Source organism: Balearica regulorum, chromosome 16 (genome assembly GCF_011004875.1).
Source record: "Balearica regulorum gibbericeps isolate bBalReg1 chromosome 16, bBalReg1.pri, whole genome shotgun sequence".
Classification (NCBI taxonomy): domain Eukaryota; kingdom Metazoa; phylum Chordata; class Aves; order Gruiformes; family Gruidae; genus Balearica; species Balearica regulorum.
The window spans coordinates 1,686,158-1,812,654 of record NC_046199.1 but is presented as its reverse complement, the minus strand read 5'-3'; the positions used below and the strand labels follow the sequence as shown (position 1 = coordinate 1,812,654).

The 126,497-nt window shown below is 44.1% G+C and overlaps 7 protein-coding genes across 10 annotated transcripts in view; 3 read left to right on the top strand and 4 right to left on the bottom strand.

Annotated features, from left to right (window-relative positions):
- The first annotated feature begins 4,857 nt into the window (after positions 1 to 4,857).
- Positions 4,858 to 68,736, top strand: ITCH (itchy E3 ubiquitin protein ligase). 4 transcript variants are annotated; one of them, XM_075769043.1, is made up of 24 exons: positions 4,858 to 4,949; positions 31,111 to 31,201; positions 33,193 to 33,331; positions 36,459 to 36,583; positions 37,835 to 37,972; positions 40,121 to 40,163; positions 42,213 to 42,382; positions 43,574 to 43,808; positions 45,047 to 45,142; positions 47,205 to 47,379; positions 48,356 to 48,422; positions 50,307 to 50,391; positions 51,651 to 51,779; positions 52,447 to 52,519; positions 53,451 to 53,522; positions 55,561 to 55,649; positions 56,326 to 56,485; positions 56,771 to 56,904; positions 60,862 to 61,002; positions 62,813 to 62,933; positions 63,681 to 63,785; positions 64,016 to 64,112; positions 64,497 to 64,569; positions 65,248 to 68,736. In XM_075769043.1, the coding sequence occupies exons 2-24, from the start codon at positions 31,132 to 31,134 to the stop codon at positions 65,345 to 65,347; spliced, it is 2,637 nt and encodes an 878-aa protein (XP_075625158.1). In that variant the 5' UTR covers positions 4,858 to 4,949; positions 31,111 to 31,131; the 3' UTR covers positions 65,348 to 68,736. The 4 variants fall into 4 exon arrangements, with proteins under 4 accessions (XP_075625158.1, XP_075625159.1, XP_075625157.1 ...); XM_075769044.1 differs by having other exon boundaries at positions 4,864 to 4,949; positions 37,835 to 37,963; XM_075769042.1 differs by lacking the exon at positions 4,858 to 4,949 and adding an exon at positions 19,707 to 19,768 and having other exon boundaries at positions 37,835 to 37,963.
- Positions 68,737 to 70,430: 1,694 nt separating this feature from the next.
- Positions 70,431 to 77,088, top strand: LOC104631273 (dynein light chain roadblock-type 1). Its single transcript, XM_075769040.1, has 4 exons — positions 70,431 to 70,530; positions 73,818 to 73,893; positions 75,270 to 75,437; positions 76,569 to 77,088. Exons 1-4 carry the CDS (start codon positions 70,528 to 70,530, stop codon positions 76,610 to 76,612), a joined length of 291 nt encoding a protein of 96 aa, XP_075625155.1. The 5' UTR covers positions 70,431 to 70,527; the 3' UTR covers positions 76,613 to 77,088.
- Positions 77,089 to 83,152: 6,064 nt separating this feature from the next.
- On the top strand, positions 83,153 to 102,561 carry MAP1LC3A (microtubule associated protein 1 light chain 3 alpha). The gene is made up of 4 exons (XM_075768360.1): positions 83,153 to 83,272; positions 93,485 to 93,540; positions 100,683 to 100,789; positions 101,319 to 102,561. Exons 1-4 carry the CDS (start codon positions 83,233 to 83,235, stop codon positions 101,479 to 101,481), a joined length of 366 nt encoding a protein of 121 aa, XP_075624475.1. The 5' UTR covers positions 83,153 to 83,232; the 3' UTR covers positions 101,482 to 102,561.
- A 6,682-nt stretch (positions 102,562 to 109,243) lies between these two features.
- Positions 109,244 to 112,530, bottom strand: LOC142604183 (uncharacterized). The gene is made up of 5 exons (XM_075769032.1): positions 112,494 to 112,530; positions 112,207 to 112,346; positions 111,390 to 111,551; positions 111,118 to 111,207; positions 109,244 to 110,755 (listed from the first exon to the last, which is right to left on the bottom strand). Exons 2-5 carry the CDS (start codon positions 112,300 to 112,302, stop codon positions 109,244 to 109,246), a joined length of 1,860 nt encoding a protein of 619 aa, XP_075625147.1. The 5' UTR covers positions 112,303 to 112,346; positions 112,494 to 112,530.
- Positions 112,531 to 114,733: 2,203 nt separating this feature from the next.
- On the bottom strand, positions 114,734 to 118,020 carry LOC142604182 (uncharacterized). Its single transcript, XM_075769031.1, has 5 exons — positions 117,984 to 118,020; positions 117,697 to 117,836; positions 116,880 to 117,041; positions 116,608 to 116,697; positions 114,734 to 116,245 (listed from the first exon to the last, which is right to left on the bottom strand). The coding sequence occupies exons 2-5, from the start codon at positions 117,790 to 117,792 to the stop codon at positions 114,734 to 114,736; spliced, it is 1,860 nt and encodes a 619-aa protein (XP_075625146.1). The 5' UTR covers positions 117,793 to 117,836; positions 117,984 to 118,020.
- A 2,203-nt stretch (positions 118,021 to 120,223) lies between these two features.
- On the bottom strand, positions 120,224 to 123,510 carry LOC142604181 (uncharacterized). The gene is made up of 5 exons (XM_075769030.1): positions 123,474 to 123,510; positions 123,187 to 123,326; positions 122,370 to 122,531; positions 122,098 to 122,187; positions 120,224 to 121,735 (listed from the first exon to the last, which is right to left on the bottom strand). The coding sequence occupies exons 2-5, from the start codon at positions 123,280 to 123,282 to the stop codon at positions 120,224 to 120,226; spliced, it is 1,860 nt and encodes a 619-aa protein (XP_075625145.1). The 5' UTR covers positions 123,283 to 123,326; positions 123,474 to 123,510.
- Positions 123,511 to 125,713: 2,203 nt separating this feature from the next.
- The window catches only part of LOC142604180 (uncharacterized), a 3,311-nt gene continuing 2,527 nt past the window's right edge, over positions 125,714 to 126,497 (bottom strand). The window contains exon 5 of the mRNA XM_075769029.1: positions 125,714 to 126,497. This exon is cut by the window's right edge and continues 728 nt beyond it. Coding sequence (XP_075625144.1) covers positions 125,714 to 126,497 — 784 coding nt within the window.

Below are 126,497 nucleotides of genomic sequence, written 5' to 3'. Positions count from 1 at the left end.
CTTCTCCAGATAACAGGAAGTAATTTATCTTTTCCTACTGATATTTTTCTAAATCCCAAGTCAAATTAATCAATTCTGATTTTAAAGTCAATTAGAGATAGATACACTCTGACACGGCTCTGTTATCTCCATGAGTGAAGTAATGAATTCAGACTGATAACAAGGCAGCACAACAAAAATTCTCTTTTTAGGGATGACAATTTCAAGGTAAGAAGCCTCATATTAAAATATAAAGCACTTGCTGCAATAACTACCTAGTTAACAAAAAAATCCAAAAGACTTATTTATAAGAAGACTTATAGTTTTTATAAAGTGCCTTGAAATCCAGGACTGAAAAATGATGTGAAAACAAAATATTCCTGCATTTATAAATCATCAACTTTACAAAGCCTTAAGTCAGACAGAAGTGTTAAGCCATTGCTAAAGATTTAAAATAGCTTAGCAGCTAATGGATGCTGATGACATCTGATGACTATTCAACAGTCATTGTGTAATATTTGCTGTGTCTAGCCCAAAGATAAAGCATCGACTCTATCAAAATTGCTTCCATGGAGAGATTGTCACTGTGGTCTCTTCAGTACCAGGACCAGCTCTATGTTGTTGACTTGTATACCATTAGCGGACTGAGGTCCTAAATGAAGGTGGACAAAAACCTCAGGAAACTCAACAAAGACAAATGTGGGTGGTCAAAGATAGTTCTGTGTCTGGGAGGGAGTAATCCAACTTCAGCAGGACATGGGGTCAACTGCCTAGAAAGCAATGTGGTGGAAGAGCTGTTGGAGTCCTGATAAACAAGTTGAGTAGGAGTCCATTGAATGCCCCTGTAACAAAGGGCAACTGCATCCAAGGCTGGGTCATCAAGAGTGCAGCCAGGAGGGTGAGATAAGGGAACCTTGCCCTTTACTTGGCAGTGCTAAGAACCCATCTGCTAGTGCTAGCTTTGCGCTTCCTGGTATGAGGGGCACTGATGTGCCAGAGTCGAGGGAAGGCCACCAAGATGATCAGGGATGGAGCCTGTCCTGTGGACCTATGAGGAGATGCTGAGAGAGCTGGTTCTATTCAGCCTGGAGGAGGCAAAGGGGGATCTTACTGCTATCTACAACTGCCTGATGGGAGGGTGTAAAAAAGATGGAGCCATACTCTTTGCAGATGTGCACAGGGACAGGATGAAGGACAAGAAGCAAAAGCTCCTACAAGTGAAATTCCAGTTAGATATAAGGAAAAAAAAATCACTATGCTGGTCATCATTCAACCAGGACATGAAGAGAGTGTGGGATCTCCATCCATGAAGATATTTATCTCTCGACTGAACAAGGCCCTGTGCAACCTTATCTAAATTGGTCCTGGGTCAAGCAGGAGGTGGACCAGAGGTTCCTTCCTACCTAAATTTTTTTGTATTTATGTGATTGTGTCTGGATTTTTGTGTGCTTCACTAAAATAAATAAATAAATAAATCATTAAACACTTGTCAAGGAGCTAAGAAATGCATTTCTGTTTCCAACTGACGGTGACTAGCTGTGCAACCTTTAGTAAATTATGTAATCTTGGAAAGAATAGCTTTGTCATATGCAAGGTCAATGGGGATCTGTTGGTTGAGAGTGGAAAAAAGGAGTGAATGAAGGCAGTCTATTTCAGGAAAGGAGATCCCATACTCTAGGGATAGCAGAATAATAAGGGCGTTCAGTGCTTCTCTCTAGTCCCAGCCTTCTAGCTGAGGAAGTCTAGCGCTTTGAGGTATCAGAGAGCAATCTCCATTTACAGACTCCTGCTCAAAAATCTAATAGAATCCCAGTATTTTAATGATCCTGCAGGATTTTTTTGTTACCACGTGAAAGATTCAAGCATGGAAGTGATTTACACAAACTCTGCTGCACAGCCCCTTATCCTCAGTGGTTTCTCAGTCAACTCCCAGCACCAACAGCACTAACTTAGTGTGGTAGTTCTGGCTGTAACACCACAGTTAAGACTGCATTAGTGATTTGAATATTGTTACTTACAATAGCCCAACTGAGAATAAATGCTATACATATTTTGCCACAAGAAACAATCTTTATCCTAGTGACCTTGAAATCTGGATTGGACTGGACAAGAGTGGAAAAAAATACTATGAAAATTATTAAATATTCTCTCTCAGAACTTAACTCCCAGAAGCACTGCTTGACTATATCAAACCCAGGAAATGTGAAAAGCTATAAAGTTTACACAGTTTTCCTAAAAAGCCTTTGTGCAAGATCATCCTGCATGGTTGTAGCAAACTTTCCTAATCTGTTGAGGTTCTTACTAGTCAAAATAAAGTTATGATAGGGAATAGCAAGAAAATTTCATCCTCCCTGAGTATATAGTTATATATAGTTATAGAAAGTATAGGGGAAAAGAAAATAATCAAGTAGTCTCCTTCTTTCCCCAAACAAGCAAACAAAAGAAAGGTAAAATCTTGAATGCATAGGTCTTCTGCCATTCAATTATATTAATCTGTGCTTGTCACGTTGTTCTGGTATTAATTCATTATGTGTTGTTCCAGTTCACTGATAGACAATGATTTTTAACAGGGAAAATGATCTCTGAAAGAGTGTGAATGTGAAGATTGCTCTATGTTCATCTTGTCCTGGCAAGCATAAACTAATCAGTAGTCTTGTGCACCTGGAATGCATTCTTTCTCTCATGAATTTTACAGAGCAGATAGCACCAGCGGAACTTGAGGCATCAGAAGCCGAAAAAATAAAGACATTAGGGCTGCTGGGGTGGGACAACAATCACTTTTCCGAAATACCGGTTACAAAAGGAGGGGAAAAATTATAACACAGAGGACAATTTATGTGGTGTCCTTGTAAACAGACAATGTTATTAATTCACATCTGCTTTAACAACCTTTACCTTGGAAACCTAAAAACCAGTAAGATAAAACCAGAGACTGCAAATGGGCACACTGCCCTAGGGATATATACACATCTGTTGAATTTGATAGGAGTCACACGTATGTGCAGTTGGGGTAGCATTCAGCTTCTTCCTGCAAACACTAAATTTCTACTAAAGTTAAAATTAGTTCAGACAGCTGAGGTAAAAGGTCATAGTACACCTAACTGCAATGTTCCTATGGTTTTGGGAATCAAACCACAGGCAATCTGCAAAAACAAGCCCAATGTTATGTACCAGCTGGGAGACAACAAAAATGCTGTAAAGGAAACTCAGCTATGCAGCTGTGGAACTCCACCTGAAGTCAGCCTGAGCTTTACTGTCTGGCCAGGACAGGAATCTGTACTGCAACAATGGATGAGAGATGACCGTTTATGTAGGTGATGCATGAGAAAGAAATTTCTGTTAAGCTGCGCTTGTAGAACTAATTTTTATTGTTATTAATTTGAATGGACCATTTAAATACAGAACTGTAAATATATGTAGTCAAATATCTGTAAAGGAACATAAAGACATAAAGGTGCATAGAAAAGCTTAAGAGAGAAAAAAAAAAGCCAACCAACGAAACCCTCCAGAACTTAGTTCAGCTGTTCAGTTTGGTTCCTCTATTGGGCTGTAACCTTGGCTCAAACTCGCCTCCCAGGGATGCGCCCCTTTCTGACAAAGCCACACACCTCTCACTGCAGTCCTCACAGGCTCTGCCTGAGCAGCATATTTTGTTCTGTGCTGGAATTACTAATTCCTGTGCTTGAACTTATGTGCATATATACCTTGGTCAATCATAACTGCAGATGACTAACTGGCATTGAAACACATAGGTTATTCTGTTAGGGGAAAACAATCTGAGTTGTTTCCTTGCTTAGACCTCATCAACAGAAACGCTCACTTAATTGTAGCTGTGGAATCTTTCTTACTGCAGTTTATGTGTGCAATAGGGAAGACAAGCTGGATTTTCACATCCATACCAGTTGTAAGAAAATGCTAAACTTTGCATTTGTAAAGGATGTAATTTTCATGAAAAAACAGCGAGGATATTTCCTTACTCTTTGAAAATGAAGGAGTCTTTTCTCTGATTTCAGTGCATGGAAACTGAACTGTCTCATTCCTCACTGTCAAAAGAGGAGGTGTATTTTAATTTGTATGTATTCACTCATGCAAAAACGTGTTCTGGTTAAGAAAAAACACACTTGAAGTAAGAAAGATTTTATGTAAAGGTTAAGTAATATCAATAGCTTATGTATCTGCAGTGGATACATTAAACCTACAAAACCCTGTGTGTCACAAAGCCCAGACTGCTACCAGTGATGTCCAGTTGCCTGACTGGTAGAAACTTGGATTACCCAGTACATCCCTTTGTGCTATCAGAAATTTCCAGTTATTAGCGTTATTGTGATAACCCAGTGCCACCGATGGCCACAGGTTCGTTGAGGTACTCTTCTAACTTCAGAGAAGCATTAGCCTAGCCTGCAGGGTTGCTTTGATGATCAATGATTTTTACAGTAGTGTGTGTATACATACACACACACACATATATATACACTCTGTGTGTGTATATATACATAACTCTTTCCAGGGCCCTGGCCCAGAAGGCTGCTGTGGGAGGTGAGGGGATGACCAGGCCCACACAGCTCCCTGCTGCTCCGGGCAGCCTCGCCAGCGCAAGGGCAAACCCCGGCTGCGGCCTAGGGAACCGAGTGCTATTGCGAAACGTTCACGTGAGCTTAGCGTCAAAGCCCAGGCACACAAACCGCAGCCACGGGCTAACCGGAGAGGAAACACCGCCAGCCAGACCGACTCACCACAACCCGGCCCGGCTCGTCCCTCACTGCCAGGCGGCCCCTCCGGCCGCCGTGAGCATGCGCGGCGCCTGGCGCGGAGCACGCCGGGACTTGTAGTCACTGCGCGCCTGTGGCTGGTGAGAGACTCGGCGCGTGCGCAGATCCCGCCCGACTTTGTAAAGTCGCTGGCTCAGGTTGGGCTCGGACCGGCTGCCATCTTGGCCGAGGGACGGAGGAGCTGCTACGCCGCTGTGCCCGGTGAGGGGAGCGGGAGTCCGCGCTGCGGACAGGGCGGAAGGAGGAGGAGGAGGCGGTAGCGGTGGGGACGGGACCCCGCGGGGCGCGGCACGGCGGCCCCGCCGCTCTCCTCGGCTCCAGGCGGCCGTGGCGCGGTGGCGGAGGCAAGGGGGCGCGGGGGACCCCGGCGGGCGTAGGCCTGGCTTCTTGAGGGGCTTCTGGCCCCTGGGAGGGCCTCGCTGACGGAGGCCCTTCCCGCCGCGCTGCCTCCCCGGGCCCCAGCGGGGGCAGCTCTTGGGTCGGGGACCGGGCTTGGGACAGCAGCGTCGCTCCTTCTCCGGGGCACGGGGCGGCGATCCTTGGGACCCCGGCGCTCCCTTGCGAGGGCTGCCTGGCCCCGCCGCCCCTTCTCCAGCGCTGCCGGCCTGCGCTGAGGAGCCCTGTCTCCGCTCCGGGCAGGTTAGGGGCACCTGCCCGGACCCCGGCGTGGGGTGCCCGTTTCCCCCAAGCTCTGCATCGCTTGTTCCAGTTGTCCCCAGCAGTATTTGCTTCCCGTCCCCGGTCGGACCCTGCCATTCTTTCCACGCTCCTTCTCGCTGAGATCAGCCCCTAAACCTTCGCCCTCGCAGGGCCTTGGGGATTCGCTCCCGTCAGAGGCTTTGCTTTCCGGCAGCCCTTCCACAGCACAGCCCTCTTTGTATTTAGCCCTCTCTGAGGAGTGTCCCCCCGCTGTCCAGATTAGGCGGCTGCTACTGCTGCAGCCGCTTTACGAGGGGTTCGCTGCCTTTGTCTCGTCAGGGTACAGCCATGCCTTGAAGTAATGTTTCCTAGCCATAAAGCATGACTACACTGGAGATGTATACTGAATTGTGTTCCCTCTTGTAAACATAGCAGAATGGCAACGCTGGTGCCACCGCTCTATTTTGGAAACACGGGCAAGTTCTATCTCTTAACCCTCCCGGTTCCAAATGTCTTTGACCTTGTGTGGCAATAGTATCCAAATAAAAGCAGTGTTTGAGGATGTCTTTATCTAATTGGCTTTGATATCCAAGAATTCAGCTTGTTTTAATAGCTGTAATTTGTGATGTTAAATTGACAAAAGAACTTCAGATCTGTGTGTGATGCAGAGAGAAAGGTGGGTGTAGCATTTGGGATATCTGTTGTCATTTGTGTGGCATCCTTTACCCTTGAAGTTTTGGAAGATATCTCCTGCAAAACTTGGCTTTATAGCTCAGTTAGAATTGAAGAAATCAGAAACCAGGGTATTTTAGACCGTCTTTTTCCCAATATATTATTATTTATTTTAGTGAGTTTCTCATTGTTTTGTTTAGTCTCTGCTACCCTGCCACTCATCCTTTTCAAAGAGAAAAGGAGAGAAATCTGGACTGATATTTGTAAGAAGGCAGTCCGTGTCAGGAGAATGACAGTAGATCTAGCTATTGCTTGCTTGTATTTACCTGAAAAAAAGGCATACATGTTTAAGAATGAAACATGCACTGCAAACTGCCTTTGGTTCTGAAGATTTTAATACTTTAAAAAAATCTTGTTTGAAAGAACAAATTGAAATTCTTTTCTCTCTTCTTACAGCGAAAGTCCAAAGCAGTTCAAATTTAATTACAGTTACGTTGCTCTTTGCTACAGCTCTTTAAATCTGAATTTGGTCTAGTGTGCGTTCTTAGTTGTGGTTTGGCTGACAGTTTTAATCACTACACTGAATGCAAGCACCTCCAAGTGATCATTGGATAATATGTGGCATTCTGATTCAAAGTGATTTTTCCTGTCTTTAAAACAAAGAACTGGTACAGTACATGTGAAAGGTGATGTTGCAGTGGAAAATAACTGAGACTTCTAAGTGCTAACTTTGAAAGCTTCTTACAGATTAAACAGTTATTTTGGGGCTTAAGGGAGATTGAGAGAAGATTATTTACATGAATTTATTAGTTAAGCAGCATCACCTCATTTTCTTACCTTGATTTTCTTTCCCTTAAAGTTTTGTTTCTTCTGTGGTGAAACAGTCCTGAAATATGAAGTTGTCTTGTTTCTTTGTTTCTAAGTTTCAAAATGGTTTGGGGAAGTTAACTACAGAATAAATAAGCTAATAGAAAGGTAGTAAAGTAGCATGATGTTCCTCTTGTAGAGTTTAAATTAATCATTGTTTCTAAGAAAGCTTGCCTTAGGACTGCTTGAAAAATACGTTTCTTGAGAGATTTACAAAATAAATTAATTTTCTTCTGTTTTACAACATATGCAGTAGATAAGTTGCTTCTCAACAGCATTGTGACTGTCAGTCAATGATAGCATCTAAACAAATATCTTTTGTAAATTTAAGCTGTTTAAGCAAAGTGGTAAATATATTCAACTGTAGTGAAATACTTTTCATGTTGCAGCAAAACCAATTTGATTTCTACTTAAAAGCAAGGAAAAGAGTCTGTAGGGTTAGAGCAGAAGAAAAACCCCTTGCAAATGGTAATGGTGAAGCTTCTGGGAGTGCTGTCACTGATGCTGTTTATTTTTAAGTCTTTCTGTTTGGCCATACAGTTATGTTCATGTAATGTTCTAATTTTTGTCAGTCTGCTGTACTTATATGTAATTGAAGGAACTACTTTGTGCCCTTACACCTAAGGAAAGCAAATACATGTGCATAACCTAGAGGAGAATATTTGCCTCGGCTGCTTACTGTAACCGTATTTTGCTCAGCTATTAGAAGGGCTTTGAAGTGTGTGCTTGGCTCAGAAGAGGAAGTAGACGAGCTATGATTATAGTCTAGGTTGGGAGTATTCTGTTTTTCTAGATATTCACTTTTTGCTGTCTCATAAATTGAGTGTTTTTAAAGGTTTTAGGCAATCCTTCTTGGGCTTGGTTTGACTGTTACCTGAGCTAATTCTGTGTCCACATTTTGGAGAGGGAAACGTAGTTGTTTTTCTTCATCCCTCTCATCTGAAGAATAAAGCAATAAGGACTTGAGCATTTTCTCTAAGTGACTGGCATTCAGGTTTACTTATTGTAGTGCGGAGTTTTTGCAGTTGAAGGATTGATCTTTTTCTTCATAAGAATTGCAAATTACACTTAATAGAAATGAAAGGATTGTAACAAACTAGGGAAGAGCATTTTAAAGAAACCAAGGCCCTGTTTCATGTGACCAGCTCTTCAGTTATGCCTGGAATTTCTACTTTTACTATACTGGGGCATAGAACAAACTCCTTGGTAAAACAAGGGCAGATTTTTTTTTTTCTCCCCTCTGAGGAACCACGATACTAGATCTTGTTACGCTGGTTATTCAAATCATTTTTTAAAACTTGGCAGTATGTTAATATGCTGGGGGTTTTTTTTATAAAAAAAGTTTTATTACAGTCCTTCCATTTAGAAACTGATAATGCCTGCCTTCCACCCACCTGCCTGAGCTATTCTAAACTGTGCTGGTAGGAGAGGCCTATTGTTTCAGTCATGAACAGAACTACTTACATGTTTGCATTTAGATCATTGATTTTGAAGTTCAGAGCTTAGACTCAAATGGTATTGTTGTTGAGCAAGAAAAGGCCTATTCTCTTCAGGTGGATTGTTAAAGTTTTATTGTGTGGAACCCTGTTTCTAATCCAGAAGAAGTGAAAGTTAGGTGACTTACCTTTTACCTGAAATGTGCAGATCTCGGGTTTTGGATGGGGTAAGTCATGACGTGGAAGCTGGAGCTTTCAAGAAGAGGGTGTTATTATCAGCATCTATCAAATCTTTATGCTCTGTTTTCTGTTCTTTATAGGTCTAGCTTTTTGTCAAGGGTAGCCTTAGCCTTTAGTCATACTTTCTCTCTCAGAATTAGCTAGATATCTGGTAATCTTTTTAAAGTTTAATACTAAGGAAAAGAAAGATCAGTGAAGGTTGAAAGTGATCTTAATTAGAAAAAGACATGGTAAAGACATCTATAATCTGGTTCTGATTTACTAATTCATCAAATGGATAGCCATTTGCAGTGAAACATCCATCAATAATATAAAATTTGCAAGTGGAAGCATATTCATTTACTTAAAAATAAAACGGGCTCTTTGATTCTTTCAGTTTCATGTGATCATGATGGAGCTTTTGCCTGTGCAAGTCATTCATAAGTGGTTACTGCCCTTTTTAGCTTTGCCTCGTCCAGTACAGTGAAAAAAGCTAAGGAAGACTAGATGCTGAGCAAGTTGAAGAGTATGTACTGAGACATAGAAGAGTGGATTGTGTTCATTTTTAACGTGCTTTTGGTCAGTATCCATCCTTAGTGCCTGCTCCTATTCCCAGTGCTATCTGTCTTTTAATTATGTATTAATGATCATTACTCTTGCTTGACAGTTAGAGTGGTCAGATATCCAAATATTTATTTCTTCACTACTGGTTTCATAAACATTTGAATGTTTTTCTTACTGCTGTAAATATAGAATTTCAGATACTAGGTAAAAAAAATGTGGCGATTAATATACAAAAATGTTCATAAGACAATAATGTGTTTGGTCTAATCTTTAACCAGGCTTGCTAATTTCTGTGAAAGTGATGAGCTGCATATTTTCACTAGATGTTACCTGAAGTTGAACACCCTTTCTATTCAAGTTAAGACCTCCTGGGGTGATCCTACCCATGAAGGGCACTTCACTCTGCAAATGAAGTGAGAAGAAAGAAAATGCAGGAGTTTAGAAGATAAAAAGTAACAATGTGATACCGACTTGTTTTTTTGTATAAGGATAGCAAAGCTGCTTCTGTTCTTAAATGTGTGGGATTCATCCAGTGCATGTGTCATCATCAGTAACACAATCTTCAATGCAGCTTCTTGTTCCAGCTGTTTGAAGGGGAATAATGTGTATAATGGTAACAGGAAAGAAGAGGGAAATGCTGAAGGTTTAGGAAAATGCTCTGACTGCCTCGCTCTACATTAAAAATGTTTCCATAGCTAACCAAACTAAACAGCTGTTACCTGTGTTTTCAGGGGTTTTTTTTTTACATTGTGTTATTTAGTAAATACTGGCCATGTGTAACATTTCTAATTCTATGTAAGTGTTCATCACCTAAAGAGACAGAGGAAAACTTATGATCAATGGGCAGTACTTCTGCAGATAATTAGCATACTCCATTTGGTGCTTGTTAAATTGAGTTTACCAGTAAGACATTAGAATATCTTTTTTTATCTTTGTGCTCTATATTAGAATGACCAATTTCCAGAGCAATGCTACATTTGTTAAACATTTGCCTGAACCAAATGTAGTTCAGGTCAATGAATAAGCTATCACAAGGCAACGGTGTTCTCACTGTTGTTCTTCTTGTGCACCCATTGAATCAATGTATTTAACCCCTGTACTGAAATCTAGTTTGGGCCAATGCATTTTGCTCTGTGTGGGAACCTGTTGACTTTGCCGGTGGTTTATTTAGGTATTCTCAACGGTTTAAAGGTTTTAAACATAATCCTGCGAGGTGTGGCATATCATTACTTTTTTCTTTCCCTTTCTTTCTGCCCCTCATCAGCCCCTCGGAACTTTAAGACTTTTATGGCATTAGTGACAATTTGAGTTATTACAGCAAAAGATAGCATTTAAGACTTAAAAAAAAATAATCTTGCTTTCACCTGGGATGTGAATGTCTGAACAAAATAATACTGTCCTGATGGTGATGTTAGAGGTGAAAATGCTTTCAGACTAATGTGTGTTCACTTCAAAGCTGTGAACTTCCCAGTGAACTGTACATTTGAGTGTAGAAGATACCAACAAAATGAAATTCACAGTTAAGTGTGGAGGATGTGGGAGTTGAGAGGTGAAGGACTTTGTAGACAGTAATAATAGGGATAGGATCTATTATGAGAGAAAGCCTGTGCCACACCTGGGATTTTTTTGCTTTTTGAAATTTAACTTCCTATTTTTAAAATAGTAAATTTTGTATTTTGTACTTCTGCCTTCATGACTTGTAACTAAATGCAGTAAGGTTCTTATATATTACAAACTAAATTTAAAAAAAAAATGTCTGAACAAAATTGAGAACAACAATTGTCAGAACTCCTTGTGTGACTTAGACTCAGGGTTTGTATCTGGAAGAATGCTTTGGTGATTAAGAAGGTCATTAGATAGTACTATAACCCTATGGGCCTATACTTTTACGCCAGTATGTGAGTACCTTTTCAGTTTGCCACGTAATGCATGGACAGGTAAGTGGTGAAGGCATGTATGTATGGTGTAATTAGTGTGTTCACACTGAATTACACTCCTTCTATAGAATACTTTGCCAGGGCATTAAAAAAAAAATAATGTTTTGCAGTTATCAGGGGGCCTAGGCTTTTTTTTTTCCCCCCTGAAGATTTACTGAATTTAAACAGGTCAGTCAGTGTCAATTTAGTACAAGAATTGGCACAAAGATAGCGAAGGACTGTGTGACTGGAGGAATGTAAAGGGGAGTGTGGGGCCGCTCTGTCAGCAGTATCAAGCTGCCAGAGTGGAACTCACTGTCTGCACTCCCCTGATAGCTGCAGCAGCTGTCTTTCCATCACTCTTACTGTACAGTTACCTCTGGCTCACTGTCAAGTTTTAGTTTAGGAGACGGTTCTAAGCTTCTTCACAGGCCTGTGGGCTTTAAGTTGTATCCCTACAGAATGGTGATTCCATTGAAATTGAAGGGTGCAATTAATGTTTGTTGTTAGCCAATAATCTGGTTCTTTCTTTAAATGTGCAATTGTCAGTTCTCCATACATAAGATCTAGGACGTAAAGACTGGAACTTTGATTCAAGGATTTTATTTATTACTACAGTTGGTAGTTTTGGGTAATCCAAGATTTCAGAAGAGAAATCTACTTTATATTCTGATAAAGGGCAAAAGGGTTTTAGGGCAGTCCCACAAAAAAAAGTTAAAAGTAAGTTCTGAAAATATTGAAATAGTGTTGCAGTTCTAAGACATCTTTTTCCTATAGATTCTGTTTTAATTTTTAGAGAGGCATGAGCTGGAATGTAGCAAGCAGTTGCATTTTGCAGAGTTGGGATGGTTTTGTTGTCCACTCCTGGCTATGCTTTCATGTTGCCATCTGGTCACTCACAAAAGATTGCTAGGAAGTAGGTGATGGACTTCTGTTGCAATTAGAAAACATTAAGATGATTCCTCTGGAACTCAAGATTTTGCTTGCAGTAGTTTTTAGTTTTTAAAAAGACAGTGACCCACAGTAGGTGTTCAGATGCCTCAATGTTTACTTAAATAATCTCAAATTACTATTTTTTTTTCAGAAATTCTCATTTCTATTAGATCTTTTGGATTTGTGTACTTCAGTAAGGTATATTTTAGGTTGGAAAGATGCAACCTTTATTTCTAGCTGCTATTGAATTTAGCACACAGGAATAATACTTCATTTTGTTGCAAATACTAGATTTCCAGTTCTAGTTTCTTTGATTATTTGTAATGCTTAAAAGTATTCGGAGAAGCAGCTTATTTTTCTTATGGGGCAATATATATATATTCATACCTTAGTAACTAGTTAACTATAAGAATTTCAGTGCATTGGCGACTGTAGTTCTTGTTCTTACAGCTGAATCAAAGTTAATCAAGAGGAACTGTGTCTTATACCATCTAATTTGCTAAAGCAAGTACAAGCAGCAAGTGACAAAGAACTTTCTTTTTCAAGAGATTACAAATAATCAGCAAATTTCAGATTTGTGGTTGTCACTGGTAGTACAGAATGATTCATCGTTTCTTTGATGAGCCTTGCCAGGTTGAATTGCAGATCTGTGCAGTCTGTTTTGATTTGGTTTATTGCTCAGATACCTACAGTGACAATCTGTTCAGCAAGCTACTTTTTGTCAGGTGATATAATTTGTCGTTATCTTTCTACTGATACTTCCATGGGCCTTTTTATCTGTGTTCTGGGGAGGAAAGAAACTGAGGTGTATCTGGGGCTCTCTTCATTGTTATACCCCCGGAGGGAGGTACCTTTATACATGTGTGACCCTTCATCAGTGCTGTTGAACGCTCTTAAAACAAGGTGTGTTGTGTGCTGTGTAGTTCTGTACAGAACATACTAAATAATCATGTTTAGATTAATGTATATACCAGCTTTTGAAAAACCTATCTGCTAGATTTAAGTCTTCCAGGTGACAGGATCTGGTTTTGGTTCTGGGTTTATAGACTGCTAGTAAACAACAGCCTTTCAAAAGGCTACTTTTAAAAACATTCTTTAAAACAACTATAATAATGGGTGAAGTTGTCATTCTTAGTAATGAATACAGATAATAGTGTAATCTAACAGTCAAGCTTTCTGGTTTCTTTTTTCCGTTCCCCCCAGAGTTAAAAACTTCATGTAGGCTTGTTTGAATAAGAGTGTCTATGAACCATTGATAATGAAATGTAGCGCTGTGAATGGAATGGGGAAATATGTTGAAGCAAGCACTGAGCTGTAAACAAGAAGAAAAACTAATGACTGGAGATTATGAAATCCTCTGTAGATGCTGTTCTCTGTTAATAACTGAATATATAACTGCTTCTAAAGTGACTTGTTTAAAAGCTGCATGGTGGATGGTGAAACATAACGTGGTGGCCTTGTATTTTGTTTTACTGTGAGAATTTGTAATACAGACATTGTTTCTTACTGACATTCAAAAGTAATGCCTTTGAAATATATTTAAAAATAGCTGTAATACAAAATCATTAGTTTTCTTCTGATGCCAAATCATAAAATAACCAAATTACTTAAAGCTCAAATAATTCTTAAACATATCTACTAATATCAGTCTTTTATCTCTCTTCCCATGAGCATCAAATTAAGTTCTGCGGTTTCTGAAATTTGCTCATGAAGGCTAATGGTTTCCGCCTTTTTAATTGGAAAATAACATAAACCAGTAATCTGAATTGTGATGCTATGTGGGTATTTCTGTTATAATGAGGTAGGGGAGCTAAATGTATATACTGGGAACTGTGAAATGAGTGAAAGTTAGTGGATATCTTAAAACCGTAAGGCTAAAGTAGTAGAACAGCACATTGATGTGAATTTATCAGCTTGATATGCAGCTATATTACGCCTCCACGATCAAGTTACCTGTATATATCATTAGGATTTTTGGAAGCATCATTTTTGTTTGGTTTTAGTATCGTAAGTGACACTCCATTGCCATTCTTTCCCACTGAGGTTTGGATTACTTTCTATAGATACCTAGGAGAAACCTTTAGAAACTTTTAGAGGATCAACATCCTTTAAGTGACAGTCCAGCCCAAATTTGTTATACACGAGATATTTTTAATGTAAAGTAGAGTAATTTGATTGGAAGTACTGCAGAGATTGGAACAGAGGCTTTGTGGATGTGTGGGAGAAATACAGAGCAACGTATAGGGGTAACTGTCCAGATTTGCTCTGGAAATTTATCATTGTATGAGTTAAAATTAAGGAAATTCTTAAATGTGTGAACAGTTGGACACCTGCCAATAGCAAAGTAAAATGTCATCTTGAATAAACAGAGTATCAGCCATGATATTCAATGACTTCCCCATCTCTGATTTTATACAAATAATAAAGGGATACCAAAGGTTCCAAGGCAGTGATATGTGAATGTTTTATGAAGTTTCTTATTAGGACAAAAGAAAATTAAAATAAGCCTGGAAAGCAGTGTGCTTATGAAGTGTACAGTAGCATTCTTTCTGTTAGGACAGCTGAACTTGGCCTTTCTTTTTGCATGTTTTTCAATTTCATGTTACCTGAGTGTCACTAATTGAAGCTAGCTAACACTTTGGTATGTACAGTCTTGGACATTTTGTGGACGATTGACTCAAGCTGTATTGCATTGTTCTTTATAATAGAAAGCAGCAATAAGTAAATTGAAGTAGTTTTTAAGAGAAAAAATACCTAGTGTAGGCTAGTCCATTGAATTTTAATATAGGACTTGGGAAGAGCTGTAGAAATTAAAGTAGGTGGCACTCAAGATGAAGATTACTGAACCTGAAGAAGGTGCACGCTGCCTTATGCAGCCTGTGCCTTTCTAGTCAAACTAGTAAAACTGAAGCTGTAATCAATAACTGGGCACTGAAAGGGAATCTCAATTTGAAAACAAAATTAAAAAAAAATCTATATAACCAACTTGATAGAAGTCTCTTTAGAGGACGAATCTGCTACAAGACAGAGACCTAAAGAGAACAAGCGGGAAGAACAGGACCAGTACAGCAGGAATTATTGAGTTTGTTTTAGGGAAGTCAAAGAATCGCAGAATGATTGAGGTTAGAAGGGACTTCTGGACATTGTCTGGTCCAAACCCATCTGCTTAAAGCAGGGCCAGTTAGAGCAGTCACTGACATGTTCTTTTGGGTCTGGAATATCTCTGAGGATGGTGACTTAACCTCTCTTGGCAAGCTTCTCTACTATTCAACCACCTCACAGTAAAATAAATAACTAAATCCCCTAGATTTAAGTGGAATTACCCGCATTTTAATTTGTACGCACTGTCTCTTGTCCCATCACTGAGCACTGCTGGGGAGAGTCTGGCTTCATCTTTTTTTTTAATGCTTTATACATCCTTCAGGTATTTATACACACTAATAAGATCCTGCCAAGCGTTCTCTTTTCCAGGCTTAACAGTTCTAGTTCTCTCAGCCTCTCCCCATATGTCGTATTCCAATCATATGTCATCTCTGTGGCCCCTTTGCTGGTGTCACTTCAGTATGTCTGTGTCACTCTTCATTTGGGGAGCCCAGAACTAGACACAGTAGCATGCCAGATGTGATCTCACTGGTGTTGACTAGAGGGGAAGGACCACCTTCCTCATTCTGCTCGTGACGCTTTTCCTAATGCAGCCCAGTATGTTGGCAACCTTTTTTTTTTTTTTTTTTTTTCTTCCTGCAAGGAAGTATTGCTAGCTCGTGTTGCAACAGAAGCAATGTTTTCTGCAAAGTTGCTTTCTGTCCAGCTGCCCCCCAGCCTTTACTGGTGTGTGGGTTTATTCCTCCCCAGGTGCAGAACTTTGCACTTTCCTTTGTGGAACTTTTGTTTCATCAGTGTATTTGCTGAGAGTGAGCTTGGTCCCCTTGTCCAGGTCATAAATTAAGAAGTTAAACAGTATTGGCCAAGTATGTACCACTGGGGTACAGCACTTATGACTGGCCTCTAACTTGACTGTGTACTGCTGATCACAACCCTTTGAGCCTCACAGTTCAGCCAGGTTTTCAGTCCACCCCATAGTCCTCTGTCTGGCCCATACTTCATCATCTTGTGTGTGACGATGCTACAGGAGACACTGTCAAAGGTGATCAGCATCTGCTGCTGTCTTCTCAACTACCAAGTCATCTTGTCAGAGAAAGCTGTCAGGTTTGTCAAAAATGATTTCCCCTTCATAAATCCATGCTGACTAATCCAAATCACCTTCTTGTCCATAATATGCTTGGAAATGACTTCTCTGTGAATTTGCTCCCTGACATTCCCTGGGATTGAGATGAGACTGACCAGCTTGTAGTTTCTTGGATCATCCTTCTTGCTCTTTTGAAGGAAGGAGTCACTGAATGGAGTTGAGAGACCTTTTCACTTTTACATGGTACAGTATGGGCTTCACTGAGCTCAATCATCACTTCAGAGATTTATCAGAAATTTCAGTTTTGATGAATTATTTTCTCTAGCACATAGAATGAATGGGAAAAGAAACTTCAGTTTTACTGCATCTCTATAGATGCTTAATACCTCTTGACATTTATCCTTGTAAAAAGAAACATTTGTATTTACACACATAGTGGTACTCAGTGACTGGTCTTCCTTCCATGTGAAACAAGTAGTTCTGTGGTCCAGCTCATTGCTTAGGCCTCAGAGAAACAGTCAGTTGCCCTGTTTGAAGACACAAATACTTTGTGCTTTATGACAGTGGTTTTTTTTTAAACCTACAGCATTAACATTCAAGTTAAATAATACATGCTTTAAATGCAATCTCAATCTATTTGACTAAAAAGATCCTTATTATTTACTTAATTTTAACTGCTGTGGTTGTGTCTTTCCAGGAGTTTTGCAGAAACAATTATCTAGCCTAGATTTTGTGCAGAAGAAGGAAAAAAGCAGATCTATTCTAATGATGGAGAGTGGGAAACTTTGGAATTTCCCTTTTTAATAAAGGAAAATGTTCTGTGAAAGAATCCCCTGTGAAATTATCAAAGGAGAGTGAAAGGTAGAAGTCTTGAAACAAAGTGACTGAGTATACTTATGCATGAAAATACCTATATCCACATTAACAGAATTAAAGTAATGCAAAAGAATGAGCTTGAGTCAGTGGACATAACTTAGACCTGTGGAGGTTTTCCATACAGCCAGAATGCATACCAGAGAGGAATAGGGGAAGGGGAAACAGGGAATGCATCTGCATTAGTGTTTTAATTTGGAAATGAATCCCCTGATTGTTCTCACAGACTGCACTTTGATTCGACTTGTGAAATGAGCTTGGATCAAGGAAGCTGAATTGCTTTTGCATGAAACTAAACTGGAAGCTGCAGTCCAACTGGTGTGGGGCTGTGGGATCAAAGTAGAGCTGTTCCAAAATAGAACTCCAGAAATTTATACAATGTTGGTGTTGGGTCTACGCAGCTGTTTTACTTTCTTGCTGCACTGTTGTTACATTGCACTGATAGTTACATTTGCTGATAGCTACAGCAAATCAGATTAAGGAAGGTACAGCAAGAGTTCAAAGACCATAATCACTGGAAAAAGGCTGTTGTCATTCTAAAAGATGCCATAAGAAAAAAGAGGCAGTTTGACTGCAGTATTTCTGAAAGGTGTGTGCAAGGAGTTTTTAGAAAAATTAGAGTACAGGAGGTGAAAAATTGTTCTGTAACAAAATAGGAATCTGTTTTGGCAAGTACTTCCCTCAGTGAAGCATAGAAGCTGTAAGACAACACTATAAGCTAATACAAGCTAAAAGGGAATAAACCTATTTTTAAATACAACTTTTAGAATGGAATTATTTAAATTTTCCTTGAATGTGTACAATATGAACAAGTGTAGAAAATGAAGAAGCAGTAAAAGTCTTCAAGATGAAAAAAGAAACAAAAAAGAAACCTAGATTGATAGAAGCGTTTATATGGATTTTTATTAATAAAAGGTGCAGGGAAAGACATATCCTAAGGTGTTAAAGGAATAGCTATTACATTCACTAAACTCAGAATTATTTTTAGAAAACAGTGAGATAGAGAATGCTTCAGAAGGAATTAGCTTAGAAGCTCCTTCTCAGTCTTTCAATTGAGAACCATATGAAATGAATGTAAAACATATACTGGAAGAATTATTACACTTCTAAGATTTAAGTCATGTAACAAAATAAATCTTGTCATATAAAATGCTTTTTTTAGAACTATGAGATTTGCACTCCGGATTTAATAAAGCAGTTTGTTTTATGGTTTGCATGAAGTCCTAAAAGAAATAAATTATCTAGACCGAGAAATCTCTTAAGAAATGGAAGCTGGTTTGTAATTGAACTTGATTGGAAGGTGGCTGCTTAGGGTAGAAGAGGCAGTTGTCTTTGGAGCTCACCTGTTTCACTTTATTCACTCTATGTCTATATATTATTGCAAATATCAAGAGGAGTAAAATTTCTAAGGAATGCATCTTTAGGTAACTTCATATTTTTATTTTCATGTTAAATATGTTTTGTTTCTCTTGATGTGTTATAGTAGCAGTATGGCAGGGATTTACGAAAGGTCTGAAATGTTAGGAACGTAAGGCATTTGTGCATGTTTGTGTGTTAGGAAAATAGGGTATACATTTGAGTCACTTTGTTGTTACTGTATCTGGAAACTTGAATATCTATTGAGATACTTTTATTACAACTTGTATCTTGCTACTGCTTTAGTGTACTGAACATTTTTACGAGAGGATGAGCAGCTTGGTCTGACTTTGAAGTTGGGAGGGTATTGAGCAGGATGACCTCCAGAGGTCCTTTCCAACTGAATTATGGGGTGGTTCTATTAACAAAACAAAAAAAAAAGGGGGGGGGGGGGGGGATTAGAAAGTAATTCATAGAAGTGTGTTCTCATTTTAAGATACCCTTGTTTCCTCATGTGCTCTTTTAGTAACACATTTTCATTTATGTTATTTTCAGATAATTTTTAGATAGATTTTTTTTTTAAATGCATAGTGTAGGGGGGAACAAAAATATATATAGGAAGGTTCTGAGAGATAAGATTTAAATGCTGCTTGACAGTTGTTTAGAATATGTTCAGACATGCCTGAGAGTAAAACCAAGCAAACTTTTCTCATCCTGTGTGAAATTTTTCACAAGACTTTGCACCACGACTTTAAAGTCACTGGCTATTCTGTGTATTTTGTCTCCCTGTCCTTAATTTCCTGGCAACTTCATAACAGGCAAAATTTTGGTTTTTGTGGTGTATTTTTTATCTTTTTCAAGTTTTGTTCATGTGTTTTATGTGAAATAACTTTTAATCCTTGAATATGTTTGTTTTAAATGTGGAAAGGTGAATTTGTGTTTTTCCTGACTATTTCTACTAACTTTTTGCATTTCAGGAGAACTGTCAAAACTGCAAAAAGATAGGTAAAAGGGAGGTGATTTGAAATACCTTTTCCAGGCAATCATCAGTTAATAGATTACAAGTAAGAAAATTGCTTAAAGGGGATAAATAACTTATGATTTTGACTTAATATTTTTTCTGTGAGTGATCACATTAAGATTGTTTCATTGACCTAATTAAAAATTAGTTAAATAACATGAATAAGTAGCTTATGGCTTGTGGGTTTGTGTGACCATCTCTTCACTACTGTGTCACGTAGCTGAAGCAGTGATAAGCGGAGGCCTCCAGATAATTCTTTCCTTCCCCTTTCCATAGCAACAGGCAGGAAGAGACTTTGGATGAAGTTTTTCAGAAGATTTCCTTTTCATGCGTTCACAGTAAGGTCTAAACCAACCTGTTGCTAAGGCCAACATTAGTATTTGACTGAGATGCTCAAGACTAGGATTTTGCTTTGTAGGAAACTCTCTTAGCCTCAGAGCCAGCTGAAGTGTAAACATAGCTATAGGGCTAAATGATATTTTATAGGACAGTCAGAACAAAAAATATTGCTGCTTTTGGTAACTCTTTTTGTAACTATCTTAGACTTCTCTTCAATGCTTCTTTATGCTCAAAGTTGTCCTTTGTGATAAAATTTGAGTGGTGTTGAGAAACGTCATGTCTGAATTACAAAACAAATGCATGTATTTCTACAGTTAGGGTACAATCTGATTTAGGTAAACGGCAACCTAAAATGTAGAGTATGGTGTTTATGAAACAGCTGCAAATCAAAGACAGCACTAAATGCTTTCAGATATTTGTTCAACATACTGTTGGTGCACAGTTTAACAGTGACTGCTTGTAACTATCTGGCCACACTATCTGCTTTTCCCTGGGGAAAATTCTCTTCCAAGGTTACCACTGGAAAATGTTATACTCTCTATGTACTTTCTTTTTACAAACCTGGAAATATAACACTGTTGGGTTTTAAAAGTGAAATATAAAAGGGTTTTTTAGCCATCAGGGCTCTGTCAATACATGTCTGTTAATTACATTGCTTCACTCTTTGTAACTGTATTTCCTTCCTCTCTGAGGAAGGATGTCCCTAAAGTTACAGTACAGATTATTTTTTTTAAGCTGTATTTCCGCAAGGCTTCATATATGACATGGTTCACAGTGTAAGGAAGTGGAAGAATTAAGAGGGAAAGCTGTAACTAATTTCTACAAGATGTGAGACTTCTAATTGCTAAAACTTGATGCCTTTTTGTTAGAGATCTGTAATAACAGTCTAACAGTCCTAATAACAGGAATTGTGTAAGGTCAGAGGAACTTTGGTATTTAGAGGTATTTCCCTGTCAAAGAGGAATATTGCTCATTCTGAAAAGTTGGTTCACTATATAGTCAATCACCCCCAGTTCTGGAACTTTCACCTCTTCAGAGCATCAAATCTCTGATCATAGTACTGTCAGCTCATAGGTTTCAGATGGTGAGTTTAATTTGTATGTTGAAAGCTGAACTTCCTTTAAACCATCCTAAAAGAAATGTGATGCAACTGAAATGTGATGGTCCCAGTAGACCAGTGTGATGGGTTAACTATGGCTGGCTGCCAGGTGCCCACCAAACCCCACTCACTCTCCCTCCTCAGCAGGAGGGAGAATGTAAGATTGAAAAAGCTCGTTAGTTGAGATAAGGATGTGGAGATCACTTACCAGTTACTATCATGTGCAAAACAGACTTGACCTGGGGAAGATTAATTTACTCCCAATTAAAAAGAGTAGGATAGTAAGAAATAAAAACAAAACTAAAAACATCCTCCACCTTTTTTTCCAGGCTCAACTTCACTCATTCATTCCTAACTCTTCTACCTCCTCCCACCCCGAGTGGCACAGGGGAATAGGGAATGGAGGTTGTGGTTAGTTCATAACACTTTGTATCTGCCAGTCCTTTGTCCTCACACTTTTAGTGTGCTCCAGCATGGGATCCCTTCCTTGGAATACAGTCCTTCACAAACTTCTGCAATGTGGGTCCTCGCACGGGCTGCAGTTCTTCAAGAATTGTTCCAGCACGGGTTCCTTTTAATGTGGTGCTGTCCTTCAGGAACACACTCCTCCAGTATGGGTCCTCCATGGGCCACAGGTCCTGCCAGAAAACCTGCTTCCACATGGGCTCCTCTCCACGGGCTGCAGCTCCTGCCAGGAACCTACTCCTATGTGGGCTCTGCACAGGCTGCAGCTTCCTTCAGGGCACATTCACCTGCTCCAGCTTGGGGTCCTCCATGGGCTGCAGGTAGATATCTGCTCTAGCATGGTCCTCCATGGGCTGCAGGGAAATCACTGCTCTGTTGCCTTAAGCACCTCCTCCCCCTCCTTCTTCACTGACCTTGGTGTTTGCAGAGTTGTCTCTCACATTTTCTCACTCTTCTCTCACACGGCTGCTGCACAGTGGTTTTTACCTTTTCTTAAATATGTTGTCACAGAGACGCTACCAGCATCGCTGATGGGTTCAGCTTTCACTGGCAGTGGGTCTGTTTTGGAGCCAGCTGGAGCTGGTTCTGTCCAACATGGGCACAACCCCTGGTCTCTTCTCACAGTGGCCACCCCTGCAGCCCACCTTGCCCTGTAAATCCAGTACAACCACCTACTATGGAGACAGATTTGCGGCAAATTTGATTAAGTGTCTTTGACAAATTAAGTAAAAAGGTTCTGTATTCGTACCTTTAGGGATTTGTTACTCCATCAAGAAAAGGCAACCAACAGTGATTGTAAAATCTTGATCTATAGGCTAAGCTTCCAGAAGAGGGGACCTAGGAAAATAGTTTTGCCCCTCATGAAATGGATAAAAGAGCACAAACCCTTATAAACAATCTTTTACTTTGTGAGTGTATTGTCAGCCTGTGATAACACCTGGATATTTTCAACCATAAAAGGAATAGGCTTGAATATCTGGTTTCTTGAATGAAAGGCAATTTGTCTTGCTCCTCGCAAAGCAAGGTAACTGCTTACCTTCCAGTCCACAAGTTGTAACGTCGTTCTGGTTGTGTGCTACCACTGAAAAATTTTCCTGAAACCTCATCAGAGAAGTAGACCAGGTTGGATGGAGCTTTGGGCAACCCAGTCTAGTGGAGAGTGTCCCTGCCCATGGCAGGGGGTTGGAACCAGATGGTCTTTAAGGTCCCTTCCAACCCAAACCATTCTGTGATTCTGATAAGTATTAAGATGAAACATAGTTGTAAGTCAATGCAGTTTTGTGTTGAAACTATATTATTACAAAAGATTTTTTAAAAAAGAGTTTTAAAGGCCAAAATTTATTTCTAAAAGCAGTGGTTTGTAAAATGCAGGAGTTAATCCAGTTAATACCAGTAGATCCAGCAGTTTAAAAATCTGTTTAACAGTGTTGTAACTACCACGAACTTAGTTTCACTGTCTGCTCCTCTGTCTTCCTAATACCAGTTTAATTCTCTCTACTGTGGGTTAACATGCATGCTGAGTTTAATATATTTTGTTTTCCAATGGTGGTATTTAAGAACCAGCTGGTTTAAGTATTGCTCTATTTCTAAGATTACAGCAGTGAACCAGTTTTAGCTTAGTGGTTTGCATATATGAATTGTTGTCCTCTTTGAAATGGATTGTACCATGAGAAGGAAATGGCTGAAATAAAAATAGTCTATCTCTTTGTTTTCACAAATGGTTTTAATTATCTCATGCAGCTCCGCAGTGGTTTTTCTTGCCAGACCTTTTGGAATCAAGGCATATGAAGTTCATGTACACTTTTGTCTTTTTTTCCCCTCTTTGAGCATTTCTTAAAAGTTAGTAAAAGCTAACATCCTTTTAGTTAGGAAGGAAATTCATTAGCAAGTTATCTGAGTTGGTGGCAAAGCCTGTTTTGTCCCTTTTATACCGCCTGCCACAGTTTTAGTCTACAACTTGTGGCTGGGGAATTACTGATGTACTACTGAAAGGGGAAAAAACTGCCAAGCTACATGATTTTTTTTCTTTGAATTTTGTATATTGCAATACTGTGTCTTTACATGTCGTCTTTTTCAATTCTTTTATTCAGTATCAAATACTATATGTATGTAGAAAAAAGTCATATGAAATATTTCTGCTGAGGTGCAGGTTATACAAGAAGGCTTCTTGGTGCCTAGAAATGCAAATGAATGAATTCTCTATAATTTTGATGTAAGTCTTTGGTTTAGGAGGCCTGAAGACATAGTTTAATTTGAATTGCAAGGAGTGTTGTTGGAAGCATTTTTCTCTGCAGGTTGAAGTTGATAGACCAGTTTTTCTAATCTGTGCAGTTTGCTTAAGGAACACTGGTGATCCCAGGTATTGAGGTAAAAGTTACAGCGTAAATATCACTGGGTGTCTGGCCACAACATTTCCACAGTTAATCTGTCTTTCTTTGGGCAATCTCTTTGTCTTGATAGTCGGGTTAGATGTTTTTCAGCTTTTCCAACTTGGAAACTTTGGATTCAGAAGAGTTTCCCGTGTTCAGCTCTCTTTTGAAGTGGTAGATATTTAGGAAGAACAAGGAATCGGCACTGAGGATTAGTGTTGTACAAATAATTGTCCGAGTGCATTTAGGAAAGCTGTTTAAGGCTGTTAGTCTGTAGTTCCTCAGTCTTTGCTACTGTAATTTTAAATCTGTTCATGACACAGAATAGAGCCATCTTTTGATCCTATTGTAGGATATCAATATGGTGTCAGACTGATTATCATTCATGTTGTCTGTGAGGTTGCAGGAAATTAGTATAACAAAGCTCAGTGTGAGACTTTACAGGAAGGGAATGTGGTATTTACTTTTAAAGTCTCAAATTAATATGACCCACTCGCACTCATTCTCTCATAATTTCATTTACTCTTTCTCACGCTCTTGTACTTAGAAGTACCAGGATGTTTTTGTGTGTTGAGGTGGTATAGCCAGTGTCTCTTATATGCAACATGGAAGATGGAACTAATGGTATCTGTCAACTGCTTATCATGCTTCAGGTTCCTTTTGGTGACAACAAACTCCTTTTTACACAGATATTTTATATCCCTTTGGGAGTCAAGAGTTGTTTTACGCTTTAGAATCTGGTTTGTTTCAGCCTCCATAAATTTAAGTGAAGGTTAGTGCTAGTTGTTTTTTCCTTATTTGGAATATCCATATCTTTATAGCTACAGTATGTTTTCCTGTTGGGTTGACAGGAAAAGGAATGACATATGTTATGTGCCATAACCACGTTGTCACTCCAGTCTCTTGAAAGCATAGGCTCTTTTGCTGGCCAGTCATCTGTGCTGTAGTCTTATCAGAGTGAAGGCATCCTGGTCTTGACACACACACTGCTCAGTTATATTGCTGCAAGAAGTGTTCTTTGTTATCAGTAAAAGCCATTCTTTTAACCTTTCTTTTGCTGGTTTTTCTGATTTATACATGCACGTTTCATAGAATCATAGAATGGTTTGAATCATCTAGTTTCACCCCCCTACCATGGGCAGGGACACCCTCCACTAGCCCAGGTTGCCCAAAGCCCCATCCAACCTGGCCTTGAACACTGCCAGGGAGCCAGGGGCAGCCACAGCTTCTCTGGGCACCCTGTGCCAGGGCCTCACCATCCTCACAGGGAAGAATTTCTGCCTTCTATTTTCCTTATTTCTCATTAGCTAGCAAGTCTGTAGTAGGGAAAGGACAGAAGTTGGGCAGCTCTTCTCCTGTTTTGTGGTTTATCTATCTTGCTTTTCCCTCATTGCAGCCTCTGAAGGTCATGTCACTTGGGTTGCTTCCCAAACTGATTAAATTGTATTTCCCACAAATATATTTTTAGCTAGTATATTGAATTGACTCAAGTGTTGTCTTTCAGTCTGCATCTCACTCATTCTTATCAGAACAGCTGCCTGTATGCTAGCTTTGTAAATAGTTAAACTTAGTGTGTACACAGCAAAAGGGAGGTGTGCCTGTAGTGCTAACTGACATATCAGTGCTGGCTCTCATCTGGTGAGTACAGTGATTGATAGCAGTGGAGATAGGACAACAGCTCAGTAATTCAACCTGGAGTCTGTTTTAGGACCCATTATGCACTGTATTTCACACTTGTTCAAAAAACAATTTAGGCACCTGGATTTTAAATTTCAACAGATACTTATGTTATGGCAGATACTACTTAGATTTTACTGCATTTTCAGTAAATAGGTGTAGTGCTGCTCACATTCAGTAACGGCCAAGGGAGCTACGCTGCATTCTGCTGTTAAAACCCTCTTTGTTTCCATTCCTTATATAAATAACCTTTGATGCAAACCTCATAATTGCTTCCTTTTCCAACGTGTACTCAACACTCTTATAATCTGTGTCTATTCTTTTCTTTCTGGTTGATTACTCAGCAGTTTCTTTCTGTATGTCTTCTTACTTGTTTGGGCAAAACTGACCACGTCCTTAAAATTTATTTTTGGGGGAAAAAAAAGAGAAAAATGTAAAGCAATAAAAGCAGCTTTGTCAAACCACTTTTGATTTTAAAGATGAAACTTGAACAGTTAAAGTAACTGCAAATTTGCTAAACAAGTTGCCAAACTAGCTGTCTCTGCCTAGGCTTACTGGGTAATTATATCTTAACATTTAAGAGGAAAGAACTTTTCCACAATATGCATGCCTTCAATTAAAAAGAGGCTTCAGTGTTTTGGAGGAAGGAGAGGAAGCATTTGTATTTAATTTCTTGCACAGAAAGTGCAGTAGTTATGTAAACAGGTGACTTTGAACTTTCTCTGAAATATCTAATCTAATCTCTTCTTAATTGTTTGTAGCTCACATACCTGTTGATAAAAAAATTAACTGTTGTAAAGGGGATATGTAACATTTTACATGCAGTTTTTTAAACACAACTTTGTATATTTTACACGTTTTCCAAAAGTCTGTGTTCCTGTGTTATGCAGTGAGGTTTTCAAAACCATTGTTAAAATTACTAGGTATGTTAAAGACATTTTTTCACTATGTGATTTTTTTTTTTTACTGGATATTGAAATGCAAATAGCACTTTGAATTGGTACACCTGTGAAGAGCAGTTTAGCCTGTTCTGAAAATTAATTACTCAACATAAGGCTTACAGCAGCCAACAATGTCCAATTATTTCAGTATTTTTTAAATTATAAAGAGCATGTGCCAACATATTTTCAAAGCTATGCATTTATAATACAGTCACAGGATTTCATTCTGAGCTAGTTGTGTCTTCTATTCTTTCCAATAAATATGAAACAAAATTACCTTCTTCAATAAGTCAGTTCTTTAACATATGAATCCCATTGCTGAATAAAGTTACCATAAGTTAAATTGGTGTGTCACTCTGAAAATCTCTCAAGCCTCTGATAGCATTTTTCTTCTGTTCATACTCCTGATTTTGTGGGATAAGAAGCTCCTTCCCACCTCTTCCCTTACTTTGCTTTAACCAAGAAGCACTCAAAGCTGCTTTTCTCCCCACTCTTTCTCATGATTTCTTAGAATAAAAATAAACGAGGATGCTCCCTTTCTGTCTTCCTTTTTCTGAGAGTGTTTGCAGCATCTGGGCTGCGCTGCTCTACAATTTCTTCTTTCTTCCACACCACTCAGACAAAAAAAAAATAATCTGGTGATGAAGTTTGCTGTCTGGGATTAAAGTGCCACTGAAGATGATGCAGTTTGGCTTAACAGCATCAGGTCATGCTGTAGGGGAGGCTTCTGAGAAAGCACTTTAGTGGAATTCAAAGAACTGAATCCCAAAAGGATGCGTGGACCGAGTTTCCTACTGTGAGGCAGATTTATTTTAAGCAGTGTTTGTTCAAACCTGCCTGAGTACAAACAATGGTATATGCAATTATGAAGCTGAGCATAATTTATCTAATAATCTACACATTATGGTAGCATGTTATAAAAACAAACCAACCTACCTGGCAGTAGCTATGCAGCCACCAAAGAAATTCAGGCAAGCATTTGAATGGTTTATTTCTAATTACAAGAAGATATTAATACTGTATTATTCTATACGATCATTTTATATGCCAAATAATTTGTCTTGTTCATTTCTTAGAAAATTATACTTATGTGATTATGCTTTCAGTGTCTGATACAGAGCTGGCCTGCTCTCTCTGTCACAGCTTTCAAACCTTTCAACTAATATTCCTAAATTTCAAATTCTGGTAGGTTTCTTGGAAATGGGTAGCAGCATCTGAGGGAAAAAATGGCAGTATGGGCTTACTATAATTTAAACCAAAATGAAACCAAATCCCTAAATATTTATGAAGATGTATGTAATTTTCTACTGCAGAAAAAAACTTGAGTATGCATTTTCAGTTGTTTGGAATGAGTTTCAACTTGTGGAAGTCCTTGTTGCATTACAGTGAATTTATAAAGCAGACATATACCTATTTTATAATTATTTCTGAAATTATATTTTTGTTCATAAAATGATTATTTATAACATAATTTGAAAGCAGTCATTATACTCCTTTCCACTGGCAAGAGGTCAAAAGGTCTACTACAGTTAAAATGCTTATTGGTGTTCACACATGATAGCCTCTTCACATCCAGTTGCTGACAGAACTGTTTGTCTTAAGGATATTTGCTTTTCACAGAATCCTAAATATTGTTTCTATTGTAATAAAACTAAATGGCAATATGCTAATGATTAATATTAATAATGATTGAAGGCTGTATGTTGTCTTACATTGTGGTTAAGTTTTTAAGTAGCCCTAGGCTGATTTTGAGTTGAAATCATATGCAGTGTTCCCATTAAAAATAGCTGTTAATACAGTAGTTCCTTACCAGATTTAATTTGTGTGTTATATAAACAAAGAGGAGTTAAATGCTAAAAATTAAGTGTAAATATAGAAATCACCTGGATGTTTGTGACTTGTGGGGTAATTGTCTTTTGCAATCTCTTTGTGCTTCTTCAAAGTGTAATTCATTAATCATTATGGATTCTTATTTGAGTAATTAATTTATTTAGCTTTGTTTCCCAAGAAAACAAGGTATATACAATTCCACCTGCCAATCCAGTTCTGCTCTCTTCTTCCCCTTTTCCAGCGTGTTGCACTACAAACTTTCTTAATTGCTGATCCATTCCAGTTAAAAATTGATGGAGGTATCAAACTCGATTAAATTTCTGTGAGTAATGAAAAATCTGGATAGAGTATATACATGCATGGTAGGAAAGAGAGTTAAATTAATGCCCAACTGAGAGAAAAGCAATTATTCCTTGCTAGATGCGTGGCTTGGAGCCAGCTATTCTGCTTGCTGAGTCTTTTCCAGCTGGCACTTAAGGGGAGCAGAAGAGGCATTGGGGCGAAGGTATTCAAAAACATGAAAAGAGAAATAGGGATATTGAATTGCAGGGCACAGGTAAACTGCTGCTTCTTCCTCTGGAACTCTCGTTCTCTTTCCTGGCTAACTATTAAAGAGCTCGCTTTAAGTGAAGAGCCTCTGGATTTTAGCAAGCGTGCAATAAAATAAGACTCTTCAGTTTTATTGTTCAAAAATAATTAGAAACTTGATGGTAGCTGAGACACCTAAACAATGCGTAGTGTAGTTTCTTTTTTTAAGAAGTATTGGGAGGCAATAGATTCTTGAAATTTTACTTCAGTCAGTGAAAACTGTCTCACTACATACACGCTTGGACCTGCACGTGCTAACTCAACAAATGTTTGCAGACAGTTATTTCAGTTGTGATTAAGCTAGAATTTTTTCTGCATATTTGCCATGAAAATTATCAAATATTAATAAAATCGTTAATGAGTTTATTTTGCAGGCTTAGAAATTAAAGTTAACTTTAGCATGTGCTTCTGAATGAATGTTATATGCCATATGTGCTTACTGTACGACTTCAGTTGAAAATTATCACCTAATTGCATTAGTATTATGTGCAGCTTTACTTCTCCAGGTGGAAAACAGCAGCTCTTCTGTAAATGCTAACTAAAGCCTAACTCCTTTAGGCTATCCAGTATGTCTGTATTGGGCTAGATGCTATTCAACTGCTTTCTTAAAGCATAAAGGATACCTAGTGAGTTTGGTAGAACTAATCACAGGATCAGAATTAAGAATTGTCCTCTAAATCTTTTGAATGTAGACTACTTTTGAAATACTTAAATTAAAAGCATTTTCACTCTAGCAGGATTTAGATTTGTGTGATTCACAGCTGGGATGTAGTAATTAATAGTACTGAACTCCACTAATAACATTACTATATACTGTTTAAGCAAGTCATTAGTACTTTTTTGGTGGTGTCATGTTCTCCAGTAGTTAACACTAGCATCAGCAAGCAGTAGGATACAAGAACTTACAATTTTACCACTTTTGAAATACCTGTGGAATTATCAATTGCACAGTAATTGTCACAGTATACAGACTTCTGCTTCAGACTGCAGCCTCTAAAAAGAAAGTGGCAATATTCAGATCTGGTCTCCTTTTACAAATTCTGTTTTGCATGGCATGCAGAGGATAAGACATGTACTTGTTTAGACTGCTTGTGCCGTTACCAGTTCATACCTATAGCCTTTTGTACTCAAAATACAGGAATCAGCAGCTTAAGCTAACATGTTACTTTCCTTGTTGGAAAGAATGTTGTATGGAGAAAATGACCTGAGAGCTGGCACGTGATAGTTGATCTGCTTTGGGATTCAGATTCGGTGGCTGGCCAGGGATGTGCAGCAGTGGGCTGGGAGATTTGCGCAGGCGTGTAGGTGGATGAATGCTTTTGCAGTAGGTTAAGACCACAGAAGACAGTGAGGAAATGGCACAATGGCGGGAACATGGCAGGAGAGGGATGCACTAAGTAGTCTGGAAGTTGTATCTAGCTGGTAATTGGGAGTCTTCAATAACCCATTCATTTTCCAGTGGGTAATCTGCTATAGAGGTTTATATCTAGTTTAGTTAGTAAGGGATGTTGAGCTGAAAATGTGTTTTAAAAATTAATAGGAGATAAGGATATCTGGATATTTCCAAAGTTATGTCTATTTTTAATATAATAGCACACTTTCATTTCTGTCTGTTAATATTGAAGCTATGTGATGCATATTGTCCACTTTCTCCCTCTCCTCCCCCCCCAATACTGAATTGAATTAAGTTCAAAGACTAGCAGGAATACCTGCTTGCTTTGGTGCTGAGAGGATCAGGCTAGCACGGGTGTGAGGCTTAGCATGTGGTAAGAGGGAAGGTTGGGCTGTCAATGAAGGTTGTCTTACCCTCTTTCAGAAGCGATATATTTCCTCTTTTAGTGAAGTGCTTTGTAGAATTACAGCCCCTGTTTGTAGACTTGATCTGACCAAGTGAAAACCAAAGACGTATGGAAGCAGGTTTCTCTAAATTTGAAAATGACTTCTTAATTTAGTAATTAATTTTCAGTCTTTTTCCAATGCTTGTGGATTGTGGTTTGTTTTTAGTTTTGTTTTTTAAACCAAGTAATACTTGACATGGGAAGATAAACTTCTAACCTAGGACTTACGACATCAAAATAGGCAGATATTTTCAGACATAAGAGGTACAGCAAATTTTGCAATTAGAACATCATTCGCTCTCAGTTAATTGGCAAATTGAAGGGACAAAATCAAAAGACCTCTTTTGCCTAGGACGTGAATATTTACAGATCATGTAATAATAGAGAGTAAGCCCTTTGTAAGCTATTTTCTGTGCTTTGGGGAAATGGGGAGGAACTAGAAAGAAAACAAGTGTGGTGGGTTTGTTTGCAGTATAATGTATCTACATGTCAAAAAACAGATGATTTGATTTTTTACATTGTCTCTTCATCCAGATTCAAGATCCAGCCCATATTATGGCTGGCAGTGGGTCCAAATCAGGACTATCCAGTGGGTTTTCCATGAAATCACAGCTTCAAATCACTGGTAAGCCTTTTGAAAGGATGTATCTTTTCTGGTTAGAAATGTAAAAGTGTTTTTCTCACAATGAAACAGAAGTTACTAGTATGTTGCATTTCAGAAAGTTTTGAGTTGTAGGAAGAGAAGTCACACAATAAAATCGATGGTGTTATGCCATCACTACTTGGCAGAAATATAGCTATTTTATTCAGGATTTTATCTAAAATGCATTGTGAAATGATACATTTTTGTGTAAAAAAGGAAGGAATATTTCTTTTTGAATGCTGTTAAGTAAATTGTACAGAACAGTCCTCTTTGAAATGTAGTAATGTAATACAATACTGCTTTCAGTTGCTAACGCTTGATATAATTCCAAATCTAACACTTTCTCCTAACAATCTCTTTACATCTCAGGCTAAGTGAATCTGAACTACTGTTCATTAAATTTGACTTACTGCTTCTCCCTTGATACATGTTTTTATGGCCACCATTGTAAAGGAGCTTTAATAAAAGTGTTGGTGAGAATATTACTGTAATTGAGAACCTGTAGATTGCATAGGAATGGATTTACCTGATGTGCTTTGCTTTTTTTAGTGCCCCACCAACAAAGCGGCTGTTGAAACTTAATTACCAAGTTTTCCTCACTTTTGCTCTCTGACAAATTTTACTGCAGCATAAAAGCTGAAATCTGGGAATGGGAGATCTGTGGATGTATGCAGGTCTATGTTTAGAAGCATCAAGGGTAAATTTTGCACCCTTAGTGTGAAAGAACTGTGGGTATATGCGGAAGTTTCACAAAGTTGTTGCTGTCTAAGGCTTGCTCCATTAAAGGTCTGTGACTTGCATAAAGTGAAGTTGAAGAAATGTCTCAGTGTTTAGAATTGAGAATGTTCAGATGTTTGAACAATTCTTAATTTCTGTAGAAGTTTAGCTACAGTCTGCAAGCAAGCTATTTCCTGTGCAAGTATGCATTACATTTTTGTAGACGTTTCTGTAAACAGCACCCCCCCACCTGCCCTACCCTCACCTCCCTGTTCTGCTGTCCTCATTAATTTTAAATGAACTTTCAGGTTGTCTGGCTAAGAAAGAACCTTGAGAGTAGGTACAAGACTGCTGATTTGTGGTGCCTCAAAGTAGGTCTTGATGCCTTTGAGACAGCGAGTCATGTTGAGACATGAGATGCTGTAGTATAGAAGTACTGGAGATAAGAAGGGAAGGGGACCTATTTGTGAAAATCAGTGTTAGCTAACTGAAGTTAATTTTTGTAAGATGTCTGTAATATACAGAGAAAGGGTTTCCTTTGGGACCAGTTCAGAGCAGTTTATACTAAGCTACTTCTCTAAATCTCTAAAGGAGCATAGACTATAAAGGGAATCTAGGTAGATTAGCCATATGGACTTGAATTAGTCATCTTTTTTAAGGATGTAGTGCAGCTGAGGTGGGTGACGAAAACACAGAAGACCAAGTTGTTGTTTGTTAGAACAGAGTGGAGTTCACTGGCCGATTGGAAGTGATAATATATTGGTCCCAAGTACTGTATTGTGAGTTTAGTGTTGCCAAGGAATCCAAGAACACTCCTAATGTAAGAGTCAAATCTCCAGGGTAGACTTGTGCACACACATGCTTCTTCGGCAAAATGGAGGCTTTGAGCTTTTTTAACAAGCAAGTGTAATAAACTCCAGGAATTGTCTTGGCTGGTGGTAGACAGGAGAAGGTTATACAGGATATTTTCTACTTTCAATACCTAAGCGCTTTTGTGGATCTTACACTGATTGTTATTAATCATAGTGTCTGATGTTACAGAAGAACTGTTCCATCTTTGGGGTATTTGTGGGAGCTATAGCATTGTATAAAATGAACTGGAATACAAGAGCATTTTTGTCTAACGCATTTTTTTTTTGAGTGTAATTGTCAGGCATCAATGACCTGATACTTGAATACTGAAGCACACAACTGAAAAATATTATTTGCAATTGAAATCTTATTGACTAAATGATTATTTTTCTCTTTCTTAACAGTTATTTCAGCAAAACTAAAAGAAAAAAATAAATGGTTTGGACCTAGCCCTTATGTGGAAGTCTCAGTAGATGGACAGTCAAAGAAGACAGAAAAATGTAACAATACAAATAGTCCAAAGTGGAAACAGGATCTTACAGTGTAGGTTTGATGGGTTTGGTTTTCAATTTATTTGAGCTAAATTAATGCAATTGACAGTGGTTAATTAAGGATTGTATTTTTAAGCAAGGCATTCAATTTTACATGATATGAAGATATTTGTGTAATTTTTGGAGCAAATATACTACAGTCTGGAATATACATTTACAAACTATTGCATTATGTCCTATGGAAAGGAGGCAGTGCTTACGAAGGAATGTATTCTGTATTAATGTATGTGGCATATCAAAGGAGCTTTAATTCTGTGAGTAGTGAGGACAGTAAGGTAACTTGATATTAAAACTGACAGTCCAATGCATGTTTTTGTTGTCACATTGAAGGTTACAGTGTTTCAGAAATATGATGGCTGAAAAGTATAGCTGTTCTTTGTGTACCACTTTGTTGTGTACCGTGCCATAGCACAGGTAGTTAGCTCTGTCTTGTGCATGTCTAAATTCAGTCACAAATATAAAATTCCTGATTAATTTATGCCTTCTGAGTACAAAACTAACATTAGATTCAAGATGAACGCAGCTGTTGATGTTTACTTGGCTAAGTATTTGTGTTGTGAGATGATAGGAAGTATAAAGCACAGAAAAAATGATCTGCAGCTTCTATAAAATTTAGTTTTCTCTTAAGAATGTGTCACATGGAACACTGAGATGAAAGTCAGTCTTGTGCTTGCACATTTGCTTATGCTTAAATTCTAGATTACTATTCTTGAGGCACCTTGAACATTCCTGCCTGATGAAAACCTTGTTTGTGCCTGTTCTTGTCTTGTAATTCAGATTATTATGAATTTCTAGTTACTAGTATTTACCTTACTTTCCACTGCAAAGAATTATTTTAAGAAAAAGAAAACCTTGTGCTTTACATGCATATCAATGTGCAAGAGCAGAATTTTCTTTTAGCTTTTAAAGCCTGCCTTTGTTTCTTTTCTGTTTTTTTTTTAATTGAAATCTTTGTAGCTTACACTACAAGTCCACACAATAATATGTAGGCAATTTTTACTCTTGTTCAGAAAACGCTGAACAGACACCCAATGCATATCAACCTCATTGAAGATTACATTAATGCTACATGGAAGTTAGTGGAGTAAGTTAATTGGTTTTTAGGAAATATTTTCACACAGCTTCTTACATTCAGATTCAGAATAAAAAGGAAAAGTGTAACAGCTTCTGCAGATCCGTTAGGTGGACCTGCATATTCTGAAGGGGTTGCCCGACTCTGAAAGTCTAGACTTACAAGCCATATACAAGGAAATTATCCACTGAGAAAATAAGCAGTCATTTGTAATACCTGTTTCTCACAATTAAAATAATTTAAAAATATATAAATGTTAGAATGTTCCGTAAAGAAAAAGAGTATTAGTATTAAAAATTATTTTGAATTTTAGCTATTGGGTATTTAAAAAAAACAACAAACAAACCCAAAACCCCAGAAATGTGTTCCTACCATGTCAGCAACTGATATGGATGTAAATTTGTTTCTCTGTTGTAAGACTCCTCAAAACTCAAGGGAGCATGAGGGGTAGGTGAATATTTTACCACTATGAGCAACTTTCTTGGGGGGGGGAAGTTTTGTGAGTCCAGTCTTAATTGTAATATCAACTATTTTGTGATGCTCATCTTTCTGCTGTTGTCAGAATACTTTTAAGAAGGAAAAAGAAAAATCTAGGCTTCTAGGTTTTCCTTATCACCAGGAGAGTTCCTTTATTCTCCAAGATTTGCTTGATCACATACACTATATCAGCTGCCATCATCTTGCTGCAAAATGTTTGGTGAGATTTAGCAGTTTTGAAATAAGCATGGTTTGATTCAGCTTGTTTTGGAGCTAGAGGGAGGAAGACAAAGTAACTGCTGTGGCAGAAAATATTTCTGTTTGCATGTGTTTCTTCTCCAGTAAAGGGCTCTCCCAGTACATAACTGTTGGAATCGATCTGGGAGTGGGGAAGGTCTTACCGCAAAGGTAATCCTTAATCAAGAGCTTTCAGGTTTAGGGAGTGACTCTGCCGATGGCTTTTCTAGGAGCAGAGATGGACCTTCTTTACCACAGGCTGACAAATTCAAACTGTTTGTTTGGCAGAGGCTACAGTATTGCGGTTTTATGACCTTACCAGCCCACAAGATTTTTTCACAGGGAACTTTGTCTCTTGTTTGGACTATGTAGAGGCCTACCTCACCACTGTTTGTACTGTGCCTAACTCTCTGGAAGGCATATTTCCAGGTTATAGCACCATGCTTTGAATGAAGTTCAGATTTTTGTGTTACTAAAACAAGTGAAAATTTAAGAAAAGCCCCAGGGAAATGAAAGGGGGTTAGAAATAAGTGGTCAAATTCTTCTTTGAATTACTTGATTTGAAATGAAGAGAAACTTGTGATAATTGGATCCATAAGGGACTTTTCTGGTAGTAAACCTGGAACCAATTCTCCAAGGACATAATCAAATTAGCACACTGTAGAAGTAACATATCCTCCTCCTGGAAATGGTGAGGGAAGGTTTTGAGTTGTTAAGCCATGGAAGGTGTAGTGTGTTCTGTTCTCAGTAAATGCATTGTGAAGCCAGAAGTATGCTAGTAAAATGTTAACCAGTATTGAATATATTCCTGCTTCTTGTCATAATATGATGCAAGTATGTGCCAGCTTATTAGGGGAACAGTAATCTTCTAAAAATACTTGAAATAATTTTTATTATTTCCAAGTACTTCCTCTTTTATGGGATGTTCTAAAATTTTCTGATAACCTCTTCAGAGAGCAAATTTATGGTCTTCCCTCTCTATGAAAAATTCTCACATCAAGGTACGCAAATGCTGAACACCCATGAAATGTGAACCTGCAAGAATCAGTCTTTTTTTCTAATCCTGGTTACAATCAGATGCTAATTGCAAGCTGGTAGTTTTTCTATAGATATTTCCCTTAAAATAGTAATATTAAAAAAATGCACTCAGTCTATGAACAGTCTTACAAACGTGACTGCATCTAGAATGTGATAATTAGAAATGGTTTGATGTTACCACCACTTTTTCTTTGTTTTTAAATAATTTTAAGTGACAGTTGAAGTAGATTGCTCATTTCACCCACTTCCCCTGCGAACAAATGCCCTTACACAATGCTCAACTTTTTCTTTTCAGAATTGTCACTCCTGTAAGTAAATTAAACTTTCGAGTCTGGAGCCATCAAACATTAAAATCTGATGTCCTTCTGGGAAGTGCTGCTCTGGATATTCATGAGACTTTGAAATCAAACAGTATGAAGCGTAAGTACAAGATTAACAATACCTTGGAATGCCGCAGAATTTGTCAGGAATTGCCTGTTGACAAATGCTGTGTGCAACTCTGTAGATGGCCCTTAAGAATTCCTTTTGTTGCTACAGATCGCATTTATGAGCTTCCTCCTATTTTTTCAGTGTAATCTTTTTTTCATTACACAGTCAGCTATGGCGTCATTGAAAACATGGTATTTTTCACTTTGCCTAGTATGTGCAAGAGTGAAAGCCTAATTAAAGAGTGTTTCTTTTTATATAGCTTAAAAATGAAAACTCTGATATGTTCCTGATGCTAGACCAGGAAATGTGTAAAGTTATTTTTGTTTGAAATAGGGATATGTTGTATTATTTCATGCATCTTGGAACTAGTTAGCCTTTAGGCAGTATGTGCATCCTGTGAAGCTTGAAAGAGAAATATAGAATTCCACACACCTTTTACAGAATTTATGGTGCTACAGCATATAGCTTCGTGCTGTCGTACTCATGTTCTGTCCTTTAAAGAAGTGTTTGCTTCTGGACTTCAGATGTGGGTATCGTAAATGCAGCACGTTAATAGCAGTGTAATAAGCTGTCCTCCTGATGAAGTGTTACTGTCCTGCTGAATCTGGGTGAAAATTACCTTGGGTAACTACAATGGTCTGTGTATGTCACCAGATACCCTACTGTAATTCACTGGATTTTGTTTCAAACCATTTCATCAAGAACATTTATTTAGAGTTCTGTTTCACTGAAAAACAGCTATTTACCCTGAAAACACCTTTGGTCTGGGGATATGATGCAAAATCTTCACATTCTGGACATGAATCTTGTTGTCATTAGATGAATGTGAAATATTTTAATCAAAAGATAGAATTGATATCTGCTCTGTATGAAGAATAAGGTGAATTACATTTCCTAACTATAGGTTTTTGAGGACAGGTGTATTAATTGCTTTTGAAGTGTGGGCAGAAATGTGAGGTTCAGTCTCTGCTGTAATGATAATCCTTTCTTTAGGCCACAAGAAGATTATTGCTTCAGTTTTCCCCTTTTTGTAGAAATAATAGCTTTTTACTGACATCTGGAAATGATTAGTTTTACCACACAAAACATAAAAAATTATGGAGAAATAGAGCTGTAGTTCTGGGTTTTGTTTTGTTGTTGTTTTTTGCCCTTGATCTCTGTGGTCTATGATTGGCTTCTTGAATAAAATGCACTTTTTTTGTCATGTAAGATAAAGTTCCATTCTTTTCTGTACTTTTTCAGTTGAGCAGGTAGTGGTGACATTGCATCTTGTTGGTGACAGAGAACCAGCAGAAGTGGTAGGAGATTTGTCTGTCTGTCTAAATGGGATGCAGGTAGATCCTGAGCTCCTGACGAATGGTGATGCCTCAAGTACAAGAAGTAAGTAACTTTAATTTCACATGTGCCCTCTACATATATCTGGTATACAAAGCTTTTTCTTCTGGAAACTTTAAGACAATGTTTTAATAATCATAACAACAGTGGTTTCTATAACTTTCTGTTTGCAGAGACCAGAACTCTTATGCATTTTTATTTGAGGTGAAGTTATAGTCAGATGCAGGCAGTTTTCAGCCTTACTGTAATGAAGATCAGCACCTTTATTTTCTGAATTTTGCTAACTTATATCTAGCAATCCTAAACTTTAATGAAAGCCTGTAGCTTCCCTGAATGCTTAATAACATCACAGACAGAAAAGAACAGAAAATAAGTTAGTTTGATACAGTAATAATTCTGCTTACTAGGAAACATCTGCTTATATTAATTTTTCTTAAAATACCTCATTTAAATAAATGTTTTCATAGATTTTGTTCCCCATGGAGTGCTGCAGAGAGGGATCCATTATCCTGTTTAGTTGGTGCCTTCAGTTTCAGATAGCTAGTATGATTTTTAACGGAAAATCTTGAATACATGTAAAATGTGTAATTACACTAAAATAAAAAATAAGGAGGTTTAATTCCATTGGTGCAGAACAGGCAACGGAGCACTTTTGAGGGTAATGTACATTGTAAAGTAGAAATAGGTTAAGAAGTTACTTCTCCAGAAGGCAGTATTGGAGAGACTGTCTGCTGTAGCAAGTAAGCTAGGCACTTAATTGGCAATTTTTAGGCTTCCGGGCTTTTTTTTCAAGGACTAGAGGGAGTTGCTTTGTGAAATTGAATGAACACACTAGCTTTGTATCCATTATTTCTTAAAGCTTTTAGTCCACCTTTCTTTGCATCTTGTTAAAAGGATCAATCACATGATCTGATAGTGTGGGATTTATTTTTTTTTTTTTGTAAATAAAAGCCAAATGCTGGGATTGTGTGGGGCTTGTAGAACAGGGCTGGGGTATGTTGATAGAAATACCTAGTGAAAGTAACAAATTTTCCTCTTATGCAATATTTGGTTTTCATTTGTGCTTTCTTCCATTTCCTGAAATTCACCTGCTGAGAAAAAGGCATGCAGGGAACTGAGTGCCATAGACAGCTTTGGGCTCGACAGGAAAGGCAGGTGTTGATATTCCAAGGCAGAAGTTCAGCAGAGGGTTCACAGATAATCAGGGGACCGAAGCACATGAGGAAAGAGTTACATCTTAAAAGTAGTCTAACACAGTCTTATTGTACTGGCTAAAGGTACTTGCAAGCAAATACATTGTTTATTGAGTAGCTTTTAAAGTTTTCAGTTTCCAGGATTAAAATCACTTCTGCGCGCAGCCCACTAGCAGCACATTATCATAAGCCTTTACATGACTACATCCTTGTCTTCCGCTTAAATCTGTACATAGTTCCCATCAGAATTGATATCTGATTTCTTTGTTAATGACATTTGTTTAATTCTATGGAAATAAAGTATTTGTGCTGTCTATATGAATGAGTTCTGTGCTGCATATTCAAGTATTGCAAGTGCTGGCACAAAAGGCAAATATTTCCAGGCTGGCTGAATAAGCAGTTGTCAAATGTTTGCGAATCTAGACTGAGCTGCTATAATTCTATTTGGAGTGCAGCCATATTTTGTACCTGCTTGAATGCCTTTATGCTAAATAATCTTCAGAGAAAGGGAAGGGTCCAGGCTAGAGAGTCCCAGAAAACAAAGCCCCTGTGGTTGCTTGCTAGTCAACCAGAGAGAAGATTTTAGAGAAGTTGTTGCTCTTCCTGCTTTGCCTGTCATCATTGAAAAGGGAGAGGATATGAAAAGCCAGCTCCACTCAAAGAATGGAGAACACTGCTTGATACTGCTATAAGGACAGGAGGCAATGCTACTGAACTGTGTGTTTGGGGATACTCATACAGTCAAACGATATCCTGTTATATCTTCCGTAAGGTGAAAATAGTACTCACAGTGGCAGTGGTTTAAAAATAACGTTCACACGCACATATACATAGACATGCAAAATGTGTATGTTTTGAAATAAGACAGTACATAAGCAGCACATAATGTATCACCTCCATGTTTACAAGAAGCGTGAGCATTAAAGACTCCTTCTTTTCTTGCAAATGATTCAGAATGTTGCTTATACTTCTATTGTCGTCTTTTTTTCTGGTATTTAAGGTCCTACACAGAATGATAGCTCCAAAGTAAAGAACGATACACGGTAAGACTTTTTTCCTCTTCTTGTACTGCCTTTTTGTGTTTGCAGTTCTGAGAGCGGAATTGTATGTTTTATACAGAAGACAACTGAAAAATTTCTGAGTACGCTCTGCAACAGTATCTGTTAAGATTTGAGCATGTCCTAAACAAAAATACTGTACCATTGTACATTCACATTTTAAATTGTTTTCCATATGAGTCCCATCTTCTAGCTTCCATTTGCCTCCATACCTGACTGATCTTTTGGGTTTTTCCCTTTGTGTTCCTCATCCTTCTCCCGGTGATTAACAAAAGTAAATTAAATATAAAAAAAAAAATCTCACTGGTGAGTAAATGGCACTAGTTATTTTGACACTATTTTGCTTTATAGCATGGAGGTATCAGAATTATATTTAGCTTTGTTAAGAAGATACGAAAAACTGTCTAGCAGTTGCAATGTTTTAAGGTCGATACCGGATTATGTAACCTGTTTCCTGGTAGGATAAAAGTGTGACTGTACTTGATGGTGATTAACATGCAGTGAGCACCATGCCACTTTAATTAGTTACCAGTACTACAAGTTTTTTAAGTATCTCTACAATGCACAATGCTTTTGGATGACATCTGGAGTAGCTAAGTTAAATTTCACTATTTTTTTTTAATAATTGTAACTCTTTTAGCTATGTCATCTAGAGTCTTCCCATGAAAGTTTATTTTTGTTGTTTCCTTTTCATGCTCAGAAGAATATTTCCATGCTTGGGTATTCAGAATGCCTGAGTGTGTAATAGTATAATAATAATAGCTGAGTTGGTTTTAGTATCAACAGTGGGGTTTTTGGTGTTCATTAAAGGTCCATTTTGAGGATCATGTAAATGATCTGGAATATGTCTTGTAGTGGTTATTGTTACATGTATAGTAATGTTTTCATACACAACTGGTCAAATACACTAAAGATAAAAGGTTACACTTTTGACTTTAGTGTTCGAACAGCAGCAGTATGCTTTCTGGGACTGAGGAAAACCTAGGGTATCTCTCTTGTGAACTTCGTATCACTACATGCTAAACTTCAGATTTTTACATGCTTTCATAGCTATTTACTTTGAAATTGGTGTGGTATGGTATGAATTGTGTACCACACCTGGTATAGAGCAGAAGCGTGTTTGACAGTGATATCGAGGTCAAATGTACACAATTCTACCTGGTCCTCTATGACTTGTGATTTACTTAGGCTTACCTACTGTTTTATATTTTGTGTACATTTAAAGCAATGTAATTTTAGAGGTACTGGGCTGAAACTGTAAGCTATGGTTTTATTACTGATGGCTTATGTACTTGACCTGCCAATCCACTAGAATTTTAGTTGACAATCTTTTTATTTTGCTCAACATATTCTGAAAACAAAATGCTTTAGAAGTAATGCTTTACCTGTAACTCTGCTTAAGGAGCTACAAATATATCAGAATAATACACTGCTAAGTATAACTGAATAGTACAGAGTGGGTGAGTATTGCTATTTAGTTTCTTAATTCTTGTGAAGTTGAGAAGCTTATATTCAGAGCTGTTGGTCAAAATTTTAATGCTTAGTCCTAAATTTTCTAGCCCTTTCCAGAATTGAGTTTAGAGGCAAAATTGGTGTATGCATAAATAAGCCTTCTAAAAATTTGAAGCATTTTGTGTGTTAGGAGCATATGCTAGCCCTGTGGAGCAAATGCATTCAGACTGTTCTCAGGTCTCAGCTTTCCATCTCGTTAGAGACAAGTGGAATTCATGGGCAGAAATAGCTGAGCAGCAAAATCCGGAGCTTGGGCCTAAAGGCAGGTATATCAGGTTGGGAAATGAAAGAGGAGATTTCAGTGACAGATACATCTATTTCACAACCTTTTAATCAGTTGAGGTTTCATGTACCTCAGGAGATAAACTCTTACTATGTTTATATAGATGTATAGGTTTTTGTAATTATTATGAATGTAAGAATCTCACCTAGTCATAACTATTACATTCTAGTGTCTTCCATTGTTTAATGTCATCAATGCACTGTTAGAAAAGTTCTCCTTTCTGTTTGTTCCTGCAAAAGGACTAACTCAAATGGCCTTGAAAGCTGTGAAGATGGTGCTCCCAATGAAAACAAGACTGTTAATGGCAGTGATTCTCCATTACTCACAAATGGAAACTGCAAACCGTCTAGACCTCCCAGGCCTTCTAGACCACCTCCACCCACTCCCCGCAGACCCACTTCAGTAGCTGGTATGTATTCTAGGGCCAGGCACTCATTTCAAAGCTGCACCCTCTTTGAATGAACATTTTTAACTACATTTTTTCATAGTAAAGTCTTGGACATATAACTTCTGAAGGACTATTTTTTTAGCTTGCATTCAATACATGACATTTAATCATTGTTCCTATCATTAGAAATTTCTTGCTTCCATGTCTGCTAAGCAATGATTGCAGTGATATGGCTACATGTAGTGGAGCTGGGACCAAAAGAACACAACTGAATGCTATTATCGCACTAAGACATCTGCTGAGTGTGAGGCTTGAGATGAAGTCTACTGAAGGACTCACAGAACTGTCTCAAGTTGATAATATTGCGTTCTGAAATACTAGTTAGTTGTTTCTGCAATTCTAGTTAAATTCTGTGCAATAGCAACATTTAAAACATTTGTTACTCTTTTGCACTGAAAGAATAGATTTTTTTTTTTATTTGATTATTTAGAAACTACAAAACTTTAAGACAAGTAGTTCTGAAAAGTTAGTTGATGTTTTTAGGGTAACTCCTTCACCCTCATACGCTGCTATCTGTTTCAGTAGTCTCATTATTACAATTGATAAATGTGGAGACTGGATGGGAAACTGCCATACAGCAATTACTTTAAAAGATTAATCCAGTGTAGTTCAGTAATAAGTCCTGACATGTGTACAACTTTTAATCCCACCCACCAAATGGCATTCAGAAAAAACTGAAAAAAATTAAAGAATGTATCTATTCCCCTCCTATTCTGATAATTTCTTTTCGTGCAATCTCAGATCTCTTCCTGAAAATTTTATGCTTATTATCTCTTAAATTATCATTCCAAATAATAACTGGAAAATAATTAATGCAAGAATGCAATCAGTGCAAGAAAGCAGTTTTTTTGTTTATAACATTTAGTGTTTACAGAATGTAGACAATTTGTTTTGGTAAACGTGATTTATTATATCAGAAATATCAAAATTGTGCTGTTGATGGCAGTTCTTGGATTAAAGCATTTTTACAAAGTGAGATAAAATTGCTTTTTAGTTTTTGTGTAAGCTGTAAAATGTGGCCGTGTGCCTGCACTTTGAAATACCAGTTCTTGCATGTTTACTTTTGTGATTTACAACTTCTAAAATAGATTGGCGATAAATACCAGTTAAAAGGCTTTTTTTCCTCTGCCTTTGATATCTCTGACATCATAGCAAGTGTAAATGGTCCTTCATCCACATCCACAGAAGATGATGGGGCCAGTGCAGGATCACTGGCAGGTACAGCTGCAAATACATCTTCAGAACAGAGCCCTGAGGGGGCAACAGCTGCAACGACAGCTCCTGCAACTGCTGCGCTCACCACACCTCCGGTATCAAAACAAGTCCAGCCAGTAAATCCTCCACCTCAGGCACTTACTACAGTCAGTCAAGGTCCTCTTCCACCTGGGTACGAGTGTAATGATTTTTTTGTGTGCTGACATTTCTGATTTTACTTTATTTTACTTAAAGTAGGTGTAACATTTGTAACGTCTGCCTTTTGCTGCATAACAAAAATCCCCCCGGTATTCATTTGGGGGTTTTCAGAACTGTTTTGTCTGGTAGGCCTTCAAGCATGGTTTATTCAAGAAAATAATTAATCTTTCAGGTATTTTTGATACCTGTCATATGTTCCCATGTCAGTGAAACATAGAAATTTTAAATAGTGTGACAGCTTGCTGTCTTCAAATTACAGTGAAGTCAGGTAGTAAAATATTGGTATAGATAAGTAGAAGAAAAGCTGCTATTGCAGTACATAATCTGCAGCTCCTGGGAGTGGCACGGGCACACTGTTGTATTTCAGGCACATGTGGAACTTGCCAGATGGCTGGTCTATTGGCTCAAAGCTCTCATTTACATTCTAAAGTTAAAAAAAAAAAAAAAGTTTCTGGACTCTGAGTGAGGGAAAGCAAAAGCTTCCTAATGCAAATGGTGTAATTGGTGAATTATCTATCTGCCTTAATTTGAAGGCAGTTGAACCAAAAGGTAGGAGAGGTCTGAATTACCTGGCTTACTCACAGGATAACTGCGAAAAATTGGTTGTTGCTTTACCATTTTGATTTCAACAGAAATGGCAAATTAGCATGCTTTTTCCTCTGCAGTGTTACATTTGATGCAAATACAGGGGTGAGTCAGTATCCCAAACGCTGCATATGCAGAAAATGTGACCAGTGTCCTTATGATGAACTCTACATATAACTGATCTGTGCAAAATTTACATATTTTGAGGATTTGAATTAATGTTACTCTAAAAGGAGATTATGCTCTACAGACAATTTTGTTCAACAGGTTACTGATACACTTGATATTGAATACAAAACTTTGCTTCAATGTTTGCTGAAAATGTATGCATGTATTAAAATTCATGCATGTAGGCATGAATTTTAGCTTCAGTTTCCCAGAAACTGAAGGTGGTCATGTAGAATGCTTTTGGTATTCTAGTTGACATAGAATTACTCTTAATATGAACATTTTACTACTCTATATTGTACAGCGTTTTGGTGCATCTCGTGAACCAAGTGCTAGTTTCGAGCATTTTATTTAGAAATAAGCATTTTATGAAAACAAACATTTCTCATCTTTATGCTGTAGATGAATGATTGGAGTAGTTTGATCTGGAGGAAGATAAAAATATTGTTTTATTTTCAGTTGGGAGCAAAGAGTAGACCAACATGGCCGAGTATACTACGTAGATCATGTTGAAAAAAGAACAACGTGGGATCGGCCAGAGCCTCTTCCTCCAAGGTGAGCCAGGATAGGTCATATGATTGTCTAGGATGTGTCTGGATTTTTCAGAAATTATTTGACTGTCAGTTTACTAAAGCTAGAAAGCATGATTGTAAATAGAAATGTGAACCCAGTACAAACAATTGCTCCAGGTTGTCTCCAAGGAGTTCTGCAGAAATGCGTAGTACATACTATGGAAAAGAGTTGAATGTCAAAAATAACAGAATCTGAATTTCCTGTCAAAGATTAAGCAAGTGCAACTTTACTGAGAAACAGATTTAAGTTAAAGACAGTAGACAGCCCCAACAGTAAAAGAGAACACAAACCACAGAAGAGTATTTTGGGATTGAGGTAACTATTGGTTTGAGCAAGAATGCCCTTGGTTACCACTTTATCCTGAGGTTACTGTTTGCAGTCCTTTGATCTTGTCTCAGGGTTCCCAGCTGCTAATTTACTATCCTCTTATAAAACTGCTTTGGTTATTAGGCTTTTCCAGCTGTTAACATCAGAACAGCCAGTGATGTTAGTCTCTACATGGAAGCAGTGTTCACATTTGTTCTATGTTTCTTATTTTTTTAAAAAATGTAAGAAAAGCATAAGAATATTCTGTTGCACTTCATTCATACTCAAGTGGTTCACACATTGTACAGAATTACTAAGTAAAAACGTGGGATAGTAAAGAGAACCTGATATTGAAGAACAAAAACTGGCAGACAGTCTCATAAAGGGAACTCGCCTGTCACAGAATCATAGAATAGAATCATAGAATTGTTTTGGTTGGAAAAGACCTTTAAGGTCAAGTCCAACTGTTAACCTAGCAGTGCCAAGTCCACCACTTAAACCATGTCCCCAAGCACCACATCTACGCATCTTTTAAATACCTCCTGGGGTGGTGACTCCACCACTTCCCTGGGCAGCCTGTTCCAATGCTTGACAATGCTTTCAGTGAAGAAATTTTTCTTAATATCCAATCTAAACCTCCCCCGGCACAACTTGAGGCCATTTCCTCTTATTCTATCACTTGTTCCTTGGGACAAGAGACCAACCCCCACCTGGCTACAACCTCCTTTGAGGTAGTTGTAGAGAGTGATCAGGTCTCCCCTCAGCCTCCTGTTCTCCAGGCTAAACAACCCCAGTTCCCTCAGCCGCCCCTCACCAGACTTGTGCTCCAGACCCTTCACCACTTCGTTGCCCTTCTCTGGACACGCTCCAGCGCCAAAATGTCCTTCTTGGAGCGAGGGGCCCAAAACTGAACACAGCACTCGAGGTGCGGCCTCACCAGTGCCCAGTACAGGCGGACGGTCACTGCCCTGGTCCTGCTGGCCACACTATGTCTGATACAAGCCAGGATGCTGTTGGCCTTCTTGGCCACCTGGGCACACTGCTGACTCATATTCAGCTGGCTGTCAACCAATACCCCCTCATCCTTTTCCACCAGGCAGCTCTCCAGCCACTCTTCCCCAAGCCTGTAGCATTGCATAGTCTATTTTTATCTCTTTGAGAGGATTGACTACTGTATTACCTAAACTTACTCAGAATGGTAGTTTTTTCACTCAACTTTTGTAAATAGTGCTGATTTCATATGAACTGAAAATAATAAAAACCAACCCAACCCAAAACCAAATGAAAAACAAAACAAACCCCAATGCCCACACCTTCCTTTTCTGCCAAATTTGAGTGTGAGGAAATCTTGCATTGTACAGCCCCAACTGTGAGGGGTTTTGCTGTTGTCTTAGGAGAAGCCAGCAGACTACTGTCTTATGGGTTGAGCGGGATAAAGGCAGTAATTACAATTGACAGTGGTTTGTATAGCTCTTGAAAACTGTTTCAAAAAATCCTGAAAGTACAGTAAATGGAATGAGCCTGACTTGGTATATTATGCAACAAAGTAAGCATGGTTCTCCTCAAACAATTTTTAGCTCTTATATAGTTTCAGTGCACAGTAAAAGAGAAGAAAATGTCTGCTGATGAGCCCATGCTTCATATCCACTTCCAACACACTGCCTGTTTGCTTAAAAGTGCTTCTGAGCCCTTGAAATTGTCTGCTATTGAGAACCGTTTCTTGTAATTTTTATAAAAGCTGGGAGCGACGAGTTGACAACATGGGGAGAATTTATTATGTTGACCACTTCACTAGAACAACGACGTGGCAGAGACCAACATTAGAGTCTGTCCGAAATTATGAGCAGTGGCAGCTTCAGCGCAGTCAGCTTCAAGGAGCTATGCAGCAATTTAATCAGAGATTTATATATGGGGTAAGGAATATAACAATAACTATGAAGGTTAAGTAAGAGAAGTATCTTTTTCAGGTTTTCAACCCATTAGGTTGAAACCTAATCTCTTCTACATATTGAAAGTATAAATGTATTTGGGTTTTGGGCATGCTTGTGGGTGACTTTTCCCCATAAAGATACCAGGCTTTGTTATGGTTTATTCTTTATGATAATATAGTATCTTTGTGTGTGTACATGACAGGTAACCTTAGTTCATGTCCTTGCAATGACTACAGGCAGCACATGCAGTGTAATGGTTTTTTTTATTTGTCAGCTGAATATAGGTGGAGTTCTTTGATAAACTTTATGTACAATATTGATAAAAGCCATTGGTTCAAAACAAACCACGGCTTAGTAACAAGCTGGTTTATTTGTATTGTGTCTTGTACTGGCTTGACCAAAGATCTGGAAGGTAAGCAAGCTCACAGGACATATATTTCTGCTTTGGGTAAAATGAAATATACACAATGAATGTTATGAAAGCAAGGAAATAGAAAATAATCCTTCCAGAATTTTAAATCCATTGTCTTCCTCTGATGAACAGTAGACTGTAGCTCAAACTCATCCAGTTTATCAAGGATGGTGTAGGTTCTAAATGTGCTGTATGTGTAGAGAATAAAAATGGACCTCATAAATGATGGTAGGGAGAACAGCACTGAATGCAGGAGTGAAGTGGTTTGCTTTCTGATTGTTTTGGTGCTACTGTACTAATTTTCCTTCTGCGTAGGCAGGGACACTAAACAAAGAATAATTATTTTCTTGGCACTGCAGTTAATTAAGCATGCCAAGGTCTGTAGAATAGGCCGCCTCTGTGGAGAAAAATAAATTGTTGGCATCTTTGCTTATATGTAACATTAACAAAAATGCATTTACTTCAATAATTCATGATGGCTATGGTAGAACATCTGGAAAGCAAATGACTAGTCATTAATGCACCATTTGTTTCGGTGACTTGCAGAACCAGGACTTTTCATCCACACAGAACAAAGAGTTTGATCCTCTTGGCCCTCTGCCACATGGATGGGGTAAGACTGACTCGAAAGTGTTTTGTAATGCAACGTAATTAAAGCGTGCTTCTGCCAAATTATATTGTCAGCTGTTTTTTAAAAAGAAAATCTGGATTAAAAATCTTTTAAAATTAAATCTAATCAAATGTGCTGTTAAAACAGAGTCCTGACAAGGAGGTGCAGTTTCAAAGTATATTAGAAACTATAAAGTATTCTGATTTACTCATTGTAACTATCATAATAGTTTCTTTCACAGTCATCCTCTTTTTTTACCACTTTCATTAGGCAGGATTCCCCTCCATCCCATGGAGGATTCCCATTCCTGCCAAATCAGACTCCAAATCCCCTCTAAATCAGACTGTCAAATTCCCTATCCAAGTCAATTCTCGGAGAGTTTTGTTGGTTTGAAAATGTTTTTTTTTAAAATGAGAACTACCACGTCTTGACTTGCCCCTCTCCCTGGAATAAATTTGGTTTTGTACTTTACAGGGTTAACAATTTACAATTAATATAATTGGGGCGGGTGTGCACAAAAATGTAAGTGTAAAACTAATTTCTGGTGTGACTATCAAGCAGATATAAGAATTCACGTGTCATGATACATAGGCAAAGTTCTCAGAATTGTGTAATTGTAAAGCAAGTAATTACTGGGTAGAGTTAGACCTGTGGTTTTGGCTCGTCTGTTTTTCTAACACAACTATTTGGATTTTTAGTTCTGGTATTGATGCCGTTTCATGTCATAAAATTGTCGTTCCCCACATTTGTTCTTTCTTGCATTACATATATAACATTGCAAAGAAAGTTCCTTAGACTTGCATTGCCCAGACAACAAAACTGAGTTTCCACATCATGCTGAATTCTGCTGTCAGTGTAACTCTCATAGAAAAGTGTCTACTTCCAGACTTCTCTTGTAAACTGAAGCTTTTTACCTGTAGCAGTCAGATTTTGGCCTGTTTTTATAGTTTGTATTATATATTCTGTATTTCTTTTGTCACACTAAATAAAAATTGCATGAAGAGCTGCAGAATGGTACAGAGGACCAAGCTGGGGCATTTATCATAGGCTTTGTTCAGTCCTGGGCATACACTAAACTATGTGAGAGAAAATATAAATGTATTTTCTTAGAAACTGCATTGATCATTTTTTCTTCTCTGCTTATTATTTGAATATGAAGCCCTTGTACTTTCTTGATGCTCGTGTATACATCTGTTACTATTTTGTGTTTGCTGTCTATATTGCTTGTAGGATATGTCACAATAACCAAAGCAGCTGGAATTTCCTGTGGAGAAAATAACTTTTTTTTTCTTTCTGCTGATTAATTTTTTTCCTACAATTGAAAAATAAATAGCATAGTAAAGGATCTTACGACAGAAGTTTCAACTTCATCAATATTTTAATCCATATAAATTTTTAACTTGCAAAAATACTGAAAAACCTTTTTAAAAAATGCATACAGTAGGGTAATAAATCTAGTGAAGGTAAATCTCCTGGGATGAGCTACTTCCTTCGTGCAAATGTTTATATTGTTGATACCCAGAATCTCTCTGGCGGTCAGGATTGTTGGTATAAGCAATGCAGGTAGAGACAGCTGAACTTTTCAGGGTAAGAATTGAGATATAAAGATCTTACCTATGAACACCATTAAGTGGAAACTTTTTCTCTGAGGATAGGTGATGCTGCAGTTTCATATGACTATTAGCAGTCAGTAGTATTAAGACAGGTTCCTGTTTGTGAACAGCTTATTAAGGAATAATGACAAGGAAAGTGAAAAGATGTTGAGTCAAAGGAAGTACAGAGAAACCTGAAGACAGTAGGGACTGTGGCTTGATTTTAGTTATTTTATGCAGTCTCAGCAATACATTAAGCAGGCACTGATTTTTTTTTCCTTTCACATCATTTCAGAAAAGAGAAATGACAGCAACGGCAGAGTGTATTTTGTCAATCACAACACACGAATCACTCAGTGGGAAGATCCCAGGAGTCAGGGGTAAGAAATCAGTTGCAGTTTCATGTAAATCTGGAATGAAAATGTAATGAAGTAGTGAGACTGAGAGCTAGGAAATGCTCCCACAGCTGAGACGTGGACTACTACTCCTTTTATAAAGACAACACACGCCTAAACATTGGTATCGTTGGAGGAGGGAGGGATTTCTTTCATATAGTGATGGGATAGTGCAGAGGATCCTGAACAAGAATTTGGTTATTTCCTAGACACTCAATAGGTAAGACAGAAGGAAGACAAACTTGAAAAACTGCAGCACCTCTCCTCACACCTTTTAAAAAAAGAGAGAGACAGAGAGAGAACTGGAGGCACTACTGAACATAATGGAGTACTGTTTATTTCCAGCTCTGGTCAGTCTGACTCTGAGGTAGGGAATGTAGGCAGGAAATTGAGGGTGAAGGGTGTTCAATCCCTATTTCTGCTGTTTGCGCTGAAAATTTCCATTTGATGAAGCAACTTGATCTGTCCTCTGTAGAGAAGGAATAAGAGAAGGGGGAGTGCAATAGCCTAGTATGTGTGGAGGGGTAATAGCTGTAGCCAGAGATGACTACTTTTCCATCCCAGTCATGTCTGCAGCAGCTGACAGTGTGGAGAACACTATTATTCTTAATGCAACCCAACAAGCAAATGTGCTGGCTTCATAGTTAGAAATACGGTCCTACAATGTAATTCTACAAGTCGCTCTTCTAAGTCACTCTGAGAGCACTTTGGAGCGATACTACTCAGGTCTTCCAAATGTATTGAGATCTATTTTTGTTCATACCAAAATTGAGTTGGAAGTTGTCAAAAAATTACACAAAATCAGTATTTGTTTTTTTCTTATATTTTTGTGATTCTGAAACTCTTTAAGTTTTTTACTATTGTGATTATACATGGGGTACCAAAAGCTGCTTATTAAAATTATATCAGTTTTCAAGTAAAAACATAATAGAAGATAAAATTCTGTTGCTTAAGTGGAGGAAACATCGATAAACCTTGTTTACATTTTTCCCTTAAGTTTCTATTTGCCATTATTCCAGGTAGTGCAACCAAATGAGCTAATATTTATTTAAATAGTCATTGTGATCTAACTGAGAGCTGACACAAAAATTTAAGAGGAAGAAAAGGCAGAATAAATATTGAATAGAAGGTTTCTCAATCCATAGTTTTTCTAGATCTGCCAAAATTTTTACTGTCTCAGGTATTGTTCAATTGACTTAATACATTAAGTTGATCAGTTACCATGTATTTTATTGTATCCATAGTCAATTAAATGAGAAACCCTTACCAGAGGGCTGGGAAATGCGATTTACTGTGGATGGTATTCCATATTTTGTGGATCACAATAGAAGAACCACTACATATATAGATCCCCGCACGGGCAAGTCTGCTCTGTAAGTGTTTTTAACATTATACTAAGTTTTCAAAAGTGAAGTTTAGCACACGTAATTTTTGAAAGGGTTTTTTTCCTCTTTGTACCTTCTTATACGGAAAGTTTTACATGTAATAATGCTTCCTAATTTTCTGGGTTTTTTTAATCCACTGATAACTGTCCCTGAAGAAGGCAGAAGAAAGTGTCTAACACTTTAGAATCCTTCTTGCCAAATAGTATATAAGATTTGAGGGTAATGGAGGAGCTTCATCAGTGCTGTTGATGACCAGATCCCTTCTTTCCACGTACAAGTCTGTCTTTTTAAAACTGCACTCAATGCTTTCTTTCTTTTATTTTTAGGGACCAGAATGGAGTTAAAACCAGAATTTAACTCCCAACTGAAATTAACTGAATGTCATACCATCCTTATTGTTAGAATCTTTTTTACAGTTAAGAATCAGATACTGGTTAAAAAGTACTGTGTATGCACTCCATGGTTTACAAAGGAAGACTTTTTTTTAGTTTAAAAACTAGAAAATTACGTCCCAAAATCAAAAAATGTGAATAAGAAGCTTCTAACTAGATAGCCAACAAAACCATACAACTATATAACTAATACATTTGTAGGCTTTTACTTAAATTACAAAACCACTTTTGAAATTAATTTGTTTTTCTCCTTTTGGTTCCAGAGCCAATGGACCCCAGATAGCTTATGTGCGTGATTTCAAGGCAAAGGTCCATTATTTCAGATTCTGGTGTCAGGTACGGATTCATTTCTTGGGAATATTTGTTTGCATTTTGGGGTTTTGCCTACATGCTTTAAATGAACTCTTCAATGCTTTGCAAGGAAAGGTAATCAACCTACTTTAAGGTTAAAAGTGAGTTAAATTAGGAGGGAGTAAATACAGGACTTGTATAAACTCATGTAAGCTTTAAAGCTAGGTAAGCTATGGCTTTAAAACTTCTTAGAATAAAGGAAAACATAAATTTAGCTAGGTTTTTTTCCAAAGTGGTGGGTTTCAGAATAGTGTTTTCTTTCTGCTGTTAATAAAGGAATATATGGAGGCACAGTATTTTTATAGTTAATACAAGATCTACTTCCTGCACAAATACAAACTTCTGGAAGAAAATGCAGGGCATTTGACACAGAACATGCATGTCTAAACATTGAAGAATATACTGTGTTGCACGTTAGTGTGCTCTAGCATAATACCAAATTCCAGTGTGTCAGTCTCGGTCCTCTAAACTCTATGTATATCAAAAGATTAGATAACTTGGTGTTTAGGAAAAAGTGTTGGGTTTAAATGTTCCAGTTTTCAAAAGTCGATGAATTATCCTTTGAAAAATAGTAGAGACACTAATTTTTCACTTTGAATTCTGTGCAGGATAACCTAAATTTTCTAATTTTGTGTTGAATTCTGGGGTAGAAAGCCTTGCTGACTTAGATTATGTTATTTGAACCTGGTCTAAGCAGGATCTGGAGGCACGTATATCTCCCTGTAGGTATCGATATTGGAAGCAATTTGTTCTTGGAGTAAATTACAATTCAAATTTCTTGATTACTGGGTTTGTTTTTTATGGATTAGTGGAATTCAACTGTACCTCTTAAAAAATATATACAACAATTAACAGTCTGAACTCAGTATCAGAAACTCTAAGTGATTGTGCACTTCACCTCTAAATTTCATTTCAGCAACTGGTAATGCCACAACACATAAAGATTACAGCAAGCAGAAAAACATTATTCGAGGACTCATTTCAACAGGTATTGTATTAAAACATGTTAGTTGTGGGCATGAAGAGTTGAGTTGATTACGTTTATTGTCACATGTCATTCCTGATCCTTTGACATCTTGCTAATGTTATTTTAAGTGAGACTAACCAAAAATACTAGTTTAATAGTTAGGATAGAATCATACTTATATATTAAAAGATCATGCTCAAATGTGAAGTTCTGGCTGTAAAGACTGTGTCATCTAACAGAGAAGGTAATTTTTTAATTTTTTTTTTATTTTTCCTCAGAATTCTTTAAAATCTAAGTTAATTTTGAGGGGAGTGCTGTGGCAGAGCAGCTACCCATTCTCAGGAAGTTTTCATACTGTGCTTATGTTTGTTGGCACATTTTTCCTAGCAGTGTGTTATATAAGTATGGGCTATGTACCAAAATAGATTAAGCTGATCTTAGTCTGGGTGTTATGGGTCTTTAAATAGAGTAATGGAATGGTTAAAAGAAAACAAAAATTATTAATTCTATTTAGATTATTAGTAACAAAATTCTTATTAATGTCTATAGATCTAAACCATGGTTAAATTTTGCTCCTGTACAATATTTTCAAGGGCTTTGGACTTTCACTTTTGAATGTTCGTTGTGGCAATAAATCACTCCCATTTCTTGTTAAATTGAAGCGAAAAGCAGCTCTTTGTCAGTTTAATAAGAGCATTGGAAGTGCATGGAACAACTCCTCTTGGCAGATACTCTTCTTAGCCCCCTCTGTATTTTTCTGACTTAAAAGTAACTTAAGAAAATGCAGACCTTGTCCAAGAAGATAGGAACTTTTAGCTTCCTCTGTGCCTAGCTGAATTTTTTTTTCCTATATGTCTTCAGACTTCGTTTCTTGTAGGAATTATCACAGATGTGTCAAGCCAGGAAATTTGAACAAGTAGAATAGTATGTTGAGAAAAATATGTTCTTAAATAAGGATTATTGCTTTCTTGTTCAAAGTATTGTAAAATGGCTTAGCAGAAGCAACAAATAGTGCAGTTGGCTAGTCTTTTCTTTTGGAACAGTGATGTCTTCAAATAAAAGGGATTAGAAGGGGACAAAATAAATCCTGCAACTGAAAGTTAGCTCCAGCCCTATTTCTAAAACTGCACTTGGTCCTTTTACAGTAACCATAGAGGTAATAAAATTATATTGTACTGGAAAGAATCAAGAGAGAGATTATGTAATTATGTTGACATAATTACACAAACCTAGGTTTCCTTAGGGAAGCAGGGTGCCTTATCAATAATTTAGATGACAAATTGCAAAGACCTGAGTTAATTTTTATACTTGTTAGTCATTCATCATTTGCAGATATCTCTGTTGGGGTTATAAAATTTTTTGCGATGATTACTACAGACATATAGGAGAGACTTTAAAATGCAAATCTTGACCCAAATTCTGTGCCTGTCATTGCAAACAAGAACTTAAGGTTCTTGGACACACAAAAGTGTTATGTGAAATTCTTCTGACAATTGACCAAATCAGTGTAATTACAAATTTGGTCATTGTATTAAAACCAGCATTAGTAAAGTTCCTTAGCATCTGTGATTCTTCCTAACTTTTAAAAAACAAACCAGCTAGATTTTTGTTATCCTCTTTAGGAGATGAAGCTGTAAAATTAAAAAAATATATATAATGTATGTTTATTGTTGGTTTGTTTCTAATTTATTTAAGTCCTTGATTCATGTCTCTTCATTACTTGTAACTAGGATACCATTCAGTATGGTATTTAACAAATACCAAATTTACTCACTTTGGGCCTGTTATTTACTGGCTAGGTTGCTGGCCTAAGTATCCCTAGTCTTTAATTTCAGAATTATTTCTTTTACATCTTTCACTTTTTAATCTATGGAAATACGTTTACACTAACACTTCAAATTCCATGAACATTCCATAAGAAGGTACTTCACGTATTCATAGTTCATTTTATGGTCTGGATTATTTAAATGCTATATTGCTTGATAGCAAATAGTAGTAAGTCTAGCCAGTGCTTATAGCTGTTTTCTTACAAAGATTTGATTGTTTTTCTTTTACTAAGATAATGAGCTTCAGCCCTCAGGATTTACGGAGACGTTTATGGGTTATTTTCCCTGGTGAAGAAGGCTTAGATTATGGTGGTGTTGCAAGGTAAACTAAACTGAAATGGTAAATAATATCATCTCCAGCAAGTTGTTGGTGTGAAGATTTTCCCAAAGTAGTTATTTAAACTGTAGTGCTTTCAAAATATTAGTGAAGTTTATTCCTTATCTTTCCTCAGAATAGCTGAGGAAGACAGTTGCTTAAGATGTATACGTGTCTTAAAACTGTAAAAAATTATTTTCAGTTCGCATTAGGAATACTTTAATCGTCTCAGTGATTAAAGAGATGCACAGTTTACTGAACTGTAGTAAGCCTTTGGCACAACCATTAATATCAAAGTAGAAGTTTATTGAAAAAGTGAATAGAAATCTACTTTCAAGTCAAAAGTCTTTACTGGCATGTAACTGAGAAATGCATGTATTAATTAGCATTCCCTAAAACTCTATAAAGTTTAAATCAGCATTAGACTTTTAATCTGCTCATTTACATAAGGATGTTTTTTTATCCAAACCACTGACAGTCATATATCATTGTAACTTTTCGTATTAATTGATAATTTGTGTTAGTTTCAATTTGTTTTCAATTTGGTCTAGCATACTTTCTGGTAAAGAAGTCAGATTGACTACTTATGTGCCAACAAGTTCCTAAGTTAACATGAGTTAGCTAAAGTAATTTCTAATTTAATTTATTTTGAAATGTGTTTTTATTGTTTGTGTGATTTCAGGGAATGGTTCTTTCTATTGTCACATGAAGTTTTGAACCCAATGTATTGCCTATTTGAATATGCAGGGAAAGATAACTACTGCTTACAGATAAACCCAGCCTCTTATATTAATCCAGACCATCTGAAATACTTCCGATTTATTGGAAGATTCATTGCCATGGTAAGTTCAAAAGTAGACAGCGGTTCTCTCATGCAATTTTCCTATCAATAAATATTGTACCATCAGATGGATAATTAAACAATTATTTTTTGAGCTGAAACTATTATGAGGTGTTTGGATATAACTACTGTTGGTATAAGTTAATTCAGCATATTAGCAGTCATGATATTCTGTGTTGTTTTAATTCTTTGGCTGTGAAATTTCATCGGTACAGAGTACAGAATGTTGTCATATTAAGTATGCAATCGTCCTTTACATTATTTTGTCTGTTTTCATGTTCTTCAGGCTTTGTTCCATGGGAAATTCATTGACACTGGTTTCTCTCTGCCGTTCTATAAACGTATCCTAAACAAGCCAGTAGGACTCAAGGATTTAGAATCTGTTGACCCAGAGTTTTACAACTCTCTCATCTGGGTAAAGTGAGTTTGACTTGATTTTGTTCTTGAAATAGCCATACAATGTTTTGATTTTCACTTCTGCCAGGAAGTAGGTGTGGATTTATTACTAAAAATCCCACTGGAAAGTATAATGCATCAATTGCAGAGCAGTACTGGAATTTTTACTGTAATTTTAGGTACATATAATAGTTTGATAATGCAAAAGCCTTTCTGGTTTGTTGAATATTCTGCACAGCATCTTGCATTCCGTTTTTGCTATTTTTTAATAAATCTAGCTAGACATTATACAGATGTGGCAGTCTTGAACACTGTTACAAATAAAATGGCTCGAGTAAATTGCACTGAAACTTTTCAGATAACTGATTAAAAGAAATCAGAAAAAAGCCACTCAATGTTTCTCTAGTACCTGGTTTAGTTAGAAAACTTGAGAAAAATTTAGTGCTACAATAATGTGACGTTAACAAATGTAGTTTAATATTTACTACTGCATAATTCTTCTGTTAGTCATACCTGAAATTTGACTTCAACGTTAATATTGAAGATGTAATGCTTTAAAGAAGTTAATGCTCATGCATTTTTCTAGCTGCTCTTAGTTTTTTTTGCTCCAAGCTGAATGATTCAAGACCATTCCTACATATAGCCTTCCATGTATGCATTGTCAGTCATCTGTCTATTCTACATTCATACTCCTTTTGAGTCCTCCTCCTCTGCTCCTTTGCAGATTCCTCTCCAGAGAGCAGCAAGTAAAAAGGATCTGGAGTTTGTAGACCATAATTATTTTGGAATTATGTGTTAAAAATATTTTAAGAAATAATTAAAAAACCCCCTTAGATCTAAAGCATTGTAATTTTGTACATATTTTATAATATCAGGACTCCGGGATGTTGTAGTCCATGATTGATGTGCACCATGTGTTTCATTAACACAGGCAATTTTCTTTTCACAACAGTTTAAAGAAGGGAAAGACAGACAAATTCAATTAAAATTTTTTTGCTTCTGCTATAGTAAAAACAATTTAGCAGAAAAATTAGTCTTTTTTATGTGACTACAGAGATAAAACATTTTGCTTAAGAATCATACAAAGCCAGAATAGTTTTAAAAATGCTTTGAGAAATTTATAAAAGGTGTGGGGATTGGTTTTTAAAATGCAGCAATAAATGTTACAGACAAGATTGTAATCTGCCGTAGTGGTGAATCTTGGAAACATTACCATCAATAATGAGGAGGGGGGAAAGCACCTTTATGAGATGTTTACAAATTGAGATAAGAATTTTGATATTGTTTTCAAAGAGTAGTGCGTTCCATACTCAATGTATGCGCTGCTAAAAGGTGTAGTGAGTTAAAATTCCATTAGGAAAACTTAAAATAGTTGCTGTTTGAGTAAAGATGCTGTGAAACTGAGACCTGAAAGGGAAAAAAAGTCTCGAAGCTTTAAGTCCTGATTTCTGTAATTAAGGAATCCTGTTACCTGTTTTGTAGTCAGAAAAGTTACATATATTTTTTCAAAGAAAGAGACATCTTGTGACTTACTGAGTTTTAGAGACCAAGCAAATATGATACTGAAAAATGCAAGCTATAGGGAAGAAATTTGCATTAAATCGTGGGGGAAGCTATTACTGGTGAATGATCTTCTGACTAAATTCTAACAAGTCGCACATATAACAATGTTTACCTTATGAACAGTATTAACCCATTAATATTTTGTGGAAAGTCTAGACTAAATGGCTGTTGTTTTAAGCCATTATTCTGTAGACATAGTTGCATCTCTGCATTTGTGTGTGTAGTGCAGATAAGCTGGCCGCTTTTCACATTTCAAGGATGGGGTTTCTTTATAACACCCAATAATTGCAGGTCTTTCAGAGCTGCTCGAGTGTGTTACATTTATTCTGTGAATGGTTCTTTTGGTGCATATGTAATTTATAATGGTCTAAAAGAGCACAGAGGCTTCTGGATGTCAATATCAGGCTGCTTGTCTACAGCAATAAATGGGGACTTGTCATAGACATCACAGACTACTTTTCCCCATCATTTTAATTCAAAGTATCCAGTGTTGCAAGATACCACCCAGTGGATTGTTGTTGTGAAACTTCCAAGACTGAATTCTTGGGTACCAGCAGTCCCTAATGAAAGATTTTGTCAAAGACAGGAGAAGCCTGCATCTGTAGTGAGGAAGTAGGAAACTCAGAACTTACTGTCAAGACCAACTCTTACATCTCACTGTATATGAGGGTTTCAAACGACTAAACTGTGCAGGGTACATATGCTTTTATTAATCTGCACTCAGTGTTTGGGGTTTTTTTGTTTGTTTGGAGTTTTTTTTTTGTTACCATAGAAGAAAGTGATAGGGAAGCTTAAAGCTGTAACAAGAACTTTTCTGAAGACTGTCTCTAGAGCAAGTATGACCCAAATATCAGTAGCAATTTCTGTAGTGATAAAGAAATCTTCTAGGTTGAAGTCCACGAAAGGCTTTGCCCCTTTAAAAAAAACACTTAAGGATATGAAAATTCTAGAGAAAAACCTTCAGACGTCTGAGGGGTGCACATTGACTTCTTAAGTACAGAGACCCAAAATTCATGTTTAGTGTAGTTGAGCCTCCTTATCTGTAATGCTGATGAATCATAGAATGATAGAACAGTTTGGATCAGAAGGAACCTCACAGCCCATCCAGTCCCACCCCTGCCATGGGCAGGGACACCCGCCACTAGCCCAAGTTGCCCAAAGCCCCATCCAACCTGGCCTTGAACACTTCCAGGGATGGGATGAAGTTATCCTCTAAGGAAATGACTGCAAATTTGTAGGTGAAATAAGTCATGTCTGTCGGGGTGGACATAATTTTGTTCCTCACCAAACAAGTAAATGTTATAACTTTCCAGGCAGCTTTCAGTAGTTTTGAATTTCTTGGTGCTTCTTCTGTTGGGTGGCCATTTTCCTTGTTCCCTCAATTGTGAAAATTTCACAGAATCATTTAGTTTTGAAAAGGACCTCTAGAGGTCATGTAGTCAAACCTCTTGGCTCAAACTGAGCTAGAGCAGGTATCTTTTGTTTTAAAAGGAAGAGGTGATTTTATTTCATCATCCATCCATCTGAAACCCTCCCTTGTCATCTGAGATTTCATGCAATAGCATGTGTTTTGAAAAGATCAAGTTCAGAAGCACTACTGTGTCACAGTGCTAGATAAACCACCGTGATATTTTCAAGACTGACATATCTGTGTTACAGTTCAGGACAAATATCTTGATTTTACACTTTATTTGGGGGGGGGGGAAATGGTCATCAAAACCTCTACATATGCAAGTGATTCTTCACTTTACAGAAGTGCACATCAACATATAAATTACCATGTTGTTCTCCTGGCTATTAACACTTATAAAGAGAATAGAGTTTATTTGAGCAATGTTTGTTGGCTACAGATTCTTCCCATGCTGAAATTTCTAAAAGAATTCCTCTTTAGCGGGAGTATTTGTACTTTGTTAACTTAGGGGCTTGTTTTAGTATATACTTACAAGATAGTCCCATAAATACACTGGAGTTGAAGATAATTCATTAAGCATGCAAAGTCTTTCTTAGTTGCTTCTTATTATCTGACAAAGTGACAGCGACAGTTTAATGCAGTCCTTACATTACCTGTTAGAAGAAGCAATCATGCAATGAAATACAAAAATGTCATTACTTGAGAAGTTTCTGTATTCCATAGACATTCTGCAGATCATAGTCAGCAGGTAGTTTGTCAGCCTTGCGATTGGTAAATTTAAGGGTACTAGTGATTAAAAACTTCTGATCAGCAGTAGAATTCATGTATGCACATTGGTAAAATGAGTCAGTACTTCTTGGAAAACCATAATTATTGTGTAAGGAACATTTCTGTATCTTGATTATTTAGTTCCAACCCCTTTTTTCTTAAGGTTCTTCATACCCATCTCCTCTACTGAGTAAAAGGTCTTTATACAGTTACTTAAAATGATATTTTTTTCCTTACAGAGAGAATAATATTGAAGAATGTGGCCTGGAAATGTTTTTCTCAGTTGACAAAGAAATTCTAGGTGAAATCAAAAGTCATGATTTGAAGCCAAATGGTAGCAACATTCTGGTCACAGAAGAAAACAAAGAAGAATACATTAGGTAAGAATACATGAAGATTTTAAAATACTCTTATCTCTGTCATTTTCTTTCTTTAGTTCTAGCAAGAAAAGATTGTCAAACAATGTTATCTGAAGCACTGTTGAAGTTCTGTCTCTGAGTAATTGCTGATGCTGGCAACAAGTGGCAATTGTTTGGATATCATATTTGAAAGAAGAATATTGATAGAAATAGATTTTTACAATCCACTTTTCCCAAAGATTACAGTTTGTAGAAGGTCCACTTTTTTTCCTAGAGATATTTTAGTTTAGCAGAACAACATGACAACAAATGTGAATGGCAGGTATTGCATGAAATTGTTGCATGTGTTTATTATTAGAATCATACTGCTTCATAGCCTGCTGATATTCCACCCAGCCATTTATGTATGGGGGTTTTTTAAACTTAAGAACGTTTTTGGATGCTTTTGTGATGTTTGTTATTTTTTAAAGATACTTGGAATCACTACTAGTTTTATCTGAACTGGTCTTATAGTATATTTAGGCCTTGGCATTTGTAACAGGACAGTGTTATGAATGATGTCTTAAGTTGTATTGTCATGCATGAAGGATTTTGTTTGCAGTACCAGAATGTTTTAAAGCTATAGGTTAAGAGGGAAAGAGCCTAAGAGCAATTAAAGCATAAAAATGTGAACAGTGACCTGCTTTGTCCTGAAATAGCCCTTCTTCCTCGATGTGCAGCAGTGCATAAGCTCTGCTTTGAGGTGTGATCTTCAACATATAAGCTTGGAGGATGTGCTGGGGGGGGGGGGGGGGGAAGTTACAGATTGCAGGCACAAAATAAACTGAATCCCAGTAGAATTTTCCTCTCTTACGATGTGTTCTGTGAAGGCGTCTTTCACGGGAAGCAGTGAGAGAGAGAGGGGAGTGGATTTTGTTTTCATCACATGAGTAATCTGAAGACATTTCAGTGATTCACAGAAAAGGTAGTATTTGCAGAAGAAACATATTGGCATTTTGCAGTTTTGCAAAGTATTAATATTGGAGGCGAAAATAAGGAGGATCTGCAGAAAACCATTCTCTTCTAGTTCCTAGGAACCCAGGAAGAGCTCACATTCCAGTTGGACTCACATTCTTTTGTCTTACTCTGAGTCCTGCTTTAAGTCCCCAAAGTTTCTAGGATTGAAACCAGAAAATAGCCATCTCTCCTTTAGACTCCAGTTCTCCTGACAGGTTAGGCTTGAATTCAGCATAGTATCTGCTTCTCCATGGGTTCAGATTCTTCGGGTCTCCTGCCTGCTTTTCACCCTTTTATTAATAGAGAGTGGAGTTTCTGCCACAGAGCAAAGTTTCATGATTAACAGAAACAAATATGGAACTTTCCAAATGGACACAGTCATTTCTTGGTAAGCTAGCAGTCCTACTTATCTTCACCAGTACCACTTGACCTAGTTTTTACCTTCTAATGGATAATGACTGAGATTTCTGGGGAGAATATTAGACAAATACAGCTCTGCATTTTTTTCTTTCTTCAAATGCCTAGGGACTGCTGTGCTCTCATTAATATAATCAGTCAATAGATGCTGCCTTGGCTTTGAGTCTAAAATACTTTCCATAGTAGAATGGCTGAAAACATAGGGTTTTAACTTAAAGAAAAAACAAAATAATTTGCACAGAGTACAGGTTACTAATAAAATTGTACAATGCTCTATCCCCAGAACTTTCCAGACTTTCCTTTTTTTTTTTTTTTTTTTTAAACTTAGCCTATTTTGAGGTGAACTGTAAGCTAACAAAGATGTGGACCTGGGTTAGCACAAGCCATTTAGACTATCTTTCTGTATTTTCTTTTACAGACTAGTAGCAGAATGGAGACTTTCCCGAGGTGTTGAGGAGCAGACACAGGCTTTCTTTGAAGGCTTCAATGAAATTCTGCCACAACAGTATTTGCAGTATTTTGATGCTAAGGAACTGGAGGTAAAGGATTGTTTGGCTATTGCTAGGTCCAGGTTGTTACACATAAAATACTTAAACTCCAGTCATTATGTCTGAAGAGCAGAAGTCACTAAGGCTGACAGCTCTGTTTTATAGGGCATATGAGGGAAACTTTATGGAGTAGTATTTGATGAGTGTGTTTCCCCCCAACTTTCCTCTTTGCAGCTTACTGATGTGTTTCTAAAGGCTAAGATTCTGCCAAGCAAAACTTCTTACCGAAATCCTTTTGTAATCATCAGTAATTTGATTTGCCTGTGTTCAAAGAATGAATAACTTGACAGAAAGGGAGATAAAACCAGATATGCAATGAATGATTGCATATAGACTGGACCAGGTTCTGGATGGTTATGGTATCTCAAAAGTTACACTTTCTGAAGCATCTGTTCAATTTAAAAAGATAAAACCAAAACATCCTATTCCTAGTGGAGAATTGTATGGCTGGGCGATGATAAACTGTTCCTGGTTTGAATGTCTAAATGCAAGCAATTATTCTTTTTTTCATGACAGAGATGCTTCCTATTTTGTGGCCTCCAAATACACTTCATGAGCAGTCATCGCTCTTTGTTGTAGAAGCTTGGGATAAAGTTGAAAAGTAAAAACAAGTATACTGTCATTGCAGATGCTTCTAAGTATGGGTGCAGTTGATGTTCTGTTTTGCTATGTGGGAAGGCATAGAAGGAAAGTCATAACTTGTACTAGCATGTTTATTTCCCTTTTTCTCTCCGAAAGGTGCTTCTATGTGGAATGCAAGAAATAGATTTGAATGACTGGCAGAGACATACCATCTACCGGCACTATACCAGGACCAACAGACAGATAGTGTGGTTCTGGCAGGTTTGTAGACTTTGTTTTATTCTCAGACCAACAGAAGTTACAGAGCACATCTACAGCTTAGTAAACAATACTCAGAATTATTGAACAGATCCGTAGCGTGTGAATATAAATTGCTACTGCTAATCCAGCTATTCGTAACAGTCATGTAATTTGTTACTCTGTGGACAATGATGTGAAAATCTGAATATCAAATCTATACCTAAATATTTATTTGCATTATTATTTTTCAGTTTGTGAAAGAAATAGATAATGAGAAGAGAATGAGACTCTTGCAGTTTGTTACTGGAACATGCAGATTACCAGTGGGAGGATTTGCTGACCTCATGGGTATGCATTTGATAATCCCTCTAATGCATTAGATTTTTTTTTTTTTTTAAAGAACCAAGTTATATGTTTATGGACATTTCTAATGAATTTTATATTGAATGCTATTTTCTAAGTCCTGCGTATACTTAAGCTATGATGGAAAAAGAGATGGAGGGAATGTTTACACCTTTGGTATTGAGTTTCAAAATCACCTCAAATTTATGCATTTCGCCACATGCATACTTTGATCTAGACAGAGTTATATCGTGAAAGACAGATGTCTTTTTTTCTGTGTGAGGAATGGTATTGTTTTGTGTCTAAGCCTTTCATACTTCAGTTGTAATGTATTGCCTACAGATACAAAGGTAGCTATACCTATGCCTTGTTTATCTGAATTTGTTACAGGGAGCAACGGACCCCAAAAATTTTGTATTGAAAAAGTTGGAAAGGAGAACTGGTTACCTAGAAGTCATACCTGGTGAGTATCAAAATATTACTGTTGTTCTGGTTTTGCTGACAAGAATCTACTTGGAGATTTTAGTAAATGTGTAATATACTTAAATGCTTGAGACTGTGTGAAAGCAAAGACCAAGTTATACCAATAAACTTTGTTGTTGAATAATAGCTGAACTTCTGAAAAAACTCTTTTGGCGTGGAGTAGATTCTATTGTAAATTCCATGGATTTGTGTATTACTGAAAATGTAAAGTAATAAACAGTGCTGTCTAAAGAGATTGAGATTGATCTTTTGTTATCACTACACTCCATCTTGATAGTAGCCACATTCCCATTCCCTGTTCCCTAGAGAAAAGGTAGCTTCTACTCAGTTCCTCAGGTGTATTAGTGGTTAGTAAAAACACACAAATTTAAAATTTCAAATGTGAATGATTACTCTAGCTAACTAACTAGGAAAAGTTAGTGAAATTTCTTACCAGGTACACTGCATTTCTGGAAAACTATCACTGTTCAAGCACTTGAACTCCAGCTTTCACTCTCAGAAATATATAAGTTTATGTTTAGTTATCAGTTTTTCACACAGTATAAATCCAGGTATCCATCTACACAGCAAAAAGTTTCATTACCTGTATTCATAATGGATTTTTTTTTTGTGATGGTTTAATTATTTTTCAGTACTTAATTTTTTTCTTTGTTTTCAGTTTCAATCGCTTAGACCTTCCACCTTATAAGAATTATGAGCAGTTGAAGGAAAAGCTGTTGTTCGCAATTGAAGAAACAGAAGGATTTGGGCAAGAATAGGTAAAATTTGCACCTTGAAGAATGTGAACTCAACACGATGTATGTTCTTCACTTCTTGTTGCACACTTCATTGTAAAGTAGACTTGACTTGGATTTATTTAACAATACTAATGTGTAAGTAAATGGATGTTATCCTGAGATTTTATCCACATTAACTCTGGATTTCTATTGAGCACTTTCAGAAATCAAATGAGCAATCAGATATGGCTACAAACGAATTATGACCTAAGTAGAGGTTTAATACAGCTTTGGGCTCTGCTTTGTTTTACCATTCATTAATTAGAATGTGTCCTTAATGACTGACAGATTTTTAACAATAGTTTTGTCTTTCCTTTTTAGTAGCATTTTTTGCTACTGATGCAGTGGGAAGTTCATTGGTAGCTGCAATGCTGCAGCATCATCATAAGCCTCTTTACAGCAGTGTTATTAGAGCCAGCTTGTAACCATCTTCTGCGTACCATGGGCAAATTCATCGCTTAAGCTCTTTTTTCTAACTCAAGTGTGGCCAGACTGTTTTTTTTCCCCGTCTGGAGTCTGCTCACATGCCAGCTGGACTCAGGCTGCTGTTAAGGGGATGTCAAACTGTGGCACAAATCCAGGGCATCGCTTTGCTTTGTTTTTTCCCTGATCCTGCTAATTTCAGCAAAATAAACACCCGCCCAAAGTTGTTGGAACATTTCTGTCTGCCCTCAGAAGAATTCCGATCTTTTTCTGTGTAACACATTTAACTTTTAAATCAAAATTAACACTGTGGTACTTCACTTGTTCTGCAAAAGACAAGACCACCTGGGATTGCACTGATTCCGTTTAGATTCCTGTTTGCAGACTGATGTTTCTTGTCAAAAGTGTTAATGGACATTTTTCTCAGTGTTATTCTTACATGTTGCAGTCAGTTTGCTCTGAAGACTTTATTGGGTTCTCAGGAAGAGGTACAAAACAACTGGATTCAGAAAATGATAATACTTACCATTTTTGCTGATGAACTGATTTGCGATACCGGCTAAGGCTAAGAGGGTTAGAAAGTTCAGACACAGATCAAAGATGATTTTTTTTTTAAAAGGTGGAGTATCGGTAAATAGTTCTATAAAGATTGAAACTAAAGTTTCGGGGGGAGGTTTCTAAGCTAATTCACCCTAAGCTGCTTATAGCTAGTAATTTTGTAGTGAGTTCCTATTGGATTAATAACATCTTTTACTTCCTTTTAGAATCTGTTGATATTCAATTCTCTTCTGGTTTACAATAATGTTTTGCATTTTACTGCTCCTTTAGACTGAATGCACTTTTTGGGTATGGTCAGCTCTTTCCCTATCTGAAGGGAGGAAAGCAAACTTCAGTGAGATGAGCTGTTAGTGATAGTAAGAGACATGACACTAGAAATAGCACATATTAAAGCATAACCGGAGCTCAAAGCATTGGGATAGGAGTTGTATTTAAGAGGCTTCTAGATGTCGGAGCTGAAACGGGACAGTGGGAAACTGTAAAACTGAACTTCAGTCTTGAAAAGAATATTTCTTTCCTGCTGTCCTTTCTGTTAAAACTATAAGAGGGAAAAACTGATTCCATTTTTCTGTCTAAGAACAACCAAGAAAGTATAGTTTTTAACTGACTTCAAGAGTTTTTCAGGTCATACAAAGTGATACATGCTTTTTTGGAAGGCAGAATGCTTAGACTTCAGAGTGAATAGCTCTTTTGTCCTGCATGTTCTAAGAAAGGCCTGGAAAAGAGTTTCTGATGATGCAGAAATGACCCTCTTACAATTTCATTGACGGTGAGAACTAACCCAACTTCATGGTTTTACTAGGAGGAAAACCTGCCAACTTCAACACATTTGATGGATATATTACTGTATACAGCTCATGAGGAGGAAAAAAAAAAGCCTTATAAATATTTTCTGTTTATATTAATTCTTACAATGAAATGTAGTTATCTAACATATTTACAAGAGACATTAAATTAAGCAAGATAATGCAAGATTAAGCTATGAAAAATAGTCTGTGTTCTGCATAATGCTTTATGATTCATGTAGGGAACCTAGAAATATTGTTAATGTATAAATATCACCCAAAAGGCTTTCAGCCCTATATTTTTAAAATAAAAAATAGTTATAATTGAAATAGCCTTAGCCCTAGTTCTATAGGGTATGGCTGTTTAATATTTTTATGGTTGAAATGTTTAGTTCAGGAAAAAGGTAAATGCTTGTATATATTTTTGCAGTCTGGGATTCCACTTATTCCATTTTTCTTTCTTTAATTTAAATGGCATGTTTATATGTCTTTTCTGCTGTATTAGGATGGGGGAAAGGGGGCTGGATATCCCTTGCACCAGATATGATTTTAAAATATTGCAGATAAAGAATTCATTGGGGGGGGAATAATCTGTGAAACATTGCATTTGGCCAAAATATATTTTTTAAAAAAAAAAAAAGTTAAAGCAACTTTACTGGGTTAAATTGGCAATATTTCTGAAGTCAGAGGTTAAGATTACTTAGGCATTTTACTTTGTCAGCATTGTGAATGCTGACAAAGTAATTTTTTACAGCATGCTGTATAGAAATAAAAAGGAATTAATATAAGCCACTGGTGCACTTTTCTGTTCTTTACGGGGATCTGGTGAAAATAACATGTGGATGAGTCCACAGCATCTTGGTATCCCAGGTAACAGGTTATTGTGAATTGGACTTGTACAATTTTCAGCAGAGATTAATGAATTTGTCTCCCACTACTTCAACTGATTTAGCAGCCTGAGCTGCATAAATTCATAGTATGTCACAAATGTATATTCATATGCAACTGTCAATTGATCCTAATTTTCAAGTACTAAAATAACTTTCATTTAGAATTTTGCCTTATGAGAATGATATGAGAAAATTAAATGCTGAGCCGCTGATCTGAGAATTAACAAAGCCTTATTGTTCTGGGTAGCTCAGGAAATGTTAATATACTAATGAAATGCACAGTAAATGCGTCATGTCTTCATCTGATCTAGTATGGAAGTTGTTTGTTTTTTTAATCCAGTTGCTTGTGTTAAAAAAAAAAAAAGCAAAGCTTTTTTTTACTATTCTGAGAAAAGTAAAACAAAAAAAGCTTAATTTTTTTGTTTGCATTTTTATTACATGCTGCACTGGATTTGTAATCTCAACTCTCTCTGTTATATTGGTATCTCCAGCCCCCTTTTTGTGGTGTCTTTTAATTTTCTTCAAGAATCACTGTTTGTGTATATGTGCTCTAGTGAACTCCTATATAAACTGGGATCAGCAGCACTGGATTGTAAAATACTGTACTGAAATTCATTGTTGAAATTTCCTTGCATTGTAATTTCAAATACTCAGGTAACTGTAACAGTATCTCAGTAAGTCAAATACTTTTATAAAACTACTTAAAGAGCTGGTAGTCTCATCATTATTCCTTCTGTGTGCAAATAAATTGTCTGTCTCCTCTTTGGGGGGTGAGGGGTTGGCTGAAGTTGTCCTTCTAGCAAAGTTCTTTAGGTATGTTTCTTTGCTGACACCTCTTCTGCCGTTGTTGATTGCATTGGAAATTCTTTAGGAGATTTCAGACACAGCTGCCATTGTGACTGGTTAGAAACTGCAGGTAAAAAAAAATCCCTGAATTTCTAGTGCTCATGGTCCTGGGGATGCTGCCCCGGGGAGACAGTGAGGCTGCTGGTCTGTTGGCAGTGGTGCTCTGTGGGAGATGGTCCGGAGAAAGGTTCTGCAGGAGCCACAGCTTTAACATTTTCTTGTCCCACTACTGCGGTGATAACAAAAAAGAGGTATGACTGTGTGAGTTTGTGGTTTATTTCTGTTTAGGAATGACAGGGTGACAGGAAGGAGGGGAAAAAAGCTGGCCGAGACTGACTAGCCTTATAGTTACCCTGATCCTCCTCCCTGAAGAGAGAAGTGGTATTTACATTCTTCCTGTTACCAGGAACCATTCCTGATCACCGTGACCTTTCGAAGATAATTTGATCAGCTTTACAGTGACATTGGCCACCTCCCTCAGCGCTCATGGATATACATCCCATCAGGTCTCATGAACTTGCCTGTGTCCAGTTTGTTCAAATGTTCCCTAAACTGATCCTTCTCTGCTGAGGGCAGTCTTCCTTGCTGCAGACCTTCCCACTGGGTTTTCACTCAGCTAACTTTCCCAGATGTTCACAAAGGCTCGGTTAATATAATTTTGTTAATAGCAGCAAATCCCAAGTATGCTTTTCTATGCCGAGTAAATATATGGAAGAACAATTGCCTTTTTTCTGCAGCAGGGGAAGCGAGTTTTGAGTTGCTTCCTCCATGCTTTGGATGCAATCCCTTGAAAGCAGGCTAGTAAATTGTGTAAACTCAACATTTGACACCGGGTAGTTTTTAAGTTAGTACAGCTATGTTAGTACAGTAATTTGGGTAGGTTTAAGTTAGTACAGCTATGAGGGTATTTTACATATAAAAAAAAAGCAACCTCCCCCCAAACGGAATTGCAATGCATGGTAAATGCATGGTATGATAAATGAACAGCTCAGTTGCACCATTTCATGAGTTCCTTGCTATTTTCTTCTATGATGTCATTGCTCACATCAGCACCAGTCCTAGGTTGGGGTTATTTTATTTAAACAGAACTTTGTTATGTTTAGGTTTCTGATGTCAGCTGTGCGCTGCTTACCTCTTGACCAAACATTACCATCACTGGTGGGACCAGAAGTTGAATCAGTTCATGATAAAATGACTTTCCGTAGCCAAGCTTTAAAACTTTATTGCTGGATTGGTAAGAAGAGATTAAAATTTAAATTCCATTAGGTTGCAAAGCTGTAAATATCCACTAGAAAATAGTCGTTCCCGGTCTCTGAAGACGCCTGCAACGCAACGCTGGGCCCTGCTCGGCCCCGCCGACCCTATCGGGCCGGGCAGGGCCGCCTCTCCTTGTCTCCGGGGTCTTCGCCCCTCTTTATTTGAGGGATAAAGTGAGGGTTTACACTAAAGACCGGAGGGGGCGGGGGGTCCCGACAGCAGCGGCCGGGCCCGGCCTCCCCCTTCCCCGCCGGGCCCTGAAGCGATCGGTAAGTGGCTCCTACACCCCCCCCGTGAAAAGTACTTCCGGGGTAGGATCTCCCGCCCCTCCTCCCCGCGGATTGGCGGAGCTGGCGGCGCATGCGCGTGGTGCCGTGACTGGACGGAGAGGCGGCGGCTCGACATGGTGGGTGAGGCCGCGCCGGGGGCTGCCCGGGCGGGCGGGAGCGGGGCCTGGGGCCGGGCGGGGTGTCCCTTCTGGCGCTGCTCCGCTGTCGGGCGCGGGGGGAGGTCTGTGCCGCCCCTCTCGCCCGGACCTCGGCGGCTCCGGCGCGGGAAACGCCCGTATTCGCGTTACCGTGGGCGCAGAGCACCGGTCCTAGGATCTCCTCGGCCGGAGGGGCTGCCCTGCCCTGCCCGGGGCGGGTGTCTCGGCCGTCCGGTGTCCTGCACCGAGTAAAAGCGGGACCCAGTTGTGGGCAGTTGTTTGGTGTCTCTCCGGTTTGTCTTAAGCTCCCGGTGTGGTTCGGGTTTGGCTTCTGTGCTAGGAACGCGCGGGTGCGGCCCTCCTTTTGTTAGGTGGGAGTTTTGCCGGGAGGTTTCCGGTAGATGCTGCGAGGGCTGGAGCACCTCTGCCATGGAGACAGGCTGAGAGAGTTGGGGTTGTTCAGCCTGGAGAAGAGAAGGCTGCGGGGAGACCTTAGAGCCCCTTCCAGTCCCTGCAGGGGCTCCAGGAAAGCTGGAGAGGGGCTGGTGACAAGGGCAGGGAGTGACAGGCCAAGGGGAATGGCCTGAAGCTGCAGGAGGGGAGATGGAGATGAGATGTGAGGCAGAAATCCTTCCCTGTGAGGGTGCTGAGGCCCTGGCAGAGGTTGCCCAGAGAAGCTGTGGCTGCCCCTGGCTCCCTGGCAGTGGTCAAGGCCAGGTTGGATGGGGCTTTGGGCAACCTGGGCTAGTGGAGGGTGTCCCTGCCCATGGCAGGGGTGGGACTGGATGGGCATTGAAGTCCCTTCCAACCCAAACCAGTCTGGGATTTTGTGATCTTGTGTCTTGCCAGTGTTTCACACACCAGCAGCTGAGTCAGCTCAGGAGGCCACTGCCTTGTGACAGAGGGGTGTCACCCTGACAGCTGAGCACAGCCTGCCTGGTACCACGGGCCGTGGACTTCTGTCCCAAAACCATTGCAGTGGAAAGCGTATCATTCCCATAAACCTTCAATTAATTCTGCCAAGCACTGAAATACGCCATGTGGTGGCGGGCTACAGATAACATTCAGTAGAAAAATCTTTGCATTTCTTATGGTTGCCAACTTACAATTCTTAAAAGGGAAAGTAATCAGGAAAAAAGCCTGGTTTAAGACAACTGGCTGTTTAATATTCTGCGGAACCTGGAATATATTTATTTTATTGTAATTGTATTGGAGGTGGCTTCCTCTTCAAATGCATTGTTGGCTAGCACACCTGCATGAAACTGGGGATCAAAATATGTGGCAAAGTTTCTGAAGAAATAAATACTGACCTGAGTTGTAGATGGAAAATTGAAATAATCTAATAAGAGATATTTTTAGGCGAACCCAGAAGGTAGAGCTTTCTAGATAAAAACAGGAAGATAAAGGCTACTGTTGTATATATAGCAAAGGTTATATAAGAGCAAATTGGTGATGGGGAAATATTTATTTTCCTTTTCCAGAGTGCACCTCTTCTTCCCTATATACTCTCTCTTGTAGTTATTCAACCCTTTATTAAGACAGTTTTTGTTTGTTTCATGATTTAAATATATATAACTTTTCCCCAGTAATATTTTTGCTGGTCTGCTGAGTTGAACTGGCTTGCAAAGATGTTGGACGAGCACCATAGCTAGTAGTGTGTGTGAAGTGGTATGTGCGTCAAGGAGTAAGATTAGGAAGTACAAGGCCTTGCCATGTCAACAGCAGTAAACTGTTAGAGCAGGTCACCCCGCCTTGTGAGTGAGATTATCTGTTGATTGTTAGAAGAAATTAACAATTGATATTGTTCTGGATGGATGCTTCTTTGCATCCAAATAGGTTTGTTAGGGTCTAGTGAAAGAAAATATTTAATGAATTAGGACTTAAATACTGCTAGTAAGAAGTTAGGAATTTATTTCAGACTTAACAGTGTGCCACCGTATTTCTCTCAGCATTCGTACACCTTGTTGTTTGTTTTTTGTTTCACTTCCCTTGTCTTCAATTTGAAGTAGCCCGGCATTCAGAGATAATCAAGAGCTTTGTTGAAAAGACTGAATTTTTCTCTGCTGGATAAGAGAGAAAAACTCCACTTCCTGAAGAGAAACTCAGGTGGTACCACCTCTTACCAGCAACAATTCATGTTACTGCAAGCTACTTCTTCTAACAGCACTGTGCCGAAAGTTGGCCAGTAGTTCTGAGGTTGAGGCCATGTTGTTTTGTTAGGACAAGTCCTGTTCCCAGGGAACAAGGCTTATAACATGACTGTGCTCATTTGCTGCAGGATGAAAGCAGAGAGAGGGTTATTCACAATGCCTGAGAAACACAGGTGTCTTGGCCAAATGCCCCATACAGGTTCCACCTTTCCTGAGTTCAAATGATTCCTGTCTTCCCTTCTAGGCTGTTTCTGTGGGACTATGTCTTGCAGGATCCGAAAGATGCTGCATGTCTCTGTTTCCTTTAATGGGGATAAAAAATGCTAAATATTCACCCAGCTGTGGAAAACAGCTCAGGTGCTGAGGTTTTATGACCCTGTTAGAGAACCCCTAGTTAAATTTTGATTGATGTCTTCTAGCAATGGAAGTCATGCAGAAGGATTTGAAAGCTTTTCTGAAGTCAATGGTGATTTTTACAGAGAAGGCAAAGGGACTGCTGCCTTGGCCTTCAGTTTTCATTTTTCCTGTTTTTTTTTTTAAAGTCAATTTCACTAAGTTGTAAATTATCGTTAGTGATTATAATCTCCTAGCTATCCCAGCAAGAATCATCATTATAAACAAAAAGCACTTACTCATTGTTTTTCTCCTCACTTATTTCTAATTGCTCTTAGTATTCATTTGATAAAAGGAAAGGTGGTCTTGCACTCAGAATGTATCTTTTTCTGCTTTTTAAATAAATTCCATCTATGCTTTTATACATGATTTTTGCTTGACACCTAAATTGTAGCAGTCTGACTAAGCAGTCTTCCAGTTGCAAGCCTACAGTAAGGAACTGATGCGGGAGGGCTGGGGAGGAGGAGAGGGGGAAAAATTAGAGGGGAGTTCCAAGTTTCCACAAGGTTATAATCACAAATGAGCGAAGAGCAAAGACAGATGGAAAACAACTGAAAAGATCATGCAGAAAAGGTAGCACCAAGTACAGACGCTTTGTCGTATAGAACGGTGTAGGTAGTTTGAATCATCTTCGCGCAGCTTTGTTTTCAGACTGTTATTACAAAGCTTTGGTGGAAGGCAAATAGCAGCTGTAATCTTGATTTGTGCTTTCTCTGTTTGCAGGCTGAGGTGGAAGAAACACTGAAGCGAATTCAGAGCCAAAAGGGAGTGCAGGGAATCATTGTTGTTAATTCTGAAGGTACTGTGTCAGTCTCAGTTTTCTGAGATATAACTTATTCTAAACGTGCACTTGAAGGACTGCTGATTGTACTACTTTGGTTTAGATTACAGTCTGTCTTTTGCAAAGGTTTTCATGTAGCCAAAGCAGACAGACAGTAGTTAGGCTGCAAGAGAAAAATTGGATTCCCATTTCTGCAAGCTCACTTTATTATTTTAGGACACAAATCAAATAAAACAAATTGCAAAAGCTTAGAGGTACTTGAGTTATGGCAGTGTTTGAGACTGTGTTCTGTGAAAGCCTTTATCAGTAGCACTAAAAACTCTCATGACACCTGAAATCTTGCTGCTGTGCATGTCCAGAATGCTGCTGTCCTGGCAGACTCGAGTAGCTTAGCAGCTGTCTCGTGCTCATGGCTTCGCGAGACTCATCAGCTTGTCTCTTTTTGGAGTCATTGAAGGATCCAATAGAGCAGACTTGTTCAGAGCATTCTAAATACACTGTGAGCAGCCCAGCTTCTTAGAATTGTATGATTATCAATTTAAATTTAATATTTCCTAGAAATAATCCTTAGAAAAGATGACAGATATTAGCTATATATGAATACCTTGAAGATCAGATCATTGTGTGCTTGTATGCAGCTTGTGTTCCCACTCACTGCTGTTTAATGATACTGAATAATGGATTGCGCTTTCTAGGCTGAAGCTGCGCTTATTTGAACATACACCTGCAGTAGTCATTCTGCCATGCCAGTATTTGGTAGTTGGCTGCTGCATTGTTCTGACACATGAGCTGAATTTTGACTGGCTTTTTGTGGGAAGACGTTAAGGCAGCGAGAGCTCTGGCCAAGCAGTGTCAGTGTGTTTGCCCTCTTGGCTAGTGCACAGGAATTGAACCAGGGACCTTGCAGGACTGCATCAACTCTTACGGCTAAATGTTGGAGCCTCAGCTTTGAAACTGTGTGATGCAGCAGCTGATGTCCTCTGTAATCAACACCGATCCTGGCCTCGCTTGAACATCGCAGTTAAATGACATTCAGGAGCCTTTCTGAAAGGAAAAGCTGTCCCCAGTCAGGAGAACAAAATTGAAACATAGGTATTTCCTCTCTCCTCCTAGATATTTTTTTTTGTTATTATTTATTTCTATTTGTAAATCTCATAAATAAACGAAAAAGCAAAAGTAAAATACTGATGCTGCTAGAGGTAAACAGTTCTCTCATACACCTGTGGTTCCGGATCTCAGCCTTTCCACATCTTATTTCTGTTCATGTTCTTCTTTTAAGCCTTTGAAAAGAGCACTCCTAACCCCTAGTGTAGCAACAACATCTGGGTGATGCCCAAGGCGGAGTTAGTTCTGGAGTTTTGTCGCTGAGCTTTGCTGTCCCCTGTTTCTTGCAGGTATTCCTATCAAAAGTACTATGGATAACTCCACAACGATTCAGTACGCGGGCCTTATGCACAGCTTCATCATGAAGGCAAGGAGCACCGTGCGAGACATTGATCCCCAGAATGACCTCACATTCCTGCGGATCCGCTCCAAGAAAAACGAAATCATGGTCGCACCAGGTAAAAGTGGGCAGGGTGAAAGCAGGCATAAGGGAATCCAGCAGAGTTCTTTTCTCATGAGATTGACGCTGTCAGCCTGCAAGAAAAGTTCTGCCTGCTGCTTTTATTCATATTGTATAAGCTCTTCTTTTCCCAGAAGCTGTTTTGCTTTCTTCAGAGTTGAAAGCTTTTATCATTGACCTAAATTTGCTTTTTCATGTTTGAATGCGGGAAATCACTTTCTTATTTTCACGTCGATCAAAGTAGAAAGTGTTAAATAGTCTTTGAAGAGTGTGTTGCAGCCTCTCATACCTTGTGCTTTTCAGTATGAAACCACAAGAGTTGGAAAGGAATGTTTTGAGAGCAATTGCAGTTCAGCACTGTAGACTAAGTGATAAAGCAAAACAGTGTAATAGATTTTCCAGTTCAGAGAAAAGTAATAGAGCATATTATAGTTGTAATCATGAGTTGTAGAGTATAGCAGCAGCAACCTTCTTTTCAGGAAATGTCCTCAGTATTTCATCAAATTATGAAATGGGGATCAGTGAGGTGAGAACAGTTCACTAATGTGGCAAAAACTCAGCTTTGTTTCTTTGTACTACATTGGCTCCATGGTGGGATTGTGCTGATGGAGAGGCAAAGGAGGGGATTGCAGTTGCAGTAGACTGCTCCGCAGGGACTGGTCAAGGCAGATCTTAAGACAGGCTCTGGGGTTTGTGCTGAGGCAGCCTCTGATTTCCATGTGAAAGATGAAGAGAGAGGAATAAGCATTGTGCCAGAAAAAAACGCAGCTGTAGCCGCTGCAGCCCCGCAGCCTACGTGTGAGATAAGGGAAATCACTGTCTTTCACCACCTATTTTGATTCCATCATTGTTTGTGCCAGTTGCTATTATTTCCTAGGCACAAAGCAAGTTAAATTCAATTGGCTTGGGAGCATGTGGTTTCTAAAGCTGAGACTTTCTCTCAGTAAGACTCATAGAAATAAGTGATCTGACATGCCAAGCCTGTTTTGCGCATTGAGAATGAATGTCAAGACTCTAGTTCCCACAGTGTATCATCAGTGAGATATGAAAAAATGTTGAAACTTACTGTTGTTGTGAACAAATGTCATCAATGAAACAATATGTTTTTTTTCTTCTTTTCTTTCTCCAGATAAAGACTACTTCCTGATTGTCATCCAGAATCCAACTGAATGATTACAATGACTTGGTCTGGTTTTTTTTTTTTCCCTTTGCCCAATTGTTTTTTTTAATTTAATGGTAAAGAATAGAGCATTAGTGTTAACTCTGCTGTGCCACTTCAATAATGTCCGGAAAAACAACAGCAGGTGTTTTTGTTGTTTACATACAGAAAAAGTGGCTTTTTTTTTGGTCTCACAAGTCGTTTTGAGGAGGAGTTGGTGAATTAGAATCAGGCAGTAAAAAATACAATAGATTCTTTTAATAGTTAAGAAGGTAATGTAATAAAATTCTATTAATGTTCTGAAAAAAGATTATTCTTTGTATGTTTCCATGCTTCTGTCACTACTATTTGAGATGTGCTTTTACACTATTACTTCTGAATGACTGTAAATATGAAACTTGCCTATCCTCTAGTTCTGTCTTATTTTGTTGGTTTTACAAGTTACTTTGAAAAAGTCTGGCCATATCAAATTAAAAAGTGTCATCAGTGACTGTTTTTGTCTTAGGTCTTTTCCTTCTGAAGATTTTAGTTATTCTCCTAAGTGACGTGAGTTTTTCTTCAAAAAATAGAACCTTCCTAGGACTATTTTTATCCATCGGTTGCTTTCTCTAAACAAGATTTAGTCTAAGTGCATGTGCAATGTACGTAAAATTGCCTCCTGTGTTGGAGTATTTTCCTACCTCTTGCTTTTTGTTTCAGACAGAGAAGCGTTGTGGCTAAGGCAGGCCATCAAGACTGCCTTTGGAGCTCTCATACTATCACGATTCAGTAGACAATTTTATCTGGTATCTTCCTTTAGGAAATTTTTATTGATGGCCATTAAGGACTAAAAAAGGTCCTCTGATTCCTGCAAAATAATAAAGGTGTTATTTTTGTAGCCTTGAAAGAGCCTTGTAATGGCATGCAGAGCTCAAGAATTTGTGCAAAATGTCTGCCAGCAGGAGTAGGGAAGTGATTGTGGCCCTGTACTTGGCTCTGGTGATGCTGCACCTCGAGTGCTGTGTTCAGTTTTGGGCCCCTCACTACAAGAAGGACATTGAGGTGCTGGAGCGTGTCCAGAGAAGGGCAGCGAAGCTCGTAAAGGGACTGGAGCACAAATCTTACGAGGAACGGCTGAGGGAACAACTGGGGTTGTTTAGCCTGGAGAAGAGGAGACTGAGGGGAGACCTTCTTGCTCTCTACAACTACCTCAAAGGAGGTTGTGACCAGGTGGGTGTTGGTCTCTCCTCCCAAGTAACTAGTAAAAGGACAAGAGAAAATGATCTCAAGTTGTGTCAGGGGAGGTTTAGATTGGGTATTAGGAAGAATTTCTTCACCGAAAGAGTGGTCTGGCGTTGGAACAGGCTGCCCAGAGAGGTGTTGGAGTCACCATCCCTGGAGGTGTTCAAAAAGTGTGTAGGCGTGGCACTTTGGGACATGTTTTAGTAGACATGGTGGTGTTGGGTCGACGGTTGGACTTGATGATCTTAGAGGTCTTTTCCAACCTTAAGATTCTATGATTCTATGTTTGTCGTGTGTGTGACAGACACAACTCTGTCTTGTACTGAAGAGCCTTAGTGATGTGCAGAACATCACAGCCCGGATTCAGAAATGACATGTATTGTCTTGCACTGCATTTTGTGTACTCAGGTAGCTCGATACAGCTAACTGCGACAGCTGGGAGCGGTGCTCAGAGAGCGTGGTTCCATCCCCAGTCTCATTGGTTCCACAGAGAAGGGGGGCTTGCAGGTAGCATAGCTGCCTGCTCGCGCTTCAGCCTCCTCACACGTCTGGCCTCAGGCCGCTTGTGATAGAAGCATTTTACCAGCCTGAAAAGGAATTTCCCCTGAGGTGCACCTGATCGAAGAGACACAGCCCACAGGCATGAAATGTGCTGTACAATTAAAGAAAGAACTTTGATCAAGTAACTGTGGATTTTTAGGGGATACTGCTTCCTGTGCTAGTGAGAGAGCACTCCTGACTCATCTGTCTCTGTCAGCAGAGGTGTATAACCCGTGCTTAGCCCTGCTCTTTCAAAATTACAAGCAGGAGCAGGAATGCGTGATGCTGTCCAGTTCTACACCAAGGAACAGACTAAGAATTTATGGATGATCTCAGCAGGTTAGGGGCTATTCCAAGCAGTTGGCTGCAGTGCAGTTTTGGAGTCAAGTAAAAAATGTTAGTGTTGACTTGGACACTTTACTGGATTTGGGGCACAAAATGATGGGGTGGATATGTGGTGACTTAAACAGCTAACATAACCTGTCTGTTCAGCATTTGTTTTCTCTGCATTTTCAGACTCGGGCATTCATTTATAAACTATGTCTAATTTTTTAGGTAGTGTTCATGACCATGAATGTCCAAAATGCTTTTAGAGATCTGTAAATGGTCAGTCCTGCAGCATCTGGGTGAGGGTGCTTTGCAGTATTTTGGGTATCTCAGCTGTCATCGTGACTCAGTGTTGGTTGTTGCTCAGTTCATGAATTGTTTCTGCCATCAGAGTATGTCTGACCACACTGAGTTGGTGCAGGCCTGGGATGACACTTTGTGCTAAGAAATGACTGACGTAAACATCCATCTCCTAGTCGCAGAAAACTGACAGATAACTCACATAGTGTGTATTCTCTGGCCCTTTTATTATTGAATCTTGTTTTAAGCCATGCCATCAAAGCAATGAATAGAGTCTGAAATCATGCTCTGCATTTGGAGTAGTTCCTGATACACAGCAGCTTGTATAACGCATGTGATCTGTCCTAATTTAATTGAATGCTGTCTGAAAAAAAATTATCTCCAGCAAGCGGAAGTCTCTGGATAATAACTGAATAGTGAGGCAAGGCAGAAGAAAAACGTGACTTATCTCCTCTGTCTTTTGTTGTTCATAGCCAGAGAAATGTTTCCTTGGAAGTGGTGACCTGCTTATGTATTTTGGCTTTCCCTAGTAGGTGGCAGTGTTACTCTTTTGAACAGTGAAGAGTATCTTTAGTGTCCTGCATTCTTTTGGACACTTTCTGAAGGATAGGTGCCCTACCAGTGGCTTTGTGCCATATCTAATTTTGGGACAGAGAGGTGTCGAGGTGGGTTTTTTAAACAAGCTGTAATAAATAGCCCTATTGCAAAACAAAGATCACACCCATTTTCTGCATTGCGTTGAGACCATAAATGTGCAGTGAAATTACCGAGTTCCTGGTGTATGCTGGTTGTTTGGGGTTTTGGAGGGAGTTAGGGGCTGGTTCGGGATTCTTCATTTTGTTTGTTTGTCTTTCAAGGCCTGTTAGCTGTCTGACCTGAGATGCACTGCAGAATTTGAATAAAGGGGTCTTGAAGAAGCTGGTTTTGGAGTCTGAAGGAGCTTGTCAAATCTGTCTGGTCAGGGGAGGGCCTTGCTTATGCCATGCTGGTGCTGCCTTTACACTAACATTCACAATTAATCTGTTTTTTTAAAACGAGAAGGGGTGGATGAAGCTGAAGAACAACAACTTCCATTTAGATACTTCTTGTGGAGAAAAAAGTGTCTTATTTGGATCAAGAGCCTCAGAGAATCACAGAGGTCCGACCAGAAGCAATTCCTCTGTATGCAAGTTAGAGAAGGATTTCACTTTGCCCAAGTTATCTTAAAGAGGTGGGATGAAGTTCTGCTGCTTGTCCTGTGTTTGCCGAGTCTGGGCCTACCCATTCGTATGGTACAATTATTGTCAAATTGAGGAAGAAGAGAAAAATAAGCATTATGGTTCTGGTCCTTTTTTTCTAGCCAGAAAGCACGACGAGTGCTTGGTTCAAAGGAGGGCTTGAATAACCTTTGCGATCTGTGCCTTAAAGCTGCTTTGTGTCATGGTTGGAGACTGGCCTAATTTGCTGTCTTGGAGAAGTCAGTTTTGATGGATCCCTCTCTTGAAGGCAGAGGAAGCATCTACTGCGGAGATGTAGAAAACAACCCCTAATGCATTACCAAGCTAATGAAAGGAAGTTTGAGGTATGGCTCTGGGCTGTGAACAGCAGTGCTTGAGGCCCAAGGACGTGCTCTCTTGTGTTGACGCTGCTCTGAGATAAGGCTCTGGCAGAGGAACGGAGGTGGTAACATTAATGCCGCAAAAGCTAGGCTTGTGGAAACTCATTTTCTGTGAATCTTAGAGCAGCACTTTAAAGCTGCTCCAGCTTGTGTTTGCTCCAGCGCCCTCCCAAGCAACTCTTCATCTGCCTGAGATGGCTGAGCTCTGTGCAGCTTTCCTCTTCACCTATGGGACATTTATGTTTGATCTTTACACTTTTGTTACGTATAGCTACCTCTATAGGGGATGAAAGTCTGGCATGGTATAGTTACACCGATATAGGCTGGCCTTATGTTAGTAGAGCTAGGGCAGCTCCTTGAACCAGTATCGTCTGTAGGAAAAGCTGTGGCAGCTGGGGTGTGCAGGGACAGTGAGCTCTGCCAAACGCTGCCGTGTCAGAGCATCACCACGATTTCTGTTGCTGAAAAATTCCCTTCCTTTACCAGCATGATGGGATTCCTTCGGGGAGATTTTCCCTCCATGGTTTCACAAGCATCTGGGGTGCTTATTATCAGTGGTGTTTACCCTGTAGGAATGCTGGCACACGGAAAGCTTGTTGTTGATCCTAGGTCAGGTTAGGACAGCTTGCTGTTGCCGGGTTTGTACAGCTGGTTCCTTCCATCTTTAAACCTTTGACTGATCCAGGGTTTTTTGGATCTGAAGTGCATCTCCTTAAATAAGGAGTTTTGCCAATGACATCAGTACGAACAGGCGAAAGAGGTATTGCTGTGTGCAAGATTTTTCAGGAAAGCTGAGGGCTGAAGGAAGAAGTGTATAAATCATACTCTGCTCTATTAGAAGTAAAACTTCCTTGATCCATGTCCCATTTTTGCAGGTACATTAACATGCTGAGAAGCTCCAGGGCCTCCATGAACCAGTGTCTTTTCTCCAACTTGGGGTATATGAATAATCTGCTATGGATTTATGGCCCCAGTCCTGCAACGAGTCTGCATGGATAAAATCAGAGATCAAATCACTAAATTAGAAAGAGTTCCTCATGCCTCTCATCAAAAAGGGGTTAATACTTTATAACAATAGTAATAAAAAATCCTTTGCCTGGGGACGCAGTCTGTAAAGTTGATCAGCTTGCCATGTCTAATTCGATATTACTGCTTTCCCTTCTGTGTTTTCTGATTAAAAGGACCTTTATTGGAAATTAATGTCTCTACCTGTATCTTAATTATAAAAGTGAATCTGAAGAGTTTACACTTCCTTATGAGGATGTGTAATGACTGCTACTGCTTGTTCAAGGAAAATCCATGATATTAGCCATGAAACTAATTGTTTCCTTTTCGGGTAAGATCTACAAGGAGAAAAGAATGTGTTCAATTGTAGTTAAATATGTTTTTCTTTTAATTGGTGACACTTAATAATTGGAGCAGTTTTTTGACAGATGCATCTTTCATGTTGGGTTGGTTTTTTTTTCCACCGAGGTTGTACGTAATCCTTTAACATTTTGTCTTCACTCGTGTTTCATGCCAATTCTCTGGAAACAATGAAACATGGCTTTGGCAGAATACAGCTTTTACTGCCGCATACGTTGAGGAGGAAGACGAGACATGGTTCTTGGGGAAAGGTTGACATGCTGTTTGCAGTTGGTTTTTGATTAATTTACAGTAGCTCCAGAAATAGCCTGCCCTATTTGTAGCCCTGCTGCGGTCTTTAAAATATGCAGCATAGATGTGGCTCTGAATGCAGCAGGGAAAACAACAGACTCGTTAGTTGGGAAATGATAGAGCTTGCCGTGGGAATTGCAAATGTCTGATTACCTGGGTGAGATGGGTTTATGTCCAGGTTCGGTGACTGTCGAAGCTGACAGATGCGCCCGTGGCCTGAACACCCCGCAGGGATGCTTCCCCTCCCGCCGGCCTCGCAGCAGCGTTCGCTGACAGGAGCCGGCGGTAACCCTGGAAGATGTTTGAGGCCGCCGAAGCAGCCGGCGGGTGCTGGAGGGCCGGACACCTCTGGGCCGGACACCTCTGGGCCGGACACCTCTGGGCCGGACACCTCTGTCCTTCAGGCACCTCGGAACGTTCCAGCCCGAGCGTCGTCCTGCGGCCGTGAGGCCGGGCACGCTGCCGGCTCCTCTGAGGCCGGAGAAGCGCGGATGTTCGGGGTCAGCCTCCGAGTAAGGCATGTCTGGTTGGTAAACAGCCGTGCTATGTCACGGCATTCCGTATTGACTGGAAACGACCTTCCCGACGACGTCAGCCCCCCTCTCTTGTATCCAGCTGTGTGCTGATTAACAGGACAACTGCCTGTCCGAGGGGAAACCGCCCCAGACCTGTGTGCTCCAGCGTCGGTGCTGACGAGCAGCGGTGGGGCCCCGGAGCGGGGCGGGAGGCAGCGGGCTGGGCCCTGACCGCCGGAACCGCCGCGGGCTCCTTCCCCCCCCCCCCCCCCCCCCCCGTTCCGCGGTCCCGGCGGGGCTCCGGGAGGGGGCGGGGCTCGGGGCTGGCCCCGCCCCTTTCGGGCGTGCCGCGGTGACGTCACCGGCCCGCTCCGCCGCAGCCCCAGCGCAGGCCGCGCCGTCCGTCAGAGAGGAGCCGCCCGCCGGCACCCGCGCCCCGGCCCGGCCCGCCGCCCCCCCCCCCCTTCCCCCGGCCGCCATGCCCTCGGACCGGCCCTTCAAGCAGCGCCGCACCTTCGGTGAGCCAGCGGGCGTGGGGTGGGTCGGGCCCCCGCGCCCTCCCCTCCGCGCTGACCTTCGGGGCGACCCCCGTCCCGGGGCGGCCGGAGGCTCGGCCGCCGTCGGGCTGCGCCGTGCGAAACCGGGCGGCGGGAAGGGGGGAGGCGGGGGGAGGGGGGTGGCGGTGCCGCAGCCGCCGAGCGGTGATGTCATCCCGGCCGGCAGCGCGGCGGGGAGCCGACCCCCGCCCCGGGAAGGGGCTCCGGCCGGCAGCGGAGCGGCAGCGCTAGAGCTGGGGGACGGGTCGCGCCCCGCCGGGCTGGGCGGCGTTTGGAGCCTCCCCCCCGGTATGCGCCTGCTTTGTCGGGCACCTCCCGGGCGCAGGCCGGGCCCGGTACCTCACCTCCGAAGCGCGATGGCGTTACTCGTTACCGAAGTATTTTTATGCGTTCATTACATCAGCTTCTGTTGTCATCCCTTGACAGCGGAGGTGCTTGCTCCATAAGCCTCCGTCTGTTACGGAGCACGGAATAACAGATGTGTCCAGGGTGAGCGCGGCTGGAGGGGCAGCCGCTGTATTTAGCGCAACAAACCCATGTGCGGTGTTTGCGCTCAGCCATTGCCCTCCCGTCACGCCTCGTGTAGCCCTCCGAGGAAGCGGGGTGACGCCTACACGGGGCTCTGAAATCCGCAGGGCGAAGGTCGTAATCAAGAGGTAAATATTCTTGTTTTGCTCTTGCCCTGGGTCCAGTCTTTATGCTTTTCACTGTCAGAGCACAACGACCTCTTTAAAAATTACCTTCCTGCTCCTCATCTCGTTAGCATTAGAGTAGTTGTTGTTCCAAGGGTTGGATACACCCTCTCTAATTGTTCTCGAGACCCAGGAGAGTTAACGCTGGCGTCATACCTGTGCCTTTGTTAGGTGTACGCGGTGGGAAAACTCAAATGACGAGGAGGTTGCCACAGAAGGTACCAGATTTGATTGCCAGGCCTGATAGTGAAATGGGATGAAGCATCAACTGCTGTTTCTCTTGACCTTAGCCAGCTGGCGCTGGGAAAGGTGCGTGTTTCTGGCAGGGTACGTCCCGAGGGGGTTGTCGGCTGAGCTTCGCCGCCTCAGTAATGCTGAAATCAGTGTATTCATGCCAAGCAAGGCCTCGTTTTGCTTCAGAGACTGTCCAAACGCAGGTGAGGGTGTGTTTCCTACATGAGTTTCAAAACTGGAGCTTTTTCCTACTGAACTGCTCATCCAACCCCTTGCTGCTCTCTTGGAAACTGTAAATATTTCAGAATTTATTGGCACAACCCTTCCGGCCTTGAATGCTTACCCAGCCTTCTCCTCCCACAGCGACCGAGCCAAGTGAATGTGCACAAACAAGAATAAAATGAGGTCTGGGTGCCCTGGGGTCCTTGCTTGGGACCTTGCTGTGTTCTCCTAAGCTGCGTATTAAACGCAGTAGAGTCCTAAATCAAACCCTTAGTAACTACCTACAGTTAAACTGGTGAGAATCAGCTTATTATGGTCAGGAGGAGTCTGGTTTGCCTTTGCAGATTGCTGAGACTTTGCATGAGCCAGAAGGAAAACAAAATCTGAGGCTCAGAGTAGTTGAAAGAAGGCAGGATTAAAATAGCCCAGGAGGGAAAGGGGGGCGGGGGGGTGAGGGAGTTTGGTGCTGGCAACTGCAAGTGCTCCTTGTTTCTGGGCGCTTTCCTCTGCCCTTTTGCTCTCTCAGCTGACTGGTCTGCAGAGCTCGGCCGGGAGGAGGGGAAGGAGGAGGAGGCCTGACAGCCCACGCAGTTGCTTTGGGTCAGGGCTGGAATTGCTCCGTTGGAGAAAGTAAATACAGCTTGTTTTCGTCTTCGAATCATTACACAACAGGAGCAGGAAGCGATTGTTTACAATGCAGTTGGAGAGGGTTGATGGAAAACATAGCCAGTGACGCTGTTCCCTCGGAATGGCTTAATTTTTAAGGCTTCAAAACTTTATAGAAGTGGAACGGTTCCAAAAAAGCAGAGAAAAGGCAGAGTCAGGAATATGACTGTTTACAAAAGGCACCCAGGCTCTAGGTTCACAGCAAGTGGCTTAGGTCTTGGTCTGCCACCCCTCGCTGAGGATTCTGCTTTCCTCGATGCATGTTTTCCCCCTTCTTTTATTTCTGAGATTTGTTTTTCCATTAATTTCTTCTACTTGTTCATCTAGTTTGTCTTGGGTCTATCCTGAATAAAACTTCTGGATTTCCATTCATTATTGTTGAGGACTTGAAAAAGGGACTGGCTGGGAAATGCCAGGGGTTTGAGCCAAGGTGTGTTGAGGGCACCGAGCACTGACGTGTCCTGTGATCTCATGTGCCGTTAGTGGTGAGAGGGTGATGCTCTGGGACCTGGTCTGGTCCTTGGCACGTCTGCAGGAGAGCATCTTTGGTCTGGGTGCATGGGGTAAGATCTGACGGTAACCCTCTGCGTTCATGTGCTGAACCCAGCTGTGGATGCTGAGGTGGCTGTCTGTAGTCAGATCCATTGTAGGAGTCCAAAACAATTCCAAGAACAAAGCTGTGGTCTATGTCAAAGAAACAGCGTGTCCTGGCTATAGTCAGAGTGTGCGGCACCCTGACGACACTGTTGCGCTTCCTGTAAAGAGTGCGAGTCCTTCGGAGCATTGGGTAGTGCTGTTTTTCAAGTGGTTGTTTTGAATTGGCTGCTCTGCCGTTGCTGGGCTGCCAACAGGCTTCAGGCTTTGTTTTCAATGCAGTGCATAGCCAGTGTGGTTACAGACATGGACCTTCAACCCAGACCGGTCGGCTAATCGAAAGTAGATTGGCCTCGTGCCCCAGCATCCTGCCGAAATGGAGGCACCTCGCAGAAACACACACACGCTTGGGTCCTGTTGGTCAGCAGGAGTCCCTGGCTAGGTGACAAACATAGAGGTTTGACCTCAGCCTCTCTGGACTGTGTTTTCCAATCCCAGGTTCAGCCCCCTGGGAGATTTGCCTTTAGCTCTGGGGAGCCACTTCTCTTTAGAGGAAAGGCAGTGGTAGATAAAGGCAGTGTCTGGAGCTGAATTCCCTCTCCTGTTGGCTCTGAGGAAAAGTGAAGTCTTGCCTTCTCTGGGGACTCATCTAGCGTAAGCCAGCGCTGCTTGTACTAGTTGAAAGACCAGCACTGGATGAATTGTCCGTCTCGCACACCATCCTGTGCTTGTCGTAACGGTTTTTCTTGTTGGTGGCTTGGAAAAGCATCTTGGTCTTGATTTGAGGTTGGTTAGTGAGTCAACTCGTCCTCGTACTCTAGGCTCGAGGTACTCATGCTCTAGCACTAGCAGATGTGCTTTAAGAGCTGGGATTCCTTGAAATGAGGCTGCTGTTGCAATTTGATGCTTAGCTGCGTCTAAGCTGTATCTAGAGGACATTCTGTGACATAATTTGATGTGGGGTTAATTAGCAGCATTGAAGAAAATATTGGTACAAGAAGAACTGAACAAACATCCAGAACAAATGCCAGCTAGACATGTAGACCACAAATATTGATTTTCTTATTATTATTCTTTTATATAACAAAAAGTCCTGACTGGCAGCCAGGAGTAATACAATCTGTATGTCCTTTGTTCGTTACTTAATACTTTCTTCACTACAAACACTCTGGATATCCCCTTGAGCGAGAAGGGCGGAGACTGGTGGATCTAGGAGCTGTGAGACTGGTAGACTCTTCCTGCCTCTGTCATTGAGTAGCAATGAACCACACACAAGTCATCTCCCTTGGCTTCTGTCTTCCTTCCTTGGTCAGTCCCAGTGGGAATCATCGTCAGGAGAGTCACTTGGGAGGTCTTCCGGTGTGTCACGCTGCTTGTGTGACGTTCTGTGGTCGACCTGCAGTGTGTAAACACCTCCGACTTTGTGGTCATGCAGTTGTTTGCTGCCTTTTGTCTTCAGAAGGCAGTTTGGAAATAGACTGTGAAAGAAAATGAAGGAATAAATTCAAGGCTCTTGTGTCTGGCACGTCTCCCCAAATAGGCCCTGCAAATCCTTGCATGTCCAGGCATGTTTGTGCACAAATAGCAATGACCCGGGCTGTGCAAAGTCTCTTTGTGCACGCACATGTGTGGTGTTCTGCACTAAAATACAGTTCTGTCAGGAGTGCCAGCTCTTTTTTTGAGCAATTTGAAGTGTCCTGACTAGTTCTGAGATATTTGAGTGCGTTCCTGCTGTCTTGGAGGCTTATAATTGTGAAGGTTGTCAAGACAGAAGAAAAGGTCAAACAGAAGCTAGAGGGAAGCCCTTGCAGAGGGCAGCCTCCTGACGGCTCACATGGAGGGAACTCGCTGTTCTTTTTCCAAGGCTAGTGAAACTGTGATTAAACGTTGAGCAAAAAAAACCCCCAGTTCCTTATCTGGAACTCTGATGTAACTACTCTGTACGCCATCCAAACATGGCACAGAAGGTATTGCCTGTTCGCCCCCCACGCTCAGGAGGTGTAGTGAGTTGGAAGCCCTGTTTTAAGCTGTTTGAATGATGGAGGTCCAGTGCTCAGCCTTCACGGCCCACAGCAGGGGGGACTTGGTACTGTGCAACCAGAGAACAAGTGTCTTGACATGAATTTAGACTTCTCAGTTGTTATGTCGCTCTGCTTGGTCACAAGCCGAGCCCTTACCATGGATTTGCTAGATATAAATACTTATTCCTGGAGCCAGGCTCAAAATCATACTCAGTTAAATTTTGAAACTGCTAAAAAAAACCTAAAGGTGATTCTTGTTTGTCTTGTTTTAAAACCTATTTTCATGCTCTACTCTGGAGCCAAGAAGATTGGGAGCTTACACAAATGAACAAGACTGCTGAGATCCTTCTGCAATCAGAGGGCTCCAGGAGCTAGGCATTCAAAAATCCTTCCAGACATTACACATCTTGCTGTAACAACGAAATGGATAGGCATGCAGACGTATCATCAGTTGCTCCGTATTCGTGTTGGTAATACCTTCCTGTGACAGTGGAGCATCAGGCTCTACCTACACCATGTTGCAGAGAGACAGTAAGTTCAAAACAGTGTAATTAATGGTCCTGAGTCATTCGTCCTGTCCGGAGTCCCCCAGCTTTGCAGACAGAAGAAGTAAAATATGACCAACAATCAGAATCATCATCAAGTTTCTGCAGCACTGCTGTCCTACGTAGCCTGGAACAACAACCTTTTCTTAGTAGTGAGGACAGCTGGCCGTGCAAGCTCTGCCCTCCTTCCGTGGATTTGGGAGTCTCCTCTTGCTCCTCCTGCAGCGCTGCTGGCCTGAGAACAAGCTCTTCAGCATTGGGCAAGGACAGGTCAGGTCAGCTGTTGTGTGAGTCATGACACAGACAGGGGTGTGTTTCCTGGTGGTTAGAGGTGTCTGGCCTTTGGGTGGTGTGATATTACAAAAACATTTATTGATGTTCATCTGGAATGACCTGCATAACTTGTCCATGTCTTCAGCAGTTGCCAGCGCATCCCAGACATATCCTGATTTCAAACCATCCAATGCCTCCTCTCCTTGCAGAAAACCTCTTGGAGCGAGGACCACCTCTCTGCCCTGGGACTGACCGCAGCAGCTTCTTGAAGAAACATGTTCATTTTTGCATCTGCTTCAGATCGGAGACAGATCCACCCCCAAGCTGGCTGGCAGGGTGTCTTGTGGATGGCAGCAAGAAAGCCACAGGGCTGGCAGGCTGCTGCAAGTGGCACGGATGTCTGCCCACTCCCTTCGTGCCATGGGCAGCTGCACCTGGAGCCCCGGGATGTGGGACCACAGGGAGAGGCAGTAGCTCGTGGCTGAATTTCTACTCTATGCTTTGCTCTCCACATGCAGCTCTTACTCAGCTCAGGAGCTGTTGACCTGCTAGCACATTGATGACGTTTCCACGCAGTGTTTTTTCTTAATGGTGTTTTCTTAACAGCATTCCTGTTGGTCACAGGAAGCAGGGCTGGTCATAGAGTCCACCCACTGCCCCAGGGCAGCACCAGTGCCTGACCTGTCCAGTGTCTCCTGAAAAATGGTCTCCCTTACGCAACTGCGCTGCTGGAGAATTTGTCCTGTGTTTTCCTTCTGTTCCACTATCTGGATCTTTTGTCTGATTAAGCTCTTTTGCATCCAGGGCTGTCCTTTTGTCCTGTGTCGGCGCAGCAGAGAGCTGTCTGCTGTAGCCAAGAGTTCCTGGGCGTTCCTGATAAAAAAGGTTCATGCTCAGAAAGTCTGGCTTAAAATTTCCGACTGTTCTCCTTAACTGTCGTAACCATCTCGTACTGCATTGCCATGGAATATGTTGTGTGCCCACATCTTTGGGAGAACAGCTTGGGAAGGATCTCAGTCAAGAAAACAGCTGAGATTCTGGTGTTTTGGGCAATTTGCAGGCTTTGCTGTTGGTACTAACAGTTGAAACAGAAGTTGGAAGAGAAATAGGCAATTTTCCTGGCATATGCAATGCTATAAAAATACTCCCGTCTTTCAATAGGCCCTAGCAGTGAAATTTTGCTAGAAATAACCAATAAAAAGTGTGTGGTTTTTATCTTGCTGCCATCTTGAGCTCTCACATCCTGGCTTCCCTCGTGGCAGATGTTGGATGCCCACACCTGGGACCAGAGACAGTGCTCTTCCCTCTGCATGCAGTTCAGTAATCTTTGCTCAGCTCCTTCAAAACAGCAGCTGGCTGTAGCCCCTTCACCCCCTCTTGCTTGGAGTCCCTGAACTACTGGAATCAGGTGTGGTGTTTTGCTTCTCCTTGCAGCGAGGAGGGGCCAGAGGAAAAAAATGTCGATACGGACTGGGTTGTGTAAACAGTTCTGCTTCGCTTTACATATAGGCTAAGGATTAACTATAGCCACGTGCTACAGAAAAGGGGAAAGTTTTAGCCTCAGTTAGCACAGTAATAATTTGGGAGAGTTGCAGGAGAAGGCTTGTAAAAATCAGACCTGTTGTGTGTGAAGCGTGAGTGTGCAGACACTGCTAGTGAAAGGGTGGAGGGAGCGTACCTGCGTGGAGTGCCGTACGTGGTGTGAGCTGGGGTGCTAGGCTGGCATCTCCCTCAGGGTCTCTCTGAAATGCCCTTTAACAGCTTTTGCTTTATTCCTGTGACTTAGATTAGACTACAAACACATTAAATGAAGGGTGGTATTTATAGCCATTCCTTGCCGTGTGATGTTGAAGATGCTTTCGTGAGAGACAGGATCAACCTCTAGCTCCCACTCCAGGCTGAGGAGGGTGTGGGTGACCGTCACCTATTTCTTGCAGGAGATCTCTAGCGCCTGAACTATTGTGGACACAGAAATTACCCTTGTGCAGGATGCAGGATAGCTTCTCCGGATTCCCAAGCCTGCTTGGTTGGATCTCCCAGGCTAGGATGGGACTGAGTTTGTTCCTTAGCAGAGCTTCAGATGTCCTGGAAACTTCTTCCTGAATCTTCAGGTGCCTGAACGGCTTAGGTGGAGTTGTTCCCAACTGCCTTCCTGAATGAAGTTTCTGAAGTGGGCATCTCCTGGGCAGAGGAAGAAGTGCAGCGCTTTAGGTGCTTGTAGTTGCAATCACATGTACCTGCCGAAGGGATCCAGCAGCCCCTGGAGCAAAGCAGCACCTACTGTCATTGTATTGTGGTAACCTGCAAATCAGCCACCTCCCACAGGGTCCCCTGAGATTAGAAAGGCTGGAAAAGCCCCTGGGCCCATCAGACCAGACCTGGGCACAGGGCAGCTCTTAAAGAGTGGGACCAGGGAGCTGCCACTATGGTATATCAGACTTGAGGCTAGTTGAGAGCTTTGTCACTGGTGGCTCGTGCCCGTAATTCCTGCTGAGCGTGGAGTCAGCAAGACCTGGAAGAAGCGTGCTGCAGCAGCAGCCAGGCCTGCCTCTGTCCAAGGCACCTGCAGCCTGCATCCCTCGGGGAACAAAGGACAGCGGTTTCAGGGGTGGGATCCTGACATGCTGACGTGTACCTGGATTCTCTGTGTGGCATCTTTTTCAGTGTGATGGGCAGGGGGCACCTCTGGCTCCTCTGTGGAAGCGAAGGTGCCAGCCTTGTGCTGGAGTTGGTGATGCTTCCAAGGAGCAAGAAGGGCTGTCAGGCGTGTGGCTGCCCTTTGGCATGTGCAGCCTAGACTAGTTGGGTGCTCTGAGATTATCTACATTACTAGCCGTGATAACATGCAAAGCAAATTGCTTCTCAGACCCTTCTCATAATTACTTACGTTGTTAGGGCTTACCGTGCAAAGAGTTCTGTGACCCTACGGGGAAACGCATGATGTCTAGAAAGTTCATCCATGTGGCCATCTGATAGTATGGAGAGAGAGGCAGGATAGGGTGGATCCTGAAACTGGAAAAAGTGGCTAGCTGTGAGGGCACCCAGCTTTCTGTGGGCTCTGTGAATACCCAACCCTGAGTTGACTGCAGCCCAGCTGCCTAAAGTGCTTACGCTGATAAGTTTTGTCCACTCATGCTCTGGACCTCCAGCCTTTAAGGTGTTCTGTCCTGCTGAAGCTTGTACGTGATGAACAGGTGGGAGCTCTGCTGGCTGCTCAAGTTGGGTGCGATGCATTGGGCGCTTGTGTGCTCCTGAAGAGGCATTGCTGTACCAGTGTCATGTGCAATGCTGATTCCTGTGTAACTCCTTGCTGATTGGGACCTCGGGAAAATTGTCCGTCTCACAAGGACAACTCTGGATGCCCTGGAGTATTGGATAGGGTGAAAAGGAAACATGAGGAACTACATCTTCAGTCATAAAACCCAAACCAAATATGCCCAAATTTTCCATTGAATCCAAATAATCTTGCTCTGCCTTGCTTAGTCCATGGAGTCCTCCAGAAGAAAGGTCTAGCAATTCCTAGCAATATCCTAGAGGGATATTTTCTGCTCAGAGGAGACAGAAGTGGTGCTCAAAAGCTTCTGTGATCTGGTGATTTTGTAGTCTTGTGGCCTCTAAAGAAACTGCAGTTTCTTCCCAAAGTAGTACCTAGCCAAATTAAATTTATAAGCAATAAGGTTTTAGTGAGTGGTTAGAGGAGAAATGCTCAATGTTTCTGGGGAGAAAACACACTCAAACACATGCACTTACCCTGCCCTACGTGATCCCGGTGGGTCATGAGAAACTGGGGCTGTGTGAGGCAGGTAAGGGGAGTTGGGCTTGAAGTAGGTGCTGAGCTGGCAACTGTGTGTGTGGCAGGATGATCCCACGACAGATGCTGCGATACCCAGATCTTGCATTTCTAGTTGGCCTTCACCCTCTGGCTTACCTACTGTGATCCATGAAACTGCTTCCCCTGGGCACTTCAGATGGGCCGCTGTAGGCTGTGAAGGACTTCCCAGCATAATGGTAATGCAAGGAGGAGCGTGGGTCTGTAGTGTCCCAGGCAGAGCACACACAGAGCCGTACCGGGCCCTGGTATGACTTCTTCCCCTCCTTTCTGCTGCTTAGAATGGTGAGAAGTGGAGGGCCCTCCGGTGAAGCAGTGAGGGGGCATTGACATTCTTCTTTTATGTGCTGCCTGTTGTGTGTGTCAGTAAACATGAACTCTGGAGGAAAATGGGTTACAAAGTGTGAGGGTTACAGCTGCAGAAAAAATCATTTAGTATGTGGGTCGTCATCTTGCTTAAGTTTTTCTTCCCGTTTCCACAACAGGTTTAGAAATGCTTTCTGTCAGGCTGTTGTAGCTACTATGATAGTGAAGGAGTCCTCCTTGGGAAGGCCTGTCTCTTTTGGGCCGAGGCACTGTGCCAGATAGTACTTGGAAGTGTGCAAGAGGCAGAAGGAAATGGCTAAAACCCAGCCCCAGTTGGAGAATCCTCTCCTCTTGGGAAGCAGCCAGGAGACACAGAGCCTGAACTTTTAGAGCTGAGACCCTAAAGCTGTGCTGCTGCCCGGCACTGATGTCATGAGCTGCGTTTGCTTAAGGTAGATTTAAGAATACCGTTTTGTAATCCTTATGGTCTCATTTAAGTCCTTTGGTTTCCATGTGTCTTGCCCAGTTTTACCGGGCAGGGTAGCATGTCCCTGCCTTGGGGGATGATTGGGGTGGTAGGAAGCCATGAAGGGTTGATCAGTGAAGCTGACATCTGGCTGACCATCTCACTGCTGCCAAATGTTCAGAAAAGGCCTGATGAACAGAATTTGTATTTCTTTTGCAACGTCCCTCTTTGTCAGTTTGTGGTTTGCAGGGTAGTTACCTCATTTTTGCCTGAACTAGCACAGCCAGATGTTTCTAACTTCATTTCTTTACTTCTTTCTTCCCAGCGGATCGTTGTAAAGAAGTACAGCAGATCCGAGAGCAGCATCCAAACAAAATCCCGGTAAGTTATCATTCTCATGTTCCACATTGGACTTTGTTCTCATGACCCCTCTGTGCTGCTGGATAGCCTCCACCAGCCAGCCATGGAGGTTACAAAACTTTGCTCCCCAGAATCAACACAGGACGCTCTCCATAAGCCTCCAGTGCCTTGTGCGTACCAGCTGCATTCTCAGCAGTGCAAAACACAGTCTTTCTCTCAAGCTTCATGCCTGCCCTAGAGGCAAGGAACTGATTTGATCTCAGATCTACTTCCAAGCTAGTGCAGCAGGAAAAAACTCTGAAATGGCCTTTTTTTGTTTGGTTGGGTTTTTGTTGTAATAGTTACCTGACTTTTCCTGGATAACCTGGTAAAGATTTCTCTGCATCTGCCCAGAGAAAGATGTATGAGATGGTCTTGGCTGTGTTGAAAGCAAAGAGACTCTGTTAGAATAATTCATACCACAGCCAAACAGTCACACCGTTCTGTGCTTTCCCAGCACCTCTTGTTGACATGCGTAGGTGAGACCCCATGAATTGCCTCCAGTTCTTCCTGCCCCTCTCAGCCCTAATATGCCGTCTTGGTCTTTGGCTGTGAGCGTGTTTTTGATATCCTAGCTGAGAAGATGGAGAACTTTGAGAAATAGCGTACTCGGGGCTTGCTCGAGTTAGCATTTGCAATACCATAGCATGTAGTTTGGCTTGCTCTCAGCCTTGTCTTAAAATTGCATACAATCTCTCAGTGTTTACCCTTCAAGGCTTAATGTCTCAAACTGCTCTTGGCACATACTAGTCCATTCCTGCCTCGCTCTTCATTTGATTTTAGCATAGCATCTTCTAGTAAAAAGAATTCTTTCTCTTCCTTCTCTTCCACCACCACTGTTGTGTCCATGTGTTGTCAGCTCAGCAGAGGACATGCCTCTTGCAGCACACTGAATACCAGTATGCCATATCATCTACACATTTATTGACCACTGCTTTTAACATGGTTTTCATAGCATTCAGCTGGCTCTGCATTTCTCCAGAGTTGTGGCAGAGCTAATTAGAATGCCTTAAAGCTCTAGCAGTAAAGGATAAGCTAGAAATAAGTTGTACATAAAATATACACACACGCATATATCAAGTCCCTGTATACAAGTGCGTGTTGCCTGGGAAATGAACAGAAGGAGCCACAGCTCTGCATCCACATGCAGAATTTTACCGGCATTACTGAAACATGGTGGGAAAGCTTCCATGGCTGGAGTGCTCTTTGTGTTGGGGTCAAACACCACATGCCCCAGGAGAAGGCTTCTGTGTCATCAGGACCTGGCCACTGGTGTGGTTGGGGCGTTGTGTGCGGGCGGGGAAGTTTAACCCTGGCAGAGTCTCGAGCCCTCCTACACCTGCTCAAGTGACCCCTTTGTTCAGTGCCTTATTGTCCTTGATAGTGTCCTGAGTGCCCGCAGTGTGAGAGGATGAGGGACTCGAACGCTCAGCTGCTTTGCTTTCCTGGGTTGACTGACACAACAGGGGAGGATACGTTTAGCTGCAAGTTTTGCTGGAGCAGCAAAAAGACTCAGGAGGAGAGGAGGGTGTTTGAAGGCCTTGGGGTGTCCAGCTGTGTTTGTGTCGTTGGAATCTAATGGCCTGGTCCCGGTTAGACCCTGACACCAAGTCTGATGCTGTCACTTGTCCTTTACGTAGCAAAGTTCCTGCAAGTCATTGTATGTGGCTTTCGGTGGTAGGGCTCTGAGCAAAGCCTAGCACTGCAAAATGGAGCATGGCGTGGGGGATAGCGGTGGGTCTGAGCAGTGCAGTGCAGGCAAGTAGCCTGTAGGAAGCTCTTGGTCTTCCGTGGAAGGCAGGAGCTGTGTTTGCCAAGGTACTGGCTTCCTTGGAGAGGCACTTGGAATTAGCAAAGGGGTTTGAGCCCAGAGGGAGCTAGGGAGAAGATGGCCTGGGTCACACCCTTACTGCTGGCAGAAATCACAGCAAGCAGTGCTGCAGCTGCTGCCCGCTTCTTGCATCTCCAGTTTCCACTCAGAGCCCTTGCGTGAGTCCCCTTTTGCTTTGACAGAGGGCCAGGAGGATTTGCAGAGTGCACGGCCTGGCTTTGTGCCTGGGGAAGGGCATTTCTCTCCCGTTTCCATGAGGGTGCTCCAGAGGAGGGTGAGGAAGGGGCTGTGTCACATACGCGTGGGGGGACTGGAGCTGGTGGTGTGTCTGTCTGAGCCCACCAGAGACAAAGCAGCAGGTAACCTGGACTCTGCCTGAGGCGTCGAGTTCTCTGCTTGAGTTTGAAGGGAAATCACATCCGAGGAGGCCTCACTGGCACACGTAATAAGGAGATAGGCGGGAGCTAGGGGCTTCCCAGTGTTTCCCTGTCCACCTCATGCCAGAGGCTCCTTTGCTGTCTCTGCATTCCCCAAAGCTGGCTGCACTGTAAAAAGTGCTGACCGCAGGAACACACAGCTCTTACTGAGAAGGTCATGGTTGTGTTGTCAGTGAGGTGCTGCTCACACTTAGCTCTGCTGGAAGGAGCCTCCAGCTGCCCCTTGCAGGCAGCTGCGGGGTGGCTCCTCCTCGGGTGGTCAGAGCAAGCAGCGAGCTTCCTGCCTTCTCGCTGGGACCTCCATCCACAGCCTCAGCAGGTGCTTTAGAAATCATCTTCTGCACTGTTAGAGGATAGATGGAGCTTACGCCTGCCCACCGCCCTCGCCTGCTGTCAGCCCCAGTGCTCTCTTTCTGGAGCCCATTGAACTGGGGCCTGTGGAGGAGCAGCTGCAAGCTTCAAGTCAGCTCCAGCGAGCCTTGGAGAGTCTAAAATCACTGGGGAACAGCCCGTGCTGGGCAGCAACAGGAGCAAACCATTTCCCAAAGCACTGTAATGCTGAATTCAGCAAGGCCTAATGAGTCACAGGCTGTACTGCCGCAGAGGGTGGGTTAGGGGAGAGCCACCTCTCATGCTGACAGGGACAGCTGAGGGTGTGTTTGGGCCATGCAGAGAGGTCTCTGTTAGGTTATGGAATAACAAGCTCACCTGCACACCCACAGAGGAGCATGGAGAGGCAATGTCTGTGTTGATCGCTGTGGCTGGCCACGCGTATAGGGATGTCTGTGTTACATGTACACGTTTGTGCGCGTGTGCCTACTGGGAATGCATTCCCAGCCGTGCTGCTGGTTGGGCCTGGGGGCATGGAGCGGTGGCAGCCTTGCCTCTGTCAGGTTGCGATCCCTTTCCCTACCAAAATCCCTTTCCACCTCTTCAGACTGGCCCAAGAACAAGGGTTGAGTTTATATATGCTGCTCAAGGCCCCTCTGCAATGGGACCGGGACCCCAGGCTTTACCCTAAGCCTTTCCACCTGTGCCCAGCTTGTGCTATTTCTGCAGTGAGATCTGTGGTGGGTTCCCACTGCAAGAGCAGGTGTCCCATACTGAGGAACCCCCCGGCCTGAGGCAGCAGCTTGGAAGAGGATATGGGAGGGGAGGTGGCTTTGTATACAAGCCCTGTGGCCACAGGGATGTAATATTAGCATTTGATCATGCGTTTCCTTCCAAAGCTAAACAAGAATGTTTTGTCCATTGGCCACCTGTTACCCAAATAGCAGCTCATGTTCTGGAAACAGAAACTCTTGGAGCTGTTCTACATGATGGGCCCTTTGTCTGCTCAGAGCACAGGGCAGCTGCTGCTGTTAACGGCCAGGACATCCTCCTCGGCCCATTCTTGGATTACCCCAGCCAGTCCTTTGGCTTCATCAGGGGCCCAGCTGAAATGCCTCTGTGCAAACGCACGTAGCATGGGGAACAAACAAGAGGAGTTAGAGATGCGCGCGCACCTGCAGAGTTATGATCTTATTGGCATCACGGAGACATGGTGGGATGGCTCCTATGACTGGAGTGTTGGGACGGAAGGATACAGGCTCTTCAGGAAGGACAGGCAGGGGACATGAGGAGGGGGTGTCACCTCTCTGTCAATGACCAGCTGGAGTGCACAGAGCTCCTCCTGGGAATGGGTGAGGAGCCCACCGAGAGCTTATGGGTCAGGATTAAAGGAAGGGCAGGGACAGGGGACATGATAGCAGGGGTCTGCTACAGGCCTCCTGACCAGGAAGACCTAGCGGATGAGGCCCTCTATAGACAGATAGCAGCCTCACGTTCACAAGCCCTGGTCCTTATGGGGGACTTCAGCCACCCCAATATCTGTTGGAGGGGCAACACAGCAGGCCACAAGCAATCCAGGAGGTTCCTGGAATGTGTTGGTGATGACTTCCTTCTCCAAGCGATAGAGGAGCCAAGGAGAAGAGGTGCCATGCTGGACCTTGTTCTCACCAACAAGGAGGGGCTGGTGGGCAATATGAAGCTCAAGGGCAGCCTTGGCTGCAGTGACCATGAACTGGTGGAGTTCCAGATCCTCAGGGCAGCGAGGAGGGTGTGCAGCAAGCTCACTACCCTGGACTTCAGGAGAGCAGACTTTGGCTTCTTCAGGGACCTGCTTGCTAGAGTACCGTGGGACAAAGCCCTGGAGGGGAGAGGTGCCCAAGAAAGCTGGTTAGTATTCAGGGATCACCTCCTCCAAGCTCAGGAACGATGCATCAGGTTGAGAGAGTTGGGGTTGAGAAGAGAAGGCTCCAGGGAGACCTTAGAGCACCTTCCAGTACTTAAAGAGGCCTACAAGAAACCTGGAGAGGAACTGTTTACAAGGGCATGGAGTGATAGGACAAGGGGTAAAGAAAGAGGGTAGATTTAGATGAGATGTTAGGAAGAAATCCTTCCCTGTGGGGGGTGGTGAGGCCCTGGCACAGGTTGCCCAGAGAAGCTGTGGCTGCCCCCGGCTCCCTGGCAGTGTTCAAGGCCAGGTTGGATGGGGCTTTGGGCAACCTGGGCTAGTGGAGGGTGTCCCTGTCCATGGCGGGGGGGGCGGAACAAGATGGGCTGTGAGGTCCCTTCCCACCCAAACCATTCAATGGTTCTATGATTCTCATTGAAAGGCTTTTCTTTGTGGGATGGAACTGGCTGGTAATCAGAGACGTCTACCTCTGTTCCTGCTAGAGGTGAGAAATGAGGCATAGCCCAGGTGTACAGCGGCCTCTCTGCATGTAAATGTATATGCACAAAGAGTTGCTGTGCACCAACAGTTGCTGTGCAGCTGCCCCTTTGTGCAAACTACTGTTAAAAACTCGACGTCCCACTGTTGTCTGCGCATTTCCCAGTGGCTGGAGCAGCATGCCTGCACGTGAGTGTCCAGCCCCTTGAGACTGTTCATCTCCCTATAGCCAAAATACTCATCTGTCCAAGAAAGACTCAAGTTCCGTGGGATGATTCTGCTTGCCTTTGTCCTTCGTCTGCCCTCCTGCCAGAGGGAGGAAGGGATGTTAGCAGGTTGGTAAGGGGCATCCTGGTGCAGGATTTATTCCGTTGCAGAAATTTGTTCTTTCATTAGGTCTCCACCTTGCAAAAGGGGCCAAAGGAGCAATACCTGGCCTTCCCTGGTCTTTTTCTCTGGCACTCTTGCTTAGTACGAAGAGGGGACGTGGCCAATGTGAGAATACGTTGTGGGACTCATTGGGGCCTTCATGTGCTGCTTGTCCAGCCCTTGGTCTCTGGGTTCCCCTTGTGTGAGCTTGGTCCAGGATGGGCTCTTTGGAGGGCATGTAGGTGCAGAGCTTTTACCAAGGTGCCTCGCACTCCTCCCTCATCTGGGAACTGCCTGCAACATAGCTTGGCCCATCCTGGTGGGCCTTGAGTCCTGCAGTCTGGGGAACTCCTCAAACATTCCCAGCTCACTGGTGATACCGCAGCATCCCAACCAGAGTGTCTGATTTGTGGTTTTGGTGTAGACAGGCAGCAGGAGTAACTTTGCTGCTGCTGACAGAGGCTAGTGTGTCAACAAATGAGTATGGGAAATGCAAATCAGCGTTCCCAGAGGTTCACCTGATCCTCTTGGCTCCACAGAGCCGTCTTCTGGGGATCCTGATCTCTGCATGCTGCTCCTCCATCCCTCCACTGTCCAAAGGCATTTGCGGTCTCCTGTATGTTTTTGGAAAAGACTTGGGAAAATCATTGATGGGAACTCCTTGTCTTCCAGTGAAAAATAATGTCCAGTCTCACTCGGAGAGGACGAGTAACAGATTAGCATACAAGTGTCTTTCTGTGGAGAAAACAAGGCGGTACTGGAGAGATGCACGAGCCGGAGTATCACCGTAATGGGAACGTATTGAGCTTTATAAGTCATAGTATTGCCTATTTTAACTGCCTACCACCTTGTTTCTTAGAATATAAATAGTACATGTCCAAGCTGGTTTAGAATAGCAACTGTCGATGTCAGCAGACACTCCTTAACAGAAAAAATTCACCCATTGTAATAACAGGAAAACTGAACAGAAATCATTGTTTAGCCGTTTCAGAATGTGGGTGTGGGAAGAGCTTTCCCAAGCAGGACCCCTGAGGACAGGTTGGGCTGTCCCCATGGTGGCACTGTGCTGAAGTGCCCTGGAAGCTCACCGCACAGTTGTGGTGGCACACGGGGGGAGTGGCCATGGCTTTCTGATCCGTTTTGGAGTCGGGGCTGTGTGTCTGAGTGTTAACATGAGGAGTGGGACCGGTGAAATCCAAACTCTCCCTTTCTGAAGGAATGCCTTGGGTGGCTGCGCAGTGCTTTCTAAAAACTGCTTGTCTGGGAATATCCACAGCTCTTCCTGAGCAAGCAGGGGGATGCTGAATGGCAGCAGCCCAGGGTTGTAGCACAAAAGGAAAGGAAAATGTCTTTTGCTGTGCACCGTGAGCTCAGTCCTTAGCTCAAGCCAGCAAAACCTGTGGTTTTGGTCTGAAAGTGATGTTAAAATACACTTCACTCCCCTTCCGGATCTCCTGAGTGTCGGGGGAGGTAGTCATCCAGTAATGCCTGCTGTTTCTCAGCCAGCCAGAGCAATTGATGCTTTAGTTCACTTACCTTGGATGCTCTCCACTGCCCGGCTCAGGCGGACAGATGACTCTCTGCTGAAGAGCTGTCTGCAGCCAACCTGGTGGTCACTGCTCATGTCCTTTTGTTTGTTTTCCTGTGAGGGTGAAGCAAAGTGGGGCCTTACCTCAACTTTTCCACTTGTGCTAGTTTGATTCGTGTTTGACCTCAAAGCCAGTGCTCGGGCACTGTGAACTGCGGCTAACCCTACCATTGACTTTCTCCCCAGGTCATCATCGAACGCTATAAAGGGGAGAAACAGCTGCCAGTGCTGGACAAGACCAAGTTCCTTGTCCCAGACCACGTCAACATGAGCGAATTGGTCAAAATAATCCGGTGAGTGGGATGGCCCCAACTGGCATGCTGTGACCCTGTCCTCACCCACAGGCCCTGAACACAGAGTGGTGGGGCGAGGATGAGGCAGAAGGCAGAGGCAGCTGCTGAGGGTGGGTAGGGGACATGATGACCACAGCATCCTTGTGATATGGGGGGGCAAGGGGGAACAGGTTCTTAACATCTGCTGAGGGACTGTGACCTCTCCCTCATAGGGACACTCCATGAGGTAATGAAGGGGACTCCAATCCCCTTCTTTTATCCATCAGCTCAGATGGAAGAGGCCCCTCTGCTTTGCCCTTCCCAGCAGCGCTTGGAGAAAGGGGCTTTGCAGATTCCTGACTCAGGAGACTTTGGAGCCCCAAGCAGCACAGCTGGGCTCATAGACACCATGTCCTGAGCGTGTGGAAGGAGGTCCTAGCTGTGCAGGACTGGCCTCATGTGATCAAGATGGCTGGGGGGAGGTAGAACTTGCTGTCTCACTGTCCACCACTGGTGGGTTGACCCAGGCCCTCCTGCCCTTTCCCCACAGGCGTCGCTTGCAGCTGAATCCCACCCAGGCTTTCTTCCTGCTGGTGAACCAGCACAGCATGGTGAGTGTGTCTACCCCCATCTCGGAGATCTACGAGCAGGAGAAGGACGAGGATGGCTTCCTCTACATGGTCTATGCTTCCCAGGAGACCTTTGGCTACTGAGGCCTGCTGAGAGGTGGCATGTGGAGACAGATGAACTGTGGGGCACAGACCCCCGGCCTTGGAAGACAACACAACCAGAGGCTCACAAGAGGGGGACTGTGCTGACTCCCTTTCCCCTCTTCCCTCCCTCCCTCCCCATCACCCTGTCACCAAAGAGGCTTGTGGCGTGTGTTGGACTCACACAACCCTTCACCTCTGTGTAATTAGGCCCACTCCCCCCCCCCACGCACCCACGTGCATCCATACCTACCCATGCACACATGGGGCCTCGGCTTCCTGTCCCATCCCCTTCGTGTAACCTTCAGCTGCTCTCGCTGTGCTCGGTCTGCGTGTGCGCGTGTTCGTAGCCTGCTGACACAACAGTTCGGCTGGTGATGGAGAGAGGACAGGACACTGTCGCCTTCCCTTTCCGCACAGGGAGAGCTGCCTCCCCTCCAAGACACTAATATAAAGGGCAGGAGGTCTGCAAAAGCAGCAAAGAGATGTTACATGTTACCATTGCTCCTGAATTTTAATTGATTTTAATTACACTCATATCAGATTCTTGGTGCTACTGAGTAGATGTAGGCGTCTCTGTAGGACTGTGGATAATGTATATCCTTTAGATTTATTTTATTTGGTTTTTTGTTTGGGTTTGTTGGTTTTTTTTAGGGATAGATTGGAATGGGGAGAGGGGGTAATCGTTCCTGTATTCTGTAGGTAAATAAATCAGGCTTCATTGCACTTTAAAGCATAGTAGATATCAGAGTGGAATTTATTTTTAATTTATACAGGTTTGCCATATATAGAGCTGCTCCTCTGTTGACAGTTGTACCTAGGTTGTCTTTGTTTGGGGTTTGTTTTTTTTTTAAAATAATTGATTTCCCTTCTCTCTGTCTCCCCATTGCATGCAATTTTAGTCCCAGTGTGGCAGAGTTTCACTCAAGGAATGTACCGATTTATATATGCTATGTTCCCATTCCTGTTTCTCATGTATTATACCAAAAAAATGTATATGATAAAAATCCCACCCAGTTTAATCTATACAAAGGTATATATATAAATATATATATAAGAAATAAATTGAAGTTGTGTCTTGTAGGAATGTTCTGTTCCCTTCTCATTTGTCTACATTAAGGGCCGTAGCATCGCGAACAGTGGTGGTGGTCCCCATGTTCGCTGGTGCACTCTATGCCTGCCCAGACTTTGGAGCTCGTTAGTCCGAGGTGTGGCAAAAGCGGCTGGCTGGGGTTCAGGGGCTCAGGCACAGGTGGGAGCTCAGTTTAGAGGACAGAGTGCTGGATAGCAGTGTGGGAAACATGGTTATCCTTGCCTGTGACAGAGTACTAGGTATGAGTAGTTATGTTTAGTAGTGCAGGACATCTCCCTGAGCACTCAGTCAAAACTGTTTTCCAACCAAAGGCGGGGCTGATGGCCATTAGGTTTTCCATGCTCGCTTTCCATATTCCTGGGAATCTTTGGCCAGTTCATACCCGTTCCTAGAGCCAATTTCTTCAGCAGGAACAGTCTAAACATAATATTTTCAAGAGCAGGCAACCTCAGGGGAATCATTGGACTGTTTGTAAGCCTGGTGGTTCGTATGGCTGTCGTGCTGCAGCTTGAGCAGCAGTATCTGTTAGACTATTTCTTTCCTTTTGTCTTTCTGCCAGTATGGGCTGGCTGATGAACGATAGCAAGTTTCTCTGGAATTGTATGGCTTTTAACAGTTCAGTAATTTGAGGCACATTTCATGTTTTACCTCCACTAGAGGTATAAACCCACACAGCTTCCATAACTGGCCAGTAGCATGGCGTACTCCAAATGCATATTGATAATCTGTATAAACATTTGCACTTTATTTTGAGCAGTTGACAGGCCTTTGCAATGCAAGTAACATCCAACACTGGCCAGCCTGGAGCACTACTATGGGGAAGGCCTTTGTCATGGTATGATGGAGCCAGGAGCTTCCCTCAACTTCAGACCTGTCTGAAAGAAGGGCTGATGCTCCCACTGCAGAGCAGATGCTAGATAACTGATGCTTCCCCACGCCCTCCAGCACGGCCACTACAAGCTCTTTACCCACCAGTACCATTTCCTGCCAGCGATTCCAAGGAGAAGTCTCCCAAGACTCTGCTCTTCCAGTGCTGCCATAAAATCTTCCTCTGATCCACAGGACAACTCTCCTTCAAACATAGAATGATCACAAGGCCACTTCACCAGCTCCAACACTTGGAGCACCACAGCCTCAACCACCTCTTCAAGCTGCTGGCCTTGAACACAGCTGTGATTACACTGTCTGCAGTAAAATATAGCTTCCTCTGGGAGTTAGGGTCAGTGCAGACCCTCCTGGGAAGCTTAGCACTTTCCTGTCCCAGCTCAGGTTAGGAGCAGGTTTGGGCCTCGTCCACAACTGCTTTCACTCTTCTACATCGCCCTGACTTTAGGGAGCTCTTTCTGTTCTTGGGTGGAGGTGGGCAAGATGGAACCTGCTGGATGCCAAATGCTTCCCCACGCCCTCCAGCACGGTCGCTACAAGCTCTTTGCCCACCACTACTATTTCCTGCCAGTGATTCCGGGGAGAAGTCTCCGAAGGCTCTGCTCTTCTGGCGCTGCCACGCAGTCTTCCTCGGATCTCCAGGGCAACTCTCCTTAAGATGGAGATCGACTCATCCCGAGGACCCTTCACCACCTCCAACACTTGGTGCACCACAGTCTCAACCACCTCTTCAAGCTGCTGGGCATCTGCGGCACGTTGTTGTTCAGACGCAGCTGTGAACACGCTGCCTGCCGCGACGTATGGCTTCCTCTTGGAGTCAGCGTCACTGCTAACCCTCCTGGGCAGCTTGGCACCTTCCCGTCCCAGCTCAGGTTGGGAGGAGGTTTGGCTCTTGTCCACAGCTGCTTTCACTCTGCTGCAACACCCCGACTTCAGGGAGCTCCTTCTGCTCTTGGGTGGAGGTGGGCAAGATGGTTTGCGAGGCTGCAGCGGCCGCTGTCCCGGGCACGCAGCGTCGCTCTCTCCCAGCAGTTTGGGGGCATCCTTTGGTTTGGCCACGTGTGGCCGAAGCCTTTCCTGAAAGGTGACACCAGGTTGTGGCTCGCTGTTGCCTGGACAAGCGCTCACACCCCTGCGTGCTGAGGCTTCACGCGGGCCCAGGCCAGCGCTCTGCTTCAGCCGCATGACGAGGGCAGAAGAGAAGGGCTTCCCGCAGGATTCTGCCTGCTTGCACGCGACCTTCCTGCCTGTGCCCACGCCAGCACCCTGCGCTAGCTCAGCTCCGAGCCAGGTAACCCCCTTTCTTCAGCCTCTGGAGGTTGTCTTTGCGTTTGTAGTACGCCTGCAGATGCGGGTCATGGAGGCTGTTGTACTCTGCGCTCATTAGGCGACAGTAGGGATCTCCCAGGTCAAAATAGCCTGAGGGCCGGTGAAGCTGTAAGAGAGATGGTCCAGAGTATGAACGGGGCAGGAGAGAGCAGCAGGGACCAACGCGCTTCCAAGCTCCTCACGCATGCAGGATGGCCTTTTCGAACCTCCCCGCTACAGGCTAATTCCTGGCTTACGTCCCAGCCAGAGGAAAGACCTCTCTACTTCAGAGACTCTCCAGCGGAGAAGAAACCAACCCTGTGCCCACATCCTCTCTCTGGTGCCTATCGACTGCTGCTGTGGGAACACAAGGAGCTGTTTACGGCAGGGGTGCGAGGGTTGTGCCCAGTGCTGCACCTCTAAGGAGCTAAGCTGAAATGTCGCCTACAGCCACGTCTCGCCCTCTGGCAATTCACTCTGCTTGCCAAATGGGATTGTGCTCCCCTGAGGTGCCAAGCGGTCCTTGTGGAAAGGCAAAGGTGGTTGGAAGACCTGACACCAACACTCTTCTCCATCCAGCTCTGAGCAGCCTGGAGCACCGCTATGGGCAAGTCCTCCTTTCTCTGGGCACCACGGAGCCAGGAGTTTCCCTCGACTCCCCAGCCCGGTGCGACGGAAGGGCTGCAGCTCCCGCTGTAGAGCGGGTGGCCACAAGGCCTTCTCTGCACGACGGGGACCCCGTCCAAGAAGAGAGCTTGTCTACCCTTCTCTACTTCCTTTACCTTTTCCCCCAGCTTTGCCCTGCTGAAGACAGGCTTGGAGCCGGGCACCACAGGGATCTTGACCCCGAGGGGGAGGTCCAGCAGCTCAGGCTCCATCAGCCCAGTAGCTCCTTCTCCCACTGCTGTCTTCTGTGCCCGACCTAGGAAGACAAGAGACACTCAGGCGCTGGCTCAAGAAGCTCCTGCACGGCAACTGCAAGAAAGGGCATGTGCCCGGGCCCCAGAGCAGGCCCCCCGCCATGTCCCAGGCTCCCCGGCTGAGCCCTCTCCATCGGCCCGCTGCTCACCTCTCTCCTCTTTCCCAGTGCACTCAGCAGTGCGTCCGCCTTTCGGACGCCAGCAGTGAGCCAGTGCTCCACGGCTCCTTCCAAGAGCTCTGCAGGAGCTGTGACTCTGCACAGCTACAAATCCTCAAAAAGAACAGAAGGGATTCGTACCTGTGAATATTGAAATATTAAGAGCAAGTCAAGCAATTAGAGCCATTGCTCAAGAGGTGTAACGAAACAAAAGGAAAAGCATTGTAACTTAGAAAACAATTAGTTGTTAGATAAGCAGCTCTGGAACAATCTCATTGTAAAGAGATCGGCCTTGGAAGAACAGATGCGCAAAGAGAAAAAAGTTATAAGGCGATCACAAAACCAGCCTTGAAGGATAAGGTATACGTGATACCAGGAGCGAGTCTGAGCCTTCATCTGAAGACCCCCGATGACCACCCGGAGGTGCCAACAAACATGCGCGAAAGACATGAGCACATGCTAACGAGTTCCCGGAAAATCCATGAATGTGATAAGCATTAGTCGGAAATATAACGAATATGTATATTAACAGAGGAGAAATACTTGTTAGTATTTGCATTTTAGGTGCAGTCATCCCCCGCGCACCCAGCGCTGCAATAAAGAATACCTGCTTTCTAAAACTTCAGAATAAGTCTTAGAGAGTGAATTCTTTTGCCGCTTTCGGGTAACAGCGTCTTGAGAAACACAGAAGACAAACACAGGCCGAGGGAAACCTCTCTCCTGCCCTTGCCTCAGGCTCCCCTTCAGCCCACACACCTCTCTGCCCCCTCCCTCCCTCATTCCTCCCCTCCCCGCGCGTCCTGTGAGGCGATGGGGAGCGCAGGACGTTCTGCATCAGTGCGGGATGGCTCCTCCCCCCCTCCCGTCGCCTTTCGCTCTGCCCTTCTGCTGCCCCTTCCCTCTCACCTGGTCCTTCTGCCCCGAAAGGGCTCCTCCACCGGCCGCAGTCCCTCACAGGTACCGCTGCCGCCGTGGAGCGCCTCCGGCCGAGGCCGCGTCCCCAACACTGTCCCCTTCCTCGGGCCCGCTCCGGCGCCGCCTCCCCGCCCGTGTCGCCTCCTTGTGCCCCACCCCCCCGCCCAGCGCCTCCACACCGGCCGGAGGAGCGGCGCCGTGCGCTCCTCTGATTGGTCGCAACTCCGGCGTCATGAGCTCCTCCCATTGGTCAACAGCTCTGGCACGGGGGGCTTAGCGCGCCCCCTGCTGAGCCGCTCGGACCCGGCCGGAAGCGGCCGTTACCGGTCCGGGGCGGCTCCTGGCCCCCCAGCCCCCCCCTCAGAGCTGCCGTTCGCGCCCCCGGCTTTCTCCACAGGGTGGGAGCTGGGCCACCGGCTGCGGCTGCGCTGCTCGCTTCTGCTCTCGCTTCCCACCGCTTTCTCCAGTTTTACTGGCTTCCCACCCCTTTTTCCTTTCTGCTACCTGTTCCCCTAGCTGGTTCCTGGGGAAGGCAGGTAGGAGCCTGGCTGCGGGCTCCTGCTGCACTCACCTTCTGCCTCTCCCCCTTTACACAAGCAAATCCCTCAGAAAGCGCCTCCTAACAAACCTCCTATATTGTAGTTACGTGAACAGGAAGGAACAGCCAGTGGCACGTTGACGCAGAAAGCAGCCCAATGCCGGCGAGCTGTAGCGTGTTACTCGGCACGACTAGGCACCCTCCTCATGGAAGGCAGGAGTTCGTACCTCAGGGCTACTGCAGCAGCAGCAGCTGTGATTAGGGAGAAAGCAGGAGGTTGCCCTGGGGCACCCCCTGGCAGTGAATGCAGAAACAAATGTGCTCTGAGAAGAGTGTGACCCGTGAAATCCCTTACCCACAAAAGTAACACAAAAAGGGAAACGCCTGAGGAGGAAATGGAATCTGCACACTGGAAAGAAAAACTTTTCTCCCCAGGACGATGCCGATTGATAGCTTTGGTCAGAGAACTTCCCCACTGCACACATGGAGGAGCATCTGACCTAGAAAATCAAGTCTCTCAATCAGGGGTGCCACTGGCTTCACCCAAGCAACTGGGTTGACAAGTCACTAAAGGATGTCTGATATGTGGGAACGCTACGTAAGAAGAAGCTCCAATGGAAAGGTGGCTTTGAAGACAAGTGCCAGAGAACTTGACTAACAGCAACCTCACCTGTACAAGGGGGCTGCTGTTAGAAGGACCCAGACCAAGCTGGCTGAAAGTGGCAAAGTTGCCACAAAATTGTCCATAACTCAGCTAATAAATACGCATTGGGGGTGCTTGCACGGTGGGGTCACGTAAACAAATACTCAGAAGTAAACGATACAAGTAAACAAGAGAGATCATGGCCAAAGCCAACAGGTTATGTAAATTTTAAACATGAACACCTGAGTAGACTTAAAATTGTATGTAAGGAATCCAGAGTGCACGACGAGGTCCTTTTTGGGCTCCCAGGTGAGAGACACATTGATTGCTGTCAGTAGAAGTGGTTTTAGCTAGGGTGTACTTCCACTCCCTTCTTTCTGGTAGCCATGCACAACACGGAAGAAAATGGGAGCAAATCAATTTGTCTAACACTCTTATTCACAGATTCACAGACTGGTAGGGGTTGGAAGGGTCACGTAAAGGATCACTTAAAGCGTGTTGCACAGGTTTGCGTGCAGGCGGGTTTTGATTCTCTCCAGAGGAGGAGACTCCACAACCTCTCTGGGAAACCTGTTCCAGTGCTTGGTCACCCTCTAAGGGAAGAAGTTTTTCCTCCTATTCAGATGGGACTGCCTGTGTTCCAGTTTCGACTGACTTTCTACCCCATTCTCCTTCTTTTTTCTCATTTTCACCCAGCATTGTGCTGTGGCAGACCAGCTTAGTGACACAGTCCTGGCTGCTGCTGTGCTCCATGCTACTCCACTGACTTTCTCACCCTTTCTCCTCCTCTTACGCAGCTCCGACCTCTCCAGCCGGTCTTGAGGGATAAAGAGGATAAAAGGCGTTTCCCAGGGCATAAAGAAAGGCAGAGGGAGGGCTCTGGGTGGCACAGAAAGGCACATGGAGGGCCGAGGCAGGTACCCAAAGGCACGGAAAAGGCTGGGGCTGGGCACTGAAAGGCACCCGAGGGGCCCTGAGCCACACAACAAGGCACAAGGAGGGTCCTAGGATGCACGCAAAGAGAAATGCGGGGCCTTTGGAAGCAAGAAAAAGCAAAGGGGAACCCCTCGGTTGCCCCAAAGGCCCGTGGAGGATCGAGGGGACGTGTAAAAGCAGAGGTGCCTTGAGGAGGCACAGTATGGCCGGGCTCGAATGAAGCTAAGCACAAGCCAGCACTTGGGAGTAAACTCTTTATTGCCAGCACAAGGCTGCAAAGTCTGTGGTTGCTGCCTGCTGCAGCTGCCCAGGGGCTCTGCGCCTCTCTTGCCGCACACCTCCTCAGGACAGCGTCCACAAGCCTCCCAGCTAACGCCCTCGTTTCTGACACGGGCAGCTGGGGCTCGCCTCAGGGAAGGGCTTCGCGTGCGCTGATCTGCGCCGAGCTCCTGTCTGGGCAGGGGGCTTCGGCCCCGCCGGAGGGACGGGCTGTCTGGAAAGCTGTGGGCCCGTGGAGGGGAGGGCGTCCTCAGCGGGATAGCTCCCCTTTCCGTCGCGTGGCGTGGGCGGTTTTGCAACGCGCCTTCCCCAGTTCAGCTCAGGGGTCAGCGCAGGCCCCGGTTGACAGATCCGCTCTAGTACGGAGTCAATGATCCGACTTGCCGTGGTCCTTATAGCCAAAGTCCGGGCTAAGGCTGTTGGCTTTGGCTTTGTTTCCCTCTCTAACTTCTTCTCCGCCGTTCCAAGAACCTCAGGGACCGTGGTTCTGGCATAGGCAGGCTGTTCTGCAGGGCGCTGCTGATTTCTGGAGACGGCGTTTGGGACGCTCTTCCTGGCAGTCGTGCGACTCGGTCGCGAGACAGCAGCGGCGCTTGTATTTGGCTGTGGTTGTAAGGCGGGACGCTTTGCTGCCTTGCTCGCTTCCAGGCTCTGCCCTTCAGATGCTCTGGGGAGTGCTTCTCCTGCTTCCATGGCCTGCCTTGAGAAAGGCCTCTGGAATGGCTGCGGCCCTCCGTTGGAGCAAATTCCCTCGAGAAGCTCCATGATTTTGGAATATTTGCAGCTAAATTCTCGTTCAAATAGAGAAGCTACAAAGCAGTCCAAGGTGGAGCAAATACTGTCAACAATTCTTCTGGGGAGGTCGTCAAGGCAGGCCTGTGCAGGTGCTCTGTGGGAAGCTGCTCTTTCAGCTTGCCCTGGTTTCTCTTCCTTGCATTTGCCTGCTCGGGTGGCTCCTCTGGCAACAGGCTGCTCCTTCCACCTGGTTGCCAGCCCTGGCTCAGATGCTTTGGACCTGCTGGATGCCAAACGCTTCCCCACGCCCTCCAGCACGGTCGCTACAAGCTCTTTGCCCACCACTACTATTTCCTGCCAGCGATTCCGGGGAGAAGTCTCCGAAGGCTCTGCTCTTCTGGCGCTGCCACGCAGTCTTCCTCGGATCTCCAGGGCAACTCTCCTTAAGATGGAGATCGACTCATCCCGAGGACCCTTCACCACCTCCAACACTTGGTGCACCACAGTCTCAACCACCTCTTCAAGCTGCTGGGCATCTGCGGCACGTTGTTGTTCAGACGCAGCTGTGAACATGCTGCCTGCCGCGACGTATGGCTTCCTCTTGGAGTCAGCGTCACTGCTAACCCTCCTGGGCAGCTTGGCACCTTCCTGTCCCAGCTCAGGTTGGGAGGAGGTTTGGCTCTCGTCCACAGCTGCTTTCACTCTGCTGCAACACCCCGACTTCAGGGAGCTCCTTCTGCTCTTGGGTGGAGGTGGGCAAGATGGTTTGCGAGGCTGCAGCGGCCGCTGTCCCGGGCACGCAGCGTCGCTCTCTCCCAGCAGTTTGGGGGCATCCTTTGGTTTGGCCACGTGTGGCCGAAGCCTTTCCTGAAAGGTGACACCAGGTTGTGGCTCGCTGTTGCCTGGACAAGCGCTCACACCCCTGCGTGCTGAGGCTTCACGCGGGCCCAGGCCAGCGCTCTGCTTCAGCCGCATGACGAGGGCAGAAGAGAAGGGCTTCCCTCAGGATTCTGCCTGCTTGCACGCGACCTTCCTGCCTGTGCCCACGCCAGCACCCTGCGCTAGCTCAGCTCCGAGCGGGCTAGTACTTTCGCTGCCACAGTGCCCGGCCCACCAGCACAGCCCTCTCCTCCTCCGCACTGACCGCCTCCCTGAGATGCAGCAAGTCAAGCCCCAGCTCTCGGCACCGTGCCGCTGACAGGTGTCCGCCAGCACTCCGCTTTGCCTACCTTTTCTTGCCTGGCCATTTTCTCTGCCTCCAGCTTGAGCCTGGTCAGATACTGCCTGTACTCATTGAACTCCTTCAGGGTGCAAACCACCTGTGGAGAGACGAGGGGAGAAATCACCCGAGCACTGTCAAGCCAGCTACGCAGACTGCCTTCGCCAAAAGAGCCCGAACCCAGCGGGAGGGGAGCTGCTGCTCCGCGTACGCTGCCTCTGTGCTCGGGGAACCCTGTGAGGAGGGAACCGTTTTCCCCAGCCCAGCGACGCCCAAACCTACTTTGCCATCGCTGGTGACGTAACCCCCTTTCTTCAGCCTCTGGAGGTTGTCTTTGCGTTTGTAGTACGCCTGCAGATGCGGGTCATGGAGGCTGTTGTACTCTGCGCTCATTAGGCGACAGTAGGGATCTCCCAGGTCAAAATAGCCTGAGGGCCGGTGAAGCTGTAAGAGAGATGGTCCAGAGTATGAACGGGGCAGGAGAGAGCAGCAGGGACCAACGCGCTTCCAAGCTCCTCACGCACGCAGGATGGCCTTTTCAAACCTCCCCGCTACAGGCTAATTCCTGGCTTACGTCCCAGCCAGAGGAAAGACCTCTCTACTTCAGAGACTCTCCAGCGGAGAAGAAACCAACCCTGTGCCCACATCCTCTCTCTGGTGCCTATCGACTGCTGCTGTGGGAACACAAGGAGCTGTTTACGGCAGGGGTGCGAGGGTTGTGCCCAGTGCTGCACCTCTAAGGAGCTAAGCTGAAATGTCGCCTACAGCCACGTCTCGCCCTCTGGCAATTCACTCTGCTTGCCAAATGGGATTGCGCTCCCCTGAGGTGCCAAGCGGTCCTTGTGGAAAGGCAAAGGTGGTTGGAAGACCTGACACCAACACTCTTCTCCATCCAGCTCTGAGCAGCCTGGAGCACCGCTATGGGCAAGTCCTCCTTTCTCTGGGCACCATGGAGCCAGGAGTTTCCCTCGACTCCCCAGTCCGGTGCGACGGAAGGGCTGCAGCTCCCGCTGTAGAGCGGGTGGCCACAAGGCCTTCTCTGCACGACGGGGACCCCGTCCAAGAAGAGAGCTTGTCTACCCTTCTCTACTTCCTTTACCTTTTCCCCCAGCTTTGCCCTGCTGAAGACAGGCTTGGAGCCGGGCACCACAGGGATCTTGACCCCGAGGGGGAGGTCCAGCAGCTCAGGCTCCATCAGCCCAGTAGCTCCTTCTCCCACTGCTGTCTTCTGTGCCCGACCTAGGAAGACAAGAGACACTCAGGCGCTGGCTCAAGAAGCTCCTGCACGGCAGCTGCAAGAAAGGGCATGTGCCCGGGCCCCAGAGCAGGCCCCCCGCCATGTCCCAGGCTCCCCGGCTGAGCCCTCTCCATCGGCCCGCTGCTCACCTCTCTCCTCTTTCCCAGTGCACTCAGCAGTGCGTCCGCCTTTCCGACGCCAGCAGTGAGCCAGTGCTCCACGGCTCCTTCCAAGAGCTCCTCAGGAGCTGCGACCCTGTGCTGACTCCTCTTGCTCGAGAGGCACCCAGCTGCGGTCACGTCAGCCGGTCTCGCAGCGAGCAGCTATATAGAGCAGTTGCGCATTGTTGCATCGTCGTGTGGCCGCATTGTCACATCACTGCGTTGCTGGCCGCCGCCCAGCTGCTGTCCAGCGGCCCGTGTGGGGGCCCTGCCTGGAGGCCCCTTTGGACAGGCCTGTGGGCCCCCCGCTCTTACTGACCCGGCTTTGAGAGCTCATCTCCACAGACGCCTTCCCACCGCAACTCTTGCGTGGTTCGGTCAAGCAAAGCAGGCATGCTTGCCAAGCGGAAAGAAACACGAGGAACTGCCACACCAAAGGCGCTCGGCTCTGGCTCGGGTTTACCCCCTTTTCCTTTTCAGACCTCTCCCCTGTCCCGGGAAAAGCTGCCTCAAGTCGGGGACTTGCACTGAATTGGATTTTCGGCCCAGCGCTCTCAACATCTATGTGCGCTGATCTGCGCTGTGCTCCTGTCTGGGCAGGGGGTTTCTGCCCCACCGGAGAGACGGGCTGTCTGGAAAGCTGTGGGCCCGTGGAGGGGAGGGCGTCCTCAGCGGGATAGCTCCCCGTTCTGTCGCGTGGTGGTTTTCTCCCCAGGACGATGCCGATTGATAGCTTTGGTCAGAGAACTTCCCCACTGCACACATGGAGGAGCATCTGACCTAGAAAATCAAGTCTCTCAATCAGGGGTGCCACTGGCTTCACCCAAGCAACTGGGTTGACAAGTCACTAAAGGATGTCTGATATGTGGGAACGCTACGTAAGAAGAAGCTCCAATGGAAAGGTGGCTTTGAAGACAAGTGCCAGAGAACTTGACTAACAGCAACCTCACCTGTACAAGGGGGCTGCTGTCAGAAGGACCCAGACCAAGCTGGCTGAAAGTGGCAAAGTTGCCACAAAATTGTCCATAACTCAGCTAATAAATACGCATTGGGGGTGCTTGCACGGTGGGGTCACGTAAACAAATACTCAGAAGTAAACGATACAAGTAAACAAGAGAGATCATGGCCAAAGCCAACAGGTTATGTAAATTTTAAACATGAACACCTGAGTAGACTTAAAATTGTATGTAAGGAATCCAGAGTGCACGACGAGGTCCTTTTTGGGCTCCCAGGTGAGAGACACATTGATTGCTGTCAGTAGAAGTGGTTTTAGCTAGGGTGTACTTCCACTCCCTTCTTTCTGGTAGCCATGCACAACACGGAAGAAAATGGGAGCAAATCAATTTGTCTAACACTCTTATTCACAGATTCACAGACTGGTAGGGGTTGGAAGGGTCACGTAAAGGATCACTTAAAGCGTGTTGCACAGGTTTGCGTGCAGGCGGGTTTTGATTCTCTCCAGAGGAGGAGACTCCACAACCTCTCTGGGAAACCTGTTCCAGTGCTTGGTCACCCTCTAAGGGAAGAAGTTTTTCCTCCTATTCAGATGGGACTGCCTGTGTTCCAGTTTCGACTGACTTTCTACCCCATTCTCCTTCTTTTTTCTCATTTTCACCCAGCATTGTGCTGTGGCAGACCAGCTTAGTGACACAGTCCTGGCTGCTGCTGTGCTCCATGCTACTCCACTGACTTTCTCACCCTTTCTCCTCCTCTTACGCAGCTCCGACCTCTCCAGCCGGTCTTGAGGGATAAAGAGGATAAAAGGCGTTTCCCAGGGCATAAAGAAAGGCAGAGGGAGGGCTCTGGGTGGCACAGAAAGGCACATGGAGGGCCGAGGCAGGTACCCAAAGGCACGGAAAAGGCTGGGGCTGGGCACTGAAAGGCACCCGAGGGGCCCTGAGCCACACAACAAGGCACAAGGAGGGTCCTAGGATGCACGCAAAGAGAAATGCGGGGCCTTTGGAAGCAAGAAAAAGCAAAGGGGAACCCCTCCGTTGCCCCAAAGGCCCGTGGAGGATCGAGGGGACGTGTAAAAGCAGAGGTGCCTTGAGGAGGCACAGTATGGCCGGGCTCGAATGAAGCTAAGCACAAGCCAGCACTTGGGAGTAAACTCTTTATTGCCAGCACAAGGCTGCAAAGTCTGTGGTTGCTGCCTGCTGCAGCTGCCCAGGGGCTCTGCGCCTCTCTTGCCGCACACCTCCTCAGGACAGCGTCCACAAGCCTCCCAGCTAACGCCCTCGTTTCTGACACGGGCAGCTGGGGCTCGCCTCAGGGAAGGGCTTCGCGTGCGCTGATCTGCGCCGAGCTCCTGTCTGGGCAGGGGGCTTCGGCCCCGCCGGAGGGACGGGCTGTCTGGAAAGCTGTGGGCCCGTGGAGGGGAGGGCGTCCTCAGCGGGATAGCTCCCCTTTCCGTCGCGTGGCGTGGGCGGTTTTGCAACGCGCCTTCCCCAGTTCAGCTCAGGGGTCAGCGCAGGCCCCGGTTGACAGATCCGCTCTAGTACGGAGTCAATGATCCGACTTGCCGTGGTCCTTATAGCCAAAGTCCGGGCTAAGGCTGTTGGCTTTGGCTTTGTTTCCCTCTCTAACTTCTTCTCCGCCGTTCCAAGAACCTCAGGGACCGTGGTTCTGGCATAGGCAGGCTGTTCTGCAGGGCGCTGCTGATTTCTGGAGACGGCGTTTGGGACGCTCTTCCTGGCAGTCGTGCGACTCGGTCGCGAGACAGCAGCGGCGCTTGTATTTGGCAGTGGTTGTAAGGCGGGACGCTTTGCTGCCTTGCTCGCTTCCAGGCTCTGCCCTTCAGATGCTCTGGGGAGTGCTTCTCCTGCTTCCATGGCCTGCCTTGAGAAAGGCCTCTGGAATGGCTGCGGCCCTCCGTTGGAGCAAATTCCCTCGAGAAGCTCCATGATTTTGGAATATTTGCAGCTAAATTCTCGTTCAAATAGAGAAGCTACAAAGCAGTCCAAGGTGGAGCAAATACTGTCAACAATTCTTCTGGGGAGGTCGTCAAGGCAGGCCTGTGCAGGTGCTCTGTGGGAAGCTGCTCTTTCAGCTTGCCCTGGTTTCTCTTCCTTGCATTTGCCTGCTCGGGTGGCTCCTCTGGCAACAGGCTGCTCCTTCCACCTGGTTGCCAGCGCTGGCTCAGATGCTTTGGACCTGCTGGATGCCAAACGCTTCCCCACGCCCTCCAGCACGGTCGCTACAAGCTCTTTGCCCACCACTACTATTTCCTGCCAGCGATTCCGGGGAGAAGTCTCCGAAGGCTCTGCTCTTCTGGCGCTGCCACGCAGTCTTCCTCGGATCTCCAGGGCAACTCTCCTTAAGATGGAGATCGACTCATCCCGAGGACCCTTCACCACCTCCAACACTTGGTGCACCACAGTCTCAACCACCTCTTCAAGCTGCTGGGCATCTGCGGCACGTTGTTGTTCAGACGCAGCTGTGAACATGCTGCCTGCCGCGACGTATGGCTTCCTCTTGGAGTCAGCGTCACTGCTAACCCTCCTGGGCAGCTTGGCACCTTCCTGTCCCAGCTCAGGTTGGGAGGAGGTTTGGCTCTCGTCCACAGCTGCTTTCGCTCTGCTGCAACACCCCGACTTCAGGGAGCTCCTTCTGCTCTTGGGTGGAGGTGGGCAAGATGGTTTGCGAGGCTGCAGCGGCCGCTGTCCCGGGCACGCAGCGTCGCTCTCTCCCAGCAGTTTGGGGGCATCCTTTGGTTTGGCCACGTGTGGCCGAAGCCTTTCCTGAAAGGTGACACCAGGTTGTGGCTCGCTGTTGCCTGGACAAGCGCTCACACCCCTGCGTGCTGAGGCTTCACGCGGGCCCAGGCCAGCGCTCTGCTTCAGCCGCATGACGAGGGCAGAAGAGAAGGGCTTCCCTCAGGATTCTGCCTGCTTGCACGCGACCTTCCTGCCTGTGCCCACGCCAGCACCCTGCGCTAGCTCAGCTCCGAGCGGGCTAGTACTTTCGCTGCCACAGTGCCCGGCCCACCAGCACAGCCCTCTCCTCCTCCGCACTGACCGCCTCCCTGAGATGCAGCAAGTCAAGCCCCAGCTCTCGGCACCGTGCCGCTGACAGGTGTCCGCCAGCACTCCGCTTTGCCTACCTTTTCTTGCCTGGCCATTTTCTCTGCCTCCAGCTTGAGCCTGGTCAGATACTGCCTGTACTCATTGAACTCCTTCAGGGTGCAAACCACCTGTGGAGAGACGAGGGGAGAGATCACCCGAGCACTGTCAAGCCAGCTACGCAGACTGCCTTCGCCAAAAGAGCCCAAACCCAGCGGGAGGGGAGCTGCTGCTCCGCGTACGCTGCCTCTGTGCTCGGGGAACCCTGTGAGGAGGGAACCGTTTTCCCCAGCCCAGCGACGCCCAAACCTACTTTGCCATCGCTGGTGACGTAACCCCCTTTCTTCAGCCTCTGGAGGTTGTCTTTGCGTTTGTAGTACGCCTGCAGATGCGGGTCATGGAGGCTGTTGTACTCTGCGCTCATTAGGCGACAGTAGGGATCTCCCAGGTCAAAATAGCCTGAGGGCCGGTGAAGCTGTAAGAGAGATGGTCCAGAGTATGAACGGGGCAGGAGAGAGCAGCAGGGACCAACGCGCTTCCAAGCTCCTCACGCACGCAGGATGGCCTTTTCAAACCTCCCCGCTACAGGCTAATTCCTGGCTTACGTCCCAGCCAGAGGAAAGACCTCTCTACTTCAGAGACTCTCCAGCGGAGAAGAAACCAACCCTGTGCCCACATCCTCTCTCTGGTGCCTATCGACTGCTGCTGTGGGAACACAAGGAGCTGTTTACGGCAGGGGTGCGAGGGTTGTGCCCAGTGCTGCACCTCTAAGGAGCTAAGCTGAAATGTCGCCTACAGCCACGTCTCGCCCTCTGGCAATTCACTCTGCTTGCCAAATGGGATTGCGCTCCCCTGAGGTGCCAAGCGGTCCTTGTGGAAAGGCAAAGGTGGTTGGAAGACCTGACACCAACACTCTTCTCCATCCAGCTCTGAGCAGCCTGGAGCACCGCTACGGGCAAGTCCTCCTTTCTCTGGGCACCATGGAGCCAGGAGTTTCCCTCGACTCCCCAGTCCGGTGCGACGGAAGGGCTGCAGCTCCCGCTGTAGAGCGGGTGGCCACAAGGCCTTCTCTGCACGACGGGGACCCCGTCCAAGAAGAGAGCTTGTCTACCCTTCTCTACTTCCTTTACCTTTTCCCCCAGCTTTGCCCTGCTGAAGACAGGCTTGGAGCCGGGCACCACAGGGATCTTGACCCCGAGGGGGAGGTCCAGCAGCTCAGGCTCCATCAGCCCAGTAGCTCCTTCTCCCACTGCTGTCTTCTGTGCCCGACCTAGGAAGACAAGAGACACTCAGGCGCTGGCTCAAGAAGCTCCTGCACGGCAGCTGCAAGAAAGGGCATGTGCCCGGGCCCCAGAGCAGGCCCCCCGCCATGTCCCAGGCTCCCCGGCTGAGCCCTCTCCATCGGCCCGCTGCTCACCTCTCTCCTCTTTCCCAGTGCACTCAGCAGTGCGTCCGCCTTTCCGACGCCAGCAGTGAGCCAGTGCTCCACGGCTCCTTCCAAGAGCTCCTCAGGAGCTGCGACCCTGTGCTGACTCCTCTTGCTCGAGAGGCACCCAGCTGCGGTCACGTCAGCCGGTCTCGCAGCGAGCAGCTATATAGAGCAGTTGCGCATTGTTGCATCGTCGTGTGGCCGCATTGTCACATCACTGCGTTGCTGGCCGCCGCCCAGCTGCTGTCCAGCGGCCCGTGTGGGGGCCCTGCCTGGAGGCCCCTTTGGACAGGCCTGTGGGCCCCCCGCTCTTACTGACCCGGCTTTGAGAGCTCATCTCCACAGACGCCTTCCCACCGCAACTCTTGCGTGGTTCGGTCAAGCAAAGCAGGCATGCTTGCCAAGCGGAAAGAAACACGAGGAACTGCCACACCAAAGGCGCTCGGCTCTGGCTCGGGTTTACCCCCTTTTCCTTTTCAGACCTCTCCCCTGTCCCGGGAAAAGCTGCCTCAAGTCGGGGACTTGCACTGAATTGGATTTTCGGCCCAGCGCTCTCAACATCTATGTGCGCTGATCTGCGCTGTGCTCCTGTCTGGGCAGGGGGTTTCTGCCCCACCGGAGAGACGGGCTGTCTGGAAAGCTGTGGGCCCGTGGAGGGGAGGGCGTCCTCAGCGGGATAGCTCCCCGTTCTGTCGCGTGGTGGTTTTCTCCCCAGGACGATGCCGATTGATAGCTTTGGTCAGAGAACTTCCCCACTGCACACATGGAGGAGCATCTGACCTAGAAAATCAAGTCTCTCAATCAGGGGTGCCACTGGCTTCACCCAAGCAACTGGGTTGACAAGTCACTAAAGGATGTCTGATATGTGGGAACGCTACGTAAGAAGAAGCTCCAATGGAAAGGTGGCTTTGAAGACAAGTGCCAGAGAACTTGACTAACAGCAACCTCACCTGTACAAGGGGGCTGCTGTCAGAAGGACCCAGACCAAGCTGGCTGAAAGTGGCAAAGTTGCCACAAAATTGTCCATAACTCAGCTAATAAATACGCATTGGGGGTGCTTGCACGGTGGGGTCACGTAAACAAATACTCAGAAGTAAACGATACAAGTAAACAAGAGAGATCATGGCCAAAGCCAAGAGGTTATGTAAATTTTAAACATGAACACCTGAGTAGACTTAAAATTGTATGTAAGGAATCCAGAGTGCACGACGAGGTCCTTTTTGGGCTCCCAGGTGAGAGACACATTGATTGCTGTCAGTAGAAGTGGTTTTAGCTAGGGTGTACTTCCACTCCCTTCTTTCTGGTAGCCATGCACAACACGGAAGAAAATGGGAGCAAATCAATTTGTCTAACACTCTTATTCACAGATTCACAGACTGGTAGGGGTTGGAAGGGTCACGTAAAGGATCACTTAAAGCGTGTTGCACAGGTTTGCGTGCAGGCGGGTTTTGATTCTCTCCAGAGGAGGAGACTCCACAACCTCTCTGGGAAACCTGTTCCAGTGCTTGGTCACCCTCTAAGGGAAGAAGTTTTTCCTCCTATTCAGATGGGACTGCCTGTGTTCCAGTTTCGACTGACTTTCTACCCCATTCTCCTTCTTTTTTCTCATTTTCACCCAGCATTGTGCTGTGGCAGACCAGCTTAGTGACACAGTCCTGGCTGCTGCTGTGCTCCATGCTACTCCACTGACTTTCTCACCCTTTCTCCTCCTCTTACGCAGCTCCGACCTCTCCAGCCGGTCTTGAGGGATAAAGAGGATAAAAGGCGTTTCCCAGGGCATAAAGAAAGGCAGAGGGAGGGCTCTGGGTGGCACAGAAAGGCACATGGAGGGCCGAGGCAGGTACCCAAAGGCACGGAAAAGGCTGGGGCTGGGCACTGAAAGGCACCCGAGGGGCCCTGAGCCACACAACAAGGCACAAGGAGGGTCCTAGGATGCACGCAAAGAGAAATGCGGGGCCTTTGGAAGCAAGAAAAAGCAAAGGGGAACCCCTCCGTTGCCCCAAAGGCCCGTGGAGGATCGAGGGGACGTGTAAAAGCAGAGGTGCCTTGAGGAGGCACAGTATGGCCGGGCTCGAATGAAGCTAAGCACAAGCCAGCACTTGGGAGTAAACTCTTTATTGCCAGCACAAGGCTGCAAAGTCTGTGGTTGCTGCCTGCTGCAGCTGCCCAGGGGCTCTGCGCCTCTCTTGCCGCACACCTCCTCAGGACAGCGTCCACAAGCCTCCCAGCTAACGCCCTCCTTTCTGACACGGGCAGCTGGGGCTCGCCTCAGGGAAGGGCTTCGCGTGCGCTGATCTGCGCCGAGCTCCTGTCTGGGCAGGGGGCTTCGGCCCCGCCGGAGGGACGGGCTGTCTGGAAAGCTGTGGGCCCGTGGAGGGGAGGGCGTCCTCAGCGGGATAGCTCCCCTTTCCGTCGCGTGGCGTGGGCGGTTTTGCAACGCGCCTTCCCCAGTTCAGCTCAGGGGTCAGCGCAGGCCCCGGTTGACAGATCCGCTCTAGTACGGAGTCAATGATCCGACTTGCCGTGGTCCTTATAGCCAAAGTCCGGGCTAAGGCTGTTGGCTTTGGCTTTGTTTCCCTCTCTAACTTCTTCTCCGCCGTTCCAAGAACCTCAGGGACCGTGGTTCTGGCATAGGCAGGCTGTTCTGCAGGGCGCTGCTGATTTCTGGAGACGGCGTTTGGGACGCTCTTCCTGGCAGTCGTGCGACTCGGTCGCGAGACAGCAGCGGCGCTTGTATTTGGCAGTGGTTGTAAGGCGGGACGCTTTGCTGCCTTGCTCGCTTCCAGGCTCTGCCCTTCAGATGCTCTGGGGAGTGCTTCTCCTGCTTCCATGCCCTGCCTTGAGAAAGGCCTCTGGAATGGCTGCGGCCCTCCGTTGGAGCAAATTCCCTCGAGAAGCTCCATGATTTTGGAATATTTGCAGCTAAATTCTCGTTCAAATAGAGAAGCTACAAAGCAGTCCAAGGTGGAGCAAATACTGTCAACAATTCTTCTGGGGAGGTCGTCAAGGCAGGCCTGTGCAGGTGCTCTGTGGGAAGCTGCTCTTTCAGCTTGCCCTGGTTTCTCTTCCTTGCATTTGCCTGCTCGGGTGGCTCCTCTGGCAACAGGCTGCTCCTTCCACCTGGTTGCCAGCGCTGGCTCAGATGCTTTGGACCTGCTGGATGCCAAACGCTTCCCCACGCCCTCCAGCACGGTCGCTACAAGCTCTTTGCCCACCACTACTATTTCCTGCCAGCGATTCCGGGGAGAAGTCTCCGAAGGCTCTGCTCTTCTGGCGCTGCCACGCAGTCTTCCTCGGATCTCCAGGGCAACTCTCCTTAAGATGGAGATCGACTCATCCCGAGGACCCTTCACCACCTCCAACACTTGGTGCACCACAGTCTCAACCACCTCTTCAAGCTGCTGGGCATCTGCGGCACGTTGTTGTTCAGACGCAGCTGTGAACATGCTGCCTGCCGCGACGTATGGCTTCCTCTTGGAGTCAGCATCACTGCTAACCCTCCTGGGCAGCTTGGCACCTTCCTGTCCCAGCTCAGGTTGGGAGGAGGTTTGGCTCTCGTCCACAGCTGCTTTCGCTCTGCTGCAACACCCCGACTTCAGGGAGCTCCTTCTGCTCTTGGGTGGAGGTGGGCAAGATGGTTTGCGAGGCTGCAGCGGCCGCTGTCCCGGGCACGCAGCGTCGCTCTCTCCCAGCAGTTTGGGGGCATCCTTTGGTTTGGCCACGTGTGGCCGAAGCCTTTCCTGAAAGGTGACACCAGGTTGTGGCTCGCTGTTGCCTGGACAAGCGCTCACACCCCTGCGTGCTGAGGCTTCACGCGGGCCCAGGCCAGCGCTCTGCTTCAGCCGCATGACGAGGGCAGAAGAGAAGGGCTTCCCTCAGGATTCTGCCTGCTTGCACGCGACCTTCCTGCCTGTGCCCACGCCAGCACCCTGCGCTAGCTCAGCTCCGAGCGGGCTAGTACTTTCGCTGCCACAGTGCCCGGCCCACCAGCACAGCCCTCTCCTCCTCCGCACTGACCGCCTCCCTGAGATGCAGCAAGTCAAGCCCCAGCTCTCGGCACCGTGCCGCTGACAGGTGTCCGCCAGCACTCCGCTTTGCCTACCTTTTCTTGCCTGGCCATTTTCTCTGCCTCCAGCTTGAGCCTGGTCAGATACTGCCTGTACTCATTGAACTCCTTCAGGGTGCAAACCACCTGTGGAGAGACGAGGGGAGAGATCACCCGAGCACTGTCAAGCCAGCTACGCAGACTGCCTTCGCCAAAAGAGCCCGAACCCAGCGGGAGGGGAGCTGCTGCTCCGCGTACGCTGCCTCTGTGCTCGGGGAACCCTGTGAGGAGGGAACCGTTTTCCCCAGCCCAGCGACGCCCAAACCTACTTTGCCATCGCTGGTGACGTAACCCCCTTTCTTCAGCCTCTGGAGGTTGTCTTTGCGTTTGTAGTACGCCTGCAGATGCGGGTCATGGAGGCTGTTGTACTCTGCGCTCATTAGGCGACAGTAGGGATCTCCCAGGTCAAAATAGCCTGAGGGCCGGTGAAGCTGTAAGAGAGATGGTCCAGAGTATGAACGGGGCAGGAGAGAGCAGCAGGGACCAACGCGCTTCCAAGCTCCTCACGCACGCAGGATGGCCTTTTCGAACCTCCCCGCTACAGGCTAATTCCTGGCTTACGTCCCAGCCAGAGGAAAGACCTCTCTACTTCAGAGACTCTCCAGCGGAGAAGAAACCAACCCTGTGCCCACATCCTCTCTCTGGTGCCTATCGACTGCTGCTGTGGGAACACAAGGAGCTGTTTACGGCAGGGGTGCGAGGGTTGTGCCCAGTGCTGCACCTCTAAGGAGCTAAGCTGAAATGTCGCCTACAGCCACGTCTCGCCCTCTGGCAATTCACTCTGCTTGCCAAATGGGATTGCGCTCCCCTGAGGTGCCAAGCGGTCCTTGTGGAAAGGCAAAGGTGGTTGGAAGACCTGACACCAACACTCTTCTCCATCCAGCTCTGAGCAGCCTGGAGCACCGCTATGGGCAAGTCCTCCTTTCTCTGGGCACCATGGAGCCAGGAGTTTCCCTCGACTCCCCAGTCCGGTGCGACGGAAGGGCTGCAGCTCCCGCTGTAGAGCGGGTGGCCACAAGGCCTTCTCTGCACGACGGGGACCCCGTCCAAGAAGAGAGCTTGTCTACCCTTCTCTACTTCCTTTACCTTTTCCCCCAGCTTTGCCCTGCTGAAGACAGGCTTGGAGCCGGGCACCACAGGGATCTTGACCCCGAGGGGGAGGTCCAGCAGCTCAGGCTCCATCAGCCCAGTAGCTCCTTCTCCCACTGCTGTCTTCTGTGCCCGACCTAGGAAGACAAGAGACACTCAGGCGCTGGCTCAAGAAGCTCCTGCATGGCAGCTGCAAGAAAGGGCATGTGCCCGGGCCCCAGAGCAGGCCCCCCGCCATGTCCCAGGCTCCCCGGCTGAGCCCTCTCCATCGGCCCGCTGCTCACCTCTCTCCTCTTTCCCAGTGCACTCAGCAGTGCGTCCGCCTTTCCGACGCCAGCAGTGAGCCAGTGCTCCACGGCTCCTTCCAAGAGCTCCTCAGGAGCTGCGACCCTGTGCTGACTCCTCTTGCTCGAGAGGCACCCAGCTGCGGTCACGTCAGCCGGTCTCGCAGCGAGCAGCTATATAGAGCAGTTGCGCATTGTTGCATCGTCGTGTGGCCGCATTGTCACATCACTGCGTTGCTGGCCGCCGCCCAGCTGCTGTCCAGCGGCCCGTGTGGGGGCCCTGCCTGGAGGCCCCTTTGGACAGGCCTGTGGGCCCCCCGCTCTTACTGACCCGGCTTTGAGAGCTCATCTCCACAGACGCCTTCCCACCGCAACTCTTGCGTGGTTCGGTCAAGCAAAGCAGGCATGCTTGCCAAGCGGAAAGAAACACGAGGAACTGCCACACCAAAGGCGCTCGGCTCTGGCTCGGGTTTACCCCCTTTTCCTTTTCAGACCTCTCCCCTGTCCCGGGAAAAGCTGCCTCAAGTCGGGGACTTGCACTGAATTGGATTTTCGGCCCAGCGCTCTCAACATCTATGTGCGCTGATCTGCGCTGTGCTCCTGTCTGGGCAGGGGGTTTCTGCCCCACCGGAGAGACGGGCTGTCTGGAAAGCTGTGGGCCCGTGGAGGGGAGGGCGTCCTCAGCGGGATAGCTCCCCGTTCTGTCGCGTGGTGGTTTTCTCCCCAGGACGATGCCGATTGATAGCTTTGGTCAGAGAACTTCCCCACTGCACACATGGAGGAGCATCTGACCTAGAAAATCAAGTCTCTCAATCAGGGGTGCCACTGGCTTCACCCAAGCAACTGGGTTGACAAGTCACTAAAGGATGTCTGATATGTGGGAACGCTACGTAAGAAGAAGCTCCAATGGAAAGGTGGCTTTGAAGACAAGTGCCAGAGAACTTGACTAACAGCAACCTCACCTGTACAAGGGGGCTGCTGTCAGAAGGACCCAGACCAAGCTGGCTGAAAGTGGCAAAGTTGCCACAAAATTGTCCATAACTCAGCTAATAAATACGCATTGGGGGTGCTTGCACGGTGGGGTCACGTAAACAAATACTCAGAAGTAAACGATACAAGTAAACAAGAGAGATCATGGCCAAAGCCAACAGGTTATGTAAATTTTAAACATGAACACCTGAGTAGACTTAAAATTGTATGTAAGGAATCCAGAGTGCACGACGAGGTCCTTTTTGGGCTCCCAGGTGAGAGACACATTGATTGCTGTCAGTAGAAGTGGTTTTAGCTAGGGTGTACTTCCACTCCCTTCTTTCTGGTAGCCATGCACAACACGGAAGAAAATGGGAGCAAATCAATTTGTCTAACACTCTTATTCACAGATTCACAGACTGGTAGGGGTTGGAAGGGTCATGTAAAGGATCACTTAAAGCGTGTTGCACAGGTTTGCGTGCAGGCGGGTTTTGATTCTCTCCAGAGGAGGAGACTCCACAACCTCTCTGGGAAACCTGTTCCAGTGCTTGGTCACCCTCTAAGGGAAGAAGTTTTTCCTCCTATTCAGATGGGACTGCCTGTGTTCCAGTTTCGACTGACTTTCTACCCCATTCTCCTTCTTTTTTCTCATTTTCACCCAGCATTGTGCTGTGGCAGACCAGCTTAGTGACACAGTCCTGGCTGCTGCTGTGCTCCATGCTACTCCACTGACTTTCTCACCCTTTCTCCTCCTCTTACGCAGCTCCGACCTCTCCAGCCGGTCTTGAGGGATAAAGAGGATAAAAGGCGTTTCCCAGGGCATAAAGAAAGGCAGAGGGAGGGCTCTGGGTGGCACAGAAAGGCACATGGAGGGCCGAGGCAGGTACCCAAAGGCACGGAAAAGGCTGGGGCTGGGCACTGAAAGGCACCCGAGGGGCCCTGAGCCACACAACAAGGCACAAGGAGGGTCCTAGGATGCACGCAAAGAGAAATGCGGGGCCTTTGGAAGCAAGAAAAAGCAAAGGGGAACCCCTCCGTTGCCCCAAAGGCCCGTGGAGGATCGAGGGGACGTGTAAAAGCAGAGGTGCCTTGAGGAGGCACAGTATGGCCGGGCTCGAATGAAGCTAAGCACAAGCCAGCACTTGGGAGTAAACTCTTTATTGCCAGCACAAGGCTGCAAAGTCTGTGGTTGCTGCCTGCTGCAGCTGCCCAGGGGCTCTGCGCCTCTCTTGCCGCACACCTCCTCAGGACAGCGTCCACAAGCCTCCCAGCTAACGCCCTCGTTTCTGACACGGGCAGCTGGGGCTCGCCTCAGGGAAGGGCTTCGCGTGCGCTGATCTGCGCCGAGCTCCTGTCTGGGCAGGGGGCTTCGGCCCCGCCGGAGGGACGGGCTGTCTGGAAAGCTGTGGGCCCGTGGAGGGGAGGGCGTCCTCAGCGGGATAGCTCCCCTTTCCGTCGCGTGGCGTGGGCGGTTTTGCAACGCGCCTTCCCCAGTTCAGCTCAGGGGTCAGCGCAGGCCCCGGTTGACAGATCCGCTCTAGTACGGAGTCAATGATCCGACTTGCCGTGGTCCTTATAGCCAAAGTCCGGGCTAAGGCTGTTGGCTTTGGCTTTGTTTCCCTCTCTAACTTCTTCTCCGCCGTTCCAAGAACCTCAGGGACCGTGGTTCTGGCATAGGCAGGCTGTTCTGCAGGGCGCTGCTGATTTCTGGAGACGGCGTTTGGGACGCTCTTCCTGGCAGTCGTGCGACTCGGTCGCGAGACAGCAGCGGCGCTTGTATTTGGCAGTGGTTGTAAGGCGGGACGCTTTGCTGCCTTGCTCGCTTCCAGGCTCTGCCCTTCAGATGCTCTGGGGAGTGCTTCTCCTGCTTCCATGGCCTGCCTTGAGAAAGGCCTCTGGAATGGCTGCGGCCCTCCGTTGGAGCAAATTCCCTCGAGAAGCTCCATGATTTTGGAATATTTGCAGCTAAATTCTCGTTCAAATAGAGAAGCTACAAAGCAGTCCAAGGTGGAGCAAATACTGTCAACAATTCTTCTGGGGAGGTCGTCAAGGCAG

What these genes read in the sequence shown, in the direction of transcription:
- MAP1LC3A (XM_075768360.1), top strand. Translation starts at nt 83,233, where the DNA reads ATGCCCTCGGACCGGCCCTTCAAGCAGCGCCGCACCTTCG. An exon ending in CAAGCAGCGCCGCACCTTCG is followed by an intron (nt 83,273 to 93,484) that starts GTGAGCCAGCGG and finishes CTTTCTTCCCAG; the next exon opens with CGGATCGTTGTAAAGAAGTA. An exon ending in AGCATCCAAACAAAATCCCG is followed by an intron (nt 93,541 to 100,682) that starts GTAAGTTATCAT and finishes CTTTCTCCCCAG; the next exon opens with GTCATCATCGAACGCTATAA.
- ITCH (XM_075769041.1), top strand. Translation starts at nt 19,730, where the DNA reads ATGAAGTTTTTCAGAAGATTTCCTTTTCATGCGTTCACA. An exon ending in TTCCTTTTCATGCGTTCACA is followed by an intron (nt 19,769 to 31,110) that starts GTAAGGTCTAAA and finishes CTCTTCATCCAG; the next exon opens with ATTCAAGATCCAGCCCATAT. An exon ending in ATCAGAGATTTATATATGGG is followed by an intron (nt 47,380 to 48,355) that starts GTAAGGAATATA and finishes GGTGACTTGCAG; the next exon opens with AACCAGGACTTTTCATCCAC.
- LOC142604181 (XM_075769030.1), bottom strand. Translation starts at nt 123,282, where the DNA reads ATGGAGCCTGAGCTGCTGGACCTCCCCCTCGGGGTCAAGATCCCTGTG. An exon ending in GGGCAAAGCTGGGGGAAAAG is followed by an intron (nt 122,532 to 123,186) that starts GTAAAGGAAGTA and finishes TCTCTCTTACAG; the next exon opens with CTTCACCGGCCCTCAGGCTA. An exon ending in ACGTCACCAGCGATGGCAAA is followed by an intron (nt 122,188 to 122,369) that starts GTAGGTTTGGGC and finishes GTCTCTCCACAG; the next exon opens with GTGGTTTGCACCCTGAAGGA.
- LOC142604182 (XM_075769031.1), bottom strand. Translation starts at nt 117,792, where the DNA reads ATGGAGCCTGAGCTGCTGGACCTCCCCCTCGGGGTCAAGATCCCTGTG. An exon ending in GGGCAAAGCTGGGGGAAAAG is followed by an intron (nt 117,042 to 117,696) that starts GTAAAGGAAGTA and finishes TCTCTCTTACAG; the next exon opens with CTTCACCGGCCCTCAGGCTA. An exon ending in ACGTCACCAGCGATGGCAAA is followed by an intron (nt 116,698 to 116,879) that starts GTAGGTTTGGGC and finishes GTCTCTCCACAG; the next exon opens with GTGGTTTGCACCCTGAAGGA.
- LOC104631273 (XM_075769040.1), top strand. An exon ending in CATTGTTGTTAATTCTGAAG is followed by an intron (nt 73,894 to 75,269) that starts GTACTGTGTCAG and finishes TGTTTCTTGCAG; the next exon opens with GTATTCCTATCAAAAGTACT. An exon ending in CGAAATCATGGTCGCACCAG is followed by an intron (nt 75,438 to 76,568) that starts GTAAAAGTGGGC and finishes TTCTTTCTCCAG; the next exon opens with ATAAAGACTACTTCCTGATT.
- LOC142604183 (XM_075769032.1), bottom strand. Translation starts at nt 112,302, where the DNA reads ATGGAGCCTGAGCTGCTGGACCTCCCCCTCGGGGTCAAGATCCCTGTG. An exon ending in GGGCAAAGCTGGGGGAAAAG is followed by an intron (nt 111,552 to 112,206) that starts GTAAAGGAAGTA and finishes TCTCTCTTACAG; the next exon opens with CTTCACCGGCCCTCAGGCTA. An exon ending in AAATGGCCAGGCAAGAAAAG is followed by an intron (nt 110,756 to 111,117) that starts GTAGGCAAAGCG and finishes GTCACCTTTCAG; the next exon opens with GAAAGGCTTCGGCCACACGT.